Source organism: Erithacus rubecula (assembly GCF_903797595.1).
Source record: "Erithacus rubecula genome assembly, chromosome: 1".
Lineage (NCBI taxonomy): Eukaryota > Metazoa > Chordata > Aves > Passeriformes > Muscicapidae > Erithacus > Erithacus rubecula.
The window spans coordinates 43,610,306-43,754,484 of record NC_136658.1 but is presented as its reverse complement, the minus strand read 5'-3'; the positions used below and the strand labels follow the sequence as shown (position 1 = coordinate 43,754,484).

Below are 144,179 nucleotides of genomic sequence, written 5' to 3'. Positions count from 1 at the left end.
GGTTCCCTGGGGATGTTACTCATGTAGCCCTCGTTGGCCTGGGGCCACCTGGCCCTACAACAACAATCTGTCCCTTTCTACTCCATCTTCCCTAGAAGTCTCATATCATTATCACCAAAGGGTTTCTGGTCAGCATGTATCAACATGTACACTACTCTCAGAAAATATCACGTTAACTTTTCATTCTGTTCCAGGAAAATTAGGCCCCTATGGACTTCAGGCTCTGTATAGCTGAAATTTTGGCAACATTGTACAGATGGGACCTTCTGTCTGCCTCCTGTGCTCTTTGACAGTATTTGAGAATATTATCTGATTATAGTAATTTCTGTAATATTTAAGATAAAGGAAGAATGTAGACAGAGAATTTCTGACACAATTTATGGTATGGGTCTGTATTCAGCTTGCTATCTAAGTTCTATCCCACTTTCCTCATCCCAATAATGCAGTTGTGTGGCAGCAGGTAAGACATTTCCACCACCTACATTTTGTGACAAATTTTGAGTTCAGATGTAGTGTCAGAGGAGACAGGTGGAAAAAGGAAAGTGAGAAAACATTTTTAAAAATATTTGTTGGGGGAGCAATTAATAATCTTTTACAGGTGCTCAAAGAACAGGAGAAGCCTCATAGATCATCATTCTTTATTAAACCTCTGCAGTGAACTTAGCTGCAATCTCTAAGAGGAAAACTAACATTGCGTTTACCTACAGGCAAAGCTGCTGTGAGCCTTCACTCAGGAACCTGAGAGATACATAGAATAGCAGTAGAGAGAGCTGTGTGATGCAAACTCTCATGGCAAAGGGGGTTAGCTTTTCACTGTGCACTTCCAGAGGCTCTGGGTGGGACCACGGGCTGAATTATTCCTTGGATTCTTCCAGCAGGGCAGCTTCTACTTACATCTCCCTGCAAACTGACCAGTCACAGCAAGATCCAAAAATCAGACCTAAGATGAAGTAAGTCACAAGAATAGTGATTCCAATACAGGGAAGGAAAGAGGCTGCATGGACATAAGACAACTGTTTACCAGAAGTACCAGTTATGATTGGATCCTGGAAAAATTACTCTAGTAGGGCATGACAACACTGACCTCAATGATTAAGCCATTTCATATGCTACACTCCAAGTCAATTTTTACTTTGTTGATTGTTTTTTTTATGAAAACCAGCCTTTTCACCTGAGTGAGTGAAATTTGTGTGAGTGCATTTATACTGTATATGTTTGGTCCTCAACACAGTCTAGTACTGGAAGAAAAAATCCAAACACTTTTTAATGAATACATAGAAAGACAAACCTTCCATTTCAACACCATCCTACCAACAAATATGGAGCATCACATTTTGTTACATTAATCCCAGGACCATGAAAACAACACATAAATGTTTTCATATGGTTTCAAAATAAATCCCCCATATCCCACATTCTGTAAATTGCTCCCACAAGAGGTATAAGCTGTGGAAGGTCAGTCATCTATTCCAGCTCTCATGGGAGCACCAGAACTGATTTTCCACAAGCACAGTGCTCAGACAACTCCACTGAAATTACCATATCCCAGAAAACAGCAGTCATGGAGCTGGCATGAGCACAAAGATTCATCCCCAGACTGAAGTTATATCTGGGTTTTTCTCCCCCTGACATGTTAAAATTGCAGGCACCAGATGAGCATCCTCTGGCACTGGCCAACCAGTTTACAGATGTTCACTCATGCACCCCAGCATGAGCTCCCAGGGCTGCAGCTCTGAGAAGATCCCTCTTAACCCATATCTGCACTGGGCTAGTGGCAAACCCCTACTCTGGCTGCAATTTCAGTCTTTCCTTATATATTCTGTGGGACCATTTGTAATGTTTATTTATAAATGATGAATATTTCACCACATTTTGTTAATGCATTAGCACGGAAGTAATGTGTGTGAAAAAGAAATTTTTAACAAGCCTTTGGTTTGTGCATCATAAAACATTGTTTCATACTCAGCCTCCCCACAGACACCAGTTTCTGTTTTAAATAGTCTAACTACAACTCCCTGTGTATAATATATAAAAGGCACAACCATTACAAATGCAGTGAGTACTCAGCCCACAGGATGGCTGGAGTAGCTGAGTAAAGTGGCTGTTCTTTACAGTCACACACTCTGTTATAATTCATTATAGTAATGAATCATTTTAAACACATATTCCTATAACTTAGGAAAAAGTTTTCCAGAAGATCTAAAATTCTCTTTCTGAATCTAATGTATATGAGATAAGATTCAGAAACTTTTTTTGCAATCTCACTATTGTTCTAAAAAAAAAAAGGGCACCTGTATAGGTCTGCATATAGATTAATGTTTTCCTGACTTTCAGCATTTTTTTTTATTATGGAAACGCAAGAAATACTTCAGGAAGGGGAAACTAATTTGGCTTGATTTCAAACTGGAAGGGTTTTTTCCTCCCAGAAGAACAAGTTTTAAAATAAGTGCTGGGGAAATGATTCTGTGCAAACCTGAGCATGAAAACGAACTGTGGCTTTGTATTTCCTGATCAGGATGGAGACAGAAACATGGACCATTCAGACCTATACCCTAAAATTAACTCAGAGAGTACCATTCAAAAACACTTCCTCGAATCAGCAGGGGAGGAGGGCTATGAAAGGCTTGATGAGAGTTTGGTGAATAAAGAGGAAATAAGAGAGGAATGAGGGAAATGACAGTGGACCCTGCACCTCATACAAACTCTTTTAATTCTCCTTTGTATGCACATGTTATGGCTACTAGCACAACCAATTTGCAAGGAAGGATTTAGTCACCCCAAACGTGGACAAGCCTTTTGCACAACATTTTAGCCTCCTAGGCTTATGCAAAGAGTAAGCACCATAACTATGCTCAGGCTTTTAATTGGGATTTATTTGGAAAGGCACCAGTGATAACAATATTACCTTAGTCAGCTCTCTGAAAGACACCTATCTCCACAGAACACTTATTTGTGTTGATTATTACTCTTAACACAGGAGTGTGTCTATAACTGCAAATTATTTATCAATATTTTTGATGCTTAAGATATCTTGGATTAGGCCTGCTGTGAGTAAATTATAAGGTCAAAGGGCAAGTTGTTTATATCAGTGACTAGACCAGATTATTACACTGAGAAATGGTCAGCACATCCTGTTATTGCTACTACCAGAAAAAACATTGCACGAGAAGAACTAGACAGACCAGTTGCTTGAGTTCTCAAAAGGTTTTATTTTTAGCCTAATGACAAAAATGTCTGTGTTTGCACAGGAAACAAGAATGATTGATACAAGGGAGTGGAAATAAAATTTTTCATCTAATTTTCAGTGCTACATTAAAGACTAGACTCCTGTTGTGTCAAAGAAGCACTCAGTGACCCTCAGAATGATGATTTTCCACCAGTCCCCCACTTTTCTGCTCTTGAAAGTTGCAACATACACATCAATTCCTTGTGCATTTTCAGAACTACTCTTATTTGTACCAGTGAATAATGATGCTACAGAGAACAGCTGGCATAGCCAGAATAGCTTGTCCTTCCCCCAAGGCATTTCTAGTTGTCCCTGTGGGAATGGAGGCAGAAAGCAGTTAGATGTCATGCTGTTCCCCAGTGGAGTCTTTTGCTGTTGCTGTAAATTGCTTTAAGCTCTTGTTGTTACAGTTGTGCAAAAGGTACTTATTTGGGGTTAAGGACACGGATCAAAATGTAATCAACTTGGACCAAGTCATCAATACCAGCTTTCCAAGGACCTCAGTAAAGCTTCCACACATATTAGGGTCACCTTCCAGCTACTAATGACTTCTAGATTATTTTTGCCCAAGTTAAACTAGTATTTGAAAACATGCTGTTTTAGAAATATGGGTAAAGTCCTGCCTACATTTACATCAACAGTAGATTTGCTATTAATATTGTACCAGCAAAGTTAGTGTTTCATTGAGTGCAATAAGAATAAAATATCTCATTTCTTTTTATTGAAATTAGTATTATGCATCGGTTCTGAATTTTCAGAATGTTCACTGTTAATTAAGTTACTTATTAGTGTTTCGGAAATGCCCTAAGGTTTCAGTCAGCAGCAGTGCCTAGTTCTGCTGTAAGCAAACTGAAATGAAGTGAAAAGAACTGTTTCAAATGAAATATTAGGATTTGCTCTTACATACTTGTTGTGGTTTATCCCAGGAGGCAGCTAAGCACTGCAGAGCTGGTCACTCACCAGCCCCAGTGGGATGGGGAAAAGAATCAGAAAAAAGGTAAAACCCATAGGCTGAGATAAAGACAACAGGACTGAAGAAGGGAAATAATAATAGTGATTAAAGAAGTAAAACAAGTGATGCTTAATCCAATTGCTCGCCATGCCCTGACAAATGCCCAGCCAGTATCCAAGCACTGGGCCCCCACATCTCAGCCAGTCCCACCTAGTTTTGTTGTTCCCCATGATTCCATAAGGTATGGGATATTCCTCTGATCTGTTGGGGTCAGCTGTCCCTGTTGTGTCTCTTTTCAGCTCCTTGTGCACCTCTAGCCTATATAATGGTGATGGAGTGAGAGGCAGAAAAGGCCTCGACTATGCAAGCACTGCTCAGCAGCAGCTAAAACATCCCAGTTTTATCAATGTTATATCCATCCTATATCCAAAACACAGGGCTGTACCAGCTATTAAGAGGAAAATCATTATTTTCCCATCCAAAACCAGGACATGTCAATCTCCATAAAGTTATAAAACAGAGAGCCGGGAGCTAATAATTTTGGGTGTATTTCCAGTGAAGGAACTGGAACATCAAGGTTTGTATAACCAGAACTAGTGGCTGGGGATTTCTGAACTCCTTAAAGTGATGGTTGCTTGATCTAAAGCTGACATGAAGATTTCAATTAAGCTAGTATATTATAGGAATTGTTGTTTATATCTTGACCATTTAAAAAAAAAAAAAAAAAAAAAAAAAAAAAAAAAAAAAAAGAGTACAACTTCCTAATTCATTACAGCTATAATTCTATTTCTTGTGTAATTTCATTCTCTTTAGAAGCAGAATGCAATTCACTCTCATCCAAAAACCTCCATTTGCTTTACAAGCACAACTTTATTGTGGCAGTGTTGATGCTGAGGGAGGAAATATTTCTCTCGACTTGAAATATTGGAATTTTGGGTGTGCAAAAGAGCCAGACAGATCTGTGCTGTAGCTGGCAGAAGCACAGACAAGATATGAAAAGGGTGGATACTGGGGAAAGACATCTTAGAATCTTTCTCCTTAGCTGATAAAAGAGTTTTACAGTGACAACACACAGCCTTCTCCATTCAATAGATTAAATAGCTTACACAGAAATTTCCATAAACATTTACAGAAAAGAGGGGAACAGTCTTAGCATGGCAAACCCTTCCTGCTTTTTCACCGGCAGTACTGGGGCTTCACAGAAGGCAGGTATAAATGACATGGAGAAATGTCTTCCAATACGCTGGGACAGACTTTCAAAAGAAGATATGCTAACTTTTCCAAAACTTCCAGAAGGAGACAGAAGTATAAACAATTTGTTCTTAAACTCAATGTTTGGGTTCAAAGTCCTCAAGCAACCTCATTCTAATGAATGGTGAGGAGAGATTTTAAGCCTTCCTTCAGAGTTCAGGAAGGACCCCTTTAAAGGGCTGGAGAGAAGCTGGCCAACACTCCATCTTGATCCCACTTCAACTCAGAAGGATGGGATCATCCAATAACAGGAAACTTTTGCTGCTTTTGAGAAAGCAAATTGAACAAATGAAGCTAGAAGAGCACAGGAGCTCTGCACACTATTTTCTTTAACAACTGAATGACTGTGGTTATTTTATAATCTTAAACCCCTCACTTCATTTAAAAAGATTGAAAAATAAGGGAACACTATGAACACTAGATATCTAAGTACATCACACACTACATTATTTATCATTAAAGTCTATTAACTAAAGCCATTTGAAAGGTATTTTGTAGAGCTAAAGACAATACTGACCTGATAATTATGCAGGTATGTTATTTCAACAGAGAACCTGAAACTAGGTAAACAAAGAAGGAATTCTGGAATACATGCAAACAGTGTAAGTAATTTAAAACCAGTATCTTGTGCTTATAAGTTCTGTCTATAAATTTTAAAAAAGAAAAAAGGCAGAAGATAAGCGAACACTCAAGGAAGGGGAAATAAGATCCAATTATTTGCTTCCTAATAGCAATACTTCTCAGGACAACTGAGTCATCATTTCATGAGCTGGGGAAAAAAGCAAGAGAGAATGGCCTTTAGGGGACAATATCACAGATCCCAGCAACAAAACATCCTGAAAAGAGTGTTTTTCTGGTGTTTTTCTCCTCTGCTAAACAACTTCAGAGGTACATTTTGTTTTTCTTTGAGCTATGTGGTGTCTGACTTACAGCTAGTCATCTGAAGATTTTGGTAGGTAGCTCCTAAAGTCAGGAAAATTTTCTTGCACAGTCATTCAAATTTTCACTGTGTTAAGATATTACATTTTGTCATTAAAGTAAGATATACATCAAGTATCTGATTTAAACCCGGAACAAATATGAGTCAAAGATAGAAGTCAATGTCAAAAAATCAAAAGTTCAAATTTCAGAGACAGAGTATAATCCTATCTTGAATAATACCTATGTGCTGTATTTCTACAGCTAACATGGAGGTCCTGTTTTACCAGTGCTTTAATACAATGCCTATATACATTCTCATGCCAAAATCATCTCCTGGAATGCAACTGGTTTATATTTGCTTTTCTTCTAGGCCCAGGGAACAGTGTGGAAATGTCATAATTTCAGCTGCAGCAACAATGTATGAAGAGGAAACACTATAAAGAGGAACAAAGGGCTGGGTGATGAAAGATGAGGTGTTCGGGCAGAGCTGCAAAGAGCCCTGAAAATACATCTGCAGAGTAGATGTAAGAAGCCACATGATAAGATAAAGTGAACAGTGTGGGGTAAAGAAGTTAACAGTTATTAAAGAAGCAGAGATAAAAAAGAGGATAATTTAGGAAATTAATTAAATATCCTAGGGGTTAGACTGGAGGAGGAGAAAATAAAGAAACCCTTAGAGTGAAGAAAAAAAAAAAGAAAAAAAAAAAAAAAGAAAAAAAAAAGAAAAAGAAGAAAAAAAAAAAAAAAAAAAGAAAGAAAGAGGAGGTGGAGGTAAATAGCAGCTGTGGAAAGGGTTGGGAGTACTGATGATTATTAAGTAGGCTTTTTTAATTTTGTGCCAGGATCTGTAAATCTTCCCTTTCACCCTGAACCCAGAGGTGTGGAACCTTGAGCATAAATTCAGAAGTTTGGATACTTTTCCAGACCTTACCTAAATCATATAAACCTCCTTGTACGTAGTATAACTTAGCCAAGAAATAACTTAAGAACTCATTTTTTTCTGGTGTTATTTAGCACAACTTGATGGATTATTCATCCCCAGTAATACTGATGGCAAATACTTTTTATGTTTGAGAATCATTTGTGAATAGGCTTTAAGTCTGATCTCCCAAATGTGAAATGCCTCTTGATCCCGTTGATTCCTCTGAGCCATGTTTTTTAATGCACCTCCTGTCTGAAATTAGCATTTTCAGGAGTTAGTTGAGTAGACTCTAACCTTTGTCAGCATCGTTAAAGGTGGTCTACATTTGTCTACAATCAGAACATGAGGAAATTTGTAGGTGAACAGTCTCAGTCCTTCACATTTTCTTTCACAGGCTGTGCTGTAAATGTTACTTGGGGTAACTGATATCTGCCTGAGTCTGCAGAAAGCCCGGGGCTGTAGAGGTGTGATGGTGCTCTGCTTCAAGAGGAGTTAACTTATTTGGTTTGAAGCATCAAGGGTCTTTCTACAGTATTCAAAGCATGTTTTGGAAGGAGGGGAAGAATCTGAACGCACAGATCCATACAGATTTCTCTGAGCCTCGGTATGCTTTTAATAACACCATGGGAGGGGTGAAGAGTGCAATTGTCCCTATTTTCCTAAAGAGAGGGTTCAACTTTCAAAGGTTTGGGAAATGCCAACATGGGGGTTCAGATACTGCACAGTTTAGGTATTCACTGCCTCCTAGCTGGAGCATGGTATTGGTTAGCTAAGTCACGGGATGCTCTCCCGGCTCACTAATTGGGTTAGTGTATCCTTTTAAACAGAGGAATAATGAACGCTCTTGTTTGCAAAGGAGTAGCCTCGTTCGCATGCAAATACGGGTATTCACACAAATCAGCCATTCCTCAAACCTCCTCAGGAACAAAAAACTTTCTGTCTGAGACCGCAGGAGCAGCAGATAGCAAGCAGCCTTGATATGGAGAGATCAAACAGCCATTTCAAATTCCTGTGAACGTTCATGAATACTGTTGTTCAATATTCATCCAGTTCTGGCTTTTTCTGCATTATGGAAAAAAACCCAAAAAGCTAAAATAGGGTGTAAAGGAATGAAGAATATGAAATGGTAGTGCTTTCAGAACCAATTCACATATTTCAATGTAGCTGCATTCAGGTCGTTGCCTTATTTTTGAAAGACAAATTATTATTTAAAAAATAACGCAAAAACAGTTTTTGAGAATTATTGTTTGTTCAAAATGGACATAGCTCAAGCGCAAAGAACAGATCCAATAAACATGAGGTAATCCATATTTTCAGATGCCTGAAATATCAAGATATACAGTATCTAAGCAGATGAGAAATAAAACTTGCCATCTGAAGTTTTACCAGAAATTCTTTGCCAGTTCTCCAAGACTCCTCAAAGGATGAGTTATGTCCTCATCTGGCTATAAAAATAGCTGTTTAGCCATAAAGCATTATACAAAAGTAAGTGAAAAGAAAAGAGCCTTGCAAAGAGTGACAGCTCCAAGGGTAACTTGGCACCCTTTCCTCACTCTGTTTTTATAGCTGTAGGAATTCCTTATTACTTTTTCTCAAGCTGTCATCAGAGCAACAGAACCCGCTGTTATTTGGGTTTCTCTTCTCTTCAGATGGAAAGAAAGGGATGTAATAAAGGCCAGTCACAAGCAATAGGTTGTAATCTATCCACAAAATGGCCCCACCTTGCTGTTTGTTCCCTTGTATTGTGTTTGAACAGACTCCCAGTAAATATGTCTGCTTCACATTGATCATCACTGATAGTAGCATCCCTAATGGTGACTCCATCTTGACAGAAAAATAGTAAGTGCCATTGTACTCCAATGTTTTTGTCTCTTTCTCTAGCCACTGCAAAACAAAGCTGTTAATTTATCTGATGAAAGATGTGATGGTGAATGTTATGTAAAACCCAGATGTTTCCCCACTGATTTCTTAAATAGGAGCACATAATTGTGATGATTGGAAGGTCATTAATCCAAACTACTTGGAAGCAAAAAGAGAAAGACCTCAGCTTAAACTTTCACTGTGACAAGCTTCTATGCCTAAGATGCCTGTCGTACTGCTCACTGTTTTACAAACCTAACCAGTCAAATAATTCTTCTAGTTCTTCTCCATCTGTTTTCTCACAACAGTGTTAACGTTCACCTAAATAAGCATAGCAGCATTAACCTTTTGAACTCTTTGTCTCTCAACTCTGCTCAGATCAGATTTGTGGTCTAGAAAGTTGACTCTTCCCTCAAGTTTGACAGATTTTCTTATTATCCCCTGCTGACCTGTAGAGAATTGCACTGGCTCAATTCCTGAGGCACCTACAAGTTTCAGATGGACTCAGCCTCTCTGTCTGATTGCCTGTCATGAGAAGCGTCAGTGGTTGGCTTCTTATTTCAGTTTATTCCTTTCCTTTCAACAAATATAATGAATTCTTTTGCACCCTTGTACTCTTCTTTTTAGAAGGCCTTGCATATCACATTTTCATCCTCAATGCACAAAGGACTACTTCAGAAAATCTGTCTTCAAGAAAAACTTTTGACAATACGCATAACAGCAAGTGCAATAATATGTGCTTTATACAGATCTGATTTTAATTATTCTGCCTACAGTAAATTGTATATAAATCACATAAGCCATTACCTCTTTGATTCAATTTTCCTATTTGCATAAGTACTGCTAGTACTGATAACTAAGGCTGATAGGTTAGGCTTAGATAGAGCAATGTGTTGATGAAGATGTCTTCTCTTCATGCATGAAAACTGTGAAAGGAATTATGACCCTTATCTAGAGTATAGCTGAAGATTTGGATAGTGCCATTCAACACAGAGGCTGGTAAGTAGCTAAAAGCATAAGAACATTAAAAACTAGTTTGGATTTTAAAAAACTACATGCATTGGTGAATCTCCAGCAACAGTGTAGGTATGTATTTTTAACCCCTAATGCAAATATTACTTAGGTCTGTCACTTTTCACTGCCATGGGTTGATTTCTCCTTTCACTGGCAGTTGTGCTAATATGAATTACATCACACTAGCCAGTGAGTTACCACAAATCAGCTGGCCTCTAGTAAATTGGGGTGAACTTTAGACTGAGAAAGGGTTTTTTAGATAGGATTGGTGGTGCTGTTTGAGTTATGCTCAAACAGAGCCAGAAGTACAAGCACTCAGAAAGCTATAGGCAAACAGAGGTATGACCTTGGGAGAGAGTTTGAGGGAGGAATAAGATTAGTAAGAAGGCTTAGAATATGGAGCAAGGAAGCTGCTGTCTGCTCATTTCAAGCATTTGTAAAACACACATTTGGTATAATTTTATGAATTAACAGAAACAAGAATTTGTCTTTGTCATCTGAGGACAACCATCAAAACAAGGGCTAACATCAAAATGATAGATCCAAATAATGCAATACAATGCATAGACATTGCAGAAGGGAAAAAAATATTAGAAATGTCAATTTTTTAATGTGAATATTTGATTATAACAATCTATAGTTTCTCTGCTGTAGTGTTTATGCTGTCCCACAGCAAGCCTCCCCTTACTCCCTGGTTTGTTCTGCTGAGAAAAAGCTACGAGAATGACTGTAAGAGATAAGAAAGGCCAAAATTACAGACAAGGCTGAGCTTGATTAGGTGGTATCATCTATAGCTCAAGGATTTAGGAGGGAAAACACAAATATAGACAGGAATGGGATTAGTGTGGCATGGTACCAGACAGGAGTCCCAGACTGAGCATATAATGAGTGTTCTGTCTGGAGACAGTGACACCTCTCTGGTGCTTTGGGGAATGGCAAACACTGGTCCAGACAGTAGCAACTCTTTAGCTGACACATTTATCAGGGTGATGAGCACGTAAGTGCTTAGCCTAACACTTAGTGATTCCTAGCTATCTTTTTTGTGTGTTTTCCTGTGAGCAACTGCTTTAACTGCAATGAACAGCTTTGTTCGTGGCATAAGTTACCCTTGCAGAAAATCTTTGAATTTCCCTAAGACACCTGAACAAGCCAACAAGAGGAGAACTGTAAGAATGATAAAAAGCAGAGAAAGAGCAGTGTAATGACTTCAGTGTTAGCCCAGTGTCCACAGCATTTCATGTAATAGGGCTGTCACACTTCAGGAGCACCTGCTCCAGCTTCAGTGCTTCCCAACGCTGGTATCTCATAGGGTCCAAGAGGACCTGCTGCAGACCACATTGATTCAATACCACTGCACAGACGAGCAGCACAAATGCCACAATTTAGCCCCTCCACTGCAGACTGCAATCCTCCCCTATTATGCAGAGCTGCTCTGATGTGAGTCAGAAAGTGATTCCTCAAGAACAGCAAGACAACTTGCAGGCTGCCATACGACTCTGTTGGAGCAAGTGACAGGGAAAGCAGACACCGGTTAACTGAGGCACTGATCCAAAGCCCCTTTAAACACCTCGGTGACTCTCCTGGAAATGAGATGTAGAAGCTTTTCAAAAGATTACCCCTAATCTGTCACAGCATGCAAAACAACTTAATACATTTATCATTTTTTTCAGCTAGCAAATTCAAATCCCTCTGCAACAATTTTACTAGCAAGTCAAACTTCTCCCACATAGCAAATGTCTGTCCTAATTATGCAAAAGGTGGGTTCTTTTGTTACTGACTTGTCCTGCAAATGCCAATCCTTCTTTCAGTGGAAATTTTGCCACTGAATCCTACAGCAGTAGCTCCACTGGTCTTTGTGTCTCTTTGAAATCTTGGTTTATACTACCATGTTTGATCAAGTCACCTCTCAAGCACTGTCTGAGTCACCCTCAAGCACCAGTTCAGGTCAACAGACACAAGCTTGCTTCTTAACCTGCTCCCAATGCACCATGGATTTGTTTAAACCATTTAACATAATTTCTTCCCATGTTATGTTGAATGCTGGTATTTTCAGCAAAGTAAATGAACTGTCTTTTGTGCTTTTAGTGATGATTTTCTATTTTTGCTTTTAATCGTAAATCAGCCCTGTCAGGCCTGTAAAAATCCTTGAGACACGGTGCAATGGAAATCTATTTTGTCTTTCATTTTGCATCCTGTTTCCCAGAAAGTATCAATATTTGCTTTTCAGCCATACTGTTTGGGTATTAAGGTATTTCCTTCACCATCCTCAAAAGCTGATTATTCTAATACAGCTCAGGAAAAGTAGTATTTGACTTCTTTCAAGTCAGAAATACAGTTTTATTTTAAAAAATTCTGCTAGATCATTTGGCATTAGATATATTCAAACCAAAGTCACCTTAATACTAAAAATCATATTGTCAGATATTAAGTGCTCTAGCTAGTAACTATTAAAGACCAGTAGTTGATCTGGAGTAAATGCACATTTCTCAGTGGCCAGACATAATTTTGAAGTGCTTATTATCCATCTAAGCATGGAATTTTTAAATACCTTGTTCTATTATATCCATTCTGTTACATCCATTCTTTCAGCAATTTTCTTTTAAAATTAGATTTGTGCTAGGTTTCTCTCCCTTAAAGCAGTGAACCAGAGAACTGCAGTATCCTCTATTGCCTCTCACACCATATTTAACTTTATACATGTATTAGATATAGATTAACATCTTGGTGTGGAGAAGCTTATGTTTTGTAGAATTTGGAATTTCATTTTAGAAAAACTACATCAATATACCCTTCATTCTTTAGGAAAAAATGGAGGATGCTTTCAGTCTTCTCCCTCACAGGCATTATTTTCAAGCTTTTCCACTGTGACTGGGCTAGTGGCACCATTGTGATCACTGTTTTTAAAGCATAATGAAATCTTAGTGAATATATATATATATATATATATATATATATATATATATATATATATTTAGTTGCATTATTTGCAGTATGCTAAAATGAGATGGTATGAAACCATAAAACCTTTTCTGGTCTGACAGACTTCTGTAGATTTAAAAATTTAATTTTGAGTTTGAGAACACAATCTCCAGGAGAGAGGGTGCTCTATTGTGTAAAATTTGTATAAGCCAGGAGGCACACCATTAGTCCCCTGCCAAAAAGAGAAAGTGAGGAGGACACACAGGTTGATGTGATTTCTCCAGGCACTTTTCCAGGTGTTGCTGGCTAACCTGGGCAGATGTGCTGTGCTCCAGCCCAGGAGGGCACAGCATCCTGCCTTTGAGTACTGTCATTAAACCAAGCCTCATTCTCAGGCCACCTCTAGGTGCAGTGAGAGCGTTCAGTGAGCTCTGACAATGCCAGTGAGGATTTACTGCCACAGTTAGAGAAGGAATTGCTTGGTGGGGCAGCTGAGACAAGGCAAAGCAGGGGCTGAGTGGCACAGGAGGAGGGGACAGCACCCTCTCCCAGGGACTGGGGCCAGGAGTGCACACTGCTCCTCTGGCTGCAGCCCTCTCCTCTGCTTGGCTCTGCTCCTCGTTCCCTGGCAGTCCCTGCTGCCCCATATGCAAGTTTTCTGTGCTACAGTGCAAGCAGGAGAGGAGGAGGGCACTGGGGAGAGAGGAGTGTCGTGGCAGGACCACCCAGGTACTTTTCCAGGTGAGGAATGAGGGGGAGAAGAATCTCTTTGCCCCAGGACCCAAAACAGCTCTTGGTGTGGGTTCTAATAACACTGCTGGAACAACTAAACCTGCAAAACATTCGTAAACACAAAGAGGTTTTTATTTTGGAGTTTGTTTCTTTTACTTACATTCTCTTTCTTTCCTTCATTTTTTCCTTCTTCCTTTCTTTCCTTCCTTCCTTTTTTTCTTTCTTCATCTTCATCACTTTATTTTTTCCTTCTATCTTTCTCTTTGTTTTTGTTTTGGTTTTTTTTTTTATTCCATTACTTTACCTTCTCTCTGTCTTTGTCCTTCTTGCTTTTCCTCTGTTTTTTTTTGGGTTTTTTTTTTTTTTTAATATTTCTCTTTCTCTTACACACACACAAAGATACACAAGCACAGGCCACTTCTTCAGAAAACACTACTTTATAATTTGATGGCAAAAAGCACCAAGGACCTTCAATAGCATCAAAAACAATGCTATTGCTCCACCAGTTTAATTCAGAGATGTTCTCTATAGATAAATTGCTATTTTTAAAGCTTGGTTACATAAAGAGTCCATTGCAAAGCAGTCCAGAGTGGGCATGTACAATATCAGTTTTGGGGCAACAATAGTTTTAAAGCAGTCCCTCTAAACATAGGCCATGATAAATGAAAGTTGCTGATAATGATTACAGTAAAACAACTTTGCTTTTGCTTAGGGGAAGCATGCATGAAAAGGCAGTTTCTTTAGAGTAACTTGATGTAAATTCAAATCCTTTATTATCTCACAGAAAGCCTCATAAAGTAAAATGCATAGTACTCAACTACTAGCACATCCTTTAGGCATTCTTTTGCCTTCATACCTTTCTTTTCTGATAGGTTTAAAAGATATTATTTTCATGATTGTCAGTCATTATAGTGGTACAGTGTAGTCATTAACTTTGGACATCATTACCAAATATTTACAACAACATAAATTACCAGAAACAGGTAAAAAAGAGAAGTAGAACAAAGAACATAATTTTAATTAAAAACGTCTGAGATTCTGCTGTTTATTTAGTATAAATTCCTTATTTAAATTTTTTCTACTAGTAGAATATTTGACAAAAATATTTCATATATTTTAAAAAAATTAAATAACAGGTCTTTTATTTGGAGGAGTTATTAAAAAAACACATCAAAATTCCATACTTTGATATATTTTTAATGAAACTATGAAAAAATCAGAAGTGCAGGCCCAAGGCTAATATTTGCTATAGTAATGTCCCTTCCCCAGAGGTGTAACTTGCTCCCAAACTTCAATAAAGGGGTTTTTGTCTGAAGAAAAAACACCAGATAAAGGAATTTATAATAATGTTCAAATTCAACATTAAGAATGAATCAGTCTAGAACTGCAAATAACACACTGCTCTGCATCACTTCTGAAGTAGCTGAAGTATTTGAATCTTCTCCTGTTTAAAGGGCTGGAGCAAATGATACTTTGAGGTCCTTTCCATCACTGCTTTTCCATAATGCCATGATCAGAAACATCCATAAAACCACTGCTCCATGTGACAGCATATTGTCTTCTTTCTTGGAAGACAAATAATGCAATCCTGGTGCCAAGTAATACAATATCTTGGTATTGTCTCATGCTGTCTCTTTTTTCATTTATTGAGCTGGAAGACACTTTGTTAGTACATCCTACAGTAGCAGGGCAAGACCTACACAATGGGTGTATGTTGTCCTAAACCCTATATACTAGAGTCCACAGCCTGTCTAGGAAACCTATTCCAGCCTCTTTTGGTTCTTTTAGCCATTATTTTTCCTCAGAAATTGTGAAGGAATATGTTTCACATCTTTCCAGCTATGGGTGATTTTAAACAATTAATCACCACCATTTTGTAGCATCCTTTACACATTAGAAGGTAGTGTAATTATCTCCTTCTTTAGTCTTTCCTGTTTAAGGCTAAGGAAACTCCATTCCCAACATCACATGACAGGTATCTAACCTCTTTTTTCTTCTTCATCCTGTTTTATGAATTCTTGACAGTTTTTCTTGAAGTGTGACAGCTGCATGGGAAGATGAAACTTGGGCTGATGAAACTTCAATACTAATGGGAAGTAAATAATTACCTGCCCTTTCATGGGCACAATACTCCAATCAGTATATTCCTGAACAGGATTCCTTTTTTTTCTTTTGCTGTAGTTGCACAATGATGCTGGAAGATTTTGTATTTGATGAGTGCCTGCTGTAGGATGTTGCAGCATCCCACCATCATCATTGTTCAAAAAGCAGTGTGGCACAGACACAGTGTCTATTTATAGAGCCAGGAGTCCTGCTAGGTCCAAGCTTGTGTGCATGTGGGTCCCATCCTAATGTAGATTTGCCAGTGTCAGGTGTTTATACCAGAATCCATAGAATTTCTCCTGACTGCATAATATGGGCATAAATGTTATCCAAGGTAGCCTTCTGCCTTTTTTTTTTTTTTTTTTTTTTTTTGTATATTGATCACCAGCTATTTAATCCCTTTTTCATATTTTTATTTCATTTTTTCCTTTTCCTAGGGATAGCAATTTATGTTTATTTATAATGGCTTTAGTTTACAAATTGCTTTTCACAGTTTATCATTACCATCTTGAAAGCTACTACTGTCCTCTAAAGAGTTTGCACATTTTTCAGTTTATGATACTACTAAATTTCCTCTTGAATCCAAGTTCTTAATTAAACCATGAAGCTGAGCCAAGTCCAGGGTAGACAAGTCACTACTGTTTACTTTGATAAGAAGTATTTCTTGCAGATAACAAAGCAGACAAAACTGTTTGGTATGCCAGTTTGGGGCACCAAAGAAAAGGTAATGTTCACTGACCACAGATGTTTGGAAGAACTGTGTTTATGCCAATTAAAGAGTCAACAGCCACCAAGCAAAGAAAAGCATGAGGAAAGATGAAAGAGAACTTCAAACCTTGGTAAGAAACTAGAAGACCTGAACAGGAGGAAAATCTAGTGAAATAAAATAATATCAAGAAAGCACCAAAGGGAATTAGAGAAAGACATCCTTAACTACTGTGCCTCACATGTTTCAAGTTGTTTCTATGGTCACAGAATAATAAGGTCAAATCAGATCAAATAGAGCAGGGCAGAACTGAACAGCACAATTAGGCCATAGTCAAAGAGTAATTATTTTTCCATCCAGTAAAGATTGTGTGTTATTTCTTGGAACTTTATGTTATTATCTAAATAATAGACACTAGCCAGAGAATCAGTTGGGAATGAATTGGGGAAAATCAGCTAAAAAGCTACTTGGCTAAATAGTATAACATTATAATTTTTATTAAAGCTTAGATGAACTTGAAAGTCAGACATTGGTGAGTCTCACCATATTTATGTTAACTGACCAAGAAACTGGAAAAATGAAGAATGCAACACAGCACTAAAATAGAGCTGCACTGGAAAAAAAAAAAAAAAAGAAAGCCACCAAGACAGGTAAAATACATTTCCTTTGCTTTATAATCTTAGCATTCTAATCTTCCTAATAGTAATAATTATGATTATGGTATACATCCTATACTATTGATGGTGTTGCTACAACTCTTTATGAAGTCCTATTTTAACTTCATGACCCTTCTTCCCAGTCATAAGTTTTTCTCCAGTTTCTTCATGGAACATGATATGTAATTCACAATTATGCAAAGTGTGTGATCTTCACATAGATTTGTCAGTCTTGTATCTGTCTAGAGAGGTTCTCAAAATAAGCCAACCATTTCACAGTGCTGAAACAAATCCTTGGTAAACTAAATGACACAGCACTCTGGAAGTTTGTGGAGCTTCTTAAGCTATCCTGCGTGAAGATATAACTCAGTGTTTAAAAAGGTATGCTGGTTTTGGCTGAGGTAGAATTAATTTTATTCAGAGTAACTGGTATGGGGCTGTGTTTTAGAGTTGTACTAAAGCCAGTGTTGATTACATGTAGATGCCTTTTGCTATTGCTGAGCAGCACTTGCACAGTGTCAAAGCCTTTCCTGTCTTTCCCCACCCTTGAGCAGGCTGAGAATGCACAAGGAGCTGAAAGGGGCAGGGCCAGGACAGCTGACCCCAAGTGAGCAGAGAGATATTTCATACCCTTTCATGCTCAGCAGGTAAAGCTGGGGGATGAAGTAAGAAGGAAGAAGTGAGGGACATTAACAGGGTTTGTCATATCACTGCTACATGTGCAGAACCCAACCTTCCTGGAGATGGCTGAACACCTGCTTGCACATGGGAAGCAGTGAATTAATTCCTTGCTTTGCTTTGTGCGCATGTACAACTTTCCCTATTAAACTGTATTTCTCTCAATCCCTGAATCTTTTCTCTTTTACTCTCTCAATTCTGTCCCCTATCCTACTAGGGGCAGTGAGTGAGCAGCTGAGTGGGGCTGCCAGCTGGAGTTATACCGTGATAAAAGGTTCACCTGTCAATATGGATTCTTTTGGATATGTTATCCTTAGTATCATATGTTCATTCATCATGGCAAGAATCAGTATACAGCACCTGAAATCAGCAGCACCACTCCACTGCTGATGGAAGTAAAACCCAAAGTGGTGTGAGTCAGCCTCCCCAGTGAACAATGAACTTCTTTCTTTAAAAGCCCTAATTGCTTTGTGTTATTTACAGCACAATAGTGGCTACCAAATTCAAAGAAAGTCTAGCAAATCATTCCCACATCAGAGAGAAACCATGTGGTTATACTACATGAGTTAATGTCACCCCAAACTAGCCTTGTATCTGCACTGCACTATCACTCAAAAAAATCACTTCTAAAATGAAAGCAATTTCTTCAGCTCCCTGCCAACCCTGGAATCAAGAGGGTTAAAGAAGCTATAATCTATTTCTACCAAGTGAATAGAAAATTAGGATCTTTCACTTTCTTTCTCCCTCATGCATCCCTAAGAAAAAAATTATTTCACTGGAAATTATGATTTCATCAGCTGAACTGAAAATCAAGAAACAGACCACTTTAAATATTCACACCACCTTGATTAAAGCAGGTCTCTCCAAGCCTTATTATTGCAAAGTGATTGTCAGAATTTCCATTGTAAATCTCTTCTCTCCTTTTCACTGGTTTTATACTTATGCCTTGGCTACAAAAGCACATTCCAAGCTGGAATTTAGGCTGGCTGATTATTGAAAAGAAGAGAATTTTCCCTTACAAATTATATTAAAAGAATTATATGATTAATAAAATGTTGACTTTTCAGTATGGGGCAAAGGCAGGGTTTGTTTTTTTTGTATTACACATATTGGTCCAAAACAGTAACCACAATCTGGTAGAGAAAGCAGACCTGAAAAATTGACACATTTCCCCAAATGGCAAAGGAATTCTCTGAACTGGCAACTCGTTATCCTACTTTAATCTGCTTCATTCCTTTCAGCTTCTGGAATGGAACAAACAGCATGGGACAGGAAGGGATGTAGTTATTCTGATTACAGAAATCAGAGGCCTCACTATCATATCATTCCTAGTCTTTTACTATGTTTATTCTCCTGGTAGCCTGTGAAGTACAGAAATGCTTTTGTTCATTTCATAGATAAGAAACAAACATGAGAGATTTTCACCTAATAAACTCAAGGTTAAGCATCAAGACAGCACCCTGTTCTTGTGTTCAGTGTTTAGGTTATGTTCCAGTTAATAAAATCAATTGTCCCAAGAGACTTACACAGAGACATAGCTAGGCACTGAAAATGAACTATAAATGCTGTTAAGTGAGCACCAGCATCACAGCACCCAGTGACACGTTTTTGGCCTGTGCCTGGGCATGGCTCAGGAGTTAGTGTTGGCCAGAGACAATTCCTAGTGTGAGAGAAAGAAGAGTTTAATAGCACTCACATTAGCTGTTCCCTGTCAGCTGGCCAGAGAACAGTCCTAGACATGTTTAATTTACTACTGTAGAAGAAGCCAAAAATGGTCAGCCCCAGTTAGTACAGTGCATGGGAGCCATGGCTTTGTGCTGAATTACATCTGTGTTAGCAGCAGCCTTTCTCAGATTTATATATAAGAATCCCCTCTCAACCCATCATATTCCTCAGCATTTCTCTGTGGCTGAGAGTGTGGTCTTTACTCCTCTTTCCATCTATGTTAAGGCTCTATTGATTCTACTGATTACCAGCGTGGCAGCAATTTTTAGAGCAACTATGATAAGTGGAAATTCATGTGTATTGATACATGGGAGGAGGAATGTAACTGCTCAAAGGAATTGGCAAATAAGACCCAGACTTCTTTTTCTGTGCACTCTCTGTAACAACCTTTCATAAGTATTTTATTCTCTTTTCGTAAAGATTCAGTGTTACAGGTCCATAAAATGAAAACATGTGTTCTCTTTAATATGCATTCAGAGTGAAAATCGCTTCACTCACATAAAATCTGATAATTGGACGTTATATAGGGAAAGTCTGAAAAAAGAAATGAAGTATCCTGTGAAGTGGCACTAAAGATGTTTCACAATCCTGACACCAGCCACAAAAATGTCTAAGCCATCATCCCCCACTGGGTTGAGTAAGCACTACATTTTCCTTACATCTGCATGCAAAAACTTTTAGGATACAAACCTACATCTGACTGAAATAAGAAAGGAAAAAAAAAAAAAGTAGTGTAAGAGCCTATTATTAATAAAATCCACTGCTCATTTTTTAGATTGAAAATTATTTTTAAATGCTGCTTTTAATTATTAAGTCTGCATGTGATTAAATGGCATTGGTGACATTGATTAAAATGCAGTTTGCTGTTATACCCTTTTAAAAAATATGCTTTCACAGAGGAAGGAGATGAACTTCTGCTTCCTAAAATACTAGATGCACAGAGAATACTCCCCTTCCTCCCACAAATCTCCACAAGGGCTGGATTATTTAACACTGGCCACAACTTCATGCATCAGAAAGGGACTTTTTTGTTTTATTCTGAATTCTGTGTACACTTAGTTATATACATTTCATTTAAGCTTTAGCATCCCAACCTACAGACCAGTCAATACTGATGAGAGGCTTTTATCATTCTAAAGAGGTTGAGCCTAACACGGGCTCAAAGACAGCTTTCAAAAGGAACAGAATGAAAGTGATGTCAAATTCAAGCTCACAATTGGCTCCAGAAGACTGCTGGTTTGTTTTTTTCTTCTGTTATTTAAGGTATATAACAAGTAGTATTAAAGTGCCTTAATGTTTAAAACACGAATTTTTTCAAGCTACAACTTTGAAAATAGGGGGCTGAAGTTTCTATAGTGTCATTGAATTTTTTTATTACACCTCTGTGGAGATATTGATGCAGCAATAACTCTCAGGAGGATTACATTCTGGCAAGAAGCAAAGCAAAATGCCTGAAGTGATCCCACTGTGTGTTAATCACATGGTTAATTTGTCAAATTTGCATTTCATTTGTTTCTGTAGCTTGGCAGAAATTTTATTGATAAGGAATTTTCTTACTGTTTTGTTTTGAGTTTACGTGTTGGTTTTTTTCTCCTTTGTCTTCCAAGAGATTCTGCAGTGATCAATCTATTTTCTGTTCATGACTGTCATAATTACTGACTGAGAACGTAGCTGAGTAAGAGAAGTTAATGATAGGGCATAGTCTTTTGTGTAGTCTCTTGTGTAATTGTTGCTTTTCTGGGTTCATAGGTTGCATGCAATTTAATTTGGTTTTGATCTTCTTTTCTTGTGAAATTGCTTTAAGATAAGCATTTCAATGGTTTTTGGGGGGTTAAGTATTTCTTCTTTGTTTGGTTAATTTCCATCCTCTTGATTTCCTTATTTTCTTTTATAACAAATTGTTGGGGTGAGAATTCTAACATGGGGCCAGGTAGAGAATCTGGCTCTGCTGCTCCCCCCAGCTGTTGAAGAAAAATTGCAGTAGTAATTGAACAACATCAATTCTGAAATGCACCTAGCACTTCTCTGGCCATAGACCTCACTGAATTAAAACCCACCTCTTTTGAAAGACTAAAATATTTGCACCAGGGCACACAGGAATGACAGCTTCAACCCCAGAATAACACATCACTCCGTAGGTGAATCTAAAGTTAAACTAAACATTTCTTACACAGCTTGCAACTCACTGGAGCTGCACATGAGCATATCCTTGGCTAGGTCACAGTCCATCTAAAATGCAGGGTGCTGCAAATCCCTTGGAGTAACAGAAGAGAAAAACTGATGTGTGAAATAGCACTAACTGATTCGAGTTCATGGAAAGTATCATTAAATGTCCCACCAAACATACAGTCCTTGCTTACACATATGGAATTCCTATGGAAGTATGTATTCCTTATTACCCTTCACCTGACCTAAAGGACTCATACTGCATTTTGCTTTCTGGCAAAACTGCAACTGGTTTCAGAGACAGCTCCAAAAGACGGCACTATATAATTAATCATTCCCAGTATGCAGTTTTGATTGGAGTAAGGTTTTGGATCAAGCATTTATCAGAGCAGGAAAGGAAAATAAGTTGCAACAACAGGCACAGTGTGTCTAGGTCTCATAGACACTTCTGATTCTCTTTTCTCTTTTTTTTTTTTTTTTTCTTTTTTTTTTTTTCTCTGCAGGAGCAGTAACATACCCATGAATCTTTTTCCAGACAAACTAGGAGATGACAGTTGCCTCTGTTTCGTGTTGACTAAAGGAATCTTCTTTGGATAAATACAGGGTTTCATCTTTCACTTCTTCCAGACTTCTCTTGCAATTACTTTAACTACTTTAGTCACTGATATTCTTTCTGACACTGACTAATGGATCAACAAGCTAAGTTTCCATAAGCATAACTCTATTCCCAAACAAAATTTTTTTTTGCACTAAGGAAACCTGAAGATAATCTCACCACTCACTACTGTGTCTGGAAGGGTGGAAACTGTCAAACTCAAGTCAATACTTGATGCTGTGGTATCTCTTCTGCTAGGGTATTGAAATAAGGAATACTATTTCCTATAGAGGAAAGAAGAGGAAAAGAGGTCCATCTAAGTGTCTATGACATTCCCTTATCCACAGATATGACACATGCCTGCAGGAGATACTAGATGATAAGAGAAATCCTTTAAGACCTTTCTGCAACTGGAAAGGAGATTTAGGTGCATAGCAAAGGTCTGCCAGAGGCTCCTGGTAGGGGATAGTGGAATAAAAAAGCTGTCTTCTGGGTTCAGCACTAACTGGGGTTCAGTCTAGCTTTCAGCATCAATGCTGATCAGCATCCACAAAACTTTCAAAATCTGATGCCACATCGACTGCAATACAAACATAGTGATTGTAGTGATCCTGGTGTGTAATCCCTTTTGTCCACATTCAGGTTCAAACCAGGAATAAAGTTCTCTCTAACCTGGGTTGTGACACAGGTCCCTGTCCAAAGTCACAGAAATAAATTCTGAAGCTGAGATGCCAAATTTAAGACTGCAGTCTGTCTAGAACTCGAGCTGATGGAATAATTCAGATAGAACTCATCTAATCAGTTAAATGATTAGAGAAATCCAAACTTTGATAAAAAACACTACCTATCAGTCCAGTCCCAGAGAATTGTATAAAAGGGTCCAAAACTGCTCAGTATTCTTGATTTTTAAACACAAAATATTTAAAAAAAAATAAATAAATTAAAATCTACTTTTAGTTGTATTGTCTCCAAAGCAACAAAGCCTGATTAATTTAATCTCTTGGTATTATCAGAACTGCCCAAAAGAATAAAAACAAGAGAAGAAACTCTTTGTCCATGTTCACAAAAAATACTATTAAGGAAGGATTTTTTAAAATAAAATATTAGAAGGATGTCACATTTTAGTCTACGCTGGAAAATATCCTACAATATCAATAGTAATTCCATTATTATGATCACACTGTAATGAAGGATGTGCTAAATCAGTATATTGGGAGAAAAAGTGTCCACTGCTTGTGAACTCATAGCAGTTGCACATAGGAGAAAATGCCCTAAAGAAAACTCCTAAAACATAGTTAATTAACATATAAACCACAAATGTCAGAGTATCATAAATATTCAAGTAGTGATGGATAGTGGGATAAACCCTGAGTGCATGCCGTAAGTTTTTTATCTCCATAGCTATCTTGAGTTGGATATTTACAGTAAATTACAGCTGCACATGCTTTACTCCAGAGCCATATGTTTTATTATTCAACCAGATGTAAGCCATAAAACTGTTGTATCTATTTTGCGGTTCAGCGTAGTACTAATAAAATAAACTACAAATACCTGACTTATAGCTTTGCTGGCATTTTTGCACTCCAGTGAAGTGCAGTGCCAATGCCTCATGCAGTGAAAGTGATCTAAGAAAATCATATGTTCTTCCCATTTCTTATACTTTCATAAGGACCTTAAATATTTGAATGAACAGTGTTGAGCTATAACTTGTTCTTTTATTGTTTTTCATCACATGGACTATCATCATCACTGATAATTTGCTTTTGTTTCCTGCGGATTGGAAAGAACCTTCTAAGGATCCTGTACTCTGTCTTGGCATCTACATCATTGATTTTCTTTGAGCATTACAAGGTAGCATCAAATTACTGAAATAATAATATGTCTTAGGAAGGATATACTTAGTTATATATATATATATATATATATATATACATATATATATATATATATATATATATATAAAATAATGTTGCAATTAACAAAACATTCCTCTCTCTTTCATTTTTTTTTTCCATCTATCATATTAAAGCTTGGAAACTTGGACACAAGAATCAGAAAATATGAGTTTATCTTGCCACTATTTGGGATTAAGATTCCTTTAAGCACCTGTGAAAGCTGTCCTAAGTGCAAAGAAAAATGTTCTCCATTTATGTCAAGCGTGTTGGAAGACAAATTCAGCTTTCATATAACCATTTTTGCCAAAAAGATGTGGTCTCAATTTTTAGAATCCTATTTTTGATGTGGAATGTGACCATAAGCAACACAGTATAAAGTGGGGTTAGAAAATACTTGAAGAATATTGTGAAAAGATTGCAAAATGCAGCCAATTTTCTGAAAGTTTTTAGATACACTGATAGTCTTGGACTAATATGCTGTCTCGAGGTTGTCATGGACGTCTGTTAATAAGTCTCTCTAGCCCAACAACATTCATTTGACTCCCAAAATGCATAACCTTAGCAGACTAATGAGGGACTGAATGCTGAATGTTTATCAAAGGGGACTCTCTTCCATTCCATCCACCTCTTGCATACTTTCAAAGAATTAATCTGTTTTAACAAGGGACCCTCTCCCTATTCTATAGCCCCAATTCAATCTCTAAAACAGGGGATTAAATCCAACATTCTGCAAGTTGGAATTAAAGTGGTCTTGGTTGCTGTTTTTCAAGCTATTCTGAGTGTTAATTGGGGCAAAATCTGCAGTTTCTGGATTACTATTCACATTTCGATTAACAGAGGAGAAAACTTTGCCAGAAGTACCACAAGGACTAAGGAGAATTAAGTCTTTTAACTTTTTTTCAGCACAGTGAGCAGGTATCACTTAGAGGAAGACAGACAATTTAAAATGCTTTGATTTCTTTGTACAGAATAATAAAGCTGAAGAAAAAACAAAGAACTGTGCCATAACTACTCTTCAAAATCCTCCCAATTTCACTATGATTGATTAAAAATAATTGAGCAGACATTACAGGCAGTAGTGCTTTTAAACCCCTTGTGCCTAGATTTAAATCTGATATAATGCAGATAAAAAAAGTGCAAAAAATTTTGTATCATGGCCCTACAAGTATGTATAAAATGTATGAGCTGTTTAGATACTTTCTTATGTCCAATGCTTTATCATTTTTATGTTGCTGCTGAAAGGATAAAGTCTCAAGTGTGAGTTCCTATGATAAACACATTTTCTTTTGGCTCATGAGTCATAGACAATGTAAAAAGACATTTTCCTCTTAAAAAGCCAATATTGTGAACATCTGGTTCATACCCTTCTTAACAAAATTTGTTCCACTGCTCTATTACATATAAACATCTGTCATTTATATCAAGCAGTTGACAAATGCTCTATCTTGAATTCTAAGAACTGCAGCGCTATATCGTTAAGTATCTTTCTTATACAAAATGAAAACTGTTTGTTTGTGTTGAAGACTGAATTCTACTCACCAAAGATAACTTTTTTATCAAATGAGAAAATGGGTTAAATTCATATCAACAGCCTTAAATTTTCTTTCTCCTGACAACTGTATGCAATTACTGTAAATCACTCTTCACATAAAAGACAATGACATGCTACTGGCTGACACCATGTGGATAGTGTTTAGGGAATGGTTTTATCTACCTAAAAGGCTGAGCATTTTTAGAAGACCAGACCCTCAGAGTTTTCCAGATATTCATTGTTTGTGAATTAATTTATTTTTGAAAGACAGTTTACTGCTGTTTTTCAGCACTCTGAGGTTGCTTTGTTCCTTTTGTTTGAAAGGGATGACCACAGCCCTGAGCATGCCACACATTCTAGGAAACATTCTTCTTTCAGAGGTGTGGAATAATTTCTGCCTCTCCTTTTTGGAATTTAGAGGCCCACAAAATCAAAACCTGAGGCAGCTATCTCTCATTTTTGAAGTGTCCCAGCAGAGCATTACAAGCACAATGAGATCACTTGATTTTTATTGAGGCCAGACAGCTGTTGTGTGGTCCCCTCTGCACTGTTGGAAAAAGCAACCTCTACACAAGGGTAGGAAAAACTCCCAGGAGGCTTCAGCCAGGATCACTATAAGATCCTGTCTTCTGTGTATTTAAAGTTAGAACTGGGACTGAAATAGGAAGGGCTTTCTGTAATATTGTGATTCATGACTTCAGGAAAAGAATCCAAAATCTAAGTATGGCCTCCAAAACCAGCTGGTTTGAGTAGAGTCCACTGTTAAGAGCAAGTCAAGATGTGTAAATGAGGTGTCTCCTTCTCTCCATTGACTGTACAGACTAAACAGAGAGTCACCTGGCAACAATTAATAGAAAAATGGATTGCATTTCCTAAATGAGGTGCATAAAGTGGGCAGTCTGCACCTGGCTGTATGAGCTTTAAATTTGCCATCTTTATTCACGATGTATGAAGTATTTTTCATAGCTTTGCAGGACAGGCATTGCACAAGACATTTGTAACTAGCTGAAAACAAAGAAACCCTGTGATTCACTGAGAAAAAGGATATTTAGTTAGATGCATGACAGACCCAGAGGCAACTTCAGAGCTGCAAATGCAATTACTGTTGGCCAGAGGCATTTACTTTTTACCTAAAAAAAAAAAAAAAAAAAAGAAAAAAAAAAAGAAAAAAAAAGAAAAGAAAAAAGAAATGAAAAAGGTCTGTTCTGATTTGCCTGATTTCTGTCCAGAGGAGAACAATGTAAAACATGTTCAGTCTTAAGAGATCTGTAAGATCCTCCCTAAAAAGAGAACAGATTTGGAAAGGATCCTTTTACTTACTTGAAAAGATAATTTAGTCCTCCTCCTGCCCTTATAATAGAATGAATATTGCTTTTTCATTGCAAGATTGGCAAAAAATATGTAACAATTTGATAAGCAACCTGTGCCAACACTGGAAAAGACAAATCTAGTGTCCTAATGAAATCTATTGCAGTATAAAAATGGTGTGTTTATTAATAAGGCAGAACATTATTAGATTTTCTTATTGAGCTGGAGCATTTCAAGGCCATTTGGGGCAGGGAGAGAGAGCAATGCCTTTACAGTACATTCTTTGTTTCCTTAACACTGATCACCTGTCATACTTGATTCCCACAGTGGACCTTTTATAGCAATTTGCTATTCTGACCTTTGCATACATTTTTTGCAGTCTTTACTCTGGGACCGTTTAAGCTGGGATGGGTGGGCATATGCTGAGTAGGGCAGCAGTGAGTAAGGAAGGATTAAGTTTCAGTTGTGAACTGGCTGCATCTCTTGTACCATTCATTACCAGACTCCTTAACATTTGGGTTTTCAAAAGGTGATGATTTTTTTTTGTGGAAAAGGGTATTTTTTTGGCTGGTCTCCACTGAAGCATACTTTCAACGTTAACTCCCTATTGGCAGCAGTTTCTGCTTATGATTTGTTTTAATGAACACCAGTTTAAACTGGGCTAATCATAAAGTCTGCTGGAGAAAGGTTAAACCCCAGCATACTTTAAACAAGCCTGATCCAACCAAAGATCATGTATTGAGGATGGTAACCATGCAAAAGGACCTTTCTGAGTGGGGGAGTTAAGCCTTTACATTATATGGTAAGAATATGTGAGAGGAAATTAACATTTTTTCATTTCTTTTTTTCTTCCTCTTACCTCAGTTTTCCATCTCCCTAATCACTGCATGCACTCACACCTCTGTCTCTCTGACCCTGTGGATGTCTCCCACTTGCTGTGACCTCTTCTACTCCTGCATCCTCCACTGATCTCAGTTCACTCATGCTCCATTTACAGTCTCTCAATATCCTGATCACAATGCTCTTCACTGTCCACCAGATATGTCTTTTCATCTTCCTCACATATTTCTGTGGTTTCCAAATCCTCCCTCTCACATCTTACGCCAAACAGCTGGAACACACATACACATTAAAAAAAAAAAAAAAAAAAAAATAAAGGAACAGCTTCTAATTGAAAGCCTCCAATTGTAAATATCATCTATTTAAAAACAACTTGTTGAATGTTCCTAATTAAATCTCCTCATAATACTAAAAGGTCATCCTTACCAAAATCTACAGAAAAAAGCCAAAGCTAAATTTTTAAGTTTATTACTGATGTCAATAAATGAAAATACATTTTTCATTAAAACTAAACCACATCCACTTATTATAGGAACAATAGTTTTAATCTGAGTTTTACCTAGCTATGAAAAACTAAATTTAGAATAAAGAAATTTTTATAGTCTGGGAAAAAATGAGTAGCTCTGATAAAGTTTGTGAACGAGCAGGCAATCAGCTTTACAACAGGACATCAGCTAAACCCCTATTGATAGAGTGCCCATATCATTCTGCATCTGGTTTGTATCAGTGTTGCATTTCTAATTAGACCTTGCCAATCCATTTGTCAGTACTGCTCTATGAGTGACAGGGTTGAATTTTTTTTTTTTTCCTATATAGATATCTGCCAGGATTTCACGCATTTTGATTTAAAATAGTTAAAGCAATAATGGATTGTGAAATTCTCTTTGGGAATAGCAACCATTAAAAATTGAGGACAAAATTGAGTAGGTTAAACATTAAATATGAAGGACAGATCTTCAGATAACAGAAATTGTTATTGTTATTCTGCTGATACCATTAAGGTTGTATTGATCCAATTCTGCTGAGAATTTGCTGAAAAGTGGTACCACATCCTGCAGCCAGAAGGAACACTGAAAAACACAGATCTGTCCCTTATCTCAATCCACTTTGCTTACAAAAGGAAGTTATTTCTTTGTAGCTTTGTATTAAATTTTGTTCTTGTGAATATTTCTTTCTCAGTTACCTTCAACTCCCTTGGAGCCTTTTCCCTTTGAAATGCAAGGATCCCAGTGTTTCATTATTTCAAGGAACAATCCTTTATGCAATTTAAATGTATAACTGAGTACTTGGATCTCAAACCTTGAGAATACAATATTGAAACAGTGAAAGTTCTTTCTTGAATACATAACCCATTTCAATTATACATATAGTGACTCCATTTAGTTAAGAAAATAAAGCAACACTTATTTTATTTGCTAGCGTGCTATTTATTCTTTTTCTTCCTTCTTTCTAATTCAAATATCTCTGTATGTACTGCTCTGTTTAGTAACATTAACAGATAAGCCTGTGGAGTCTGGAAATCCTGCCTCCACAAAAGGGGGAGAAAAAGGCTACAAAGTGCTCCAAAGGAGCTGCAAATATGGAGACCAGAGGTGATATTTCTAATGCATCAGGCATGTAATTGCATTAATTCAATACAATGATTAAAGAGCTTTAGAGCAACATTACTGCCTCATCCAGACAGATTCTGATTAAGCCACACAGGTGTGAGAAATTGTTTATGGATCAAAGATTGATAATATATAGGTCAAGTAAGAAAACAGGTTTGAAAGATTTGGAAAACATATTTAGATGCTCAGAAGAAAAAAAATATGTTAGATATAGAATAGATTTTTATGTGGTATTACAAATCTGTCATTAAATTCATCCTTTAAGGGGCACTGTGATAATGGATAATTTAAAGATTTTATTTTAAATTATTTTACGGAAGACAAAATAATTCAGTTGGAATTCAAACATCAGCATCTTACACAAACAACTATTTAAAATTAAACAGTGGTTGGAAAGGTCCAAAATCATAGGTGGATTTAAGGAGGCACCACTGGGTGTGTAGCACATTCCCCTATTAACACCAAAACACCAATGTTAACTCTGGCAGGCAAATCACCCCAACTTGATTTTTCAGGGCTGCACAACATTAATGATAACTATATTTCTTCCTGGCTACAAACATCTTGCTCAAAATCATAAAAATCAAGGCAGCACATTAAGCTCAAAAACTTAGTAGAATCACAAGTCCTGGAAATAACCGACAAGCCCAGGAAGATTATTTCTTAGTAGCTTTATTTGCTGCCTGAGTTCAGATTAATGTCTTCTTTTGAAAAGCAGTAGTCCAGAAATAGAGTGAAGAAAGGTGGGCACCTTGAAGAGCCAAGATATGGCTGATGATTTTAGTTTATGCATGAAATGGCCATGAAATGAGATGGGTCTTTGGAGAAGCCAACATGTAACTGGCATGCTGTCAAATGAACTTTTTATTTCCTATTTTTTTTGTGGATAGAAGTTCTCTGGACTATATATTAATATGGAGAGTTCCTAATACTTCCCAGAAAATTGCTTATCTTGGTATTTTTAAAAAGGATTCAGTGAGAAAGGGCTGCTACATAAAGGAGAGAGTAGACTAAATCATGATGAGGGTTTATGAGCAGTCACTGACACAGCAAAATTTATGTACTAGCAGCTGCTATAGGTGAGAATTTATATTCCAGAAACAGTAGTTTTACATCATAAGCTTGCTCAAGAGTTTTCCAATGGTAGCTTCTTGGTTATAGAATTTTTCTTGTGATATATAACTGCAAAAAATTACCCGGAATCCTCATTCTTCTATTATTTTCTTCATGAATTTGCAGTTTCTTCAGATCTTTTCAGGATACTCCTCTAATAAATGAAGTTATCTTAAGAATAGGGTTTTTTTGGGGAGTTACCCATCAGTTGCTACTGTTTCATTCTCAGATCATGCTAAATTGTGCACCTTCCCTACAGGAAGGTAAAGAAAGTAAAAAACACCATGATGTAATATTAGAATAATAGTACACAGAAGGTCCAAAACCAAGCCATGTTTGAAACTGTTCAGGGAAGCCATTTCTATGCCCATTTTAAAACCCAGTGTTAAGCCAAGTACAGCAGTCTTTCTCTGCATACTTGAGCAATCTGAATTACATATTCTAATTACGACCAAGCTACACCCCAGAGAAACCTGGGGTCGAGCCAGTGAGGAAACGTGGTGTGAGTGAGGGAGTTGAGGTGTGCAGCTGGGAAGGGGCTTGGTCCCAGCTCAGGACTCAGGCTGAGTGTGACTGCCAGAGGGGCTCCTGCAGGGGGAAGTTTCCCTAACACGGGCTATGGGTCACTGAACTTACACTGGTGCTTCCTGCCCTATAAGTGTTTTCTGGCCTATTTCAAGATCTCTTCCAAGTAGCAGTCATGCTCCTTTAGATGTAGGACCCAAACCATGTTTTTTGTCTGACAGCTGAAGGGGTATAGTTCAATACAGTGTGGCTGCAGAGCCTTAGTCACTGTATAGGTGGGGTTTGGAATTCTTAACATTAGGTTTATCCCCTGAAATTGCTTCTATTTGGAGCTTTCTTGTGCTTAGAAGAGCTAATCCCACTGCTTCAAAGGCTGTAGAGAGGAATACATGCTTTGTATATAATTATCCTCTTCAGCAAGTTGCCTGGTGAAAGTCATCATGTTGAGTCCTCAAGGCACTGCATAGCAGTTTTATTAATATCTGGGTGAGTACCTCCAAAAGCAGAATAAAATGTCTCTTCCTAGTGTTCTGTTGCAAGTCCCTCTGGTGAGTGAAGAGCTAATTTCAATCACCTGTAATTTTTCATTTTCCCACTGCATGTCAAATATATCTCTTATTAATGTTTTTGGCTTTTCTTTTTTTTTTTTTTTTTTTTTTTTTTTGTCTTGGCCTGGGCAGAGATGTTAGTATTGAGTAGATCAGCAGCACGTGACACAATCCCTGTTGCAAGGAGGAAGAAAAAGTGAATTATGTAGTTAGCTGTACTGGTCTGTAGGTTTCCATTAAACAGATGTCTCTGGCTTGCTATCATTCACTATAATTGCAGTGTCTGGAAAGTTGCCTTTCCCTTGAGACTAATCTATTTTAAGTTCAATGGATCAGGAGAAGCTTTTGAAAGATTTGTAAAATTCTTTACACTTGACTTCTTAAGTCCCAGGAAAGACAATACCATGTACCGTGAATACTTCTTAGTGAAGAATTTATTAGAATATTAGTTTGAGTTAAATTCTTGTGTGAATTTCCACAGGCAATGGATCACCACATACACACACACACACACACACACACACACACACACACACACACACAAAATTATATAGGTAGTAATTGTTTTCAGAGGTAGCATTAAGAAAAAAAAATAGTCAATTTTAGTTACAATTATAATTATAATCTTTCTATTTTTCTGTATTTCCCATGTTTTCCCACCAGCTACAACAGAACTATCAGGGCAGACAAAGATTGCTGCATAGTTTTGGACATGCTCTGAAGGAAGAAATGCTATACTTTAGGGAATTTTCAGTATTTTGTCCAAGTCCATATGGCATAAATAGGCTAAAGGACTATTCCTTTAGCTCTTCTTTAGGCTCATTTCTTCACAGAAATAACTTTGAAACTATAAGAAGCCCTAAACTAATTTTAAAAGTAAGAGAAAAAAAACTGTCAAAAGAAGATACCCATTGTGCCCTGAAATCGTGAGAAGGCAAAAATCTTTCTTGCCTAGAAATTCAAACTATGGCAACCCCATTAAACATGCTAACTAAACAACAGCTGGAAAGGTAATTTTCTAAAATATCATTTCTGTGGCTGCTGTAATGTCTGTGACAACTGTTATCTCTCTTCAGTTCTCAAAATCAACACAAGATTCTTACAGTACATCAGTGGCATAATTACACCTTACTCCTCTTAATACTATATAGCTTAAAACAAGAGCCCTACATTTTCTTCATGGTCAATATCAGTAGAAGGAAAGCAGTGGTAAAAAATTCAGTGGTTTAAATTTTTTTAATCAGAAGTTAAGAGTGACCAACATTGCAGTTTTTACTGTAGAGAAAAAAAATTACAAATAATAGGTACGATTTTTGGCCCATAGCATTGACTACATTAATTCCTGAGAGAAAGAAAATTAATAACAATTATTATACATGTTGCTTAATCATGGCTGGAAGGTGCATATTTTCCCTATAAAAAGAATTCTGAAAAAAAAAAAAAAAGAAGCTTAATTGCTTTCAGTTTTTATAATGGAGACTTTTCAGACTCCATCTCACTTTTTTTTGGGGGGGTTGCCTAGGAAGACAATATAATAAGAAGCATAAGGGCTATTAAGAAAGCCTGGTGTTTAACAGGTGGCTAAATAGGCAGTGAAGTACATCACCTGCAATCCCAGGTGATAAGCCTTGAAATGCACCCAGTCTTCTTCTAAAAAGCTGTTTTCAGAAATCAGGAGCACTGGGAGATATTCCATATCTGGGGTCCTTTCTCTAGTACCTTAGGTTAAGCACTGCACTTATACCTCTTTTTGAAAGGAGAAAAATATTACACTGGAAGACTGATATTAAATCTGAACCTCTGAACCCTAATTTAACAAAAAACTATGCTTTACCTTCTCTTAGAAAGCACCACTGTACATCTCATTTTGAAAAAGCACTGAGAGTTTCCCCCTGAGGGGATGCAAAGGCAAACTACAACCTACCACCAGTGATCTCACAAAAAAAATCTATATTCAACTGCTTTGCACTGAGGCTGGAAAAGGCTTTGTGTGCATGCCCAGCCATGCCTGAGCATGCTGGTTCCAGACTGCTCTGTGGTGCCTTAGGCTGCTCCAGGGGCTGGACTTGCAAAAGGTGTGGTATCCCAGTCAAGTGCTGAGATCACTCACAGGCGTTTTCTGTGGTCAGTGTCCTTGTTCTGTGCAGACTCTCCCAGCTTTTCACATTGTGACAGACTGTGGTAGGACTGAGAAGGGCGCCCACCACACCAGCTCTGGGCAGTGGTAGCAGTCACAGCCCATCATCACACCCATCACATGATACATTGTCAGGGATTGCCACCACAAAACCATAGCAAGACTGTAGCTGATTTTTTGGGTTTTCACAGGAGAACATTCCCCTTTTGGGTAGATGCACATGGAACACATTTGCTCCATCTGTCCTGCAGTCCCACCAGCAGTGCCTCACACAGTGCTTGTGCTGATAATGCTTTTAGAAGCATTTTTCAGTTCTGTTTCCATTAAACTTCTTTGGAGATCATTCTTTCCTCCTTTTCTCTTAGGAGTGGATCCTCTGTTAACAGGTTTCTCCATATCTGGCTGTGTGAACGAGAGACTTTGAGGACTTTGCAGTTTCAAGAGACCAGAATGATTGACTGCAACAGCAGTACAGTAATAGAGGGACTCACTAGGGGGATGTTGGAGCAGACAGCTGTTATATTATTTTGAACAGGCAGTTTTCCTTATAAATATTTACTGTATTGAAAAACAGACAGCTATTGTAGCAGTGATCTGGAAAAAATTTTGAAAAATGGCTGGGATTTTCCCTGCGATACCAACATCAAAAGCTGTAACTAAATATACTTATGGTCCAATATTGCATAAAATTTGGGCTCAACCTGTATTTAAGAAAAAACTTCAGTGAAGCACTGTATTTTTTATGTGGGGAGATCAATGCAACTTTTGTTTGAACAAATGTTGCAGTACTCCTACCTATTGTTCACTAATTTTCTCAACCTGAGAAACATGCCTGACAAAATTGTCCAAATGCCACTTTGAAATAAAGGTGACTTCACAGCCCTCATGCAAGCTGGCTTGGTTTACATCATTGGAAGATTTGATCCAGAAGCAGAGATCAGTAAACAAATTAAGGAATAATTTAATTTTTTTTCTGGAAAGTTGCGGCTGCTACTTCTATCATCAACTCCTGAACATCTTAAATAGAGCAAACCATTTCTAATGCCCACATCAAAGATTATTTGAAAGAAAAATCACACTATTCAATTTCAAGAACTAAATACTTGAGAGAGCCATAACTGAGGTGCTGTTGTTGATGTTTTAAAATTGGCTCCTTCTTTATGTAAAATGCTGTACCTATGAGATAATTGACTTTTCCTGTAATTAAACCAACAATTAAAAAAATGTTATCACCACTTAAATAACTGCTAGGAAAATAATTGGATGAAAAGAGGAGCTGAAAGCCAACGAATGGTCTTTTCTCAGAGTGTGAATAACAACAAGGTTTCATAGTCTGTCAGTCTCAGTACCAGCAAGCTTGTCTTTGAAAACGCTTCCATTTTTCAAGCTGTTAGAAGGATTGCTATAGATCCTGGGGGCATATGCCTGAAAGAAAGATCATAATTCAGCAATAGGAGGTCTGCTTATCTCACCCAACAGCGAGCTGGCAGAGGACGAGCCCCACGCTTTGTTGACAGGGGGAATAAGCAGCATACCTTCCTGGTGCCTGCGTGGGCTGCCAGCCCCTCGGCACAGAGGGATGGGAGGATGGAGAGCAAGGCACGGACAGCCAGGGAAAAACTGCCTGAGTGTGTAGGTGTGCAATTAGAGGGACTCTTCACATCTTCAAGGAAGAAAAAGTATCTGCCTCATCCATACAGTATCCCTTGATCGCTTTGTCAAACTGTATTTGTAAGTTTCTATTGAAATGTCATTCAGGAAACACCATTCAGCTTCCCTTGAAACACAAAAAAAGGAGGGCAATATTAAATGACCTGTGTGGTGAAAGGGAAGCTGTGACTCAATTTAATATTATTTCTAATTAAATTCAGATAATTACAAAAGAGATGGGAAAATGGGAAGAGGAGGGGAAAGAGGGAGAGAGACAGAGAGGAGAAATTAGATCTTATTTATAACATACTTTTCATAGAGCTAAATTCTGCCATGCTTACTTATTTTTAAGTGAATTGGTCTACTTGTAAAATATTCTTCTACATAAACCACAAAGGTGCAGGAGAGGTTAAACTGATTATAACAGCAGTATGATGATTTAGCTAGTAAGAACTGGTCATTTCACCCTTTTAGCAGAAATGTATTTAAAATCTAATTACAATGGTGTATTTTAATTTGGAGTTGCAGGTGACATTCACCAGATAGAAAGATCAGTAATTACTGTAGCTGGCTGCTACAAAATCAAGACAACCAAACCAAAGAAAAAGAAGTGTTCATTGAAAAAGAAATAGATAATTTAGACATGATAACATTAGTGTATCATATAGTGACACGCTTTGCCTTTGGCTTCTGATTTTCTCTATACATTTCTAAATCATTTATTGTTTGGATATTATGAAAAATTTGGTTGAAATAAAAAGTATTATATTTAGGTGCATCACCTTCTACAAACTGAAGATAGAAACTATTTTTTATATTTTGCTACCCATGGTCAAAATATAATCTGAATTGAACATGAATGTAAAGGTCTTTAAGAATTTGACAAAGTAAATATTTCTATTTTCCTTCATATTTTTTTAGCCCATCAAAGCTAAATGAATGTAAAGCAGTTTTAACTGTTTTAAATAATCAGCTTGCCTGTCTCGATTCTTCATGAAAGATAATGAGGTGTATTTGATCAGAAGGTTCATTAAAAATGATTGCATAAAAAAAAGAAAGTCATTCCAAACAGTGTAGCTAATTGGAAAAGATGAGTTGACGTATGACTGAAGTTTGGATCCAAGTTCAGAGCCAAAGAAAATGTGTAACAATTTGTTTTCCCATGTGCAATAGTTTGTGTGATGTTATGACATTAACAAGTCCCTCAGATATAACAACTTTCATTTTACGGTGTGATGCTGGAATAATTTACATTTTTGAAAATTGCATTTGAGTTTCTGAGTATGAATTACCCAAGAAAGTAATTGACTGTTTAGAAGTCGATGTTTCTAATAACCAAACAAATATTCAATCAGTTCATTTTTCAACATCAGTCATATTCTTCATATGATTTCTGAATTGAGCATATCACATCACTGATACCCCTTTTGAATTGAATTAGAGGGAAAATGGTAGCTGGAGAAAGTAATTATTTTTCATGTTTCATCTGCATAACTAATGTCAACAGAGTGCTATGCCTTCTTTATCTCGTGGTAGGCAAATATTGTTTGAACAGCCCTCCAGACCTAAGAAGCCACGCCTCTCATTAAGATTCACAGAATTTACTATCAAATACAATCCTTACCTTTTCAGAGGAAAGCAAACCTTGTCTTTTCAGCCATAGTAAGAAGGTCTTGCTGTAATAGGAACACTCACAGGGTGACATATAAGATACTCAAAATAATCAGGTAAGGTAAATGAGAGGAAAAAAAGGAGAACACAGAGTCAAAAGGAGATGTCCTCTGAAATCTGCACCTGAATTTCAGCCTATGGAGACTGGATTACAGAAGGAACATATGCTGAATAAAATTTACTCCCTCAGCAAGTTACACATCACTTTCAAGTACAGGTGAGCAATAGGGCTGTGAAATCCCCTCCAAAATCTATCCATCCTAAACACTTTGCTGGAACAGAATGAATATCTCACTCCACTACTCTACAGAAATTTTAGGTAACAAACTTAAGTCAGACTCCTCATTTCTGCACAGCTGATGGGTGAGATGAACCCTGAGTGCTCTGAGCTCTTTTGGAGGAGTTTTGCAGCAAGTCACCATCATTCACTTAGTTGCTCAGGGTCGATGGAGAATAAGAGAAGGGGTTGATTTTCCACAACTTAAGTGGGGTTTGGAAAAAAATAGGCAAAGCTTCAGCTTAATCAAACAAATGTGTGAAAGTATTGCTTCTCTCATGAAGATAATGCACTTGACTACTGGAAAAGTAAATTATGCTTTTTTAAAAAATTGCATCTGTGGTAGCATCAGCTGCTTTCTCTGCTAAATGTGTGTACCTTGAGGTTCTGCTGGGATATTCAAGAAGTTTGTGAGGTAATTAACTACTTTGGAAATAAATGTTATTAACTGCTGCGTGTTTAAGACATGGGAGTGTATTCTTTATCAAAGAGTCTTATCAGGAAACAACAAAGAAAAATACTGTGAAGACAAAGTTTGTTCTGCCTTTTGCAAGAAGCTGTATCTTATGTAGTTACAACTGATACTGTGAAGAAAGTAAGAAATTAGGTCACATGCTGTTTTTCAAAGTTAAATTCCACAGGAAATAAAGTCAATTCTAATGGGTTTTAGCACCTGGAACTTGACTGTTCATTGCCTTGCCCTTGAGTGATGGTACTATTTTGCATGCAGTTTGTACAAGGTAATGACAATACAAGACACAAGAATGTCAAGTTCAGTTATTGCATCCTAAAGCTTTGAATTTGAAGAAGTCCCTCTATGTGCAATTCTTTCTCCCAGAATATTCAGAGAGGGCATAAATATTATTAAATAGGCATTAGACAGAATAATTTACAGATAAAAATAGTACTGCTGATTCTTCTTTGATGAAATAAAAAATATTGATGGAATGTATCAGTTGGTGTCAGTTGCACCACCAAATTGCAAAGGATACCTTTCCAACAGAAATTGCTAAGAACTTTGTTGGGATCCAGGGAATCATTAAATATCCCAGGACTCCATTTTGTAAAGAACTGCTTCATATTATGCTTGTCCCAAAATAGTTTCTGCAGAGAAACATCTAGACAGTGCGCCATTGTAGGCTACAGATCCTCTGAAGAGGCATGGTGCACTGAATATTAACACCATTTCACACATTCCCAAGATGTATGCAATTACCTCAGGGAGAGGAGCTGGGAATGTGAGGTCTCAAGGGCTTAGATAATGACATGAAATAAATTGCAACGATTACCCATGTATTTTTCCAAGAGACATATTATTTAAAACCTGTCTCAGCTTTCGAGAATAAAAGACAGAGGAATGTCCACTTTATGAAATTGCTATTAATGTGTGACCTAGAGTTGAAGACAAGGTTAATTATGGGTTTTTAACAGAAGTATCATTCTGGTTTAATATCACTACCCAGGCCTTAAATATTGAAGTAAGTCACATTTTTCAGGGACAATTGCCTTTGAATGAAGAATGGCGGGGCTCTGATCTTTGCTGACCCTACTGACTCCCATTGTGTAATCCATAGCAACAGCGTTGCTACAGCAACCCAGGAACATGACATAAAATAGGATAAGACCGTGAAATCCAATGTCATACTTCTGTGAGATGCAAAATTGCAAATAACTTCCTAAATCAGATTTATTAAGGGATTGATATATTGCATAGGAATCATATTGGGTCAGTCCTAAATGAGCAGAGTACAATGGAATGAATGGAAAGAACAATAGAAGGCAAGCCAGTCTTTAGGACGCTTTAGTGCTCTGGTGAAATGTTTGGTGCTTAAGACAATTATCCACAATTATGTGCATCTTTACTAATGTTTTTGTTCTCTCTTTCTTCTCATCTGTATCTAGTAAGCAATCAGGTACACTCGATCTAATCCCATACAGTTATTTCTCAGTGAAATGAAGAAGATAAAACTGTAACCAGTGCTGCATGAATGAGATGGAATTATTCAGGATACTGTATACAGAGTTTCATTTTCCCTTGTCTACAAGCTGATTTGTCCTTGGCATAGTGTACACCCATCCAGCCAGCATGTAATTTATATGAGTGTTCACATATACAACAGAGAAGCTGGAAACACTAAATTATACTTTCTGACAAAGAAGAAGTATTTTTGACCACAGTGTTTCAGAACAAAGGCATAATAGCATATTATAACTTTTAACCAGAGATATCTTTTTAAAAACTGTAAAATATAACACCACTGAATCTGAATTATCAGCAGTTTTAAAAAGACTTTTATCAGGAGCACAACAAAACAACAAATCTGGGAACAAAAGTCCTATTCACTAGGAAAAAAGTTCTTGCTTCTCAACCCTCACAGCATTTGTTAATTAATATAACTTTGCAGTAAGCTTAAATACATCTCACTGAATGGATGGATTGTGCTATACATATTATAATAGGCTCAGTAGCTACACAGCACAACACAGGAATTTTTTTGAAGCCTCAGAAGTTCTTACTCTAATCAATTTCAAACAGTTTTTCCTGTGTTTTACAATAGTCAAAGCTGGATATTTCAGAAGAAGCTATAAACTCCTTACACTGCATACAGCCTAGATTTCTGTATGATGAAGCTAAATGTCTGCCAAAGTACAGATGGTGATCTACCTATTTCCCCAAGTAGGGGGTTTGATGGCTCCTGTAATTTGATTCTCTTTTGTTAGTACAGCTAGTCAATGAGGAGTGCCTTTCTCTGAAAGTTCTGCCTGTATATTAATTGCCTGCGATGCTCTACTGCACATAATATGCTGCAGACATTCTGCCTCTATAGGAGATTGTAAAAGTATGTTGGTCAAATATATTAACCTTGCTAACAACTGCATCTTTAAAGATGACTTATTGATACAGAAAGTTCAAAGAGACGATCGTACAAATCACAAATTCAAACAATGGTGGTCCTGTTATCACATAAAATGGTATGAGTTGAGAGATGCTCTTTAAATATTCATATAGAAGAACACTGAAACAAAAAAGTTATTTTTCAATTTCTTTTGGCGCTGTTTTCTTCTTTTCTTAAGGCTGTTAAGTTACCCACAAGAAAAAAAATTTAAAATTGCTCACTTTTTCACTAAACACATGAAAATTGATCATGCACTTATAGAAGCCGTTTTGCTTTTTATAGACTAACATTCATATTTATGACTTCTGAAAACAAAGCAATATATTACTTTGGGTTTCAACTAAAAGCTAAAAAACACAGTACTTTGTTTAAAAAGAAATCCATACTTTTCAACCAGCTCTATCTTTCCTATAGTTATCTGCCATGGAAGCTTTATTCTAAACACAGATTATTTTTGTAAACTAATTGAAACAGGTCAGCAAAATAATTTGATGTTATGGCTGAAATTCTAATGCTGACATAAGATTTAAAGTGCTTGTGAAATCTGGCTGCAGACTCCAAGGCATACAATTGAATATATTTATGTACGTGTACATATAATATTGTAATATATATGTATTTATGTCTCTTTTTTTCAAACAAAGATAAGATATTCATAGCTTTGGTTTCTCTTGTGAATTATACAATTATGTCCACTAGTTGATAATGTAGGAAAATCTTCTGGGAGATCTGTTAATATAAAACAAAAAAAAAAACCCACCAAAAATAAAAACAAATAAACCCCCACAAAAACTAGCAAGCAAAAGCCACCAAAGAAACACACAAACCCTCTCCCCCCAAAAAAAAAACCAAACAAAAAAACAAAAAAAACAACAACGACAAACAAACAAACAAAAAAAAAAAAAAAAAAAACCCAAAAAAACCCCTCAAAACAAAAAAATATTCCATGTCCATTAGCTGTAATTACAGCAGGACTTTTTTCAGTGAGGTCAGTTCTAGAGTTAAAATAAAAACTCCCTTAGCAACCTCTTTCTTTCACTTTGATGCTACATTTCTAAAGGGTCTGGACCCATTTCAGTCAGGTAAAAAAGTGTATTAAACTGAAACTACATTGGAAAATCAGGGTTTCTAGATAGAGGAAGGAGTGTTTAACAGTAATTTTTGAGCATCCTCTTCTGCTGCATTAAGGATAGTGAGTGAGTCCTGCATCCCATTTGCAAAGGACTCCACTGAAGAAAGTGTTGATGTTCCCAGCAGCTGATAAAGGCTGTTCTGGCCTGTGGGGCAGGTGTGACTGGAAGTGTTATCTCTAATTTCAGGTGGCTACCAACCCCTGACCATAAGATGGTCACTATCCCTGGCATATCCCCTAAAGAGTAGCTCCTGAGCACCCAAACTGGAGGGACCTATTGGCATGTGTGTTAGTAGCTTCCCTGCTCATGGTTTTGTTCAAAGAGAAGAAAACCTCTAACTAAAATATAGATACAAAAACTTGCCTAGATCTTTTTTAGTATGGATTTCCAGTTAGTAAAAAAACCTAACATTTAGCTTTCTTGTTTCCTAAACTGAAATTATCTGAGACAGTCATAAACAATCTTAATTTCCCTACATAGCATGCAAGATTGGGATTTCCGTCTTACAGTCTCAAGCCATCTGCCATTTATTTCAATTATTTGCCCATACTTCAGATTTTCCTTCCAGTCAGATGGGAATTACTCATCCATTTTGCTTCTTCATATCCCTGGATGCACGCACACATAGGGGCACACGTGCACTCGTGCAGGAGGTCACCCAGACTCTCATGCTGGAGATTCAGAGGCAACAGCAACACCTAAATTACATAGTGCAACCCACCTCTGCTCCTTCCCAATGCAGGTCAGGCTGATCTATTGCTTCTTGCTACTGATTTGTATAGTCTGCAATCAGCAATTCATAAGCTTTATTTTCTTTACATTAAATAAAATTAATCGCACAATGTCCCATGAGGGTTTAAATATTTTCAGGGGCTGTAGTTTACATTACAGATGATTTTTTTTTGTCTATACAAGTTTCTCTATTTTCACAGAGGTCCCTTTCCCTGTTATGAGTCCTATGCTGTGTGAAGAGCAAGCAAAACTAGTTATTATGTCTATTCCCCTTGTGTTTCCTGCTCCACTGGCATCAGGAGGAACTTGGCCATTAAGCTCAGAGGATGCTGGATCCAGACCTAAACGGGTTCATGTAAGGCAGTAACATCGTTTCCTCTTGTTTTGAATGGCACTTCTTCTTTCTATTAATGTCCATCCAACACATCAAAGACTGGTTGAGTCAAGGCAGGTTATAGCTTTAAAGAACATAATCCCCACCCTCAAAGTTTAAGGTTGAAGCCATGACCTATTTTAGCTAAAATACAAAATGGTGCACAGGTGTCAGAATTCCACTGCAATCAAGCACTAATCTTTGTTTTGTAAGACTGAAATAACAACAAAAGCAATTTATGTGTAAAATGACAAGTTGACTCTTGCCAGCTTTGTTAAAATGAGACTTCTGTAGGTATTTATAATGTTTTTTTAATCATGGACATTTAATGCTTCTCATATGTGAGGGAGAGGGAGAATATTTATATTATTTGATTGTTTTATCCACTTTCCAGGTTCAATTATTTTATCAGCTGAAAAGCTGGAAAATATTCTTATGGCTAAATAACTTCATGTTTATCATTAATTTTATTCTTTTTAGCCAGTCTCCATGATACTGTTCTAATTGTGGTAATGTTGATTGGAGGAGGAAACATTTACACTGAGTTATTTAAAATGCTATTCATTCAAAGACATTGTGGAATGTATAAAGCACTTGTCAATAAAGTGGCATAACAAAAATGCTTCATATTGCATACTTCTCTGGCACAGAGAGATGCTAGTCTTGTTTTACATCCTCTATATTTTCATAGATTTATATATAGCTTAGTTTTTTATGTAAGCATTAGTTCTGGGAAGAACAAATCATAAATAAATCAGATTTCTATTAAATTGTAAAATATTTAGAGTTTACATTCTTGCATTAATTTTTGAGGGAGGATTTATAAGAATGCTGGTGTACCAATAATAAGCAATTATCACCTCCAGTTTCCTTGGATTTTCTCTATTTTGTGACCTGCTTTTATCAAAAAGGGTTGCAGAATCAGAGTAAGTCTTTATCTTGCAGACTACTTAGGTAACTTTGATTTTTTAAAAGCAATTTTTTTGGCAATTAAATTTTGATGGTCTGTCAGACATGTGCAGCCAGTAACATAATTGGCTCTAATTTAAAAAATAATAATTTTTGCTATACAAGTAGCCAAAGAAAACAACGAAAGGGGACAAAGGGTCAAAATCTGAGCCAACTGCCTTTCCTCAGGAAAAGCCTGTAGTTGAAACAAGGGAAAATCATATATGAGAATCATTTTCTCACTCTATATATAAATAAAGAGAATTTTTACTGTGAAAATATTAGCCATGAGGTTGTTTCTGACAGATGTCCTTACATCTTGGTTTAATCATAGTCCAGTGTAATGTTTTTGAACTCTACCTCATTTCAATATATATTTACTCAGATAGAGGAGAGAATGACAGCCAAATGCAATATTCAGAGTTTTTATTATAATTTTGGAGTATAGAATATGCAGATAGCCATCATTCAAATCATTACTCAATAGTGCTGGGCAAGTAGCAATCACAAGATTTAATATGTGCACAAATGTTTCACATTAAAATCTGATGGACTGTATAGTACCTCCCCTTGAAAGGAAAAGGAGATGAAAATAATAATAAAAACTATGTGGAGGAAGAGGCAAATTGCTATGCTTTTCTTTGCTCTTGCTTGCTCCTTTATATTCATAAGGACTCTGTCCCTTTTCAAGAGGTTTTCAGGACTGTGCATGGAGAAGAGGACAGTCACTGCTCCCACTCGAAATAACTGGATTTTTGTTCTTCCAGGCTCCTTTGTTCTGCATTTATATGGTCTCACTTTAGGTATAGCACCTGAAACAGGAATAGGGAAGCACTTCTCTTCACAGTGTATGCACACACACAGTGTACTCTTTGCTCAAATCTATGCTGGTTTCAGGTGGAAAAAACACAGTATATTTTATTTATTCTCTGCTGTTTGTTTAATGGCAGAATGCACATGAAAAACCTCAAATATCTGAGGGATGCAGATGAAAACCTCTCAAAACAGTCTGAGTAGATTTTTCCCATACCTTTTTAAAATTACTTTTGTTTATTTTAAATTACGACTAAAATACAACCATAAATTTAAGGAGAAAAATACTGCTGTGAGGGGGAAAAAACAAAGGAAAAAAATTAATTAAAGTACCTTATTGTTTGTTCCAGAAAGATCTCATGGAGATGACCGACTTTGCCTAATATTGGCAGAGTCAGCTTGATTTTTTTACAAGAAAAGTAAGAAGCAAATCTGGTTTACAGTGAGCTCCATATGCTGTTTATGAAAATCCTGTTTCACTAACCAGAAATGCATTGTTTAATTGCCCTGGACCAGCATTTAAAGAAACATCATTGATTAATATGGTCGACACTGATACACCAATAATTTACTTTAAGCATTCACTGATCATTGTTTCAGATATTCAATAGGGGTCTGGAAGAGATAAAATGAAGAGGTCCTGAAGGTCTAGATTTATTTCCCCAGGGATTTCTTGGACACACCATTAGGCTTTCTGAGATGAAAGGAAATAAAAAATAAAAGCTTCCCACCCTCTGAAACACTACACAAAAAATCTCACAACCAAAAGTTAAAAATGGAGGTACTATTAAAGTTTGGCCACCCTAGGGATTTTTGCACACATCCAAGACAGAAATGTTTTGGTCATCCTCACAACAAAGTCAGAAAACCACTGTTAATCAGGAGATAATGTAATTCCAAACATGTCCTTTAAAACATTCAGAGTACCACTCTGTTTAGTGTTGTATGACTTTGATCGCCCTGACTTCATGTAACCATCCTGGCTTTAAAGGGCTTGATTTTTAGAGGATGGAGTTGAGGCATGTGAAACCACTAATTCAGAAATCTCATTTTTCTAGCATATATAGAAATACCTTTAAAAAGTGAAGCTCTGCCACCAGTTATCTGAAACTGCTTCCTAATTATCTCACTATTCCTAGATAGGGCTGCTCAGAAGTGAGTTCCCTGAAGCACAGAGCTATCTCCACTATCTTAACATAGTTAGCTCAGACATCATTACCACTGCAGTGGAAGTAGTCCGAGTTAATTTCTTTTCCTCAACAGAGCAAATTGCTCTAACTTTGGAGGAGATAGTCACAGAATAAGAAATTGCCAGTTCCCATAGATGTGGTGTACAACCTCTTCTTGAAGTCAGCTTTTAATGTGGACACAGTAAATCATCATGAACATTTGTGTAATCTACTGGGGATTTTTCATGTGGTGTCAGTTTTTCAGGTATGCAATAAAACTTTTTTTTTCCCCTGTGAAGGAAGGAATGGTGAACCAAAAGTGACCATTTAAAAATGTTATCATTCGTGATACTGAAATATCAAGTAGTCGAACTAAAGAGACAACCAGATGCACTTAGGGAAAAATCAATGCATTTGAAATATTTCTTTGATGACACACGCCTAGTTATAGACTCCAAAGAGGTGACAGGAGAGGGAGACCAGCTGCAGGGATGGAAAAGATGAGTGAAACAGAGATAAGGCACAAGAGAAACAGGATAGTAACAGAGATAATGATTGAGTAATTGTGAAGACAGATATTAAGAGAGGAAGGAAACATGGCAAGAACAGTGAATGCAGTAACAGGGTCTGATATATCAACTATTGGATATCATAGATGGTGAATCAGAAGTTTTAATGCAACATGTGAACATAAATAAGAAAAGAACAGACAAAATAATGTAATGCAGGCTAAAATATTTTTCACTAGAGGAAAACTGAAATTATAGAAAGGAACATTGAGAAAGAGAGTGACCTTTCAAAGAAGAAACAATATTGAAGCAAAAACATGATTTTTTCCTTTTAATTAAAGTTCATCTCTACTCTTTTGTCTCAGTCAGCACTAGTTGCTGCTCATTTCTGAATTTTATTTCTATTGTATTGGGCGGTATTATTATTATTACAAAGTTGTGTTTGGTTAATAGCTACCTTTGTTTCATAGGCACATTGCTGCTGGGAGGATTTTTATGAGGAACTGTCTCTGTTAGCATTGCCAAATTTACCCCTCATGTATTATTCTCCTGTTAGTGGGTAGAACTGCACAACCTCAGCTAAGGACAAGTCCAGGTGAACCAGAGAGACACTCCACAAAAATGCCAATTGACATACCAGGACATACCAGGACAACTTGGTGGCAGATTTTTAACACAAGTGAAAGGAAAGGTACTCGAGAGGAGTAAGTAAAAGATGCATCATGGCAGAGGGTCTGCTCCACAAAGCCACAGCCAGGTAGTGACAGCTCTAGGGGAAGCTCCTTTCACATGAAGCCTGATGAGAAGATGCACTTCATTTATATTTACAAAATACAGATTTGCTCAAAATATGAAAAATATGAAAGCTGCACCAAGGGTTTTCTCTTTTTTTTTTTTTTTTTTATAGACCATCTTAGTGAACTTCCAAAAATAAAACACAGTATGATATTTTAAATGTGCTAGGCTTTGCATAGCATGTCCACAAGAAAACTCTATCCAGCTAAAGGTCTCCAGCACAGATCCTAGCTTTATATTATGCAGAGGGCTAATTAAATGTATCAGAAACCATGGCCTTGCATATAGAATTCCATCAATTTTATCATATTTTAATTAATCTTCTCAAATTTTTAACTGAGATATATAACAGAGAATGTGCTATGAGAGTGCTTAGTTTTCCAATAGAAAAATATTTGCTGGTTGAGAGTAGCAAAAAATCCTGCTAGGCTTATGTAAGTTTGTCCTTTTTTCTTTTCTCTCTAGAGTAAAAAAAAAAAAAAAATTCTTGATCTTCCTTAAACCAAATCTAGTATCAGTTATTAATCTACAGAAATGAGTCAAGCACTGAAATTGGTTCATTCTTTTCCTTATCATTATTATAATCACTTTCTTTGTAGCTGCTTCTCCCAGTTAATTCAGCTGTAGATAATACCAAGCACCCAGGTGTCAGTTCATTTTTCTGAAATTTTAAAATATTTTCATTTAATTTCTCATACTGACTCTACCAGATAATTTGGTCCCCCCACACCATTCTGAAACTCTGTCACAGCCATTGTTTGCCTTCCATACAAATGAGGCTTAAGCATCACATTACCACGGGCTTCACTCACTGCAAACTGCATTTATAGTCAAGGAGACTGAAAGCTTAAATGGTTTGAAAGTACCAGAAAAGCTGCAAGTTTTCCAGCTGAAAATAATTCTATGTTAATAGTTAAAACTCACACCTGTTCAGAGGACCATACTAGGTCCCTAAAAAATAATTTATGCCCTCATAATATTGCTATAAATTCAAGCAATAACTTATCATGTGATCCTTGAATTGGCTGCAGACCCAGGAATGAATTTCACCTGTGGTGAGTGTTGTGTGAAGGGAAAAAAATGTATGAGAAAGATTCCACAAAACTAACAAGCTGATAAGTTAAACAAGAGGATTGGAAGACAGCCTGCTATGATTGGTCATATTGGATAAATAATGTGAGAAAAGTAATCTGAGATATTTTAAAAGCCATTCTAAATCCTTACCTAGAAACAAAGGAGTGATGTACTACACTTTCTTTGTGTTAGCCAAGAAGGAGGAGTGAGGATATCGAGCTTCCATTCATGCCTTTGTTGGGGCTCTGATTTTTCAAACATACTGAACTAAAGCCAGAAGAAAATGTGAGCTTTAGAGATATGAAACAAACCAGTGATAAAGGAAAAGACTGTATAATAGGATAACTATTAAATACTATTTTCCAGCAATTAATATCATAACAGATTCAGGTCTAATAGGATTAGAAAACTATAGTTTGACATGGAATCTGTGTGATATAGAGCACAAAACACTCCAGGTCTACAGATGAAGAAAACTGAAAATATTGAGTTGCATGAGCTAAACATTAATAACTATCAAAACAACAAATACTTAATGCAAACAGCAAAAATCTAGTAGCAGATACCTTAAACTGGCTTCAAAATGTTTCATTCACCTGCTATTTGACCTGCAAAGCTGCTGTTTCACACCTTGTCTGTGCTGCCAATTTCTGCTTGCACTACATCTATGCTTCAGGTCTTTATGCTCCTGACCACACAAACTACACATCCAAGTGTGCCTTGCACATTCATCTTCAAGCTCTTAGATGTGATTGCTGCCTGTAACAAATAAGTGGATTTGAAATAAAGGTTAAATGAATTATTGTACTTAATCTGGGCCTATGAGTTGTTATCAAGCCTTCCACAGGCTGGCACTGCACTTAGAAATGAGTATTTCAAAGTAAAAGGTTAAGGGTTTTATATAGAGAGAAAAATAATCAAGTAATTGACCAATTCTTTTGCGAAGTCAGGTGATAAAGACAATTTACCCTTAAGTGTCAGGACGATGTAACATCTCTTGCAAAATCCTCAGAAACATTGAGCATTTTCTTTAAAACTTCATCTTTCAGTGGGAAATGCAATTCAACAAGGTAATATATATGCTTGCAAATTACCTTCCTTTTGTTTTACAGTGACATCAAATATTCTGACATAAGACTAGAATGAAGTACAATAGAAAGCAGACAAGGATTCTTGGTAGAAAATCAGCAAATTTTGGAACTTACTTTCACATTTGCAAGTACTCAAGCGTGGATTTCACTTCAGGAAAGGCAGCATACAATTACAATATAACTGTCCAAACACTACTCCTGTATTGCAACCCTATTTCATTCCCCCATTATGCATGATTTCTGAAAAAAAACTTTGAAAGCTGTATTCTAGAAATTGCTTCATTCCAAGTCATTCTGTAATGGATATTAGTGAATATAATACAGCCCAGCCTGGTTACTGCTGAAAATGAAATGGCTATTATTAGTAAATTTGCTGTGCTAGTGACAAGCTTACCCTAAATTTGTGGTTAGAGAAAGCAAAACTTGGTGTGTGATGCAAAAAAAAATCTGAGATAATTAGTTATCTAAAGCTTATATGCTACCAGTTGTGATAATAAAATGCCTTTATTCACACTTATAGAGGCTCTATCTTACTGGTTAAATTTAAAGCAATATTTTGAGGGCATAATTGTAGCAGTGCTCATTAGATAGAAGCAGAATCATCCTTCGTCCTGTTCTACCTGAGCAAAGCTTGTAAAAATGAACTGTAACTAGAGAAAAAAAAAAATGTTGCAACCTGTCAAAGTCTAGGTATACACACCTTCCTGTAAAGTGTGAATGCATAATATGAAGAATATATAATAGGCTACTTGGGTTTACTAGTTTTAAATATTCTGCATGCTTTTTATAAATGGCCATTGTTCTGAAAAAGAGCAGCTCTTACATATTAACCACTTCCCCCCCACCTCCAAGTATTAATTCAATAAGTATTAATTAAATACAAGCATCTGAAGATTACAGGAGTGTGGGCATGAAAGCACATCCTGTGGCACATACATGTGTGCACATTACTTTTAGGAGAGGCTCAGTACACCTGCAAGTGGAAGATAAGGTCTAATTTGAGGGTTCTAATTTCCATCTAATTTGAGGCTAAACCAACAGATAAATGAAACATAAGTTAGGGTAAAATTAAGTACACATTTTCTGGACCAAACTGTTTTTCTCTCCAGCAATCCACAATGTTTCACAGGGACAACAGGAGTTAACAATGTCAACCGTGTGTAATGGGAGAAAATGCCTGAATCAGTATTTCTCAAGGTTGCTGATTATCTTTATTTCACCATGCACTATGGGAGCTTATTTGAGTTAATTATGATTTTGCATCAAAAAAAAAAAAAAAAAACCAACAAAAAAAACAACAACAACAAAAAAAAAAGCAGCAATTTTAAGTCTTCCAAGTAAAACTTTCCAGAGTTCTTCTACAGGAATCCCATTATCATTATTATTGGGGTTTTTGACAGGTCCATTGTGTGAAACAGACTTATCGTTTCATTACTCCAGGACATTAAACTGCTCAGTGGAGTGAGCACATTGCCTTCTTGGTGTGTTGAATCATGCAGTGTCTATGCAGGGTTTGCAAAATTCCTTTATCTCCAGTAACCTTTGTGACCCACCCCAATGACTGACTGGCACCCTCACTGTGTGGGGTTAGGATACCTCCAGGCTTTCACTCGGAGGAGCTTTTGTAAACTGCTCTTTTAAAAGCTGACCAAGGCCTTCACAGTTATGAAGGACTCCAGGAACCTCTTCTGCCTAAATTCCTGCACAAGAGCCTAGTGTCAGCCTAAATGAGTGCCTAAATGAGCTCTACTACAAAAGAGGTACAAACATTGAAATTGTGGTGTTTAAACTGACCTGTGATTACCTGAATTGAATCTGACACAGATACGCTCTGTGCTCCAACTTCCAGTGTCCACTAGCAGATTACTTAAACCATGGCAATGCAACAAACACTTTAATTGTATCAAAATGATGACCCAGTTCAAATCTTCCCATTTTCATCATCTGGGTTGGAAACATTGGCTGATGATGCTGTCAGTAAAATCAGCTGTCCTAGCCAGAAGGCAGATAGCCCTGAGCAGTGGTGCCCTCTCTCAATTAGCACTTTGCAAGCAAAGTTGGACCATGAGTAAATTGGCATGAAAGCTCATTGAGCTAAATCAGATGAGACTGAGCAGTCAAACACGTGAGAAGAGATGGTATTTATCCTGACCAATCTGCAAAAAATAAACTGAAAAACAGTTGCATTTTCTTTTTTTTTGGCACCTTTTTTATTTTTTCCCCACAAATCAATAGTACAACAATCTGTCTAATAATTCTGCCTCAGGGAAAAGGTATCTGCACAAAGGTGCAGACTTGATTAATTTGAATTTGATTTTTTGACACAAATGTTCAAATACAAATCTAAGAGTAAAAAAATATATTCCACTATATAATTTTGGCTGTGCATTAAGTTTAAAACGAGGCACAGATGAAGTTACTTTTCTTTCAATTAGTTCTTTCATTTATATCCTTCTGAAATTGCGTAGTATTCTATATTGTGAGCACACCTAAAAAATGAAGAGACTAAAGGAAGATAGTGGTTCCATGCCTATCCACAGCAGTTTTCTTTTGCCTTAAAAAAATTGAGAAAAGTTGCAAAAAAAACCCCCAGCAGTCACAATCTCCTGCAAGATGCAATGTAAGCCTAGACCCACAAAGAACTGAAGGGATTTTGAATCACATGGTTATTCTTGGGACAAGGAAAATACATTAAACATTTTTGATAGAATAACAGCAAAATAGTTAATCTGTCCTATACTAGGTGTATATACTACTACAAAACGAGTAAGAACCCAAATATAGCCAATAGAACAGAACTTCTTTCCACTTTCCCAGGACCCTGGATCTTAGTGGTTAAAATCTTCAGGATATTTCTGATTAGCTGAGACTAGTTTTTAATATCTTTGTACCACACTCTGTGAATAGCCATGCTGACTTCAAGCTGCCTGTACAGGGAATAGGAGACTAAGAGCACACAGTGTGGATTTCTGCAGAGCACTGCTCCCTGCCTACCAGCATTCCCTTCTGCATTTTTCTTGCTGGATCTGTACATTATTGCCCTCACTTACTAAATCCACCCCAATCTTGCGTCCTGTCCTTCTTGAGGAATAAATACCTGCCCTCTGCACTAGCAGCTCTTCAAACTCCTGATCTGATTAAACTGTTTCTTGCCACCATACTGCACTGTGAAAATTGATGATGAGATAGGTGTCAGGCAGGACTGGCTTTTGGATTCTGTTTCCTTTCCTGAGGCCGGAATGGGTGGAAAAATCAAACTGGTTGTCGTGGCCTTTCTAATTCCCTGTAAATACAAATGTCAGGTCAAAGATTAACAGAAAGTTATAGTTTAAATTTGACAAAAAAAGGATTTTTAGGTTTGGTGATTGTGTTGTTTATTTGTTCCAATGGCCAGCAAAAGACACCTTGCATAGACTTAGCTACTCAGTAGCATTTTGGGGTGGTATTTCCAAGAATACATCTACACTTAAAATGGCACTTTTTTTCTTTCTTTTGTTAGTCATTATACTCCTCTCATTTACCTTCTGAACATTTTTTTCTAGAAGCGTCCTCAAAGGCAGCCAAGTATGCAAGCTGCCTTTTATTTCTTAATTCCAAAAGGGAATATGGCAAATGCCTGCTCTGCTCTTTATTAATGCATAGTTTACAGTGGAGATAATCCACATGATCCAAGGAGCAAAATCACCCACTTCATGCAGGTGTGTGGGCATGGCTGAGTTTCACTGTGCTGTCATAAATTTAACACAGGCCTTGAGATTTATTCACACTGGATAAATATGCAACCCTTCAAATGATTTTGCATCCAATATATCACTAATTTATAAACGTAAATAAATAAACAAAAAGCTGGCACTTGCCTCTTGGAAGAATCTTTGAAAAGCCTTGGTAGTTTCATTATTTATTTTGCTTAATGAGAGGAAAGTAATGCCTAGTATGCAGTTGTTAACACTTCCTATAAACCTCTAAAACATTTTTTTTTTGTTCAGTGACAAGAGATCTTCACAGGTTTTTATACAAAATCTGTAAGCAGCTATCCAAGAACTGCAGGTTTTTTTCCTCCAGCATTCTTCCTCCTTCTGTTTGCTATTCTATTTGGCTCTGCTCTTATGTGTTAGTAAGAGGTGCCATTCTAAACCAAAAAAGTTTAATCAAAAGCATATAAATTTGCTGATCTGATGGTATATCAAATATACGACAGCAGCTAGAGTTGTATTTAAAGAAAACCCACAACACTCTGTAACACATTGCACTGGGCAACGTGCATGCTTTGTTATGGCATCTCAAGAAACAAATCCTCCATAACTTGACATAATGAGAAATTTAAAAATGGAGAAATAATAAACAAAACAAGCAGGAGTAATAAAGGCTTGTTTCCTGATTTGACCTTCATGGTATTGTCCCTGCACCTACTCCTGGTTACCTGCTGCTCTGGTTGTTTGCTCAGGTGGAGCAGAGTGTGGGCACAGAGTGACTACTTGGGCCACTGGGTACTTGTGGCTTTTTTCCACCTGTATCTGTGCCTTTCCTAGAGAGCCCTCTCATAGCCAGAGTATGAATCTTGGTTAAAGGCTGTTCAAATGTGACTTTATGGTTTCTGGACAATTACTCCAAGTATTTGTGCCACACCATCCCTATCTATTAAGTATGGCTAGAGATATGTTTCTTTTGTGGAGTCATACCTGGCTTTACATCATGTAAAGCTGTAATCATGCTTGACTGTACTTACTAAGATGCCAAAACCAGGATTTCTCTTACTTCATTAGACCTGACCATGTGTGTACACAGCACATGGGAAGAAGGAGAGACTGGTGATTGCCAGAAGCCAGTATTCCTTATCTCCTGATCCACTAAGCTGCACAATATTCTTTGACATTACTCTTTCTCACCTTCAAATGAAAGTGTTGAAAAGACAGCTTCTACCCTTTCATTTTAATATCTTTTAATTTTGTACTTTACTCTGTCACACTTACTTAGCAGGCTTACTCCACAAGTCCTCCCATTGATGTTATTAAAATATCAGCAGTGATCAGGCTACTTTGAAGATCCTCCTGGTAAAAAAAAATAGCAATTTCATCTCCATACATTTTATCATCTCGCGCAGATAAAAAAAAAACCCTCTTAAATAAATGGCCAATAGAACAAATATTGTAAGAATTTTTGTGGGCAGATAATTATGTTAATTTGTTGTCATTTTTATTATTGCCTTCTATTATTACTAAACTGTTGCCTATTGAAATAGATAATTTCCCGTTCACAAAAATGAAATTATCTTCATGTCAATGCATTTCTAAAATAAAAGTACTCACAATACAAGAAACGCTGCAAGCAATGCATGATTGTGTTCTGGCTCACAACAGAAATGAGTATCTGGGGGTCACAAGGAATGCCTGCAAAAGAGCAGGCCTTTGTAAGGTGCAGAACAGTGTGGGGGAGCATTGGACAACTGGGAAAGGTTGATTTGCATAAGATATGTGTCTAGAGGTGTACAGGTTCACAATGGTTTTTTGTAACACTCCTCTATCTTCTATTGTTTACAATTCTCCATTGCCATATCACATTTCTCATGAGAGTGTTCTACTTTTGAGTCTGGGCTTGTGTCTAGCTGATACGTCTCTAAGGCATCTATGATACTACAGGGGTGTCATAAGTACACATTTTTAATCCTTTATTTTTTGCAGTCGTACTCTCATTTCTGTTTAACTGTCACTCTTCAGAAAGAAATCCTGGTCTTGAAGATCTGCCACCTCCCTTTTTCTTTCTGTTGTTGTACGCTGCCTTCAATTTAAGCAACTAAATTAAGTCAGTGGCACCCAGCTTCTCTCTCAGGGTTTTCACCTGCTGCTTCTAGGCAGAAAAAAGAGCTGTTCTCCCAGTCTGCAGCTGTAGGCTAATTATCTCTGGTCTGTCAGCAGAAAATTTAAAGAAATACACACTTTCACTCGTTTCGGTTCTGGTTTATTTTTGTTTTTTTTTTTCTTTCAAGTAAACCACAGGCCAAGTGTTTTCCATGTAATTTTTAATTTAACACTGCTGGCCTCAGAGCCTGTACATAATAGATAAATTTAGCTGGGTAGGTTATGATTCACCTAACTCTTCTCCCCAGGCATCCAATGGAGAATTCATGCACCATTTGGGTCTTGGATTCCACAACAGAAGCCAGACATCTAAAATTTAGGTTTGAGCATTGCAATGGCCACAAGTCTTTCTGCATCTGGGGCCCAGAGATGTTATTTAGGTCTGCCTAAGGCTGCTTGCCCTTCCCCTACCCCTTCAGACCCCACCTTACCCAATAAATGAATGAAGGGCATTAAAGACATAAAGTGTCTCTTTCCCTCATTCAGATTATAGATTTAAGATTGTGTCTCTGATTTTAGGGGAAATTCAGCCTAATTTTTGAGGATATGGAGTTTTTCCAAAAGTCTGGTAAGAACTCTAGATGCTCGAGATAGGAAGCATATTATTTCTCTTCCCAGTAGAAGGACGGAATTTAAAAAAAGCAATTAGTTTAATATGTGACAGTTTCCTTTAATGACCCACTTAAACAAGAAATAAATAAGGTCACCCAAAGTTTACACCTGTGCTATTTGAACACCACTAAAAGAAGCATATGGAGCAATGCTGAATTCTCTGTTGACCTAACAGTAATTTTGTTCATCTTGCCAGCAGGAATACACTGCTTATTAATTAGTTTACTCATCCTTAATAATTTTTTTTGCATTAGTTTATAAATAGATATTTCTAGATTAAATCAATCATTTGTCAAATATCTGACGGGTCAGCCATGTCCTTGTCAGAGAAACTGGTTAACGCTGCATTTAGCAGATAAACATTGTCTCTGCTAATGGAAGAGAAATCTGTCCAAATCTCACGGAACTAATTCTAAAATAACAAGATAACCAGGGAGGCTTTCTTCTCCACCTTATAGTGGAGAACTGAAAGCAGTTATAGACACCTAAGAATCTGAAGCCCACAGAAAAGACATATGGCATAGGATCCATCATGTGACTGCCTGGATGCAAAAAAACCAAAGACATCTGAAAATGTCATCTGTGAATCTTGACTGTTGGTGGGAACATCCCTCACCCAGAGTTAAGCTTTTTGAAGTGCAAGGCCTCAGCTGTTTCCTTGGCACTTCCTGCTGACATCCTTGCCTTTGATGCCAGCACCAGCTCTGCCTCTTTTAGCATAAAGTACTTGTCTTTAACATAAGGACAGATTTTTACCTAAATCTTAAATGATTTTTAACTCTTACTCTGTTTACCCCACAGTTTATAATGTAATTTGGCTTAATAAATTTGGAGCTGAGACTGTTATAAAGTGCCCCAAATGCTCCAGTGGGATGGTATTTTCTGCCCTTTGCAAAAATTGTGCTTGCTGCCTGACCATTTGGTATAAGCCAGCTTGTTCTGGCTGTTAGTGACAGAAAATGCACAAATGAGTTGATTTCATAGATATGTTTACAACACTGTTCCTTTCTGCCTTTACTCTTTCTGGGAAAAAATAAAAAAAAAAGGCCATTGGTTTCCCATTTATTTTCCACTGTTCAGATTTTAAGCCCTTTGTAGTTATATGAACATCAGGGGGATCCAAAAACACAGTGCTGAAATAGTTAAGCAGCTTTTAAGCAAAGAAAATATGTGTCCAGACTTGTTGAGGCTTTTAAAATGCCATCTAAAAATCAGCATAGAGGAGTTAGCAGCAGCTCTGCCAGTGAACATAGAAAACAGCACTTTGCAAAGAGCACTTTCTTGTTCAAGTACTCTAAAAGTGTATTTTAAACATCTGGAGCTGTGAAAGCTGCTCGGCTGAGACTGTTTGTTACAGGAGGAGGCAGGGGATGGCAAGCAGCCATGGGATCAACAACATAACACCTGGTTTCTGACCTAAAGTGGCTAAGAACCTGAACATCTCATCATTGGCAGCCACAGCTTCCCTGCAACATGATCTCTCCTCTGATGTATTTGTGTAGTGCTCTTTTTAGGCCTCCTGTAAGCTTTCTCTCCAGAAAAAAACTCCAAAAAAACAAAAAAACCCCCGAGCCCTCTGAATTCTTTCTTTCCTTGTAGAAACTGGCAGAGAGACAAAAAGTAGAGTATGAAAGACAGTAAATGGATCTCAGCAGGAGGAGCCCTGTTCCCCTTATAATGACCAGCCAGCACGTCTGTTGCTCCGGTGCAGAAATTCAAGTTTTGTCTTTAAAATCACCAGGCGTCTTCTAGACCTCATGGATTCCCTAATTTTTCCTCCAGTTCCATATTATAGCATTCAGGCTTCCTGCTACAGGGGTCTAACCGTATCAAATGTGGCTGAGGCTGCCAGAAGGGGTCTGTACAAGCCCTGTGTGTTTGTTTCGCTCCTACGCATTTCCATACATTTTTTGGTATAGACGTGTACAAAGTCAGTGGGAATTAAGCCTGCGTAGGGCAGAGCTGAATGCAGCCCCAGATTTACTGTGTCATCCAGTATTTGTAACACAATAGCATTTGTCAAAGTGCCAGTGTGAAGTGCGTGTGGATTTCAAACAGCTGTAGTGCTGCCATATGCTGCCCTTTGGTTAAGCCATGACTTAAAGTTCAGCTTCCCATTTAGAGCAAAAATTGACAGATTCATCTTTTTTGGATCTTCAGAAGCAGTCAGGCTCTTTGTTGTGCATCTTCTCATCTAAATCTGTCTGATTGGTGCTGCTGACACCTCTCCCTGACATTGGCCCCAGAAGGTGTCTTGATTTCTTAAATAACAAACCTCCTGAAGGAGTCCACTGGCCACTTTTGAGGAGGTGTTTGGATCTCAGCCCAATACAAATGCTCAGAGGAGAGTGCATTGCCAGTAAGACCCAATCTCCCACTTTAGGATGTGGCAAATAGGGACAATGTGAGGGTCAGAGACCTCAAACAAGATTTAAGCTGTGCAAATGGTCTTGCAGTCTCTTCTGAGACATGAACCATGCCCTCCATATTAAAGGGGAACTCCCTAAATGTCAGGTTTGGGGATAACCTTGATCCACCTCTCTCAGTGAACAACAACAGGATAATGTCTCTGCAAGTGACTGGTGAGCAGTGTTGCAGCCTGACTCCCCAGACTGCTGGTTCCCAAATTTTAGAGGCTTTTCTGAGCAATAGCCGTTTCATCTACCAAAAGAGGTAAAACTCCAACAGAAAATATCTGACAGGGCACTAACCTGAAATCATATAACCATACCTCTGTTCTGAGTCATGCCAGCAGTGTATTTCAGCCTAGGACTCCTACATCCCTGGTGAATGAGATAAACTGCGTTTTTTCAGAGGTCATGGAAATGGTGACGGTCTGGTTGCTAGCAGGGACTTTTAGTATGTGGGAAAGGACCCAGACTTAGCTCAGGGTGTGGTCTGTCTAAAAAAAATGGATTGAGAAACAAGGCAAATTGTTAGTATATGGGTGGTGACTCATGTGGCTTGTGAGGAAAAAAAGTGGATTTAGAGGTCTATTTGAGAAAGGAGCTTTATGCATCTGGTTGGAAGATAAAACAACAGAGTATTCAGAGAAATGTTTCCTGTTAATGTATTATAAAGGAAATATTCTGATTTTGCTATAGAGAAACATAGGTAGAAACCTCTTAAGCTCTGCAACTGCAGCCAGAAATAAAATCCTCTCTTTCTGGATAGGATAGCTAAGAGGTGCTGAGCAGTTTCAAATTCTACTACTATTAACCCAGGCTTAAAGTGCTTTATCACTATCCAGGATGTTTTACAGCAACAGTTTCCTAAAATGCTGTGGACACAATAACTATTTCTCATGCAGTTCCTCCTCAGCTTTTCTAAGGTTATAAAATAGGAAAGAGCTACGCAATTTTGACTAGCAAACTAGATATTCCCTGTCTCTTTCTTTTAAAGGGACAAAAGGAAGAGTTCAAAGTACAGAAAAAAAAAGGTGTTTGGAGCATGGAAAATTCACTAAATGGAAACAGCCAGGGAAGCATAGGTACCACAAGAAAGAGAATGAGATTAATGAATTTTAACTTTTCTTTAAGGTAAAAATATGCTAAGAAGTGATAGAATTTAGGAGTTGATTTTCCTGTCTCAGAAGAAAGGAATAGAGAGATTCAAAAGTGGAAAGCTAAAAATTGATCAAAGAAAACACTCTTTCATATGATGTGTGACCAAACTGTAAAACTCACTTCCACAGAAAGCCACACAGGTCTGAAATTCAGGGAGATTTTAAAAAATCAGAATTTCAATACCCATTAAGTGTGCTCAGAGTTCTGACTTTTCACTGCCCCTAAAGAAAAAGAACTTAATACGCTAAACAATTATTTTAATCTTAGAACAGCTGGCAATGGATAGGATATTTCCAAGAGCCAGTATTTCTAAGGGACTCTGAAATGTTGCTGAATGGGTCTTATATTTTATAGGGACTTAATTTCTACCTGATTCACTGAGCTTCATCACTCTCAGCTTCCTCACTGCTGCATCTCGGTGCCATAGTGAGAGCTATGAAGCTCTTGTGCAGCATGGAGCAGCTTTTCCCTCTGGGAATGAGTTATCAAAGTTCTGGGGAGTGAGACCTCACCACCTCCTCTCCTCCTCCCTGCCAAAGCCTGAGCAGCCCACAGCAATCCCTCCCTGATGGTGACTGAAAGAGAAAACAAAACCAGTCTGTCTAACTATCCTCAGCAGTGCCGTCACTTTGCCTTTCTGAAGCAAACCTTTCTGGCTTCTCAACCCACCAGTAGTGTGGCAGAGTGAAAATGCAGTGGTAAGCTATCTCTCAAAGAACTGGTGCAAAAATGAGTCTCCCAAGTCTCATCTGGATGCTTGTGGGCACCAATCTATTAATGGTGTCTTGTGTAAAGAGGATGCTGTGGAAACATTGCAAGCAGCCAGTTACACAGGGAGGCAAAAGTGTTGTATAACTTGATAAATTTAGTTCTGATGCTATCTTTGAAATATTTAGGCTGAGTAAAAATCCAAAGCACAAACGTCTGCTGTTTCAAAATGCAGCACTAGAATGGAGTGGAGGGGAGCTGGCAAAAGGGATTTATGTCTCTTCTGCAGGAACAATGTCTTAGTGTAAATCCCTTGTATTGTGTGTAATCACATAGGTTACACCTTTCGGTGGCCAAAGCATCCAGAATTCAGTTTTATCACTGCCTGTCATAAGATACTGAAAGGACAAAGCTACATAAAGAAGCTGGCTGCCACCAGACTGGTGCACTGACAGTAAAATCAACAGCACTTTCTCCTCTTAGTTTTGAGCTGGCTTAAGGAAGCAAACCAAAACCAAATACTTCTTTTTGCCAAAAGTCATTCTGTCTTTTGCAAGTATGCTCACTCAGTCTTGTGCTGAACATCAACAACTGCTCCTTAATTCTGCTCAAATGTTGCTTTCCAAAGTGAACTGCTTACACTTTTCTGAGAAGAAATTATAACACATTCAATAATTTTTCTTAAATTACAAGAAGCAAGACAAAGCAATCTGAGATATTTTTAGCTTAATGTATTGATGAATGGAAATGTAAAACCAAGTGGATTGAAATGAGCTATATTTAAATTGCGTTTTGAAATTTTACTGCCTGCTATTTTCCTTCAGATGCAACTGAATAAATACAAAAGGAAGAGATAAAACCATATAAAAATTCAAACTAAAGCTGTTTGAAAAATAAAGGGCTTATAAGGAAACACACTCTTGGTACAGGGACAATTCCTGTGTTCCATCAGAACCTTATTTTTTTCAGGAAATGGCATCACCAGCTGAAATCCAGAGACAGGCACAGAAAGGCAGGAAAGCCTAGGGTGACATTTGGAAAGAAACTTCCAGGGTGACTAACAAAAGCTTTGTCCAGAAATTAAACATTATTTGGGAATACATGAAGCCCCAGAGAGGGCTGGTGTGATGAGCAGGTGATCAGGGCAGTGTACAGGTGTGCAGTGAACAGGCTGAAGGACAGCAGCCAGCATTTACTCAACAGTGGCTATTTGAGAAAAACCCTACAGACCCAGCCATATGAATATCTGCAGCTTGGACACTGTTTGGAGGCCTGGAAAATTCAGATATGCTTTGTTGGTTATGTATGAAAAGAAAACATAACACATAATGAAGGGAAAGTGTGAAGCAAAGGCAGCACATGCATTATTTTTAACTCTTTCATCATCATTTGAATTTCCCCAAATCTCGAGACCTTTTAGCTCGACAAACAAAGGGCTCTCCTGGCCTCACATCCTCCCATATTTCTCATGGCAATGAAAGCTGAAGTGCCATTGATTCTGAATAATTACTGAATTATTCATGTGGTCATAGGCTTCCAACAGCTGAGTTTAAAGACAGTCAAAATTAGGTATGTTGAACAAATTAAGAGATTTGGAAAGACTAGAAACATAGCATATGGGCATGAACAGATAACATAATAACATTGCACAGCCGACCTGCCTGCTATGCATAAGGAATAGAACTGAATGCAGGAGTAGGAAGGAATGAGCTTAAATATTAAAGAGAGGACAAAAAGACTCATTAAAACGTGAATAATTTTTATTATACATTTGCTAGTAATCCAACCTACTTTTAATGCACAGATACAGCAAATTGCTGACAATATTCAGTAAAATACAAAATACAATTTTTATGGCATTGATAGCAGTCTTTTATAAAAGCAAGTCACTGTTGGTATGTTTTTGAGTACAATCTTCATAATATTCAGAACAACACTCTTATAAAGCATTTTCTCATAGCTGAGGGCTATAATAAAATCTGTATGAGTATTGCTTATGCGTGTGCCATTCTGAACTGTGATAAGTAGGATCAGATATCAAACTGAACTATGCTAATTTATATCCACTGAAGGTCTGATCTAGAAGCAACTACCCTCCCACCCTCAACGAATCCCTCATATTATTAATTTAATAATTGCACTTCTTCAGCAGTCTAAGCACATGAGGGTGTTTCAAAGCACTTATAAAAACATAATTCCTATTCCAGGGGCTATGACAGCTGTGCACAAGTTCTCTGCTTTTTGGAGTTTGTATAGTCCTACAGTTATTCAATTCTTGCAGATCCTTGATATCTTTTCACAGGATCCAGGTTACAGAAAGCATAGAGCTCTGGTCTGAGTTCCATTCCATTTAGGCTCAGTTTCCTTTCAGTGTCTAGCAGAACAACCTGGCTTGATCTCCTCACCTACCTGAAACAACCACCAATGCTTATCAAACACTACACTTGCCTTTCATCTGTCAACACTTTTCTTCTGCTTGCTGTTACGTGTTTCTCACCAAAGCCTTTCCCAGAGCTGTGAAGATTCTGTTTCTCTACCTCCACAGCTGTCACCATGCTCTGATTTCTCCCTGTATTTTGTCATTGCAGATCTCCCTGAGCCTCCTCCTCAGAAGGTCACTGCCCTCTCACACACTTTCCCTCTCTTGCCCCCTCCCTCTGTTCTGCAGGCATTCCTCCAGAATAAGCCACCAGCAGCTCCACCTCCTCATCCTCACTGTGTATGGGCAGGCTCTTGCCCCTCCTACTCAAGAGGGTTTCCTATGGATTGCATTATGCCCTAATTACACATCCAAGTATTTGCATGAATCATGTGAAAGACGGGTATTATTTTGTTTCATAGACGATAGCTCAGTCGGCTGAATCCAGCACCATTTGGATTATGAATAGCACAATCATTAATTCACTGTGGTAAACGCTCCAACATTCATCTTTTTCCAAAACAAATATTACTTGATTTCTGGTCTGATGCTTCATGTAATGACATACCAATTGTATAAGGAGCTTGTTTGGTGTTTTTAAACCCTGGGCATTTTCCCCACCAAAATTTGTATTGTGGCTGTGAAGATGGAGTGTGGCAGTTAGAAAGACTGAATTTTCATTGTCCTTTATTTTGCTAACCACTACAAAAAATTTAAGCTTTTCTGCAAAAAGAAAATTTATGGTGCCCATAGAATCAAAATGAGTGTGCTGCTGACTGAGTGAGCATTTGATCAATGGATCACAGCAAAGATAAAGAGACAGGCTGAACAAGAGGTACAACGTTTTAAACCAAGGCAGTAACATTGCTATGCTTACTTTGTGAGGCACTATTTTATATACCAGATCCTAATTCCATTCTAGATAGATAACTACTGTGAATTATAATTTTATTTTCCACTTAGTGGAGCCTTTTGACTTGGACTAGCTCCTGCCAGAGAATCAGTTTTGTAATAAAGGCAGTAAATTCTGATTTTGTGCTTGTTTGGTAATTGTGAGGTGTCAGCAGCAGGAAAAAAGAAAGAATTTTTTTTCCTCTGCAAGTTACAAAAGATGGGTTGTGAGACAATGACTTTATGCTGAGTATATAAGGCATCTTCTACTAAAATGAGTTCAGGAATTCAGTGGAGGTTCTGCTGTTTGGGAAGGTATGCGTGCAAGGCACTCCTGTTAACCAAGCATCCTTGGCCCCAGGCATAAATATACAGATAGTTATTACACTGGCAGTGATTTTTTCCTCCCAGTGAAGACACAGTATTTTAGCAACACAAATTTTCCCTTACTGCTAAGACAGTGGCAAAAATAGGTGTCCATGGGTGTCAGCATACATGCAAGTTATAAATATATATAACAATAAATGTTAATTGTACTTGGAAGAAAGAGGCACAGTAATGAAAATGCCATGTAAACTTGACACTATTGAAGCATTTGTTTATCAACATCTTCCAGTATTTAACAAGGATTAAAATAAAGACAATAGCCTTGGCCTTAGCTAAGCTAGAGGCACAGCTCTAGCAGATGGCTGTGCCAGACAGGCTTTCAGCAGAGACCAGACCTGAGCACCTCACAGCAGAGGAGGGTGTGGGAGCCCTCAAGACAACCCACTGAGATCAGCAAGAATTGCCTGTGTGCAACCATGAAGCAGGGAGTGAGAACACAATCCAGCCACAGAGTATCTGTGTGCTCAGAGAACACAAGTGACTTACAGACATAGAGAATTAGCCCCAAGATGTACTGAGATGCCAGAGGATGCTCGCATATTCTGGACTGGACCAAATCTCCCAAAGTCATCTGTACCAGAGCCAGGAGGTGAACCTAAGTGCCACGGTGTGACTTTCCCTTTAAGGTCAACTTGCAGCACAGATCTGCAAACTGGATCTCTAAAATAAGCTCCAACTGTAATAAGTCCTACTAGTTCAACCATCTCCCAGTCCAGGGGTTTCTGCATGTCCCATTTCAGAGTACTTGTGCCATTGTGACATGCTAAGTGTCTTTGCCATAGTTCTCTGATTATTCAGAAAATAATAAATAATTTGACAAATGGGAATTGCATGACCCATACTACACACAGCTAACTGCCTTTCTTCAGTGAAATTTCTGTGGCTAATTGGCATCTGTTGTTGAAGTGACAAACACGTATTTGCCCTCTGTAGACCTTCTCACCTGTTACTCCAAGGATCATCATACCATTCACATGCTGCTAACAAACAGAAAGGTGCTTCACTTTCAGGGTGCTTGGTGATTTCTCAGAAAAATGAAGGTATTGTTTATTAAATGAATTTGTTACCCTAGAGAAAATTAGGGCAGCAGAACCACAGATCTTGTATTAAGGCTTGTGCTACCTGCACATTGGGGCCCCCATCTCCCCCAGGCTGCAGTAAAAGAACAATGAAGGAATGTCTTGACTTTGCAGCACTTCCAATCCTTCATCTTCCTCCCAGTATCTCCCATCTCCTGTCCCTTCTTGCTCAGCCCTGTCACCTCAGGCTCACCACTTCCCTTCCTGTGCCCAGAAGGCTTCAGGTACTTTTTTTTCCCTCTGATTCTCCCCGAAGAGTACATCCACCACATAATGTCTTGGAATTACTTATGTGGTTATACTCTCTACTCCAAGATCATCCAAGAAACCTGGCTGCTGCATCTGAGTGCAGCTCACTGACTTCCAAGGGCGTAAGATGTCCAGGTGTTTTCTGAAATCTGCTGATTTATGGAAGAGAGAATTTGAAAGAAGTAGGTTAACAGAAGTCAGTGTACCCTAAGGAGATTTCCCATAAACCACTAGCAATCAGTTTGGAGAGAGGGAGGAGGAAGGGAGAGACAGGAGGGAGACAGGCAAGCTTGGTGACTTCCTTATTTATTTTCATCTTTAAAAAAAAAAAAAATCGAAAACTAAAGAAGAAAATACTTAGAAGGCAAGGTTTCCATAGGAAAAAAATATTTTATTTTTTTAAGAACAAATTCAGTTTGAAACAGACGTGGAATGTGATTTTCATAATTTTCATTTTCTGGGAACTAATTGCAATGTGGAACTAAAGCAGATTTCAAACTTATGACCGGCTAGTTTTAATACAGAATGAAACAAACAAACAAACAAAACAAAAAAATAAAATTATTAAAAAAAAAAAATAAAAAGAAAGAAGAAATTATTTATAACTCAAGCATAATACTGTGTTACTTACAAACTGGACAAAGAAATTCTTAAATAAATATTCATGGTACACAATTTCAGCACAAATATGCGGCAATTTGGCAACCTTTTATATAATTTTTTCCTCAATACAGTGCAAAGGGGAATGACACTGCCTTTAAACAAGCTGTAGCTAAATACATTGCAAAATTCAAATTTTATACAAAACATCTTGCTCAGACTTTATAAAAAACCAACATTGCTCTATATACACAATCTGGTTAAGAAAAGCCTTTTTTATCTTGTTTTCATGTGGGTTTTTTAATTATTTAAAAATGTGAATAAGGCTACTGTAACACCCCAAATCCATATACAGTAAATCTGAACCTATTTACAGCATCTTCACTTAGACATGATGGTGCAAATTCCAATTTGGGTGACTAGGGATGATCATACAAGCAAGGCATTTACAGTAACTTTTCAAAGCTGGACCAACGTCAAAGAAAGGAACAGTTGGTAGATTGTCATAATTCTGCACCAGACACAAAACAGACGCACAGTACATTTTTTTTTTTTCAATTGGTTGCAGGTTGCTCTTGAGCAATTCGTCTGATTTTTTTTTCACAGTTTAGTATGTAACTAGAATGTAGCCAACTGATGAAGCATAGATATGATTTAATAAAAATAAGGATCAGTAAACCCATCTTCTCCCTTCCTCCCCCTCCCCCAAAATAAAATCTTAATGACTTACAAGAGAACCTTGTATGGATGGATTCATAGAAAAGAAGGGTTGTTGAAAAGAATTACATATGTACTGTAGTTAGTCACCATGGTAACCTTCCACAGAACCATGGGTTGAAAATTTTTTTGTTTTTTGTTTCTCTCTTTTGGACCAACATCCCAACATTATCTTCAGGTTCAGAAAACAAAGAGAGTGATAATTTCTATGACAGATATTTTTCTTCTCTTTATTTTTTTTTCATTTTTTTTCCTTTTTCTCTTTTTTTTTTCTTGCAGGTGCTCACCGGAGGTCTGAGAACCCTAAAATGCTGTTGCTACATTTTCTTTCCAAATCAGAAAGCAAAGTGTTACCATAGTAACATGACTATGTTAGAAATGTCTATTTGCATAGCACATATAAAAGTAGAAGTTTTTTTTTTTTTTTTTTATTTCCTCCCTAGGGTGGGAGCATTAGGGGAATAGCCATGCTAAAGAGAAAACTTTAACCTGAAACCCCTCTCTACGAACCTCAACAAAATCTACAGAACACATCAGCCTGTAAGGCAAGGGAAAACACAACACAGAAAATAAATGCCGGCACATCTTGTTGCTGCTAAATATGTGATGCAGTAACACTGAATTCCTGATATTTTGGACCTTGTATTTTCTACTCTTCTCTTACAAGATGCTTTGGAATTTTTTTTTTTTTTTTAGCTATGCTCCCACTGGTGGTTTTGGATAGCTGATTTTCGTTTTCTAGCTGTATTTTATTTAAAAAAAAAATATGTGCGCATATGCATACATATATATACATACGTATGCATATATTGACTTATATGTGTGTGTATATACATAGACATACACACACACGTGTGGAAAATGATGACAAGTTAAGACTATGCAATTGCCGCAAATGAATTTCACATCTTCTGGTGTAGATTCTGTGCAATCTCAAAATATATATTAGTAAAAAAAATCCAAACCAAAAGTAAGAAAGAATGAACAAAAGAAAAACTCTCACTTTATATCCCTTGTGTTCTATACACCTATTATAAATAAGACATATTTTCCTTCTCCATCTCAGTGTCATAATTTATTTTACTCTTATGGACTGCCAGAGGTTTGCCATATGTGCTTTAACTTTGCAACAGAGCACCAATGAACTGCTGTGTCAGTCAGTACCTACACTCACTGTGCAGGGACAGCACTACAATAAGCCAAAGTGCCAAAAGGGTCAGTCACAAAGAAATTATGCCTTACTTTTAGAAATGAGCAAGGTTCTGTGGTTTGTTGTTTTGGTTTTTTTTCCCCACAACTTTATCAGTGATAGAATTATAGCTCACTTGACCCACTGGCTTATAATAATCATCTTGGTCACTTGGCTCTCAGTTGTTTTCTTAAATGCTCTCCCTGTATTTAGTATAATGTGATAGTATAGCAGCTGAGTCTGCTTAAAAGTCATCCAAAGCAGACTACGTTTTTGCTACAGCTTCAAAGCTGTGTATTTTATTGCCAGTACCACAACAGCCCTGCCCTAATATATCCTCAGCGGCCTGCTATTGTCTTGTCTTCTCCAGGCTTGTTCACTTACTAACAATACCCCTTTGTTCTACTGTATTGAAGGTACTTTTTTTATTCTGCACACTGGTATTTGATAACCATGAATTCCTTCAAATGCAGCCTTAATCCACTGCGCATGTTATTGTGTTTCCTACTTGCCTCTTAAAACTTAGCATACCAAAGTGCTGTGCTACCTAAATGCATTTTATTTTCTTTCTTCCCAGCTTCTATTTTTGAGGCAGCAATATTCAACTGCAACTTCAATCAGCCCTTCCCTCTACCACCCAGTCCTGCTCTTGACTTTGTTGACAACCTAACTTTTTGGCTGGAAGGCTCCTTACTATCAAACACAATTTTTATAAATGCATTACCCATTCGAGTGAGGCTGCTGTAGCAGATGGATGGAGTGTGGATCTCCAAACATTAATGTTCCATTAGTGATTCAGGAGGTGGAGTGAAAGGAAATCTTATGTGAAGGATGGCAGAGCCCTGGATAACAGAAACAAATGGAACAGTGACGGACTAAAAGCAAGAGAACTTTAACAAGTCTTACTTAGACACCAAGGTCTGTGTGACAAATCCAGTACGCACTGAGAGAGACACACAAAAGTCAGAAGATTGCATTTCAAGCTTGATATATCCTAGAACACCTTCCCAGGATGCCTAGAGCTATTAACATCCACGGATTGCTCCATCTTCCCTTGGCTTTTGTACATGCCTGAATGCCCACGGCACATGGCTTTGAGGATGATGAATGTAACAAGAGTACAGCAATCAGAATGGGCATCTTCTACATAAAAGTCTTCCAGCTTTTAGTGAATACTTATTCACCGAGATAGGAATTCTACAGACTAGGTAAGCTGTCCAGCTCGCGTCGGTTCCTGGAGAAAGAGCTGTTGCCTTCTCCCCCCTGTGCTTAAGTCAATGCTAGTGCACAAGGCGTCATCACAAACCCCAACAGAAAGCATTTGACCAGTGAGTTTCCTCTACGACTCAACTGTACCACAGAGCTGGTTGTGTGTTTCTCAGACCTTGTAATAAATGTTTGCTGGACTCTGAGGAGGCATCTCTTGAACTATGTACACCGGATGTCCATAGTCGCCGCTGACCTTTTCATAGTGGGGGCAAAAGACACTGTCTGCAGTCCTTAGAGGAATGATAATGTCACTGGGCTCAGAACCATTGTTGTTGCCACTGCGTTTTGGGGTGGCTAATGTACTAAGTGATAGAGTTGTCGTGTGTTGCGGGGAATGCTTCCTGTGTCTTCTCCGGTACTTCAACAAAAGAACCACCAAAGTGATGATGATGACGATGAAAATGATGCACCCTGATGCAATCCCTGCAAATAAGGCCACCTCTGAACCCAGTATACTGGAATGCCCAGCTTTACTGCCATCTGTGCTAGATCCTGGAAAGAACGGAAATACAATAGACAAAAGTTATTGCCATCCTGTGACCCATTTACGTTGCTTAAAAATGTGTAGAGTAAGCAAGACTAGAAGAATTAACTGACAGCTAAACTTTGACAAACCAATTACCCTGTTAGATAGCTAAATGCAAACAGCCGAAGTCAGCAATCAATATAAAGCAAGACTTTGTGCCTGTTGGTCTCACTTTTGTGTTGCTCCCAAACCACCCTGTTTCATACATCATCATCCATCAGCGGTGAGAACTGTCACTGACAAGGCAGCCTTTGATGCACACAGCATCTTTTAACAGATGCAGGCCAGCCCCAGGCACAAGGGAGGGTGGGATGGGACTAGAAGGGAAAATAACACAGGGAAATGACAATTCTCAGAACAACTGGTACTGTTCAGTGCCACACTGTTCCCTCTGCTATTTTATCTTTCGCATATTAATTTAAAGAAAACCATCCTTAGTGCCTCTTTACATGGACTCCTCTTGCTTGGAAATGAAACTAAGGACCTTGAGGCAGTATGGGAGACAGGCAGAATGGCTATGGCATGTCTGTTAGTATTAACTTACATTTACTTAAAAGAAAACAATACCACGCATTTGGTAGTCAGGAAAAGCTCATGTGGTGAAGAGCCTGTTGAATATTTGCTGCTCATCAAATCACCATATTATTTGTCACAAAAATTACATGAATGTTCATTGACACTTTTTCATTTCTAAGTTTAAACCTATTTCCCTCTCTTGATGCTCACTCACAATGGAAAAATGATACAGCTGCTACATGCACATAAGTGTTAACTCTTCCTACCAAAGCCTCTGCAGGGATCAGCTCAAGTCACTTACTATATCAAAGATACATTAGCCCAGTAAGTCAAGACAGAGCTAGCAAGAAAAACTTGTGGCCTTTTTTGGGAAACCCAGAATCACCTGTCAGCAAAGTTTTTGCTTTGCAGCATTACTAATTACTGAATTTTCTTCTGGACAGCTTGAGTCTTAAGAGTTAGATTTTTCTCCTGTTCACCCTGTGAGTGAAATGCACCCTGAAGATATTTGTTTCAAATCACCTACGTATTTTGTTTAGATAATTATTTTATTAAAAAAAACAAAAACAAAACCCCAAAACTTTACACTTAGTAGAAGACCAAGCACACATATCTACACTTTATATGGTCAGCTAAAAGAGCAGAACATTAATTATAGATGCCTTGAAATAAACTTTATAAATGGCTGTCGAGAACCACTTGATAATGTATTATGCGGGAAAAGAAAGAGAATTGTTCATCTGCCAGAGTACTAAATGTAAGGCAGCACTGGACCAATGTAAAGCTGCTTAGCAAATGTCCTATCCAAAAATTTTCCTGTAAATGAGAGACACTGTCACAAGACGTAATTAACCTTTACAGCAGTGTGGAAGAGGGGAAAGAGCAGCTGTTGCCAAAACTTGCAGCTCCCACACACCATCCACCGGAGCAATCAGAACTGGCTTTTGCTTCATCTCACGATGAAAACATTTGCTTTTCTGGCACGTTAATGGTAAAATAAAACACATTTGGGGACAAAGGAGGAGAAGACATTCCAGGGCACAGTCCCAGCACACCTACCTGAGTGGTCCTTCACAAAGGGGCTGGTGGTGGAGCTCTTGCCGTTGGTGCCAGCCTCCTGCTCGGGGCGCCTGGTGGGATCCGTGTGCCGGGGCTGCCCTGCCGAGTTGGGATCTGGGGGAGAGAAACACGACTCATGCAGCTTTGGCACTTGACGGTATGGAGCCTTACAAGCTGGCTCTAGGTACCTCGTGAGACACAAATGGTTTAACAGAAGAACCTTTATGCAAAGGACTGGGAGATATAAGAAAGTAATTTTCCTTTTAAAGCAAAATGGTTATATTAGTTATTTCAGGTTTAAATTGTGAGGCCATCTGCAGAAACTATAGGGTCTCCTGTAATTGGCAAGAAAAGCTTTGCAGATGACATTTCAGTTTAACTGAGGAAGTTGATTGACTACTAAACCAACTGCTACTTAGAAGAATAATTCTTTCTTCCTGCACAATAGGTTATCTATATGTGAAAAGAGACAATGAACAAAAACCTCTCTGTAATCAGAATTCATAACAAGCAAACTATAGAAATATTAGCTCCTCTCTTTTCATGTATTTTAAATAATTCTGAGCAGCAGAGTTGTGGCTTTTGTTTTTAAAATAAAAATAAAAATGACTGAAACACACTACTCCCAGGTGACCTCTCCTTCTAGGGACCTCTCCAATGAAGAGATCTTATTACACTAACCCTCCTTCTGTAGAAATCTGTCAGTAGCTGAGGAAGAGAAAATAGGCTTTGCTTTCAGACTGTAAGGGAGAAATGACCACACTAGACTCGACTGGCTCTCTGTTCTACACTGCTAAAAGAAGTCTGAAAACTAAAAAGGACATTGAGACCGATCAAAGTGATTTCATGAAACAGCAGATGGTCTTTACCTTGTCCAACTTTCATGAGGATCTTCATGGTTTTTGTCTGGCACACCCCTCCCTCCTGGTTATCCAGGCCCTCCAAAGACCCATTTGATGTTGCTGATTAAAAATAAAAGAAAAATAAATAAAAATAAAAATAAATAAAAATCAGGAAATCAACAGGCAAAGTGATGTGAACATGAGTGTCTGAAAGCAGTGATCTTTCAATCTACCAGGACCTGTTCTTGTTGCTCAGGCTGACCTATGGAAAGTTGTGAAATGTTGAAAGCCAAAGGAATGAATACACTGGTAAGCTGTACAATATACACAAATGGAGGAATGTGTTATCAAGGCTTCAAATTTACCCAGCAGCCTTTTATTTTCCTATGCACAATTGACTGACTGACTGACTTGGACAAAAACACACCACCTTGCTAAAAAGGTGATGGAGTCAGCTGAAAAGGAAGCTCTGGCAGGCTCAGAGGAGAAAAGCACTGAAAAATCACCCTTTTTTTTTCCCCCCTCCCAACAATATCTTTATAATCACCACGTTACACCTGCTTCCTCTATTACAAATCTCCTGCTGGAAGAAGTGAACGCATACAAAAGACTCAGGTGAAAGCTAAGATTCCGAACTGATTGGAAAACCATTTAATATTTTAAAGTACAATCTCACTTTTCTCAGCATTGAGCCTCTGCGGGGGTGGGTGGCAAAGGGGAACACGCTCTATTCTCAGGGAAACCTCTCAGCTCACACAAACAACAGGGTGCTTTCCCCTGTGCTGCTATTGTTCCTGCTTATCTAGGTGCCAGCTGGAGCCGCGCGATGCGGGCGCAGGCTGACGCTGCCGTGCCATGTGCAAGCCAGGCGCCACTCCCTGGGAGAATCCACAACACTGAATCACGGCACATGGGTGACGCCCCAGCCTGCTGCTGGTTGTGAAACAGCTGCTGGAAAATGATTTGGGAGCTCCTCAGCAGCAGGTACTGCAGCCACTGCACTGGCCACTGGCCCCCCTGAGCAGGGCACAGCTGCTCACACAATGGTGGGCTCTGCACTCACTATGCAGGGGATGCACCGGGGGCTTTCCTACCCTGATTGTCCTGAGGATGGAAATTTCACTGTCTTTCCTTGGAGCTGTTTATCTGAGGCCCAAAATGAACTTATGAGAGGGTGCTCAGGCACAAGCACTGGGCCACCGACTGGAGAAAGCACATGGAGAACGGGATGTCAGGGAGCTCACGGCTTGCTGTGTCAGTGCTGAACTGCTTAGGCAGCACATGCCTCCCTCTGCCCCTCTCCTTTCAGCTTGTGGGCTTTACACTCTTCAGGTCTTTGTTTTTAATTCTCGCTCCTTCTCTTTCACCTTCCTTGGGGATTTTCTTTCAAATGCAGTCTATGTGTATTTCCTTTTCCCTTCACAATGTCCTCCTACCCCCATGGAAGTATTTTTCTTGCTCTAATCTTCTCTCTAGCCGTAAAGATATAAACCCCATACTGCTGAACCCTGCTTCCTAGCCTTTGATCTGCGTCTTGTTTTTGTTCCACTTCTGACTCTTTTGTGACCAACTCGAATTACAGCTACCATACAAACTTCCCAAACTGTGCTTTCTTTTCCTAAAATTCCCTTCTCCTCATAAGTGGTCCCTCCCAGTTCCTCCTCTTGTTCCCTCCCCCCTGTAAAAACATGACAATAGCTGTATAGCAAAAAGACTTTTCAAAATACAAAAGAGCACGTTGAGTAATTTAAGATAAAAGCTGATCTGAAATGTGTCACTGCATTGCCAGGCTTGGAAAATAATGGAGACATATAGTTTTGTTTTCTTTTGTTTTTTTTTCCAAAGGGGGGAAAAAAAAAATCAATACCAAGAACCCATCCTGGACATAAATCAAATGTGTCTTTGCTGAAAGTGTTTTTTATGATCTATTTGCCAATGTACCAGCACAAGGACACAGAGAAAAAATGCAGTAAATAGAAATACCAAAGCTGAGCACCAATTGAACGTAGAAATAATAAACGCTGACTTTGTCTTGTGGTTTTGTTATTTGATTCTTTTTTTAATCGAGTCAAAAGGAATCACATCTCCTTAAACACCTTCTACTTGATTTTAATTGAACTGAATGCTGCTTCTTCTGAACATCAATGCCTTTTTATTCTTTAAAGGCCTATCCACTTAACCCACAGAGCAGGAGACCTCAACAGGATGCAGACGACGCAGTCTGACCTCAGTACAGAATAAGAAAGTAAGATGGCAAAAAGAATGCAAAATTACTTCAAATACAGTCTCCAAACGGGAAGACCCAGATGTACAATGAGTGTGGTTGTGTGCCTACGCCAGCGCAATCTGCCTCGCTTGCTTCTAAAAGAATGCTTTCATAGCTTTGATGTCAGATGAATGAATTTGCAGAAGCATTCACTTTTTCCACAGTTCTTCAAGGGATTTTCGGAAAGCCTACGCTGTAGCTCAGAGTACAGACTGCTACGTCCTGAGGAATAGGGAATTTTCAAAGAGAAGCATTTCAGTGACAAAGCAAAGTTTCCTTCTCAGCTTTTCCTGTAATTAAACTGACAATTACCCAAGGCCACTGGAGGAAATTATTTTTTGAATTTCATTAAGACTATCGAAATACAACCTTGCGTATCCCTAGTGTACCAGGAAGAAAGTGGGTAGCTTTAAACACATCTTTTTAAGCTTTGAAAAGCTGCACTGAGGAAAAGAAGCAATCTAGGACAGCAGAGAAAACAGTTTCATACTGCTAATGCTCCTTGACAGTGCAGTGTGCAGAAGTCAAACAAGGCAGCGAGTACAAAATATTCCTCAAACACTTGCTGCAGCCTTTCTATATTGATCTCCAAATGAAAATTACACCCACTGTCATTTTAGCTCCTCCACTGCACTCATACCTCTGTGGGAAAGTGACCCAGCACCTGCAGCTCTACTCACACTGAAAGGATATTTTAAAAAAACAAAGGCATCCTGATAGGAGTTTTGGATTTAAACACAAATGTAACACAAACTTCTGGTATCCAAAATGGAAATGTTATCCTCCAGTGTATTTATATAATCAGATTTTAAACTTTCCATCCAATTTATTCTTATATACATTTACACATAAAAAGAACAGGTTTTTTACATTTAGGTCAAAATATGGATATATTTTAAAGTCAATTACTTAGATGAGCTACCATACAAAGCCCTCTGCCAAGAAGACTAAATACTTAAATATTAACATTAATAAACATAATTAATGATTAATATGAAGTTTCTCATTAGTATTACTATGTTCTCAGGATCCCACACTCCACTTTGTATTAATACAGCAATACACAGGAACCTAGAACTAAGTAAAATGTTGCTAAACAGGTAGAAAAATATTTTAGAATCTTTTGATGCTTAAATACCTCTGATTTTCTGAGACCTGTCCTGCTCTACTGGTGACAGTTGCAAAACTAATAATTACAGTCAAACTACATTAAATTATTCAACAGTTTGTCCACACCTAAAAATAAACACATATAATTGTGCTGAAATATTTTAAGACTTTCTAACAAAATCGTATTAACTTATACGCCATTTTTACAGTAGTTTATCAGACACTGTCTGTCTGCATTCCTTGACTACAACAGCAGCTGCCATTTTATAAGGAATGCAAGTTTAGCCTTTCAGCATTCACAAAACACTTATCTGTTATGAAATTATGGTTAAGAGTCTTGCTGATCCATACTTACTTTAGAGGAACTAGTATACATTTGCAGGTTCATAACACACTGCTTCAACATATCCTCCTCCATACACAAGGGAGAAATTAAATTATTCAGACCAAAGAACTCCATTCTGATCTGCCTCCCCCTCTTTAAAATACATGAATTGTATTAAAAAACCAAAACCCCCAAGAAAACAAACAAACAAAAAAGGCTGGTACTCATGTAAATCAATGTATAATGTTTTACATTTATTTGCTTTTAAAACTCCACAAGTGCTGTTTATTGTACAAAGTGCATTAGTCATAAATGCAGAGGCAGGCAGTCAGTGAGCACAGCAGAGTCAGCTGACAAGAATAGTTCCTGGCTATGATTCTTATACAGTCCCCATGGAGAGGAAGTAATATTACATTTTAATATGTCTTCATTTGATTGTTATTACTCTGCCTCCCAGGAGGCTACGCCACTGCATGGATCATGGCTGTTTTCAACCTACCAGGTTGGTAACACTGCTCTAATCAGACAGAGAATTAAGCTGCTGGATTTGTGCCTGTATATAGCTTTTCATTCACAAAGAGATTAGAAATGAAGGCACAGTCACAAAAATTCAACTTCCTTCACTCCTAAAAACACACGTTACAAAATGAAAAAAATGCCATCACAATTACTTAGAGCACCAGCAGACAAAAATCTCAGCTAATTTAATTCTGCTACACTTATTATCCATAGTTTCATGTTTTAGTATTATGAAAAACATTACCTATTTGCAAATTAAATGACATATGCTTTGAACCAACACAACTTTAAAGCACATCTATTTCTAGAGCTTGAGCATGAAATGGACTACATAGCTGATGAGAGAAATGATGATCATCGTATTTAATTTTCCTGTGAAAACTAAATTGACCTTAAACCACAGACTGTAGGAACGAATAGTGTCAACTGATGGGCAAGGGCAAAATTGATTTTGTCCCTCCTTAATGTGCTGGACAATAAAAATCATTTCACAATATATTAAAAACACATCATTGATGAGGTCATGAAGAATTAATCACTGCTGAAGTGGATCTGTTAATAGCAAATTGAGAATTACACTTTTTTAGGGGCAGATCAGTACTACCCAACAGTAGGGATTTTCACATCTTTTGTTCACTAAATACTGCTTGAATACTGCATAAGAAAATAAATTTCTCAAAATCAGAATAAAATAAAATCAAATAACACTTCCCATTTCCACTTTCCCCCTGCTGTGCTTAGAAAAAAAATGAAAAAACAGCAGCAAAAATCCACACAAGCTTTAGATCCAACAGTAGCAAGAAGTTATTCTTAAAGCAAAGCTGCACTCAATCTCACATGCACTGTCAGGATTACTATGTACATGTAAAGTTTTTGAGAGTTTTTTTATTTTATCAAGTAATAGAACACTATTTTGGCCAGGCATCATTGTTTGTGCTCTGACTGCTTTCATCTGCTTTTAGTGCTTTTAATGGTCCTCTTAGTAAAGCACTGAATAAATAATTCTTCTTTTCCATGAACTTAGGTAATTTATGGGAGAGGTTTAAGAACACCAGAAATCACACACTGAAAAACCACAAATCAGTGATCAGAACAGGGAGGTTGTTTCTAAACTAGCCATGGAAGAAAGAGCAAGATAGCTGAGATAATAGAAAGTGTGTTTTAATTAAATGAAATTAATCTGCCCCCCAATAACAATGCCAGATCTGCACGGAGATCTGAAACAACAACAAAAAAATTGTTCAGGTCTCTCACCAAAGAACAGGTAGTTTGGCACACATTACTCTGGGTGAACTGAGGAATGTTAAGAGATAAGAGAAAAATGCTAATTTCAAATACTAGCCACTCATGTTTTCCCTTTTCTTGCAGTGACAAAAAATAAGATTGATATTGAAATCTTCACTTCTTAAAAAAAAATTAAATTGTCTTCTGAAATGTAACCAGCAGCAGTTCCAAACCCTGACCGTAAGTACCCAAACATAAATGCATTATGTATAGTTGGAGTGTTGGCTCTGTTTTTAATCAACAGGCAATAAAATCAAAACTTTCTACTGATCTTTTAGAGACAAAGAAATGATCCTACCAAAAAAACCAAAACCAACAAAAAAAAAATTCCAAAAACAAAACAAAAAATCCAAAAGCAAACAAAAAACCCAAACAAAACACTGCTGAATTTGTTCAATATAATTTAGGACACCAAGATTATAACAAAAAAAAACGTTAAAAAGCAGCTCATCAATAATTTTGCTTTTTTCTAACATCTGTTGTTTTATTTGCCCTACTTGCAAAATCAAGTTGGCAGCAGAATTTTGAGGAGTTTCTCCGACTAAAAACGATTAACAAAAACTCTCATTCTACCTTATTGGATATATTGTTTCAAATTAAAACAGATTTTTTTCCCTAAACTAAGGCACATGGAGTGTTTATAAATATTCCTAATGCCAGCCTTTTTCCCCTCTATCCACATGTGAGGCAGAACTTCAATAAGAAGGAAAGGATATTTTCTATTCTTTTTCACTTTGCATTCTTGATTAAGTCCTATACTTCATGCCTCAGGATTTATATATAAACACAAATAATATTCTCTACAGCAAGCAAGCAGCAATGACCTCTACCACTCAAGCTAAAACCAGAACAAAATAAAGTAAAATAAAGAACAGGCCCCTTTTTGCCAGGAAGAAGCAAAGGCTCTGCAGTGAAACTTTCTAATTCACTTTTCTAACCACTGCTCTAAAATGTATCTTGTCCAACAGGGAATAGCGTGACTTGTGGTACTTAGATGGGACTCATGATACAGGAATATTTATATAATTTCCAATAAAAGTCTCCACTTGTATTCATATGTTAAGAGAGGGGCAGATTCTATTACTGTTTAAATGGATTTTTGAGGGTGCAATGTGGAGGATGCAATCAAGACAGAGCCAATCAATTTTGTACTATAATATGCTTTGGTATATACAAGCTGTATGATTCCAGGGACATCTCTGGAAATCCACAGACTCCTTTTCCCACACCTCATGTCATGCAGCAGCACAAAATAGGGAAAGAGTTGTAAAGTTTCCTACATTCAGAATGATTTTATTAATTCCACGGAGGTATGGCACCAAGTAAGAAAAATATACATAGGGAAAAAAAAAAACCCAAAAACATTTATGTCAACATAGTCTTTCCATAAAGGGAAAAAGAGACAGTGAGAGAGCTGGAAAGTATAAAAAAAGCTATGAATATTGACTGGTTATTGCTGTCTATCATTTTAAAAACACCACCACTTTCTCACTAGGTTAAGGAATACCATAGCTGAAGAGCACTGAACAGTAAACTATTTGCTGAATTATTATCCATTACTGAAGGTCACAGGTTCCACCCACCCACAACAAAATCCTACTTGCTTCACTGCTGTCAAGTGCAGTGCCCCAGTACAAAATTCTCTGGGAATGATTTAGGGATTATATAAAAACAAAGCAGAAAAGCTTCTCAATACTGTAACACTATGAACGACGAGTCTTTCGTTACAGTTAAGCATTTCTAGAAGAATTTCAGTTCTATATTTCACATACTCTGAGAAATGTTGTCAGATAATGATCCACTGCACACATGGTTGCTTCTAGTTTACATAAACAAATTATATATTTGTGAGTGCTGAAGTAACTGTGGCAGATGTAAGCCCACTAATTATAATGTATTTAGTATATACCCAAAAGTATGCATCTAAAACAGATTACTAGTTAGTTGACTTCTCCATTCACAAGCAGGTATTTTACACAAATTTATCCTCTCTCCCAGCACGCTGCTGACAAAAGACTCTCATGAATGGGGAGAAGAGTCTCTCTCTACCACAGCAAGCTTTGCTTAACAGTTCAGCTGAACAGAACTAATAGAATTAGTTAGCATCCAAGTTACACTGATTGTTGCTAATGACAAGAGGGCTTGCTGGAAACAAAAGCAGAAGCCTTACCATTAAATGAGGACCCACTTTCTGTATCATACAAATTCAACTTCGGTCTACAAGGATGTTCACCTGCCTTGAAAATATCTGTTTTTTGTCTGCAGCACTTGGATAAGAAAGGGTTATAGTGAAAGTTCATATTAAATAAATAACAAACCTCTTGCTCATTCTACTGTCACTAATTGCATGCAATGATATTAATGACCCAGTAATTGCTATACGAGTAGCACTGAAGTGGAAAACATCATTTTGAGGCAGAGTTCATCTCTAGGTGGTAGGACTTCACCAGTGACTGAGTTAATGCCTAGTGACAGTTTAGAATATAACACTATAGATGAGAAAATGTGCCAGTCTCATGGTTATAACAGCTTAGATGGACATGATGTTATTTGCTTTGACCACACAGAGTCTAGGAGTAACCCCAATAAAGTGCCACAGTCAGACTTTGCCCTGTAGATGAACCTCATTCCTTTCAGGGGAGATGCTCTGTACTATAACAATCTAGAGCAATTTTCCACATGTTTGCTCCAATAAAAGAATACCTTCATCTCCTGCTTTTACATGTAGCACAACAGAAGTGTGCTTTATTGCAAAACACAAAAAGCTATTTACATCATCTAACTATCCTTCAGCAACACAGAGTTTGGCACCTTAGCACTGAGATCAATTATGATACTATTGGATGACTGTACACTTGGCAAAGATGATCAGAAGTTAAGAACTGTTTTGACTGCAGCATGCTTATGTTTGTGTTTAGAGCTGTAAAATACCCACAGAGTAAACCTTAATGAGGGAACATTGCAGAAATAAGCAATCTGAATTTCCACGGTTCTACAGGACCTCCTGTTCAAACACTTGCCATTAAGAAATTAAGAGGTTTAGCTTCTTTAGAAATTATCACGTAGGACCATCATGGTTCATTTTAAGAAACTCCAGAGGGATATGTTAATTTTAATTCCACCAGTGTTTGGAATTTTGAAAAGTCACAACTAGACAGGTGCACTGATACTTTAATACTTATACTCACAGAGTTTCAAAAAATTCACTGGGGTTTTAACAGCATGAAATTATTTAGCTGGGTTTTTTTTTTTTTTTTTTCCCGTTGCAATGAAAATTATTTTGCCAATGTCTTCATTCTGCTACCAAACCTGCTGTGGCAGCCTCTGGATGGCATCAGATCAAAGCTGATGGAAACAACTTTCAGCACAGTCTGGGGCCAAATATGCGGAAAGCAACTCTGCAGAAAAGCCCTGAGGGTCCTGGTGGACACCAAGCTGACCATGGGCAGCTTGGGCTCCATCTGTCAGAGCAGTGGCAGCCGGTTTGGGGAGGTGATCCTTCCACACCACTCTGAACCAGGGCAGCCACACCTGCAGTGCTGGGTGCACTCACAGGCTCATCAACACGTAACAGACATGGATTTACAGGAGCAAGTGCAGTAAATGCTCATGGAGACGATGGGAACTGGAGCACTGCACAGGAGGAGGGGCTGTATCCTTGGGGATACTCTAAACTCAGCTGGACACAGTTCTGGGCAACCAGCTGCAGGTGGGACTGCTTGAGCAAAGGTCTGAGCAGGGGACCAGATGAGCTCCAGAAGTGCCATCCAAACCAATCCATTCTGAGATTCTGCCATCAGCTGGGCTGTTCTGGTCTAACATGTTCATGTCCTAACACGAAATACTTGAAAAGCAAATAATTTTAAGTTTTCCTGGCAGGATTTGGATTTAGAACTCTTGTTTTTCTCTCACAGCAGCCCGTGAGCACATAAGGACTATTCTGCTGCTGCAGTGATTTTTGTTGTCTTCATCTACCAAACAGAAAACAGATAAATCATGCTAACAAAGATCCAAACATGCTTTTAAAAACCAGCTTTATCAGCTTAATATGGACTCTTCTCCAAGAACAGCTAAGACTACCTTAAGCCTAATCCTGCTTTTACTTCCAGAAATATTTGCATGATTTCCTTGGGACTGAAAAAAAGAAACTGGAAGACTGCCATTAGGGCTTAGTTTTATAGTCTGATTTATCAAAAATAAACCCTGAAATATTCTTCATCCAAGGTTTCCAGGATTGACCGAAGTCAGGAAAAAAAATCCAACTGACATTTAACCCTGGTTTTCAACCATTTCAGCCTTTTGTTTTAGTTAATGCAATTCTCAGACAAAAGTATATTTCCCTCCATTCCAGCAATGTAAAGACTTTAATGAGGCAAACAATTTTAAGTCTTTAAAATTAATTTCATTAAAGTCTTTATAAATCTCATTTTTTAAAAATACTGCAGTATGTAACACATATGATACAAGCAACTGTATAAAGACAATTATTCCACCCGATGAGCTAAAGGACCATAACTGAACTTAGGAAAAAAACAGAATTTAAATGTGTTTCAGTGTGATAGTGCACTCTTAGTTTAGACAGATACTTTCTTCATACTTTCCTCATAGCGTGGCATGTCTTTCCAATACACACCCCCTTGATTTAAACAGTTACTCATATCCTGAATATAAAGGATAAAATACACACTCAGCGCATTCTTCTTCTGCATGCAGTCCTGTTAAGGATGTTTATGCAAATCTAAGAACATACACATTTTGGAGAAGATCAGGGTTTAAGCTTTTTTTTTTTTTTTTTTTTTTTTTTTTGCAAAGCGCTATGAATACTAGATAGAAGAAGACTTTTAAGGGAGAATACTGTATCTTTCTTTGTGAATGTATTCTAGTTCCTGTACTCATAAACTGCTTCTGATGAACTATGAAAGCAAGATATGAAAATACTGACTAAAACTATTAAACAGCTTCCTATGAAATTTTAAAATCTGTTCAGTTCATGAGTACTTCCTGAATAATTTTTTCTTCCAGTCTGAACAATTATTCTTCATTTTCATCTGATTCTGTATATATCTGGGATACTTGCGGGGGTGTGGGGGAAGATAACTGTATTTTTTTCACAACATGCCATCAATTAACAAACTGAGCATTCTTATCTTTCATTTCCTTCCCTTAGGAATAGAGACATAATAACAGATTTCCTGCTGAACTATCTCTGTCTACTTTAAAGGAGATAAACGATTGGTATTGCCTAGGTAATGGCACCGAATATGAACAAAGTCCATCAATATAAAATAGCCTCATTCTCTTACAAGACCTGTGTGGTCTGGGACAAAACCCCAAAGGACCATGACTCCATTAATCCTGCAGGTCTTAGACTCTGTTAGAAATCTGAAGCTGCACAGACAGTGATTTTTCTCTCTAATAATATTATTTGTATAAGCTGTATTTATATTTCATTCAACAAGAGCTAAGTGGTACTGCTGATACATCCCTTAAAAGACTCTTCAGCAAAGTCAAAGACTGACCTCTGGATATCATTTTACACTAAGGAGAAATTATTTATCTAATTTTCTGAGGAAGGAGGAGAAGAAAGGGAAGGAAAAAAGCGATCTTTGTACAAATGGAATCAGAGTGACTATTACCGCACTGTCTTTCATTAACACCATCACCACCACCACCACAAAAAAAAAACCCAAACCAGTAGATTTCTGGACCACAGAGTCTTTAACAGAAACCACGAAAAATGTCTCTGTTGCAAAAGTAAAGGAATTGAATTTCTGATACAGTATTTATTTCCATTTTGGCTAGTCTGGCATTGACAAAGGAAAACCTGTTTACTGTTTCCTTTGGGCAGCTTTCACTAGGTGATTCGGAGGTTACAGGGGGCTGCAGGCTGAAATCTGCCTCAGAACATTTTCAGAATGCCCAGCCAGACAGATTAGCCAGTGCTTAAACTGGTCAGAATACTAAAATAACATTTTAATGTAAATCTATTTGGCCATGCAAAGAGATTTATTCTTCCCAGCTGGGCCATATTTCAGGGCACAATCTATATTGTCCTTTAATATGTTCTTCCTCAGACAGTTATTGCCCTTTAATTGTAACAGAATGACAAAGTGAAAACATAAAAAGCCTTGTGATTTTTTTCAAACACAGCTAATGCTAAAGTTTCAGAATGACTGTTTTGATTTTAAAACCCACAGTACTATTAAAGCAGTTATCCAAAATATAGTGCTACTAGCCAGTATAAACCTTTAAATCAGTCAGGGATCAAATATATATAAATATATGTTTTTTAATTTAAGTCAGAAGCCAATTATGCAAGTGGGTCACTTGAAAAAAAAGTTGACAAAAAAACATTTAAGGAAAGCTGCATATTCAATTTTGCCAACGTCAAAGCCAATGAGCATCATTAGCACAGCAAGTTCGGATAATGAGGTCCAGGCAGAGCAAGCCTTATAGAGGAATCTTTCAGAGAACCATTCTGTAGCCCCTTCCCAAGTCCCAAGTCACTCTATTACAAATTTGGAACAGGTGAAGATTTCATTTCAGGTGACTTAATTTTCAATGTTGAGGATGTCAGCTCATAAACTTCACTTATGCAAAGGAAGAGAATATGTGCTTGCTTGGCCAAACTACCTAAGGAGCTTGACAGTGGCTTGGAGGAGGAGGCACTGCTCCCTTCCCTATGGCACTGCTCCCTTCCCTCTGGCACAGCTTCCCACAGGCTTCCCCCAGAGCTCCCTGAGCACTAACCCAGTGTATCACCAGGCTCCCCAGGCCCTCTGACTAAAGGCCAAGTTCCCTGGGAAGGGCTCAGGATGATTCCTCTACACCAGGAGTAAACATCTTTAGCAGATGAAATGCACTTGAACTATGCAAATGCATCTCTCTCACAAACAAGGAGAATCTGCATCCAAGAGAGGTACTGAAGCAGTGACACCATGACCCAAGTACTTGCAGATCAAGTGCTGAGTACTTCCTCAGTATTGAGAATACATTCACTGCTTGCTCTGAGCAACTCTCACAACAGCAGAAAATTACACTTTATTCCCTAACCATGCAAAGACATAAGAAGACTTTTTAATGCAAACATCAGAATTACAAATCTTCACACCCTTCTGCCCAAATCTCCCCTTCACACAGATATTTATGTTGCTGGGCATGATGTATCTTCCTTCATGCATTCGATTAAGGATTTCGTTGGAGACTTATGATATGTTAGCTAAATGGTCACATATTTTAGGATAATCAAACATTAATACTTCTGAATCTCAAGTACATTTGACCTTCTCCAGTTCTGCTGAAAAGAAATCAGGTAACTGTAGGAAAATTAATCTATTCATTTCCCAGGAATGAAAAATTGATGATAGCAAAGAAGAGAAAAGCAAGGACATTCTGTTACATCATTTATTCACTTTCACAATACCATTCAGTATCGTCTTTCCAATTACTGCTGTTCACAGAATTAACTCTTTGGATAATGATAGTCATATTGAGGAATATCTTGCCAAGAAATGGCTTACTTTTTTATTATTTATTTATTAAACTGCCACTAAATGTGAAAACAGATATGAGAAACTTACCCATACTTTTTAAAAAATCAGGAATTGTGAAATGAGAACATTTTATACACTAAGGCTTAGGGAAGCACTGAATAGAAAAGATCTCCTTCTGCTATACCTATCATGAATACATCTGGATGATATAAAAATTATGGCTTGAAGAATTCCTGTGCAATCACATGTCTCTAAAGGGTTCGGGAAGCTGCTTCATCCTGTGTTGCAATTCCTCATCCCAAAATGACTAACCCCCTAATATGAATAGAGATTTCACTGTTTAATACAGCTCCATGAACCACATACTACTACCTTAGAAAAACAAACTCTGTTTTCAAATAACAGCAAGATGATAAAGGTACATGACGATGCACAAAACATTTAAAGGGCTGACAACAGCCTGCCAGCATAAACAGCGTGAGATTAAGGCTGCAGACACAGCCACAGCAAGCACTGCAAAGATGCTGAGCTCAGTGAGCTCCTGTGTTAGGTTTGTTTGATGCCACTCAGTTGAGGGAATGCAAGATCCTAAAATACTTCAAAATCAAAAGCTGGCACATAAATTGCCATCACTGCCTTCATTTCACAGCCTTTCCAATGCTCGAAAGAACCCAACAGAACAAGCAAGGCAAAAGGAAGGGAAGGGAAGGGAAAGGGGAAGGGGAAGGGGAAGGGGAAGGGGAAGGGGAAGGGGAAGGGGAAGGGGAAGGGGAAGGGGAAGGGGAAGGGGAAGGGGAAGGGGAAGGGGAAGGGGAAGGGGAAGGGGAAGGGAAGGGAAGGGAAGAAATTACTGGTCTGTGAATAGGAATGTATGCGAACAATTTAAAGCCTGATTTGCACACATGACTAAGATGCATTTTATAAAAATGAGAGCAAATGTCCCGACTAGCAGAACTTGCACTGACAAGGCTGTGTCATGAGCTTTTGAATACAAACTGGTAAAACCTTATCTAGCTCCAGTACTCTCTAAAATGGTGTCCTAGCTGAGCACTGGCCTAGTTTTCTATGCCTCTTAGTGTTTCTCAGACCAGCATCACTGAGTTTATTGTCTTCTCCTTGAATGACAGGAAAGTGAGTGTTTTAGCTTCAGGATGGCTGGGTTTTCAAGGGTGGGGTGCTTTTTGTCCAGCCTATTAAAATGTATGGGTACTCTTGCTGAAGCTCAGCCAGTATGCCAGCAACAGAGTGATAAGTTAGCCATTTGTTTATGCCACAATGAGTAGGAAAAATAATACCCTGAGGCACTCTAGTATTACTGCTAGGCCAGTGTGATTTTTGAGGCATTAGAATGAAGGCTGACTAAGTTCTTTCAACCAAGTTATGCTGTAATCTTCCAGGAAATGCAATGTCTATTATGTCTTATTGCTATAATGAAATAATTATACAAAACTAATGAAAATGAGACGTACTTAATAATTCTCTGGGTAAATCCATGACATAGATATGACAGAACTGACAGTGTATCAGAAAGCTCCATTTGTGCCCATAATTTTCAGGTAATAATTGTAACACTGCCATTTGTTCCACTACAGTTGGTCCTCTGTGAATGTTTTTAAAAAGAACTACTAAATAATGAGCACATTTTCTCATTTAAGTCGAATATTTGAGCTTGGTCATTTTTATGCTACACATTTTCACTGAATTTACAGATAGTTATCTTTCAACACGTAATTTTCTCGCTTTCACCCTGGTAAATATCTCACTGGATTTCAGTGGGAAGTTTGTCAAAGTTAGTGCTGTTTAAGTGGGATCACATTTTAATATACTCCCCAACTAAACAGAGAAACTGTCTATCTTAAGCAATCTTTAAAACCAAAAAATGTGGTTTGTATCTCCTGTAACTCTTAGCTTAGTAATTTCTAAAATCAGTAATTAATATAAATAATGCAGTGAATTCTTACTTAAGCTTCTGTGACCTACAACCTGTTTCAGACATTACCATGTACCATTATGGATGTAACTGGGAAGTGAGCATTGATTTACATTCAATGAGTTTCCATTTCCATTTTAAAAGTACTTGATCAGAGCACTTTTAAAACTGCCAATATTTTTAAATCAGAAATTAAGAAACAATTATACTGGCAGACATTAAATGAAACAGCTATCAATTCTGAAGTTTTCAAGAATGTGGCAGAAATGTGTTTGGAAATTAATCTTTAAGCATGACCTGTTGTGACAGGACATGGGTTAATGGTCTTAAACTAGCAGAGCGTAGATTTAGACCAAGTATAGTGAATAAATGTTTTACAATGAGGTGTTGTGAAACACTGGGAACACGATGCCTAGAGGGGTGGTAGATGCTCCATATCTGGGAACAGAGCTCTGAGCAACTTGATCTAGTCAAAGACGTCCCAACACACTGAATTTGGCTTGGACTAGATAAAGATTCCTTCCAACCTAAATTATTCTATGATTCTGTGAAATAGGACACACAAGTATCTAACTTCCTTGCAACTGCAGAAAAGACAGGTATTTGCAGAATCTGTTCCATCACCTAATAACTGCGGATACTTGCTCAAGACTTCAAAAGCACCCATGGGGTTAAATGAGATCCACAGGGCATAATATTACAATGACAAAACCTAAACTAATGTAAACTGCTGTTACACTGCTGAGGTCTCAGCTTATGCTAACTCCTGATTCACATCATTAACTTTACACATCATAAGTAATTTGAATCACTGAACACAGTGGCTACCTCCAGACTTGCTTTCAGCCATAAATCCCTGATCAGAACTCACACAAAGTTTGTACTGCTGCACAGAGGCTGTGCTATGCACATTTGTTTTGCAAGCCAGGACCATGAAAAAGGATAAAATCCAAGACCATGCTAGAGTAGGTTTTACCCAAGAACTCTCTCCTAGCTGCTGTATGGACGCAGTAGGTATGTTTTGAGGAAAGGCATGTTCAATTACAGGCCCTTTCAGTAATACTTGTGTGCAACCTACACAGACAAAACTGGCACCAAACTGGCCAGAAGATGCTTCCTGACCCACCAGACCACCTGGAGCAATGGCTAGCCATGCCACACAGGATGCCTCATCTGGGAACAACTGGTCACTGTACTCCTGCTCCTGGCATAAGAGAATCCAAGGACAAGGCCATCAGCATGGCTGTGAGCTGTCACAGTTTAGCTGCACACAACTTCTAATGCAAATACAGGACACAATACTGTGTACAAAAAAAAAAAAAAAATACCCTTTACAGGCATAGAAGTACCATTTAATGTGGTTTACACAGACCAAGGAAAAAAGAGACAGAGGTCCTTTGGAAATCAGGAACAATATTGAAAATATGCCAGCAAGAAATCATTTTCAGGTAAAAATATACAAACCCATTCATAGTCCTCTTAGTTTGCTTATAATGTACAGGACAGCATGCAAAATAATGAACAATAATATTTGAAAGAATGAACAACTGAAAGTTTCAACTTACATATGACGTAATAATCTTTGTTCTTCTGAAATTCCAGGCCCCAGAGATTAGGACTGAACTCTTGAAACTTGATGGTAAACTTAACATCTTGATCTGGCTTGGCACAGTTAAGTAGAGGTGTATTGTCCTTTTTAATAGCACAGCTATCTGCTTGGTCTTTATCAACCATGTAGACTTTATAATATTCATATTGGCCAATAGTTTTAGAGTCCACCTTTGGGCATATAATATCCAGTTTGTCTCCTATCTGTGGATATAGTACCAATCCTTGTCCAGGAAGGAATCTAAAAGGAAGGAAAAAAAAGGAGGGGGAATGGGGGAAGAGAAGAGGTAAAATTTGAGACACTTAATAAAATATCATGCAGAAAAGTAGCAAGTGCAGTGAACAGACAGGAATAAACACAGTTTCCAAAACCAAAATGACAGACTGAGCAAACCAAATCGTAATAGTTTGGGCTTGATTCAATATCAACAAGATGTTTATTTAGATCTTGGAAATTACAGATGGATTGCGTCTTTTAGTCCTTATCCCAGTTTTGGGCACTCCAGCAGATTTTATATCTCTCTTGGCAGGCACTACTGTTTCTTGCACTGCATTTAACCATGCAGAGCAGCTAATACAATACCTGGAGATCTATGATTCAGTTTTTCTGTTTCGCTAATATTTCTACTATTCTTGCACATATTTTGCTAATTTTGGATATGGAAGAATGACAAAAATAATCTTTTAATCCCATTGAACTGCAATGTGGGACAGGAAAAAACTTAAACTTTTAACAATATATTAATATGCTGATTGGTATTACTAGTGTAGCACAAAGGAACATCAATCACTCAACCAGGACCATGCTTACAGATCTGGGATGGACAGAGATCTACCTGATCCATGGACCACACATGCTTCTGGGAAAAACACTTATATCCAATAAAATGTGACCTTTCCACTACAGTGATTTCTCTTCACAAATTCCCCCATTACTGTCATTATTTTAGCTCTTTTTTGTTTGGGTTTTTTTTTTTTTTTTCCTAGTAAAGACAAGTGTGCTTTTTTCTTAGTACAGGAAGACTTTTACACAAATTGGCAGTGAGCTTTAATATTTGCAGTTAGACATAGTATTTTGTCTTTCCTACTCAAATTAATTAACAGGCAAACATGACCACTTCTTCATGGAAGAAAAAAAAATTACTTATAGTACTGATTCATCCACAAAATAAGGAGTCGTGCTCTTACAAGGACAAAAGTCACAGCAGGTTTGTTTGTTTCTCTCTCCATTAAGACATATTTGTTTCAATTAAGGCCAAGAAGTGCATGTTTTAGAACAACAGCTAGAAACACAACCAATGTACTCGAATACACAGACCTAAAAGACTGACTTTCTTTCCTCTTTTTCCTGCCTGCCAGCACTTGCCAAAGATCTTCCTTAATGGAGAATCGGCCTGAAAAACCAAGTGAAACAATTCTTGCCTAATGAACACCCTTCTCCAAGTGCTAATATTTAAACAGCACACGTAGTAAATCTAGCTTATTCACAGGCAGCCTTCCTGGAAACTTTAAATTAGAGTATCAAGGCCCACGCAGAACAAAGCTGTAGGCGTCAGTGACCTCCAACCTCTGGCTTGGTGAAAGGAGCCACCAGCATGAAGTACTGGTGGGGGAGAACCCACTAAATTAAAGGATGATGCAACGCCCCAAATTTCAAATCCATCATTTACAACTGCTTGGTCCACACAATTCGAGTTTATGATCTGTGCTAATTGAGCAGGATTATTTTCACTCACAAAGCCAGTGTAAGAATTATATTTGTTATGAAGCAGCACGTAGCAGGACAAAGACATGTAATTACAGATTTAGGGAACTAGAACAATGAAATGTTATGGCAAGAAAAGCGACTGTTGATATATAAATCACTGTGCTCTTTTGTGCTGTGCAGTGTAATTTCCAGACTGCAGAATCTGGGCTTGGCCACAGCTTTTCAAACTGAGATTGAAGTGGAGACGGGGCAAAGCTGCACCTCCTGCTCCAGTTTTCAGACATGCCAAAGGAATGTGGTGACTACCAGCTCCTGAAAGCTGAAATGTTCTAACAAATGGAAAGGTGGGAATGCATCCTTGGAGTTACCAGCCTGGAGAAGGACAACTACATGGGTGTGCAGACATGGCATGTGGGGATATGGTTTAGTGGTGAACACAGCAGCACTGGGTTAACAGCTGGACTTGATGATCTTACAGGTCTATTCCAACCCACATGATTCTATGATCCTATGACTGAAGGAGAGGCCAGTTATGCAAGGGTACGAAGAAAAGATGGGGAGGAGGATCCCAGCCAGCAAATATTCCCAAGGGAGCAGCATGGATTCTGATTTTGGTTCTCAGGGACCAGCTCTGACCAGGCAAAAGCAAAGAGATGGTTTCCAAGCCAACCTGCGTCACCTGTGACTGACTTTACTACCCTGTCTCACCACAGCCCCATTTTAAATTTGCTCCTGTGCAGCACTGCTGTCTCAGGAAGATGACAATCACTCATACTGCCCCATATGCATGCCAGGAAAAAGGCTGGTCACTGTATGATCCCACTGCTGCAAATACTTCCTTCTTGTCAGCAATTCTTTTTCACATAACAGGACTGTGTAATAGGAAACACTGGAGATTTCAAAGAACTGAAACTTTGCTTGTGTATTAATCAATGTAGATTCCCACACATAACAAATATGAAATTCTTACGGGCAGATAGATGTACCTGTCCATCGTTATCAATAATATAACCTAAAAGCTGCCCTGAGAAACAAAAGACACTGATTCTAATTTTATACTTTGTGTATATAAATTAAACAGCCACAGTATATGTTCTCCATGCAAACTCTGAGCATGAACAGGATGGGCTGAGACATGGTATGCCAGGGAATCCTCAGAAACAGCTGCAGGAGAGAAAGCACACTTGTGAGCCTTAGTTTCAGCCAGGAATTGTCCCATAAAAGGTAGAGGACAGAACTGTCCCCGACAGACAGTTAAAACTACATTTTACAAGAGCTTTAAACCAACGCACTTGTTAGACTTTATGGCAGGGAATATTCTTGCTATGACTCTGAAGTCCGTACAGTTTTAGAACTAAACTCAGTAAATCTCCTTCCACTTGAGTGTCTGAACTTGTAGGATCCAACGCTGATGGGATTAGGGAAGAAAAAAGGCTTGAAATGCAAGGATTAATCTGAGAACTTGATTGTATTGAAATTTTTTCCACACTTTGCAGTTTTGATCATGACCTTTGCTAGGAGAGATATTTTTCCAATTTACTTCCCTTATTTTCTTACAACAACAAAGCCCAAATATGGATGGAGATAATATAAAAGTTTCACCTCACACATTTCAGTTCAACCACAAAACTTACAGTGGCTGATTAGTCGTAGGCATGATTATTATCCCTGCATTTGTGTAATACTTTTGCTACTGTACTTTATATAAAGACTTTAAATAAATCATTTGCTGGGTACTAAGCATTTTCTGAAGCTATTTATGAAATGTCAGGAGGATTAAGACTACTGTTTAATGATCCTATTTTTGAAAACCTTCCATTTGAAAAAAATGAAAGGACAATGTACATTCAGCCTTGGTGGAGGTTAAAAAACCTTCAGGATTAATCCTGAGTCTTCATTTCTGCAAGTGTTGATGTTGCCTTAAGTATTCCAAAGCAGCATCAAGACTGATGAAATATTTGCAGGACAGTGCCTACAAAAATAAAGTGGCTTTAAAAGTCTGATCAAAATGTGCCTTGAATTAATTAGAAAGTGGTTTTTTTCCTCCATACAGAGATGTAATACAGATGAAGCAAGGTGTTCCCAGAATCCTGTGATTGATCCTGTGGAGGCTTTTACTCCTGTGATGGTAGCGACAACACTGGAACCATCACGTTCTATAAAAAGCCTTCTAACTTTCTGCATTTCAGCTCTAAGTATGATTTACTGCTAAACTTAAATACCAACACAGGCCCCTGCACCCTGACAGAAACGTAAGAGAAAAGCTTAGCAAGCTTCCCAACTCATTTCTGTCAGCAGTCAGATACAGAGAGACTCTCAGAGCATTTGAAAAATCCTGCTCACAATAAATAATCCTGGTGCCTGCTGTGAGAAAGCACAGAAAAGTATATTAAGTACCATATAAGCTGTATGATGAAATTCATGCACTTTCTGTCTGGCACTTTTCAATACAGATGGCATTTTTACTGTCAGCCCAAAACTGGTGTATTGTGGGCGACATTTGACATCTGTGCAAAAGCCCATGGATGTGAATCCCTCCCACATGTCCAACTAGTCATGCAGCTCATCAAATAACAACAACTTGCAGAGATCCCAAACCTTTTTTAAAATAATTACTGTACTTGACCAAAAAGTCACATGACAAACAGAAATTAGGAACAGAGTGGTTCACTCCCCACTCACACCAACGCTTCAATGATTTTATCTACCACATGCATTTTAACTTTCAGCAGCAGTTCCTGGCACTAATGCAGCCTTACTTGTCAATGTCCTCAAGAAGTTAAATTTGACTGCTAAATATTTCTTAATAATCTACTTATTGATTAGAAAAACTCAGCACATTCAACCCTATTAAATTCCAAAGGAATTTTGCTTAATGATAACCACTCAAACCTGCCTAACCTCATAATAGTAAATTCTCAAAAAAAAAAAGAAAAAAAATAAAAAAAAAAAAAAATCACCTGCCCACACTCTTACTCACTGAGAATATTTTACCATTTCTTAGTATGCAGAAATTTCTGAAATTGTAAAATTATTAAGAGAAAAAATTCTTAGAGAAATAAATCTTAAGAGATTTTGTTAATCAGTATTGAGTGATGTAACTAAGTGTTTTGTCAAGGTTTTCCCAACCTGCAAAACTATACATATACATATATGCACACATACTATGAATATATATATGCACTGAGCTTTAACTATATTCTAGTAATTATAAAATAAATATGATTTTAGAAAGCATGTTAGTACTTGATGCAAGGCTTGTATATTTAACTGGAGAAGCAGTGCCAAATTTCTGTGCTTTAATAACTTACCCAAACTAATTGGTGTAGGCAGTCAGCTTTAAATTAATGTCACAAAAATAATCCTAAAAATGTGAACGATCAAGACACTTCTTAAAATGCAGCCTGAAACCTACTGCTGGGGAATCCTACCCACTTAACTTTATGAAGTTTTAACTATGAGCCTGACTATAAAGTTATTCATTGAAAAGTTTTATTAAGGAAATATCATGAATACTAATAACACAGTATGTCAGTCCGTTACTTGTAAAACTGCAGACCGAAACAGAATACAGAATTACCTTTCATGTGCAAGTCCTTACTGTCTAGAAAGAATGGTTATTAAATAGTGTATGTGTTAATCATCTGACTTTTGAGAAAATAACAACATTCATATTTCAAATATCTCTTTGTCCAAAGGAGAAATATTTAAGCAAGGCGAGAGTCCTACCAGCTTGAAGCAAAGCAAATAGAAGTTTCAGGAAAAGTCTAGTGATTCAGTGAAGTAGCAGAAAATTAGTTTCCTGATTACCAAAAACTGCAGCACATAAAATCCAAAAACACTGACCATGATGCATATAAGACACCCAGCTGTAAATGATTTTTGTGCAGAAGAGTGATTTTATAATACTCATCTCACTCCAGTTTAAATAGATTAAGTGAACATGAATTCAATAAAAACAGGATCAGTAACTGCTGTGGACAGACAGAAAAACAAGCCTCATTAAAAAAAAAATAATGTGGAGTCTTGCCTCAAAACATAATTTTATAAGGAAAAAAATGCACTATGCTCTAAATAAAACCTCTGCAAGAAAAAAATGCCATAGTGTGACACAGCAAGATGACAGACTGGCTTTATACACAGACTAGCAAATGAAACCTTGAGAGGAAAAAAAAAATTCATATTATTGAAATTCTTTTAAGTGAGTTTTGGAAGCTACTTTTCTTTACCAGTGCAGTCTTATTAAATAATTTTAATACTGCAGGAAAGTTTTACACAACATGCTAAACAGGGATGTTTAAATAAAATTTAAATAAAATTTAAGAAGTTTAATCTGCTAACCTTTATTTATATGTAACATTTTTCCACACAGTTAATGAAAAAATTTATGTACAGAATGGTTACTAGCATTAATAGGACTTGCAGGCTAGAAACTAAATGGAATTCAAACAAATAAATAAACAAATATATTCACGCTCATCCCTTAAGATCTTTAATGGCAAATACCACATTATACAAAGCCAAATTATAAAATATTGTAACACAAGTTGGTAAAGCTGCAAGTCCTGTATTTCTCACTTCTACTGAAAAGGAAAAACCTATGTTCAGGCTCCCCTGAAATAAACCTAAGTTCATTTCAGTAAGCTCCAAAGTGCTTTGAAGCAGTCCTTGAAACCATAGCTGATATCCACCCTAGAATATGGGGTACCTCATTCTCCTCATTCTTCCTCACCTCTAAAGCAGCCTATCTTCTTTTAGATGTAAATGCTTAAAGTGCACTGAAAAAAGGAATGGTAAAGGTTTTATGTTGTTTTAACCACAATGCTGGACACAACACGTCAGTGGTGCCACCATTTGATGTGCAGCAAGCAGCCATGCAAATGGACACTGTTCTTGGTGCCTTCTCCTGGACCTGCTCTTACTGACATTGGTTTCAAGATTTCCATTGACTACAGGAGGGCAAAACAATGGAGCATGTTTGCAAATGAAATCTTAATAACCTACATGAGAATGATTCCGTAGTGTTATTACCTCTTTCCAAAAATTTTAGTGGACAGAGAATTGGGAAAATGTATGAAATTTTAGCCATTTCATCTATCCATTCATTGTGCTACCTTTAGCAAAATACTAGAGGAAAGCATTTAAAATAGGACAAGGGATTTCTAATACATGTAAGGATGGGCTTAGAGTGCAGTGCATATGCTTCTCCCCAAAGGAAATATTCTTTTGCATGGACCTGCTGGATTTGACAGTCAAATTGTACCATCACATCACAGTTCTAAAGGCACAGAGCTTCTACTGTACAGAGACACCATTCATCTCCAAACACATCAGAAAATGCCCTAGCTGGTCTCCAGAAAGATGTCACGAGCTTCCTTCAACAAATAAACTCTATGATTAGTGCTGTTGCAGAAATGCAGACACTTTTTCATTCCACTCAGCTTATAATCCTCACAAGCCTAAAGGTGCCTTCCACTTGAGAGAACACAAACCCCACAGCCAAGACATGATATTTGGCAAAACCATACCCCTTCTGCCCTTCATGTGCATGGAAGGTCACTTGCAACTCAGTACCAAGCACATCTTACTGGAAACAATCAAAGAGAAGATCTGTTTCCTTAAAAGCTGTGATGTCTGAGGTTACAGATGTGAACTTGTTCTTCTCAAAAAGCAAATAAGCCAAAGCAAATGCTGCAGGGGCTTCAAGGCTATCCCAGTCCTGGGGTCCAGCAGAGGTAGGCCACTTTGCAGCCCCTCTCCAGGGAGTCACATCATCTCAGGCTGGGATCATGGCATCTTGGAGTGACCACAAACACAGGGCAGCAAGAGTCCCCTTTCCCAGCCCACCATGTGGAGCCAAGGCAGCATCCTGCCTCCAGCGGCCTGGTGCAGCTGCCAGAAGGGGTTTGCTATTAGGTTGTGTGTCTGTTTCAGTGGGATGCCATCTCTGCCTGTGAGAGGTGGCTCAGTTTTGCTGGAAGGTTGCCCTTCTCCTTGCTGCTTTGGCTCTCACTTGCAGAAAAAGAGCAAAAAAAAAAAAAAAATTATTTTTTTAACCTTCAAACTAACGTGTTTTACCCCTCCACCCCCATTAAATCCAGAGTGCAAAAATGAATGCTTCTTTTTCCCCCACGTAAAAGTCAGTTATGGTTTTCTCTGCCTTAAAAAACTTCTGCAAGCACACAGTGACCCGTCTTTTCCTGTGCAATGGGTTTTTCGCACAAGAATGCAAAATCTGGCTTAGAACATTTACCACAAGGGTAAGACCTGAAGTGTTGAAAAGATACACAATCCAATCTTTTACTAAATCTAAAGATTTAAAAAAGAATAGATATAGGTTTTATATTCCGTTTTCATACATGACCTCCACATAAGGCACTAATAATGGCAATTAACTTTTTGTATTATATGCAGAAAGCCATTATTGCTCTGCTTAAAGTACTTAAAGCACTAGAGAATTCTGATCCATTTACTAAATCAATTCCTGTTACCACAAAAGAACCACTAATGTGCTTCACAACAGTCTTTTAAGTAAGGAGCAAAAGAAAAAAAAGGGATGAGTATGACCAACGTTCTATTTTAAAGTGTATTATATTAACATTTCATCAGCATTTACAGAAATATGAGCCTCACAACAGTGCTGGACTAAGCTTCAGCAAATGGAATCATTGCTCACTTGTTCTCATGCACAAGCACGGAAACACACAGGCACGTTCTCCTTTTTTATTTAATTTCGTTTCAGCAGCAATGTGCTTTCTATGTAGAGTTTAAAAACTGCAAGTGGCTGCAGTGCAAAGTAGCAGCCAGTCTAAATGGCTCACTCTGAGAAATTTCTGAAAGAAAAAACACTCAGTAGGTGCATTGTAATTAGTTGCTCTTTCTAGTTACCTCTTGACAAATGATGCATGCGGGTCTGGATGAGAGCCCAACTCTTGACCCATGCCACCACTACACACTTTAGTACTTCAAGCAGAAACCCCTAGCCTCAGCATTCTTTTCATTTTGCTTTTTCCAGAAACGTGGTGCTAAGTAATGCACAACATGAGAATCAGAGATGATTAGCAAAGTTGGAATTCTTTCAGAAGTGCTTCATATAGCTACATCCTAAATATATCTGAGGAAAGTTTCCTGCCTTTGATTCCTTCCAAATATGTAGCATGTTTCAGGGCTCCATTCAAGGACAAAGTACATGGAAATACATAGGATGAACATTACTTCCACAACACTTAATTATACACTTTGGAAACTTTTGTAAGCCTTTCAAACAGAAGATATTCTTGTGATCATTACTGAAATATGGGTGATTATAAGCCTATTGAGAAATGCAACTTTTGCCACAAAAAGTACCCATAAAAATAAACATTTTTTTTGGATAGCACTTTACTGCCCCCTTTTGCACTTTAACATTAGAACAGGTTTCAGTGTGAGCATACATCTGAGGAACAGTGTGAAGATATGGGGTAAAATGACAGGGCATCCTGTTTAGTCACTAATACACTATCAGGTGCTGCTTTAGGGACATCTTCTGCTTGCCCACACTGCAAACAAATGAAACATCTAGCTTTCATTGTCCTTAATCTTCCATGAAAGAGATCAGTAATGGATGGTTTAAATTGCTGTCTTCCATTGCAATCTGAATGTTTATGAGCAACTGGAAAAGAGGGGGATATTGCTCATTAACACTAGTTGTCTCTAGAATAATTTTCTAAAGCAAAGATCATCTGCAACTTGAATTCGGTTTATTCATCAGGATGACAAAGGACTTTCCAGTCTGAGGCCATGCATATGTTAGCAATGCCCTAACTAAAAGGATGGGCGTATCCTTCAGAACACAACTTCACAAACTGGCAGGCAAGAATATTTTCATGAAAGGTGAAGACAAGAAGCCTAGACATTCAAATACCCTGCAAGCCTACAGGCAATAAACCCGTTCTGCAACTCCCTTTCTGCAACTCTGCACTGCAATTACAGTCAGTACAGAATCGATGTGTGTCTGTGTGTGTCCACATAGATATGCAAAAGGTAATAAATCTATAGTCTAGTGGCCAGTTATTTACAAAATACTAATTCATTATGACAGAGCCAGAGGGGGACCCATCCTGTACCAACCCTCGGCTTCCATTTGACAAAGTCCATGTGCTGCTGTGTACACTTACACTTAAACTTAATCCATTTCCCTCTGTCATCCTGCAATTACAATACAAGTCACAATAATATTAAATTTCAGTGCCTACAGCATTGCACAATTGAACCATTACTGTAATGAAAACTGACTCCCTTTGATATTAACACTGGTGTTTTCTCTCATTTGCTAGCCATGAAATACAGGAAGAGACCAATGTTGTTTTAATTAAAGAATTGTTGTTCAAAATATGCTACTGGGAATATTAAAAGTAGTTCTTTGCTCTCATGGCAAAGATAATCAGGTATTTATATGGTTTGAATTTTGGGAAAAAATAAAAAAAGAAAGTCAAATTAAAAAAATCTGTGTCATGAATTCAGCATAACACAAAACCATTGCGCTCCTTGTGCTCACAGATGCAGGGTGTGCCAAACCCAAGAGATGGCACTTCATTGAAAAGAAGCAGAGCAGTAGTTAGCACGGAACACAAAGTCAAACCAAACCATGTGTGTTTCTTACACAAGTCACTAAAGCCTTTGCTTTTAGAAAGCTAACAGAGAGCAGCTGGCATTTGCCAAAGAACTATTTTTTGAAAAGTGCAAACCAGATTGTTCTATTGCTGTGCTATTCTGTGCTCTTCTCTATCATTCCTGTTAGAAAAACAAACGTCTTATGTCAGCCACAATATAAGGATGCCAACCAAAGTTTGCAGTCTTCCTTCTCTTAACTACAGTTTGCTCACACCTGTACAGTCTTGTTTCAAGACATGCTCCAAGCAAAGTCTATAAAAGAGGGCGGGGACTGTCTTGTTAGTTGATGAGACATTAATAATCGGTGATTGTATCTCCAATTCAAGACAAAATTTCATCTACTTTGCAGTTGTTAGAAAATGTATTATCACATACCATTTGCCGGAATTAGTAAACACTGGAAGTAGAACAAATTGTTAACTCACAATTTTCAGAGAAAGTTATGCCAAATCAGTAACAGAATTGTGTAAGAAACAAACCTATTTTGGCAAATCATTTTTATGTCAAGGAGAAAATGACCTTGAGCAAAAAATCCAAATGGGAGACCTATAATCAGTCTGCACTTTGCTTCTTACATTAAATACCAACTTTTCCAAGGTTCAACTGACGTGCAGAAGCAGAATAAAATCAGGTGGCCACAGCCACCTTCAAGGCAGTAGTAATATCTGACTATGAAGAAACAGATTTTGACCCATTACAAAGTCTGAACCTCTGTAATGAAGCTAAACTGGCACCTGAGTAGTTTAAAAACTTCTGCAAACATCCAAAATATGCATTTGCCACAACTGAAATCCCTGCCCCAGATGGAAGAGCCGCCCCACTGGAGGGGTTCAGCAGAAAGCTGGGGGTAAACAGGAGATCCAGCCACTCAGTTTTAACCCATGAGTGCCCTGCACTCATGAGACACAGACATTTGCTTCAGCCACCACTGCAGGGAGGCTCAGCCAGTGCACCCCTCACAGACCAGACCCCCTCTTGCAGGGGGAAACCTGGAAATCTCGGGTCACTCTCAGCGATCAGCTGTAGCAGAAATGTGCTGCTGGCATTACAGCAAACAGTGAGCTAAAAAAGGCACACAAAATTCACTTGAAGCAGAGCTACCTGTGCAGCCAGACTCCAGAGGCACAGCTGATAGACCTGCTTGAGCTCCCAGCTGGTACAAGGGACACGCGGACTACTGGCAAGCTATGTATCTCTTTCCAAATGCAGACAGGGATGTAGCTTCTGACATCACTTTCTGCTTAACAAAAAATATAAAACAGCGATGCTTTGGAGAGATTTGTATTTGTCCAACCCCGAAAAACCTCTTCACACTGGCCTTGGTTCAAGACAGCTCATGCTTAATTCGTCCTGCTTCAGCAAAAATATTCAGCATTCAGCACATGCTCGACATGAGCTTTTCTGAATAAGGACAGTGTCCCAAGTCAGGCTGTAGGAACACAGTGCAGTCCTGCTAGCTTTGGTGTCAACCACTGATCCACACAACGGAAGCCTAAGAAACGCTATAAATCTCAGATGTGGCTTTTGGTTTTCTTCAAAAAGTGCCCAAGAACTGTCTGATACAAAGAGTGATTACCATTAAAAACCACCTTTTAAATATTTCTTTTTCAGGCAGTGAAGTAATCTGTCCGCCAGTGTGACTTTCCCTGTTCAACTAATCTGTATAGCCCAGAAATACCCTGGAAAAACAAATCCCACAAAAACCTGAAGGTAAAGTGTTGTGCAGTGATTAAGCTAGACTGCTTCTGAACTAAACTGAAATTAATTAAACATGAAGAAAGCAACTGAAGTGTGGACAGAGAATGCTGTGGGACTGCAAATCCTCAAAAGGAGTCAAGATGTTCCCAACTCCAAATTTACACTTTCATCCAGTCAGGTATAGAAACCAACTGCTGCTCAGGCAGTAGGTAAGCAGATGGCAAGCACCAAGCAAAAATGAAACTGTGAAACGATGCACCACTGACGAGGAGTCAGAAGAAGCACAGTTATGTGTGCCTCCACCAGTGCTTGCTGCATAGGTTCCTTAAACAAACTGCTTCAAACTTGAAGAACATCAAAAGCCAGATGGGTCTTCCTGAATGAATCTGCAGGCAAGGAGCCAGGATTCCTGTTCGCTGCAGAAATAGGCCTGGACTTGATTTGAGTCTTCTTAGCTCTGACAGGCTGGAGTCTGGCAAAACTCCCAAGCCAAAATAAAACAGCATTCAAGTGAGACTGGGTTTTAACTAACAATAATAATAATTGATAATAAAATTTCAAATCACTCTTATTAGCTTTAAAAAACATTTCTCTTTACAGTGCAGTGTTCACCTTCTCCACTGCTGTTCTCTGGCTAGGGTATATAAATAAATGCCCTGTACAAACAAAAGCTAAGAAAGTAATGAGAAGCAATTTGCAGCGTCACAAATTTTTCAGCCTAACATAATTTCACCATCTAACCTATCTTGCTGTGGAAAACAAGCCAAATAATTTCTTATTTTCTGTTGATATATGTACAATTTTACTTTCCTTTAAACCGTACAAAGCTCTGATCCTACCGAATAAAGTTCTGAAAATCCTATTTTATGTCTCACCCATGAGACATTTTAAAAGAACACTACAGGTAGGAAACCTGTCTTATAGTTATGTATATGTCATACATCAGGAATGATTCACCTAGCAACACAATCTTCTACCAACCTTTATCTTTTCTGGCTTGGAACTTACATTTAAAACCAGAAGAAAGCATAGATTATTACATCAAAGTTTAAATCAGCTGCATTATAATTATCATGCTGATACCTCAATAAACACTGGGTGTTGGCTGGCCAGGATTGCCAAAAAAGATAGAGGTTCTGCCCTTATTTGCTGTCTTTGACAATGTATATAATCACATCAAAGGAAAGTTCTCTGCATCACAGCTAACAGGAAAAAAAAGCTGTATGGTCTCTTACCTAGAGTAAAATGATAGATTTTTTTTTCTTAACAAGAAAATTTAAATTTTGCCTATAATGAAAAGTAATTACAAATGCAAAGCCCTTTCGGGTTTGGAGGGCTTGCAGTACTCACTGAAATCACTGGAGGTGTTTTCCTGAAGTTGAACAGGAGCTAGACAGGCTAAGATTAAACCTGAATTTGCAAGGACAAAAAAACCCCAACCCAGATAATTCAAAATGACACTGAAGACACTTCACGTTTAGAAAATTTCTGTCCATATTTAATCTTTTTGGGTTTTAAGATCAATCTGGGAGTGGAGGAGCAATGCAAAACTGTTTTTTGTTCTGCCATTTTGTTTTCATACTTGGCTTCAGGAAGTACACTGAGCTCAAGGTATATGTTTTCTCAAAACTTGCCCACTCTTCAGTGCTGGGGGCTTATTCCCCTTGTTTAGGGAATGGGAGTGAAAATAGCAAAATCTCTGCTTTAAATACACCTTCGACTTTCTATCAGCGGAAACTCCTTAAAGTGAGGGTAACCTGGAGGGGAAAGACTCTGGATGCAGGGAGAGCTGGGGACCACTGTCCAGGATGCTCTCTGCAGATGACTCCCCAACCCTCCGTGTCAAACCTGTCCAGCCTTATCTGGGACATTTCTGAAATGTGACACGACAAGGCAGGTTCGAAAGCTAAACGTTGGATAATGGTGGGCAAACAAAGGACATCGGTTTTTGCATTATTTCTTTAATTACTTTAACCCTTGTTCTAACAGAAAGCATAAGGCCAGAGTAATTCAGCCTCCCCCTTTGTCATTTGCCTGCCATAAATATGCACCAGTCTGCATTTGAAAAGCTGAAGGAGGCTGCAAGCTTGCTGGACATTTATCATGCTCTGTTCCCTGTTAACAAGCAAATACTTTAGTTGAATGGCCCATTAGCAATCATTGTCAAATGCAGAATGCAAGGTGCTTGAATGTGACCGGCCTGTAAATTAGATGAGGTTGCCCCTGTGCTTTGGAGAATTTCAGCAAATGAATTGGGTCTTTTGCAATAGATTTGTGAAGGTTAAGTTTCAAGACAGGAAACTCATCTGAGCACTTCAGGCCCTGTATATTCTGCCAATCCATCCGGTTCCCTGTATGCATTTGTTTATTTTGCATTTGTAAAATCACATCAGCATCAGCAGTTTGACAGTTGGGGGTTTGGAGTTCCCTTTTCAGCCAGAACTGTGAATATTTCCAGCATACTAGGGGATAGGATAAGAATGATAAATTCAAGCATGCAATTAATATCTTTACATAAAAACCCCGGAATAATAATTAAATTAAAAAAAAAAAACCCAAACCAAAAACCAAGCCACTTTAAAAGTGCCCGAGCCACTGCCAAACAAACAGCATGAATTCCATTTTGCCGAGCTCATCCCAGGCTCATTCCCAGTAAAGAAAGACACAACTGTTATTGTAGGCTTCGGTGTTTTTTCCTCTTGTGTCTAGACTGTGCTTAACAAATGCAGTGCTTTCTTCTCCTCCCTTAGCAGACAAATGAACAGGCAATAAAGTAGATATTTCTCATTTGAATCGTACTCCTGATTTGCAATGTAATGCTGACTTTAAGCTGTGGGCGTTCAGGGCTGTCAGATGGGTAGAAAAGACAGTATTAACTATTTAAAGGTTCTTTAAGAGAAAAAGCAAGAAAAAACACATCCAAGTAGCTGCACTAGGAGAGTGTTTTACTACCTTTACAGCTTCAAATCACTTAAAATAAATGATGAAACAATAGCTATATTGTCTGCCGGCTAAACCGAAGGGGCTGACAGCAAACTCATCCCAGTGATTGTAAGTTGGCCGGGGAGGAGGGGAATGGGGGGAGGCAGATGCTTATCTCGTTCATTTCTAGATTTCAGCCAGCTTTTCGGAAATAAACACCACCTAGAGACCGAGCCAGAGACATCTGGTTATCTGCAGCTTGACTGGTAAATAGGAATGGATGCTGGTTTGTTTGTGGTTGTTCTGTTTTGGGGGTTTTGTTTTCTTTCTTTTGTGTTTCTGCAGGATGGGAAACACAAGAGATGCTGAAGTATCACCTGGCCTAGGCACAGACAATGCAGCATGTTTATCTTTGCTGCTCCCATGGAGAGTGAGATGGAGACCACAAACTAAAACACAGCTGAAATCAAAAGCTCTCTGTTTTCCTTCCAGATAACCCCAACACTACCTCTCCCCTCTGTTCTCTGTGCCTTGCCAGCATGCTCCTGCCCAAAGCCCAAATAGATTACGGCAACAAATCCCAAGTGCAGCCCATTCTTCAGAAAGGCTGCTGCTAGGGCAGGAGTTAAAAAGGAGAATCTTCCACACCTCACAATTACAGCCATCTCGAGTTTTAATCGGCCTTCATCTCGGCAAAAAGCAGCAAATGAAATCTATCTTTACCATATTATACATCACCAATGAGCAAGAACTGAGCAGCTTTTCTTCACCGCTCCAACCACCCCAAGCCACAAGTAGGCCTTTCATGGTTCCTAATCCCGGCCCCAAGTTTTGTGCGGTTCTCACATAATACCTTACAGCCCGGAGCAAGGCCCTTAGTTTATAACACCCCTTTCAGAGACGTGTCATTTCTAACATCAAGCTAATCTATATGTTGCCATGGCATCACCCTTTATCTGCCTTTACATCTTATGAACTGCATGGATTTACCACATTATTTTTATCTGAAAGACAGAAAATGGTGGTTTTATTGCCATACAATCAGATTACTGCTGCTAGTTTCTCTATGCCTTTTTACCATACTTCAATCAAAAGGGATCAGTTTCTTTATACTCTGCCCTTGATTTACATTACATCTGTAAAGACCTAGTCTGGGTTGTAATCCCCTTATTAACTATGACCAGGGTTGATTTGCCTAAAAATAAAAGCAAATTGTGTCAGACCTTTTCACTTTGTTTTTGATTCGGAACTACAAAATGGATTACTAAAGAAATCTTCAGAGTTCACACGGCTGGTATAGTACTGAATTTAAAATGAGAATTAAACAAGTTAAACATGGGAGCTGTGTCAACGGTTTACATTTTCCATCATGGGAGAAAGGCTGAACTGCATTTGTCTTTGTGTTCTCTGGCTTTAAGGAGACAATGAAGCCACAGGAGTTTTTTCCAAGCTCTTCTAACACTATCCATTTGCCATCCTCCCTTCCTCTGATTTTTCATGCAACTCCCCCACAAACTCTTCTCCCTCACTGCTGCTACATCACCCCCCAAAAAAATCTTCCCCACCCTCAAGACAACAGTGTGTTAGTTAAAAGTCTATATACTGTGGCACTCAGTATTTTAATCAAAATTTTTCAAGCAGTTTAACATTCCTATGTAAGTTTCCACAACGCCTCACAAAGAATGAGCTCATAACAAATCCATGTAGATGTATGATAAATGACCAGAAAAACAGGTTTCTTTATGTCAGCAGCCAAGGCAGACAGACATTAAGCACACATGAATAACATTTTAATCACTATTTTTTTCTCAGAAGAACACTTTCTACTCATTTGCAACAAGCAATTTCAAGTACTGCAGGTTTGCACGATGCATGAAGACCAGACCATAAAGAAAAAAAGGTCCCCAAAGGAGGCCTGGCTTTGCCAGCATGTTGGAGAAGTCACCTCAGCTCTTGATTCCCCATGCCAGGAACCTTGGCCGAATTTGAGGGGATCCAGAGTATCACACCTCAAGCAATGTGATCTCCTTACAATAAAACAGGGAAGAGGGAAAAAAAAAGGGAAGAAAAAAAATGGAGAAGGCATTCTCATGTGTGGGAAGAAGGAGAACTTAAGTGATTTTAGCATGACTTTTAGTCACTGCCTTTCTAAAGGCAATTACTTCATTAAACAAAGTGAAATAACGTAACACAGCTTACAGATAACATGCTTTAAGATAATTACTATAAATAATATAGCAATTATACTCTACATATAAAAGGCTGGGGAAAATAACCAGCTCAAGAAATCGGCCTTCAGTTTATTCTGAATTCATTTTGCTAATTCACTTTGCTTCAGAGATCTGGCTACAAATGTTAGTACTATCAAATGGACTGACTGGAAGCCACCACTTGCTCCATCCATTAACACGCCAAGTGTCAACAGCTATGTTTTGGGTACAATTTAGGAGCATGTGTTTAAACCATTTTAACCTTCCACTCCTGTTTCTTCAGCTTGAAGCTGCAATTGCTTAGGTTAGAAACTGTAGTCCACAGCACAGGACTCCCAAATAAATTCTTGTCTAGCTGAGAGCCTCCCAAACATGTTGTGAGATATCGTTTTAGCAAGCTCTTTGTGCTCTGGCTGGCTTGCCTGTCCTGTGAAACAAGGGCTGTCCATTACCTACAGTTTATCATCCTGACAAAATGTGAGGAATGTGGATGTGAAAGCACTAACAATTCCACCCCTGGTGCTTTCTCCTTTTTTCCCCTCTGTATTAAAACCGACAAGATTAACCCAAATGCAAACTGCAGAGCATAGTTCAAGGGGCTATTCAATCGGTAGTGAATGTGCATTTGTTTACCTACAAAAATAAGAATTTCAGATACAATGAGAAGCAGACCAGTCTATATGCTACTGAATAGAACATTTAACAGGGTCATCAATTGTAGTTTATTTTATCAGTTTCCGACATGTTAGCAATTCATTCAGAGGCAGGCTGTGAAATATCCCATATATAACTGGCTATCAGAGGGAGAGAAAAACAGCTATATAATCTAACTTAATCAGTGTCAAAGGCACCACTTATGAGGATAACCTTCCACATGTCACTGAGGAGCACCACCTTGCTCACTGGCCTATAGCACGCAGGGAAAGAGTGACATAGTGCTTAGACATAAGAGATGCTTTTTTGAATGGTTTTGCTCTACTGCTTCACTAAAAGGCACCCCATAACATTACGTGTGGTCCTGTGTGTCACAGGCAGCGCTGAGCCCTTGTGAGGTGAAACTGAGGTAATCCATGCTATCTGCATATATCGCTTGTCTTGGCAGAAACAGCACAGGCAGAAAGTCTCCCGTTAAAGAGTGTCAACAGCAGTTAAATCTAGAGTAATTTTTTCCTCTGTGTTTTCAAGACCAGGTGATCTAAAGTTCTTCAGATAAGTCTATAAAGTCTGCCAAGACCATCTACAACAACAATGTTTAACCTCCCAAGCAATAAAGTCGCAGAATTAATTATTTTATGGAGGTCACTTCAATCTCATTATTTGGTCAGGGCAATAAAGCAGATCTCAAAAAAGTTAAGGGGGCAACAGGGAGGGGAGCTCTGTGTTCACATAGCTACTGCATGCTCTCCAACCCAGCCACCTGCTAGAAATTATAACCTCTAGACTTCAGTGCAAAACTAATTCAGTTTATACATTCACCTCAACCTAAAATTTATTATTTCATGCTTTATATTAACCTAACAACTTCTCCCATTTTAATTGCCTACCTGGTTCAGCAGATTTATGTCTTGAGACTTTCAATAGAGTTAAATGAACAGCTTCCCTGAATAAATTAACCAGCACCAAAGATAGTTATTATTTCAAACCCAGAAAGGAGCTTTATTATTATACCATGCCAAGATCTATTCAACAGCTTTACTTCCCAAGCTAACAATCAGCTTGAATCCACAGTGAGGACAACCTTATCTAAGGAGAAATTATTCAGGATCCTTCAGGCAAACAAGTGTGAGAAGAATTAGTAAGAAATTCTGCTCGGAGAAGTAGAGCTGCCTCACCAGCAGCAGTATCAGGAATGCATTTGCAAGCCTCCTCAAACTCCGGGCCTCCGAGAGGCCTATAAATCACTAGCCCCAGCAATTGAAAAGACTAATTTTAATAGTGTACTTCTTCACTGTGGTGATTAAGCCCCAATGAATCACTCAAGAAAATTCAATTACATCAGCAACACAACCTATTTTTAAGCGTGCATTTAAGTTGAAAAAGTAATTAGATATTATCATTAGATCTACCATTAACAACGTTCAAACCTTTTTTTAATCAAACAGTTTAGAATTAACTAAATGTAAACACAAATCGTGTTTGACAAAAGAAGCATATCCCCAGGCTCCGTGAGATGGGCTGAATTCAGCTGCTCGGATGCTTTCGTTTCACTGATGGCTAATAAAAGCGACCAAGGTAAGTTAAAAAAAGCCAGAGCAGGTTGGGGCTGGCAGAGGAGAGCCCCGAGCAGCCGGCTCTTCTGCTTTGGAAGAGTGACCTCTGTAGGCATAAACCCAGCGAGGGCTGGGATGCAGAAGCATTTCCCCTCCTCCTAGGCCGAGCCAAGGCTGTTTTCCACCAGCACAGCAGGCCCACTCCTGCAATGCAACCCCGGCTCTCAGCCCTCGCCTTTCGAGAGCCTCGGCAGCCTTATAAAGCCCGCTTTATAACCCGCCAGGCCGCTGCACCCTCTGATGTGACGCCGTGCCTGCCTCCCGCCAAAGAAAGGCTTCAGCTATGCAGCATCATGGAAGCGCCGAGCCAGTGACTGGAGGCAGATCTTAACAGGCTTCCCACCTGGTGCATATACAAAATAAACATTTGTCAATCAATACTACAAATAAAGACTCTGAATCGAGCAGTCCACCGCGCTCTTTCCAGTTTCATCTTTTTTTTAAAGTTATTTTTCTTTAAGAAAGATCATGAAACTTCTCGGTGAAGAGAAACAGCAAATGTTAAAAAATAATACAGGCAAGAAATCTATAGTGATGTTTTCTTTTAGAGAAAGCAACAGTAGATGGTGACTGCAAGGCAAGGTTAATTCGGTAAACTTGAAATGCTACTCCTAATTCAAACTTTGAAATCTTCACCAAACTCCTAGAGATCCTGCCACCTGCGCAGGATTAATCCCTGATCCAGGAAATACACCATTCATACTTGTCTCATCACCACCTAACATTTCCTCTACCAACTCCCCCGGGAAAACAAGACATGTACTTACTAGAATTAATAGGAAACACTAAATTCAATTAACACATTGCATATGATTTAATTTTAAATGTATACAGCTGAATATGGAGCATGCATATTGAAAAATATATTTTAACCCATTTCTGCTTTAAAATTCCCGTAACTCATTAGAGTCTACTTCTTCCTATCGTGATTTTTTTGTTCTCCACACTAGTAATTCTAATCACAAAAGTTCAGAGGCTCTCACAAACGAACAAAGCCAACTTCCATTTTGTATGTCAAAAATCCAAGGAGACAAAAGGGAAGTAATTGTAAGTAGCTTTACATCACTGCCTCAGACTTTTCTTTAGAAGTACAGCCCACTTTTCAAAAAGTTCCTCTTTCTAACAGCAGTGATTTGGTAAGTTTAAGTAAAGAGGTTGCTGTTTTGTTCTTTTTTTTTTTTTTTTTTAAAGATAACACATCTCTTTTAAGAGTGAGCTTTAAAAGTGAGGTCCTGGGAACGCCTGTACATTTTTGATTGTGTTTGTTAATGAAGAATGACACTATATGGTTGTATGATGGGTAATGCTTAGTTCATTACTCACTGACATGTGCCTTGATACCATCAACTCCACAACCAAATTTAGCCCTGTTATAAGCAGATGTAACTTCGCTGGAGTCAATGGGATGAGTTTGCATCTGCAGACGGAGAAGTTGGAGAGTATCACCCTTTCCTGGCAACTCAGCGCAGCACGGCTCCTCCGCTGCTGCAGCCCGGGCGAGCCCGGACCTTGCCCGCAGGTTTTATCCTGCTACCGCCGCACCATTCCCCAGCCCGCTCCCGCTCCGGCCCGGCCTCCCCCCTGCTCCACACCGAGACCCTCCCGCCCGGGGCAAGGGGCGACGGGGCAGCTCGGCCGTCCCACGGAACACCGCCCGGGAAGGGCCGGCTCCCGCTGCCAGCCGCGGCCGGAGCCGCTCACCGCCGGTGCGCTCCGCCCCGCGCCCGTGTCCCCCGGCGGCCGCGGCCCGTCCCTCCCCGCGCACGGAGAGCAGCGCCGGTCCCCGGGGAGACGGCGGCGGGAGCGGGATGGAAACTTACTTGGGGTTGGAGGAATTCCAATATATGGGGTCTAAAACGATGGACCGCGCCAGTGCAGTTCTGCATAAAACCATCACGGCTCCCCAGCAGTACTTCCAGGCGGAGGCATCACGCCTCCGCGCTGCCATGGTCGCAGGCGGCACCGAGTCCCTCCCCGGAGCCTCGCCAACTCCGCCGTGCGCCTTCCCACGCACCTGAGCAGCAACAGCAGGGTGGGTGCCCGGTATCCCAACAGCCGGGATGATCGATAGGGAAAAAAAAATGAGAGCAAAAAAAAAAAGAAAAATTAAAAAAAAAAATCACACAGTAAGAGTCGACGATGCACTTGGCAAGAGCTGCAGGCAGATCTACTGAGTCATGTATGCCACTCGCATGTAGGAATATCTCCTGTGAGGTCAGATCCAAGCTACCTCCGAAGTAACAGCAATAGCAAAAAGAAATGCAAGCGCCTCAGTCCTTCCTCTTAGTGGGGGTCTCCCGGCTGCCTTGGAAGATGCCACTCAAACTGCCAACTCCCATTTGGATCCAAAGCGCCATACGCGTTCACAGTGTCTAAGGCCCGCGTGAAAAGGAGTAAAACAAAAATAAATAAAAAAAAAATAAAATAAAGGGTGGCGGGAGAAATAAAAGGGTCGGGGGGAAAGGACACAGCTTCGGCGGGCGGCTCCTCCTGTCTGTCTCTCACTGCTCCCCGCAGTTTGCAATCCGCACGGGCACCAGCCCGGGCTGTTTCGGGCAGCTCGGAAGCAACCGCGAGTCAATAAATCCACTCCGAGTCAGCTCCCCCAGTCCCGGGGAGGCGCATCCGCAGGGCTCCGGCTTCCCCGAGGGGCACTGCTGTCCTTGTCGCCGGCAAAGACCACGGAGCGGAACAAGGAAAGAAACAGGGGAGGACGATAATGGTAACAAAAATAAAAAATAAAATAAATCAAAACGGGGGGGCGGGAGGTCGCAGCGCCAAATCGTCCCTCTCCCGTTGCGCGATCTGCAGTACGCGCCGCGGCGGCCGACAGAGAAGGAGGAACACCGGGCGCGGAACCTGCGCCGACGCGCAACCCAAGGCGGAGGAGAAGGAATGGAGCGAGGGAAGAGAAGCGGCGCCAGCCGCTGCTGTTCCCACCGCGGCGCTCCCAAGCCCCGATGCCGCCGCTGCGAGTCCCCGGCGCAGGAGCGCGGCCGGCGGCAGCGCGCTGCCGTAGCCATATAAGCGCGGCCCCGCTGCCCCGCCGCCGCCGCTCATAGGGCCGCCGGCGGGCCGCCGCGCTGGTTGGGCGCCGCGCCTGTCACTTACCGCCGAGCGGCGGGCGGGGCCGCGCCGAGCCCGGCCGAGCGGGCCGGCAGGTAACACCCCCGGCCCCGCCGCGCCTCGCCGCGGGCGGCCGCTGCCCGCTGTGCGCCGAGGGTCCGCTCGCTCTGACTGACACCGCGCTGTGCGGGGGGCGCGGTGGGCCCTGATGGAGCGAAATCGGAGGGGGGGGGGGAATGATATAAAATAAGCATTAAAAAACAGCTTGTGCTAAAAGTGTTTCCCGAGTACACTGCCGTTGAAGAGAGCGGGGAGCAGCGGCAGGGCCGGGAGGCACCCCCTCGATAGCAGGGCAGCAGCCTGCCCGCCGCTGCGGGCGCAGCTCCCCGCGGGAGCGCTGCTGCTGGCGCGGAGCGGAACGGCCACCTCCGCGCGGGAAAGGGCCGCGCCGTCCTCCCAGTGCCGCGGAGCTCCGCGCACAACTTTCTGCGCCTTCCCTGCCGGGAAGGAGCCTGGGGGTGCGTCCGCGCTAGGTTCCCACTTGTCCTTCCCACGGGTTCTGTGAGTTTACGAAGTTTTATCTGGTTGTACGACAACTAGCCACGGGCCGTCACTGAATAAAGAAGAGTAGGACGTGCGGAGCCCCTCGGAGGGATGCAGTACAGCGGGCAATGCGGGGCTCCGGGGCTGGCTGTGGATTCCCTCGCCTTTCTCTGGCAATTGCTCAGAAACTCTTTCTTCCCCTCTAGATTTTCATGGAAAGGGGGGGCTCGGACACAGTTTGTTTTCAGACGCCGCGTATCCCAACGGCACGGCACCTGGCACTTTTACTTCGTTCTATCATTAATTTCTGGTTAGAGGGAGCTACCTGCGGGCAGCCCTGGAGATGCTTTCCCCGCGGTTCCGCAGATCCCCCGGAGGCGCGGAGGGCGCCGGGGGGTCGCGGCGCTCCCGGCGCTGCCGCGCTCGGAGCCCGCCCGGCGCGGCTCCCGCGGCACTTGCACGGGGCCACAGCTCCCACTAGCGGCCAGCGGCTGCCCTCCGCACGGGCAGCGCTCCCCCTCGGCCGCCCCTCCGCCGCTCCCTCGCCCTGCACGCTCCGCCGCAAAAATCGCCCGCAAAAGCCAAACGGGGCGGCGGTACCGCTGCCCCTGGAGCTGGTACCGGGCTGGGGAGGCGGCACACGCGAGGGGTCCGCGACAAGAGCTGGACCGAGGTGTGGTGTAAATGGCATAGTCGCTCCTGTGAAATTAAGGGGCTTACCGAATTTCTTCCAGTAGGGATTTCTTGCCAAACTAGTATCTGCAGAAAGGATTAAAAGTTAAATCCCAGGAAATTATCTTGCTCTTTTCTGCCATTTCCCTACCTTTTAGTCGAGGCATGCAAAGAACATCCTACCAAAAACCCTAATAAAGAGCCAATTTCGCATAATTTTATTTCTGAATAAATATGCGTATTCGCTTAAAAATCGGCTTCGTGGTGGTACTCATCCGGCTTTAAGACGGACGCCAAGAAGCTCTTATAGGGAAAACAACTGGCACTGTAATTTATTTCCCGGATCAATTTTGGAAGGCGGTGTTCTCTTTCGACCCCTTTTTAGCTAAACGGGTGTTTGAGCCTGGCAGAGCCTGCTCCTCCCGCTCGCAACAGAAAGAAATTGGAAGCGCGCTCGAAGCCCCATAGATTTTGAGTTAATTGTGTTCGGTAGTTCTCTAATGAAATCTACCACTCAAGAAAACAAGGAAATCAGTTTGCTTTTCACACAAAACATCGAATACGTTTTAAGTAAACTGCTTAATTAAATTTAATTTGCAGTGAGGAAGGAATTGCAGATCCGGCGACGCAATTTGGTGGAAAAGGATCTGATTCCCAGGACGGAAACTTAGCACTCAAGTGGGAGCTTAGGTATCTATGCACACCGAGGGGCATCAAAGGAGAACTTCACCGGTGAAGGGAGGAAAGTACTTAATTATTAAACTTTTAAACAAATGTTGGTGTGTAGCCGGTCGTGAGGCAATGTAAACACGGAGCCTGATAAATGCTTCCAGCAACAGAGACGTGTAAAATAGGTCTACCTCAATTTTGTGATGCTGCTGCTTCTGTTTGTTTAGAAGCAAAAGGTTACGAGCGGTGTTTTGCAAAAGCGGTGAGTAAACTGTGACCTCTAACTCTTCGTATCCTTGCTTTAAGTAAACCAGAGGAAATGAAGAGCCCTGGTATTGTCTGAAAATATCCTCCTGTAGCTAAATATATCACACGGCTCCTATTGTCCAGTGCCTAATCATTTTTACGCAAATACAGCTGTTTTACCGTCCAGCATCCTTCTGATGCACTCTGCATGTGTATAAAAATCCACGTTAATAAAACCATTTTCAGTAAAAACCAAGACAAAACTGAGCGCTTGTTTCCGAGATAACCTAATCAACAATGATTAAGATATCCAAAGAAACGCGGGCTCGGTGGCTACTCCGCTCGGGTCAGCCTTTTCGGCCGAGGAGCCGGTGGCTGCGGTTGGGTCGGGCCGCAGGGCCCTTGCAGAGCCGGAGCTCCTTGCGGTTCCGAGCAGGGCCGGGCCGGGCCGGGAGGCGGGGGCCGGGGCCGGGCGGGGCCGGCGGCGCTCGGAGGGGCTGCGGCGGCGCGGAGCCCCCGGGCGGCCGCGCTGCCACCGCGATCCTGCCCGACCCCTGCGCTTCTGCATCGCCTCCAACCTTTCCGCCTCGCCTCCGAGGAGCGCCTCGGACACGGGAGAAACGTGAGACTAAAGGCTGGGGACTGGGGTTTCAAAGCAAAAAAGCCGACGAATGTTCGGAAGTTAGAAATCGGCTTCGGCCTCCGCTTCTCAGGGGGCTATTTCAGGAGGAGGTCCCGGCAGACATTTCGAGTTTCGCAAGGAACGCGGTTTCCTGACAGAGGAGCGCACAGGGAACAGGCTGCTGGGGGAAATCCTGCGCGGCCTTGGGAGCGGCGCCGCGGTTCCCCAGCGCCCGGGCGGCGCGGCCCGGCGGACGGGGAGAGACGCGCACACGGACGGATGGGCGCTGCCAGCCAGCAGGTGAGACCTGCCTATCCCTCGCCTTCACTGAAAAACTGGGACTTTGCAGTTCGTAGCGATTAAATCTTTATTTCCTGTACCTCACGCTGGCTTAAAAAAAAAAAAAAAAAAAAATCATGTTTATCGCTGAAAAACCTCTTTCACCTTCTTTCCTACAGTGATGTCGGCAATAATTGTATAGATACAATTATTATACTTCGTATATAACGTTTTGTATACGAAGATACAAGTATTGTACTTACGGCTCTGGTACTACAAAAACTGTAATGAACGGCAACTAGCTAATCTGATTGGGCCCACAATCCATGATTCTCTTTTAAATATTAGCTTAAACATGAAATTTTTTACTGGAAAAGCTCACCGTCCTTCATCGATAGATGCAAATGTACCAGTTTTGAAAGTCGAAAAGATGTAACTCAATGGGTACAATTACTGATAAATTCAATAAAGAGAAATTATCTCGATTGATGCTCAGTGACATAAATAGATTGTTTATCATTTGTACAAAAAGGCGAAGTGTGCCAGATATCTGAAACAGGTGTTAATACATCATTGACACTGCAGCAGTGCATTTTCAGCACTTGTGGTAGAGTAAGTACATATCTAGATGTTAACTTGCCTTTTCCAAGTCTGTTTTGTAACTGCAGCCTTGGTCAACCACAACTTCTTAGAAAATGAGCTTGGCTTCTCCCAGGTACAGCTATAGAATTCAAGCCGCCTTGTAATAAAAATCAGAGTAGACATTCATACATCCAAAGCACGCATTTTAACTCTGTTTGACTTGACCTATGCTGATTCTCTGTAACACTCTGAAAACAAACATATTTACATTATTCTATGGTCTGTGATAGGAGGACGTAGGAAAAATGACCTGAGATCAAGCTTCTGCTACACAACTGGCCTTTTATTGTCAAACGGGATCTATGTCCTTTCGAGCAGAGCTGATGCTGAGCTAGCAAACCCGATTCTATGTGTCAGTCCATGGAAGATGATTGTAAGCAAGAGGTTGTTTAGTACAGAAATGTCAACAGAAACTCAGCACTCTTCAGTGGGCTAACAAAAGGGTGGGATGGAAAGAGGGGGGTAACCCTGAAATGCACACGTGGCAGTACCAGCATGAGAATGAACAGAGCTGCATGAAAGTCATGGTTCAGCTCCTGCTAGACCAGCCTGTCAGTCTGAAACCATACCAACCTGGGCACTTCAACCATATCCTCCTGCCTTGGAACAAGCCTTAGGCACACAGGCAGCTCCACAGTTCTCATCTGAAATAAATCCTCTCTGTAATGCAACCTGGAAGATGTTTATTGACTTGAATTTTGCCTGCACTTGCACCAAGTTGAGGCCTTGCAATGACAGAGCCAAGACCCAAAATGCTCTGAAAATGTTTAATGGAACAGTGCATGCAGTTAAAAGTGAATACCCAATATCTCCATATTTGGTATACATGCAAAAAATGGCAGAAACTCAATCCTGAGAGCATGTTAATAGCATTGCAAAGAGGGGGATATCAGCTTGAGGTCAGGAAGGACAATAGATAGGGCAAGCTGTACAAGGTAGCACGCAGCTTAAGAGAAAAGGAGATATCAAAGGTAAATCCTTTTTCAAGACAAGACAGGAATGGATGAACTATTGATACTTTAGTGAGATTATACATACACATGCAGTTGCTTGGCAGTTTAGACATCTCACTAACATAACTGTCTCTGCTTTGCTAAGCTGCAAGGATGCCATCCCTCCAATACATTTCTTAGGAGTCAGCTTTCCACTTGGGCTTGGAAAAACAATGATAAATGAACATGTGAAGTTCAAAGGGCAGTTTAGCAAATCACCAAAGTAAGAGCACATGTTTAGCATGCTGTTCTAAGGCCTTCCACACTCCTACCTTTGCCAGACAGATGCACTATTTCATATGAAAATAATCATCCAGGACATTTATGAACAAGTTTGGGAAAACTAAGACTTCTTCTGTTACTATACAAGGGAAATGAATACTGTTCAAGTTAGGTGGCAACAAAAATGCCTACCTGCCTCCCTGGGGTGGTCAACGACACACAAAACCCCAGAACAACCCAAAACTAGTCGAACCAAAATTTGAAGTTCAAGCTTCTAACTGTAATGAAATAAAAATTAAACACTGAACACAATCACCAAGAGTATTTTCTCTATGCAGACATGCAGGGAGCTGATGGTTTAAGCACTACACATCAGTCTATGTTCCTGCATACTTTGTGTTAAATGGGTATGAAATCCTATGAGAATACAAGAACATCCAAAGTTCTTGCCATCAAATGTCAACTTGTCCCCTTTTCAAACTATATGGATCTTTATTTTTCTAGAAATCAACAGTGTCTGAAGTTCTACAGTAATTTTAAAAAGAAAACCCTACAGCAATGCAACCGTTGCATTCACCCACACCAGGTCTACAAAGATCTAAGACATAGAGAAGAATGCCTTAGGACAGCAGAGACAGCAGATTCCACCAACTGAACTCCTACCCCAACAGAGGAAATCAAAGCAAAGCAAAGACCTAGCTGCTTTTCCTTTGTTTTTTTTTTTTTTTTTTTTTTTGAGGGCAGGGGAAAGAGACAGGTAATGTGTAATGGCAGAAGGGGCAATCTCATTTGGAATGGCAATTTGTCCACAAGATAGTCCTAGAGGTAGGACTGAAAATAACCTGCTAACATCTAAGTGTTAAATGCAGAGAACAAATGTTGCTATATAGCAGCAAATTACAGAACAAAATGCTTGATACCACAGCTGCATGTATGATTACTTAGCTTCTTGCTTTTAGAAGAGGAAACAAAACTGCATAGGTCTGTTTTGAGTATTGACTTTTAATAGCTTGTTTCTCATAAGGGAACAGGGCATGTTTTTCGTTTTAGAAATACAGGTATCAGTTGATCTTTAAATACAGCCTGCTCCTGCCAACAGGTCATGTACATGATTTATTTGGCTTCAGCTTTTGTTTTTATGCATTAAGCAACGTTCAACCTTCTTTTGTCATACAATATATAAACAAATTTAAGTACAGTAATAGTGTAGGTATTTTACCATCTTCACATTTTCTTGACATACTGGACAAAGTGATACACATCAGTCTGCCCCCATTTCATACAAAGCTTGTTGAATACTGCTTTCAGTGGCACATTCAACTTGCTCCCACATTTTGTTTGCTAAATCTACAAAAACAGACCCTTTGGGACTATCAAGAATTATTTCCAACTTTGCCCAGTGACATTCAAATGTTCAGGCAACAACTGGTAACTTTAATTTTATGGTTACTACAGATGTTGCACGCTGACAGGAAAAATAAAGTTTAGAACTGGACAAGCGATAGTAATGTAGGTTTTGGTAATTACATACAAAAAGGGGGACTTAATAGATATAGTTTTCAATCTGTAGTTTCATTTTTCAAAATAAAACCTGTATATATAAATGGATAATATTCAAGATCTGTATAACAGTTTCTTTCTGGCTAAAATAATATATTTAGACAGAAACTCACTTTCTGTTTTTCAATTCAAATATACTAGCCAGTCCAGTCCTTTGGGAGAAAAAACTTCCATTTTTAAATCCATTAGGATCCATCAGATTAATTATATGGTAATGACCTTAACTTATACAATATATTATATTATGAGGTGAACTGAAGGGATTTAGCTATCGGAAGTATTGGTCTGGGTGCAGTAAGCCAAACAGCCATTTAAACATGATACTATAGCTGAAATAAGTCTCTGTCAGAATAAAAACCAACATTCATAAAAACAGCAGCAGCCATCAATAACATTCACAACTGCAGGGATTTTTTACTGTGTGTGATTTTGTATTATAAGTAGAAGCCACAATAGTTTAAAGCAAAATTTAAAAAAATATCACTATAGTCTTGAATTTAATAATGTGAATTGTCACTCTTATAGCTGTTTATAGAAGTGTACTAAAAAAATTTACTTAAACATATGAATTTAAGACTTTCACTTTATTCAGCAAATTGGTTTATTTACACAACGGGGAACGCTGGTTGAATGCTGTCAATGTAATAAAAACAAATCTAACAGAGACAATACTGAATTCTCTCTATGTATTCATAGCAGAAATGACAAACTATTTCCTTACCTGTATCAGGAACATCAAGCGCAACAACGGGACAGTATCATAGGACACTGATTTAACAATAAACCACAGAGGTCCAGTAATACTATGGCAATTTACTCATGTATTTACTGACTTTAAAATAAAAATATTAAAAGTCAGTAATACCCAGTAAAAAGTTCTGTCAATTATCAGAGTCAAACTCTGATGAGTAGGTCAGTAAAACCTTATCAGATCATCCACAGTTCATAAAGTGACATGAGTTGCTTCCAACCACCAATACAGAAACAAAATTGATGAAAACAGATTACCCTCTAAAAGGCAATGATGATCTGATAAGGGTTTAACTTAATGGAAGTTTAAAAAAAAAAAAGAATTGCAGAGCACAGCCCCTCTTAGAACAAGCTAACTTTCCAACTTTCAAAAAGGACAAAAAAAATCTGAGAGAAAGAAAAAAAAAAAACCAAAAAACACTTCAACATGAAGCTACCATACAAAGTTTTTGTTTGTTTGTTTTCTTTTTTTTTTGTTGTTGTTTTTTGTTTGTTTCTTTTTTTCTTTTAGGAGTTCAGAGTTGAAATTTAATCCTGGCTTTTTAGGGAGAAGGACAGTTTTGGCCTAGACTTTCCTTTGCCCAGGATAATTTTTTGCTCTTCCTTTTGCTGACGTTGTCTCTCTTGTTCTAGTTTCATCCTCTCCTCATGAATCTTTCTTTGTTCTTCAACAATTTTCAATTGTTCTTCAGCCTATATAGGAAAATGGTAAAATTTAGGCCAGCATATTTTGTAGTCACAAAAGCAATTTACAAGTCCATATTAACTTCCAAACAGGTTGAATCCTGCATAAGTATGTAAGCAGTTCCGCCTCAGCTAGGTGCCATAGCTGGTTTCAGTGAAACCGTTTATAAAATGGTCATTTGAATTGAGTTTAGAAGAAACACTGAGAACTGTCTACAGCTAATGTATCAAAATCTGGAGTGCTTACCTGCAATATTTTTCAGCATTGCTTTGCAAGCAGCACATTACATTTTGGTTACATTAAAACACAGATATTAGATACATAAGAAATTGTCCCAACACTTGTCACGTCTAAGCTGAAGTAACATACACACATAAAGAAGTCACATACCTTTAGGCTGTGGTCTTCCTGCTCCAAACCCCATCTAAAAATCCCTCCTAATCCAAAACCTTCTTCACTTGATTTGCAACTAGTCAATCCTTACATTGACCTATGGTTCTTACAGCTCTCCCAGTGGTCTTTTTAAGGTGCTTATTTATTTAGTTCATTGCATCAGTCAATACTTTAAATTTTCCATTTGTCTTGTTTCCACCATAAGATGTAGAGAAAACGGTAAAACAAAGACACCTACAGCATAGTTCAAGCAAAAAGATTTAAGGAGCCTCATTTTTATATGAAAGAGGTGCAATTACTTTGGCAATTGAAACTGACTGAGATCAATCAGGATTTTAGAAGCAACTTAGTTTGTCTTATCATCAATTGATTAGAATCAGCTAAATCATATTGAATGTTTTCATGTGGCAAGCACCTGATTTAAAAAGGCTTGGAGACCCATGTAAGTTAGACTTTCCTAGCTTACACATCTTAAGCTTATGCTGAAAGTCCCTTTCAGCACTTCTACATCAACATTATACTAGAATCAAATCTAGTTTCTACTTGTCTTGCTCAACAAAACAGAATTAGTCACACAAAGCTGAACATGTTTGCCAACTTACTTCAACCCTCTCAATGAGATATAGTTAAAATGCACTTTTTAATTCTGAAGGCAGCCATCTCCCCTCTAAATTAACTCCATCCAAACTATTTTATCAGCCTAGTGTTACTGCTAAGGATTTGGTCTTCTATGCTCAGGTAAAGGAGAGCAATGTTACCCATAGAACCAGCAATATGCAAGTTAAACTCTAGAAAAGGTCAATTCGTTTATTTCAATTGTGTTGCAAATCTGGCAGAGACACCTGCATTTCCCTACAGAACAGTTAGCTACACCTTCACATACCAGTTTAGCTTGTGCTTCTGCAATTTTTCGATTATTCTCTTCTAGTATTCGCTCTAGTTCCTCACGCTTTGCACGCTCTTCTTCCTAAATGGGAGGACAGGGCAACATGTTAGTAAAGTAAAATATTCATTTATGCATGTTCACTAATCTTTCTCAGAATTCTTTTGTGAACTGACTTAAAGTGGCAGCTTTACAGCCACCTATTTCACCTCACAACGGTAAACTGTGCAGCCACTAAAACTGGTTTCTAGCACTCAATTTAAATCATCCCGCCCAGTCCAAACAGCAACCAACTAAACCCTCCCTAATCATAGAGTCCTGACAATTTATTACTACAATTTTAATATCACACAAATCAACAAGGACAACTACAAAAACTGGATAGTATTTACCAAATTAAAAAGTAATATAGAAAATATAAATAAAGTGAATAGTTTGTCTCACCAATTAAGTATACCTACGTATTCTTTACCTATACTCCTTTAATCAGCATTAAAAGTTGAATATTTACTGTCTTGTCCAGTGTCCTGCAGAGTGTGCTCCTCGGCTGCCATACGCGCCAGCTTCCTCTTTAAAATGATTTGTACTGTTAGCTTGGCAATACCTGCATCAGCAGCTCAACCATTTATAAAGAAACAACATACAAGGAAGGCTGAGCTGAGGAATGCAGATGTTTATGGTAAGAAGGAACAAAAATATGTAAATCATTCCTAAGGCAAACAATTAATAAGAAAAATACATTTACTGTTAGTGAAAAATACAAATGGTAATCCATACTTCATGGAGCTATGGGCTTCTTTCATGGGGAGAATGGACTTAACATTCAGTATTTTGACAATTTTAAGACAGCTGAAACTGTCTGCAGTATGAACTTGGAATTCAGGAGTCCAGAGAAGGCAGATCAGGAAATAAAGCCTTGTAATTGTTGTTTTCTTGGTGAATTTTATGGAACTCTGTTATGCAACTCAAATATGAAGACTGCGTGAAAAATTTTGAATTGTTTCAGTTCACATGATATATATCCAAATTATTTTTATATTTGGAGGATTTAAAGTTAGCCAGAGGTTTGTGTCTGTGTAAGAAAAAAAAGTTAATATGAACAAAGCAAGCATATGAAAACTTCTTACTATGACTAGTAACCAGCTACTAGCTAGCACACTTCACTCCAGGCATGGAGGTTCATTCTGCATTACAAAGAACTGGTGGGACTTCTCCACATGGCGACAATACCAAAAATACTTTTTTTTTAAAAAAAACAAGTCATCCATCTGATCAAATGAAAACCTCTAAATATGAAGAATTTGCTGACTATGAGCATGTACATTCAACTTAAACTGTTTGATATTAAAGTCTGAATTTGCAAAAAACGTATAATTTATTTATTCTTTTTGATATTTATCGTAACTCAGCATTCCATTTGTTTCCATGTAATTTGATACTATGTGACTGACAAGTCACATCTAGTATGAAGGGGAAAGCTCCATTACTACTGTCTCTCCTTTCATAAGCCAATCAAAATACTAATTTAAAATAAACTGTGTAGGACGTAGAGAGTGAAAGAAGCATTTGACACTTAGGACTATTTAGCACAAATTTCCTCTACAGCTTGAAGTTTGTCTTGAAATTTCTGGATCCTGGAATGATTGGTGCAGGCAGGCATCAAAGCCTTTAGTAGCAAATTACTGTCTCACAGAAAGACATTTTCAGCTTCTGCTCCAGCTGCTGATTAAAAAACAACAAAACAACAAAAAAAGGCCCCAAAAACCCAAGTCACACGTTCAGCTTGACTTCAGACAAGGGCAACCTGCTCTTTTATAACTTCTAGGGAGAAAAAAAGGAGTTGTTAGTAGTTATTAAAAATGGATATAATGATTTGGACAGAGATCCTTCGTGAAGACGTGGATGGGCTTATGCTCGAAGTCCCACAATTAGTCCAATGTATGCTCAAGGAAAATGTTCATTTTAAATGAAGAATAAGAAACCTATTTGTTAAAGACAGGTACTGCAGCGCACTGCTGGACCCTGCTTTTTGCCTGGCTGAAGGCAAAAGCCTCTTACAGTCTAGGTAAACAAAATGAAACAAATGAAGGATACATAATTACGTATTTTTTAATACCCCAAAATGAAAGGACTGCTGTTAAATCCTGCAGCCATGGCAAAAGTTTCAAACAATTCTGAAATATGTAGGTCAGTTCCATTAAGAATCAAGTATCCTTGTTCAGGTTTTAGGAGAGTAACTGTTTAAATATCAGTGAGCTCCTCTGAATAGGCTAGAAATTAAGTTTCGCAGCAATGCAAGTTTACATGAGAAGGGAATTAGATTTGCTGTATTCCATCTCTTTCTGAACCCAACAGGAGGCACAAACCGACACTGAAAGTTTTGCCATGGACTGTCTCTACTTTCCAAACGACCGAGCGTTACCTCTCTGGCTTTTTGTGCTGCAAGTTCAGCTTGTCGCTGTCGCTCGAGTTCTTCGAGCAACTGTTTTTCCATGATGCGCTTAGCCTCCTCCACCCTGCGGAGAACCTCTCGCTCAATCTCATCCTTTCTTTTCTCCAGCTCTTCTTCTACACGTTTAGCTACAAGTTCTTCCACCCTTCGAGCAGTTTCTTCCTCTATGAGTTTCTCTTCAATTTCTTGTTGACGACTGCAAAATACAAACATGAGAATCACATCTTTAATCAATACTGTTGGCACTGAAACAAACTCCTTCAACGTGAAACATCAGTTATGCTACTGAAGAACTCTTACACATAGATTATATATTTAAAGAATATATTTTGCCCTACATTCAAAGAAAATCAGTATTCAGGCAATCGGTGCTCCTATCACAGGGAATCCATTCAGACCACTCCATATTTAGCATCTTTCTATATACCAACAGATTAAATTGAAGACAACTTATCATACTACTTCTTGATCACAACTGGGGGGGAAAAAAAGAAAACAACCCAAACCAAACAACTACAAAACCATGCCCCCCTACTCCAAAAAATCTAAAGCCCACCCAACTTTGAGCATCATTCACCCTTCAGGAGTTTACACAGTGTCAATTTTAAGCCATATACAGCTACAATATCCTGTAAAATCTTGCCTTAAAGCCAACACCTTAGAAGCATCAAACTATCTCCAGTACCTTACAAGAGAAAACAGAAGCAATAAAATTTGTGATTTCAATCACAGGTATTATACCAATTTCAGGTATTATACCAATTATTATATACAATAATTTATCTGAACAAATTTCAGTAACTTCAGCTTTGAATTTTTTTACTGCAGGACTACCATAATATTCCAAAATAAATTATATCGATACCAAGTACTGAATAAATCTTTGCGAACTGCAGCTTTTTCTTTTCTGAATTTTGGAAATATTTTCAAATATATTGTCTTTATTTTTGCTTGGCAGCAGTATTATCACTTAGCCTGAGCACTGCATTAACTTTTCATTAAAAAGGATACAAAAATACTAGGTAAATTTGCCAGTTCATTATGAAAAAAAATCCAGATAGTAATCACAACATGGCAAATAGATATCCAAGGATGAACAACAGTGATTACTCTATATTTCATACTCATATTTCATATATTATTTATCTGGAATTACTATGGAATTTGGGGATAAGACCCTTGGCTTTAAACTTGATATTGAATTTTTGTTTTAAATTTTCCATGAAGTACAGAACAATCTTACAAAACTTTTCATCTGGCCTGTTAGCAACACAAATCCAGGATTTAGAAGAACAACTACTTTTCTAATATCTTAATATTCTGTCATTTCCAGAATGTTTGCATTTTCTTATCTCATTTGGAAAATATTTCCTAATCTGATTTGAAAAACAACTAATAAAAGAAAAAGAAAAGTTACATAATTTACCAGCTTTTAGATGACCAATGCTAATAGGAGATGTGAAGTACGTATTACTTATCTAGATAACCATGGGAAATAGAAAGGTGAAAGGCTCCCAGTTTGCCCTGGTCATGTGACTTTTCCAAAGTGTACTGACCTAAGTGGATCTCCTTCACTAGAAAATTTTGGAATCCTCATCTCAATCACTCAGCCAGAGAAGACCAGTTTTAGTCTTACAATCCTCAAGAGACAGAAAATTTAGCTTGCGGGCACATTAGACCAGAATTTATTTTTACAAAATGGACACAAAATATCTTGAGGTGATTTTTTTTTTTTTAGAGAAACAAGTGCAAAGCAACATAAGCCAAAAAAAAACTTATACCAGTCCCAGAAAAATGTATCAACCCCACTCTCAGTATATCTCTGCCAAGCTACAACCCTTTGTGGACTAATGTTTAAGCATCCTTTACATATTAAATATTATTTTATTTTAAAAGGTTTCCCTTCTCTCTTATTCAGCAGCAAGTATTCTCACCATCCTGAACAAATACTGTTTAAGAGGCTAGAGTTCTAGAGAATTAAGTTCATATTCTCATGCTTTATTAAACTATCATAGTTTTATGTTTAGCATCAGGAAATCTAGGGAAAAAATTAGCCAATTGAATAAAGACAGTGCATAGTTACAAAAATACCATGACCCATGTGTCTGAAACAGATTTTCAAATATCCTCAGCAACTGAAGATGAACTCAAATCAAGCACTGTGCCTGCACACCTTTCATTCCTTTCACTCCAACAAACTCCGCTAAAATTTAATTAAACCAATCAAATGTATTTTTAGACTTATAGGCAATATTACAATGACTTAGACCTTATTAAGAAAATAAAATTATAAACACAGATATAAATCTCAGTGACTCATTCTGCAGTATACCAACTGGGGGTTTTTTTTGGTTTTTTTTTTTTTAACACCTGAATGAACATACAGTATTTTACCATTTTATTTTCCTGGTCTACTGAGTTATGATTCCAGAGCAACAGATAAGTCACTAATGTAAAAAACCATTTTTCATATGATCCATTTGCTCCTTAAAGACTCATGGTATGATGTCTGCAGAAAAGAAACCATTTACATTTTACCACATTTCTGAGGGGAAAGAAGTCATACGTGCAAGGCAAGGAAAGAAGCACTATAGGAAAGGGCTGAAGTTAGGCTGTGTGTTGAGATTTCAACAAGACATGAGAAGAAAAAAGTCAGTTCCAATCTATGGACTGCCCACTAATTTATTCAGTCAGAAAGGAAATACTTCTTACCTTATCTAATATGAATCTATACTAACATATGTAATACAATTTACAGATGACTTACTATACTTTTCTACTCTGTTTTATCGCTTTGTCTTTTTAAAGTGTATTTTAGAAATATCAAAATTCCATACCCAATCTCTTCCAACATTGATTCTCCCTCACATGTCTACTATTCTGTAGCAAGTATTGTTGAAATATCATATTCCTTCTATACAGACTTCATAAGCTTCTTAAAATTTCAAAGCTAACTTAAACAGAAAATTTACTTACACTTGAACTAAACCAGCTCCTAAGTACTAGAATAAACTATTAATTCTATTCTGAAATTTTAAAGCACATTCCAGTTCTTCATTGTAGATATGAACAGAATATTTTTCTTAATTTAGGTACTGAATAAAATTCTAAACCACAACATTAGGATCAGTCTGTCAAAATATGTCAATTTTCACGTTTGTTTTACTGTGGAGGTTTTTTTTTTTTTGGTCCAAACTCTGAATTTAGCAAAGGTGATTATCTTCAAATGGAAATGAAAGTGACAGCTTGGGCTCACCAAGCCTGATAATGACAACTAGTATTTCCTGAGAATGATATGGCTTAAGTAAAGCCCCATCTGAGAATTAACAGCACCCCTTAGTTTCATATGTGCAAACGAGCTTTTTCTGGGTTAGGTGGTCCAATGAGCAAGGGCAGTATTAAAAGAATCACCTGATTACAAACCCTACTTCTCTCTGCTGCATAAAGGTCTGTTTTATAACTTTAGACGCTGCTAAACATATTAATGCACCCCATCGTTTATTAAAATTGCATTTATATCTGCAGACTTAAGAAATAACCATAATTCTCATAACATAAACTGAAAAAAGGGCAAGGTTTCAAATGAAACAAGTCACCGGATCTCACCGTCCCATCTGGCAAGAAAGTAATCCCCCTGTGTTAATATCGCATAGTGTTTCCTGAAACCTTCACTCGAGCAACTCCAGATGCCCCAGCTCGAAGCGTAACAACCTCCACGCCACGGAGGGGAGGGGCGGGCGTGTGGCAGCGCAGCACAAAGCCTCAGGGGCGCCGAGGCCTCCGCAGCACAGGGAAGTTTAGGAGCAGCGCCGGCGGATGGGAAGCGGGCAGAGCCGGTCCAGAGGGAGGAGGCGTGCGGGGGGCTCGCACTCGAGTGGGCGGCTCCCACCGCACCTGAGGGAGCCGGGCTTTGAGAACGGGGCGGATGGCGGGAAAACAGGCACTGGCCAGGCCTCAGCCAGGGCCCAAACGCCTGCACCCGGCCGCGGGCGGCCCCAGCCCACAGGAAGAAGGCGCGGAGAGAGAGGCACCGAGCGCTTCCCTTCCTCCCCCACCCCTCACCGCCCGCCTCGTCCCCAGCGCAGGCCCGGGGCTCACATTTTCCGCTGGCGCTCGAACTCTGCTTTTTTCTCCTCCTCCTCCCGCTTCTGTTTCTCGTCCAGGCTGCTGCGCTTGCTCACCGTGCGGCCGAAGATGTCGATGCGGTCGGGGGGGGAGGAGGCGCGGTCGCGGTCCCGGTCCCGGTCGCGCCGGGAGGAGGGGGCCGTGTTAGAGCGCGAGCGGGAGCGCGACTCCCGGCGCCGGTTCCGCTTGCTCTCTCGGGACTTGGAGCGCTTTCTTGCCCGCTCCTTTTCTCGGGAGCGGGACCGCGATCGGCTCCGGTTCTTCTTGTTGTGCTTGGAGCTCTTGGTGTGCTTGGAGCGGGACGAGCTCCGGCTGCGGGACCGACCCATCCCGGCAGAGGAGAGGAGAGGCCGCGCCGGCGACTGCTCGACCACCCCCGCCCCCTTTACTAGCGGCGCCCCGGAGAGGTGCGAGGAGGCTCTGCGCGCATCAGCACCGCCCGGGCGGGCCCTCCGTCTTCTCCCTTTCCACCGCTTTGCGCTGCGAGGAGAAGAAACAGGCCCAGGGAGCGGGAGCGAGTCCGGACGCAGCCAAGATGGCGGCCCTGGCTGAGCAGTGACTCTCCTCTCCCGCCCCACAATGCACCGCGCTGCGCTCGAACCGTTCGCTCCCCTCCCCGCCGCCTCCGGCGCCGCGCCGGAGGAGCACGAGAGCACTCGGCAATGTTCGGCAGCCAATGGCGAGCGCCGCTCGGAGCGGGCCCCTCGCAGCCGTGGCGGGCAGCGCGCCGGCCGAGGGGTCGCCTCAGAGAGAATCTCGGTGTTTAATTGAAAGTGCTCTCAGACATTGATTATTTTATTTTTATTTTGTTTTAATATGGGGAACAGAGGGAATTATCACTGCAAATTACGGAAGTTGCGAAAAACACTCAAGAGTCCCCACTAAATTGTGAAAATGAGTTTTTGAATCCTCTGTTGCACCACTATGAAGACCCACCCTTAAAGGGAAACAATCACCTGAGAGTCGTAAATGCTCATTGATGGGAAGGAGCGACAAAAATCAGAGGGGTCGCAAACAACCAGAAAGTTTTACCAGTGAATTACACATTTGGCAAAGAAATTAGTGTGTTAGCCCTGACTACTGTATAGGCACATGGCAGTAGGTTTTGGTTACGGGCAGAGTGAAAGAAAAGAGTGGAATTAAAGAAAGAAAGATGAAAAAGAGGTGATGAGTGCTGTTTCCAGCGTGGGCCCAGCTGAGGGGATGTCAGTCCAGCTGTGTGGGTCTGGCCGAGGGGTCTGTTTTGTTATAATGTGTCTCCAGTGTGGCACAGGGAAGGGTGTCTTCGTCATATTTAAATGTATTTACCTGAAGACGTTTTTGTTCTTTGTTAGCTACAGGTGTGTAGGCATAGGAGAGTACTATGAATTCAGTATCCAGGTCAGGCAGACAGTATGAACTCAGAGGTTCTGTGGGCATCTGTGTAGGATGTTTTTATCCCAGTTCTGCCATGTAATTTTTAGCCGTTTTTGCTATGACAAAATTTGAAACTGGTGTTATTCTTTATTTTGGTAACTGGCGCAATCTATAGATAGTTAACCTCATTCTTTACTTTGAGCTGCAATTTTAGCTCCTTGATATCTTTCACAGCTTGTGTGCTTTTAATTTTTTTGTCTTTTTTTTTTTTTTTTTTTAATAGGTTTGCACTTTTTCTAAGTACTTTTAACTGAGCTAGCAAGACATTCCTTTAGCCACTGAACAAAATCCAATCTCACTAAAAGGTCTCTTCCTTGAATTCATTTGATGACTTGCCTTTTCTCAGAGGAAGATTTTCAGTCTGTGTAGTACCAAAAATAAATAAAATTCTGAGGTCGCTGTGCAAGTAACAGCAGAGTAATGGACACAGTGCAACCTGCACGGCAGGAATTCCAGTGTCACAGGCCCTGGGCGCTATTGTTTGTCCCTAGCCCAGGGGAAGCTCATGCAACAGGTAACTAAGGAAGTTGATAATCAGACCTTTAACTCCTGACGAGGTAGGTGACTTTCTAGCTGGCACTTTTCCTGCAGAAACTTGTCTACAAGTGTGTACTGGAGCTTTGAAATTCACACAGTGCATCAGATTCCGGATAAAAAACAGATCATATATTTTTTAAAATACTACATATCATAATGGGTGTAACAAACTTGACCTGAAATGCAGCAGCGAGGAAGGAGTAGACTGGATTATTTTACAGTCACTTGTAACTACACATGAGTTTTTAAAATATTTATCATAAGCTGATAAATTACTCCTTGGTAAATCACTATAACCTGGACCTGTATTTATTATTGTTTTATTCTTATTTAGTAATATTGACTCATCAGAGCTATAAAATCTAATATGCAATATTTTGTGAGAACAATTAATTATTATATACTCTGTAGAATTAAGGAATTATATAAATTAATGCAATAATTTTCCCCAATCCATTATTGTATTGTTTAATCTCAATTTTTAAATGTTTCCAAATTATTAAGAACATAAGATTTTTAATACCTATAACAGTTTAAGGTCATTAGTCTATTTACTTTGTTATTTATGAGGACTACATTCTAGTACTTCTGGCAAAAGCTCCTTGTCCTCTTAAAAATGCATTCCTAATATTCCTAGGAGATGAAAAATTAATAGAAGAACATTTCTATCTATGATTTCTTTTTACTTTAAAATTTTGTAGTTGTTTGGTTGTTAGTTTGTTTTTGTGTTTGTTTTTAATTCTATCACCTTATACATTTCCTAGCTTAATAGTAGTAAAATGTTAATATTTAGGGTTTTGGGGTTTTTTTTTCCATTTGGATATAATTAAAACTGATATGGAATTAACAGTACCAAAAAGAACTTTTTAGAAAATACTTAATTTTAAAACTTTGTTCAATTACATAATTTAATTTCTTGCTTTCAGTTAATGAAAACAGAAGATGGTAATTTACCTTGTCAGTTTCCACTCAAAATTTTCAACATTTGATTAAAGTAATGCAAATTTTTTATTAAATAATATTAAAATTTTTGAGTTTTTAATGCCATGTAAGTACGTGTTTTATTCCCAGTTTGCAAGACAAACTTTATTTCCATGCACTCTTGTGTTTTTGCATTTTTTTCCATTTTAATGTATTTCAGTATATTAAAATGCATAATTTGCTTCTTAAGATGGTTGCCTTGGAGTTGGAAAATACCTTATTTGACAGGCAAATGGTGGCATAATTAAAGCACCTCACCCTTCTTTACCCTGGCTACTGTCATCACATGAAATCTTTCAACCCTAGGCATTTGAGGGTAGCTCCATGGAGATACTGTGTTCTTATAATCCCCAGATTGTACCTGCTCTCACTTGTACCACCACTTCTGTCAGTAGCTGGGTCAAGAGGGATCTTGGGAGATTAAAAGTGGATTATTTTGGGCTGTGCTAGTGGGGCACAGCTGGATGTGAGATCTTGGCAATAGGTCTAAAATAGAGGAACTCTGGAGGGCAAGCAGGGGAAGAAAGCAAGAGCATAATAGGATAAGGTGTTTGGTATCTAATTTGCTGTCATCTGGTATAGTTGCCTCACAATAGTAAGAGGGCAGAAGTAGCACAGAAGAGCTAAGGGGAAAAAAAGGTGGTTTAAACGTGTATTGGTTCTTTAAAAGTAGCTGTTTCAGCCAGTTTATTGCAAGGTCAGAAACTATGAATACAGGTAGGAGAGTTTCATTTTTATTTTTTATTCTGAGTCAGCACTGGGATTCATGTCAGGTAGATCACAGAAGATGTACAGGAGTAGAAGTTGTATCACTTAGTCACTTTTTAATGATTTTTTTATACCTGATGCTGGAGTTGCATGTTGTGCTTATGCATTTTCTGTCAAGTGCTTTGTTTCTCTTTGAGCAGCTCTGTGGAGTGCTGAGCTGCAGAGGCACGGAGATGAAGCACCTGGGAGACTGGCAGAACAGCTGTGAGGAAAGCATGGCAGGGGCATGCAGAAAGAGAAATACTCCTTTCTAAAACTTGAGACAATAAGTCACTAAAGCTCTGCTTCAAAGGACTGCTAAATAGGGGAAAGCATTTAGTTAAAAGAATGTAGAGGAAGTGCTGTAAAGTGAGAAATTAAATAAATAGAAGGAGTTTTCACATTGTACCTATAAAAGAAAGTTGAGAAGATTGTATACATAAGTATAGTTATTAGGTAAAATAACTATTTTCCTGTTTTCCATATGTTCAGATGATAATCATGTCCATGGAAATGAGCAATACTGTACAGAATGCTGTTGAAAGTGTTTTGTAATTTGAATATGCAAAAAGGCACAGCTTGAGTAATCCGGACTAGTGTATGTATTTACGAGATTCAAATTAATTTAAAACAATATCTAGTTTCTTTCCCATGTGGATTTAGTTTTAGAAAATAAATAAAATTACCAAATTATGATCAATGTGGGAATTTAAAAATTACATTAATTATCAGAGGACATTTTATTATTTTTGTTTTGTGTAAGCATGCTAACCACTTTTTGTAACATTTGGACTACTTTTTTTCTGTCTACATGGAAGAAGGGACAGCAATGTTCATTTATATGCTTTGTTTGCAGTGCCTAGTCTATTTAGGTCGTTTACAAAAGCTCTTGAATTCTATTAGAAGTAGTAAATATAAGTTCTGATCACACCTTGAGACACTGATCTGCAGCCATAGCAATTAATAGTAATGCTCCTTTCTCTTGCTATTTTTTTCAATGTCATTGATACCATGTGGTGTATGCACATTTACGATCACATATAATTTTTTATATTTTTTTATATTTATATATATTATTTATATATGGACCTTGACTTGATCCATCAAAGTTTGGCAATAAAAAAAGTTCAACCAACTTTCCTGAGCAGCTGCATAATCAAGAGCTACTTTAACTCAGTAGGCATGCTCATTTATGGGAAGGATTTCATAGCAATTATAGTGATGGCATGTGAGACTAGGGATTTAAACCAATCAGCGATGAGTTGAGGTGTCATCTAAGCCTCATGAGGGACTGATCCAATGTGAATACTGAGACAATGCCTTTAAAAAAACCCCAAAAACCACGAGCAAAACAAACCAGAGTGGCAACGAACACTGTTATTCAAAACCAGGTTGCTGATGATTCAATGGTTAACATAGTGGTTAGACTAGTTGGACAAGCAGGAAAATGGGATTCAGGTGTGTCCTCATTCATATCAATGCCTCTTCCTTCCCATGACCATATGTTAATCACTAGGCCAATGTCTAGGCTGGAGGAAGGTGAGAAGGGAGCTAGGGGCAAAGTTCCCCTCTGTGTCCTCACAGATTTCACAAAATAGAAAATGAATGTTCAGGGGCAGGAGGCAACATGTTGTAACCTAATGTCAGTGGTACTCTGGAAGTGGGGGAGCAAGTTGCTCTGGATTTAAGTCTATTCAACAGACTAGTTTTGAATTTTGTTACATAATCATGAGAAAAGAGACAGGGCTAACCCTGAGAGCTGGATCACAAAACTTGGCAGGTGCTGTAACTGCTTGGGTGTTGTATAACATTTCCCCTCCCACAGCAGCTGCGTTTCAAAAGGACTGAGTCGTATTCTGTTCTTCAAAGGCGACTGTAGGCACTGCCCTCGGGAGAGGACTCCCGGTTTTTGGCTCCTGAATAGATGAAGATGCCACCTTTGTGGTGCTGACTCAGACACCCTGGCTTTACAGGGTGACGGCCACGCCTCCTTGTACAACACTTCCTCTTGGCTTGGTGACTCCTAGTTAGCATGTGTGTTTGATGAGTTCCTAAATTATGTTTAATTCTGAAAAAAAAATATTTAGATTAAATACTGGCTGTGGAAATTTTATATCCAGAATGTTTTGCATATTTTATCTCTAATCATGATTTTTCCTGGGTTTTTTTCCTGTTTATTTATTTAAACACACTAATATCTCTAGTACTACTACTTTTTTTTTTTTTTTTTTTTTTTTTTTTTTTTTTTTTTTTTTTGGTATGAAAATGACTGGGAGTGATTACTTTTTTTTTTTAAGTAGTCAAGAAGCAACTTGTCTATGATAAAAATAGGGTTGCAGGTATGGGAAAAGCAGCCTACCTACACTTCAAAATTAAATCAATGCTGCCACAATTAATGGGAATTGACCCTGAAGCATTATTTAATGTTTATAACTATTCTGTTAAAATGCTATCAAAAAAAGGTCAGATGAAGCCTTGTTTTTTTTGGTTTTTGTTTTTTTTTTTCCTTCTAATCACCATGCAAATTGACAAACTTTAAAACTTGTACATATTAGAGTGGGCAGAAAATAGAAGTTATGTTTAGTTAAAAAATATAAGACATAAGTGAGCCAGTTTAACAGGAAGTCTTCTGAATGCCAGTTTCTGCCTCCTGTATTTACAAAAGTAGTGGTTTGTTTTGCAAGTTGATTTGTTAATTAATTTTCCTGACTTGTTAGGTTAAAGGTTGAAGGAATAAAGTTTTGGGGCATGATGCAATTTTATTGTACAATTTAGTTTTAACAGAAATTGTATTTATGAAATGGTTTGAGAAAAATCTCACTACAATGACAAAAGCTGACAGCCTGTACTTGTCAATGTTTTTCTTAATGACCTGAAGAGTAATAAAATACTAAGGAGGAAATATGCATTTTGAAGTCTGTTCTTCTGGGAGCTTTCATTTGAGTGTCTCCACTCTTTTTGGAAGACTTACTGTGGCATGTGTTATTTTTCTCTAGTATTGGTCTTTATGTTCTATTTCTAAATTATATTAGTAGTAGTTGTCTGCAGATTATTTGATGATTTTTAATTGCAGTTATAGCAATTCTGCAGGTCAAACTGAATACTATTTTCATGAAGGATCTAACTTGTCCCTGTTGATGATCTGCCACACAGCTGTAACTAAATGTGACCTCAGCAGTACTGGAGCAGCTGGGCACTGTTTTCACAATGGATTTGGTTCATTTGGGTCTACGATGGCACTGTGTTAAACCAAAACCTGCTTCTAAATGCATGGAGTATCCACTGCCTAGATGTACTATTCCAGAGATATATCTGGCATAAATGTCTGTGTGGTTTCTGGTCACTGAAAGTGTTTTGTGTTGACGTGCAAGTTTGGTAAAGTTGTTTTCAGGTTTCTATCTCAGATGCTAATTGTGGCTTTAAGAAGTCTTGGGATATAATCTCAGTCATGTGGGAAACAAAGTAAATGTGGAATGGAAAGCACATTTCTTCTTTATATCTTACCTGCATTATTGCCAACTTTTTTGAATGGATGAAACATATGCCTGTATTGTTTAAATCATGCAGTGTGTAATGTGGTGGTATATTTGCATTTGGGCAGTTCTCTGTATTTTGCTTTGTGTCTAGTTTTTGGAGATGGGGAAGCAGCTAAGGGAAGAAGAAAAAGTTGTCCATACAACATTAAAACATTTGAATACCACTTTTTAAAGGCAGGTACTGCTGATTGTGAATACAAGTGGCAGAACAGGGTTGTATAAATGATGCAGTGACCAAATCTGCAATAACATTTTAACTAGAATAAAATCTTGATTTTGCTGTTGAAGCAAATCTCTCAAGTGTCAATTTGATTTTATTTAGAGTGGTCTCAAACTGGGTGAACTAGGTTATTTTTGGATAAGACTTAAGTCTGAAACAAAAACTGAAATACAATATGTTCTGTTTGAGCATACTTTTTTTTTACTGTGAGGATGACCCAGCACAGGTTGTTCTGGAAGGTTTTAGAGTATTCATGCCAGGAGATATTCTGGGCATAGTCCTGGGCAACATGCTCTGAGTGGCCCTGCTTGAACAGGGCAGATTGGACAAGCTGACCTCCAAATGTCCCTTTCAGCCTGATCTGTTCTGTGTTGCTCTGATATCTGATGATGTGTTCTAGAGCTCTCTCTGCTATTGAGGCTGCAGTCTGCAGGACTAGTCTAGAGCTTCTGGAAAGTAAAGCTCTTGCCAAAAGCAGGTCACATGGGCATCCAGTTCTCAGCAGCCACTGTCTTAGTTCACAGACTTTTTATTGGGAAGTGCTACTCGCCAATGCAGTAGCATCACGTAGAGCTGAGTTAGCAAGCTGTTTGGTGTTGGTTTCTTTGCTCCAGAGCACATAGGGAAAAAAGGCCAAAAGTTGATGCAGCTCTTTCTATATTAGACCTGTACAGATGTAGCCCCTTAAGACATTTTCTTGCAGTCTACGAGACTGTGGAGTTTGGCTGCCAGCACCTGATAGATAGGCACCAGGCCAATCTAAATGTGTATAAGAACAGAATATCCAGTTAATCTGAATATATAGACTTTCCTGCTAGTTGCTTGATGACTTAGCACATCCTAGACTCTCTTAATTATCTTCATGTTGGACAATTAGGTATTCTTTATGACTTGCCAAAGGTAAGTAGGAGAAATTAGAAGAGGAAGATAATACTGAGGTTGAATGGCACAGGAGTCATGGGAAGAGATGAAAGTGTTGCACTAGATGGTGGGAGAGGATGTATGCAGCCTGGGGTTGGTATGTTGAAGGTTCATCTGCACACTCAATTCTGGAGCTCCTGCTGTGTGTATTAGGCAATGAAATAATGCACCGACATGCTCTGACTGCTCAAAACAGGACTTCCAGGGCAAAATGCCATCCGTGCTTACTCACCCTGCTGGACAGCATTGTCTGCAATTTTTCTCAGACTGTTTCTACAGGTATTTAGTTTTGGTGGTGCAGAGAGACCTGGAATTCTCTAAGAAGCTGTACTTCAGGAAAAGGTGACTTTGCTGCATCTGTACAAAAGTGCTGCTGCAAAGAGAAAATGTGAGCAAAAGTCTGGAGCTTCCCTCAGGCTTGGAGCCAAGAGCAGGCTTGCAGCTGATTGTGAGACATCTGTCATCAGCAGGAGCTGCCAGTAGTGGAGCTAGGGGCTACAAATGAGAATGACAGAAGTACATGATGACCTAGTGAAAGAAAAGGATTTTCTAGGACAAAAGGTAGTAGTTCATGATAAGAAGGCAAAATCAACCACACAGAGGATGATCAGGTGTGTAGTGGGGGGTGGCGAGGTAACTAAAGCAGAAAAAACCACACCAAGATATGGGTGTGAACAATTTGAGTGAGCAATATTAAGGACAGATAGTAAAATGCATGCATTGGTGAGAAAGGAAAGAGAGTGGTGGGAGAACAAGTAGAAAATTAAGAGCAGAAGAGCCGAGAAATGAGGGATGCAAAGTCCCTGAAAACACTTACTGCATTACCGGAAGAATAAAACCCCACAAAAATATATATATATATGCTATATACATATATATGCAGTACTTTTCCTTATGGTCTATTGCTAATGTTGTCAGAATGAATGTTAAACAGTTCAAATGGAATGGTGTCTGAGATGAATTCTCTTCAGCTGCACGTCTCCTAGGCAAATGTGTGAGAACTGCTGATTTGTTCATCTTGCTCAGATCACATGAATGTGAACACAGCAGAGATTTGATTTGGTGTTCCTCTCTACAAATATAGAGAGGGGAAAAAAAAAAAGAAAGAGCCTTGCCTGGGAAGAAAGGGAGGCATCCCATTATAAATGAGAGTCATACGACGTTCCTTCTGGAGATGTGTTGAAATTTCCCATGGGAGGAAGAAGAATAAACAAAGGTCGGTATTACTAATAAAAGAAAAATAGTTGGCAACCAAGGAAACAATAATTATTTGATCATAGTGTTCTACAAAACTAGCAACAGAAACAATACCAATTAAAAGCAACAGGCCAAATACATCTTGCTTGCAACCAACCCTACCTGTTGTTATTCAAGGGTCGTTTGCCTGTTTGCCTTACTGTTCTGAGAGCTCTGAGGGCTCTGCCAGGAAAATAAATATGTCCTGACTTTTCACCTTTGCTGCTTTACTCTTCTTATGACCACAGTGTTCCTGAGGGTTTATTGTGTTTGACTTCTCATAGCTATTGTGCAGAAAGCAAGGAGTAGCTATTGTCTCTGCTTCACAAATGAGGGACAGAGCCTGCAGGAGAGCAGTGCTTATGGCTGCACAGTTTATGGCAGGCAAGGGACTTGGCAATTCACAGGCCAGTAGCTTTCTTTGCTCACTTTCTGAGGTGACAGAATCAGCAGTAGAATATTAGTACTGGGAAGGCAAGCAAAATGATTTTTCTTGAGCAGTCAAGTTTACCTACCAGGAACTAAATGAACAAAGCTTGCTGTTGAAAAAGAAAATTAAAAAAATTCCTCACATCATAACTTCAGCAATTTCAATAGAACATCCATATAGCTTTGAAAAATAAATTAATAATGAAATATCTCTTGGTGTTGCAGCAAGATCCTATTGAAAATAAGTGCAATTTCACTTTAAGTTAAAACTGGCAAAGCCTGTTAAGGCCAAGTTGTAACAGCCATTATTATTTATTAACAGATAGGTGTATGATGAGCTTGGCAAAAGGAGGCAGTGCAGTGCTCTGGTTATGTTTCCAGCCCACCTGGCAGTGTGGCCACAGCCCTTACTCTGCCCTTCCTCAGAGGTAACCTCACTGAATGGCACCATCTAGTTTAGCTCTGTCAGGCTGCCAGCAGTTGTTCTGCATTCTCAGTAATCTTATCTCTAGTAGCAGCATGTAGTGATTTGTGGGAAGGTTTGTTCCTCGATCACCGGGGCTTGCATACAGACAGCGTGCTGTGGCAAGCATCACTTTCTCAAACCTGAGTGCAATGCTGAAAGTGACTGAGAGGCAGTGCTCCAGAAAGAGTCTGGGCTAGTGCTGCTGGGAAGGGTTAGATTGTGTAACATAAACTCAATCCTCTGGGCTGTAGAATGGAGGGGTTGGATGTTCCCAATACACCAATTACTGCGCTTCTATAGGGACTGTAGCACACTGCTTCTCATCTGCAGGAAAACAAAGCCCTCTGGCTAGATCTTCTTTCCTGATTGTTTTTTTCTTGCTTTGTTTCAGTGATGTCCATTTTTGTATTACTACATTAGGGTATCTACAAGAGCTTCAGGGTGATCTTTGCTTTTTTTAAACTGAATCTTACTGTTTTTATTCTATTTTCTTTGTATCTGTGTTTGGCATCTCTGTTCCCCAAAAGAGTTCAGTCTCTTAGACTGCTGTTTCCTGTTAGTTACTTCAGAGAACAGAAGAGAAAGAAAAAAACATTACTTTGAATTGTCAAGCTTTTTTATTACAAGAAACATTATAAATTGTATAGTGATTTTAAGCATAGTGATCTTCTAGAACTTGCTGCATAGGAGTGCAACATACCATACAAATTACTGTTTCTAATAATACTTTTTTTCTTTATTTTTCATTTTTTTCTTTTTTTTTTTTTTTTTTTGTTGTTGTTGTTAAGTAGGCTTGAAGTTTTATGTTAATTATATTTTTGTTATTGAAAGAAAGCCGAAAGTGAAACTATGCTGATAGCTGAAGACTGATAGTTGTTGAATGGTCTTTGTGCTGGGACCTTTGTGTATGTTTGTGTATGAAACTGACTGTGCTTCATTCTGTAGTGCTCATTTATGACAGGAATTTATGCTATAAGTGAAGATAACTTCTTACTTCTGATATAACTCTGCAAAGTTAGATATTTTTTCATAAAAGTAATGCATTAATCTTTCATTAGACATTTGTGTGCAGCTATTTAAGAATGTCAAACTCCTGAATTGATATGAAAGCAATCAGTTAAAATATTATATTCTTAAGAGTGATATGAAAAACAGCATGTAGAAATGAGAATTCCTGAAATATTTTATTTAACTTTTCAGTAAGAACATTGCTTGTAAAAAATAAAACAGCTGCATTTTAGCTTCCTCATTTATTTTATTTTCATTATGTGACAAACACTGATGACAAACGATGATGAAAATACTTCTCAGTATCTTTGCAATTCTTTGAGATATTTGAAAGGAAAATTCAAGCAAATAATTCAGATATTATAATAGTGCTTTATGTAGTTTATTTTTCTTTGTCTGAAGAGTGCTTGCAAATCTATTTTCTTCTTGCCTGTTTCAAAATTGGATAAAGAGTTTTTCTGTATAGCTATAGGTACTTTGGTTAACACTCTTGAACTGGAAAAAAGCCCCAAACATTTTAAGAGCTCCGGATAAGTCAGGGAGGTTGGCAGAAGGCTTTGCAGCGGTGCTGTGGATCCTGGGCGGGGGCGAGGTGCGCGCCTTGGGATTGAATGGGTGGTGCGCGCTCCGGGCGCCGGTAGAGGGAGCCCGAGGGCACAGCCCCGCTGCCGCGGGTGCGGATGGAGCGGCTCAACTCTTGTTTTGCTTGGGTATTTGTTTCTTTCTTCTTTATTTTATTTTTTTTTTCAAAGCATAGACTATATTAAATGACTGCATCCAGTAGAATACTGCAATGAGAAGAATTGGAATGATACAATCAGAGGAACACGGCTTCCCATTTTGAACAAAAGCAGTGTTAACAAAAATCTACAGGAGCAGGTCAACCTTTGTTGAACAATATTCCATTTCCCATTTTATAGGCACTACAGGGGAGTCCCTTGCCTTTGATGGAAATAAACACACTGTTTGTCAGTCCCGATGGAAGCAGAATTCTTGAATGAGCCTAGAGCTCCCTTTTATAAGAAGGCAAGTAAGAACAATCCTTGGTGACTAGTCTGACGCCTATTATTACAGGTTTATCAAAACCTCCACCCATTCCATGTGGATAATGGACTCACTTAATTCTTAACATAATTATTAGTCTAGACTGGGAGAACATGTCAGGTTAATAGTTCCACAGAGAAGGGTTTTCCCCTTTAAAAGCAGGTGGGAGCTTGAATCACGGGGCTAAATCTGGAACATGCTCCTGAAGACTGTGATTTGGTCCCGTTGGCAAAGATTATTATGCTGGGAACTGCTCCCAGAAAAGGCAAAAACATGAATCACAAATAAGCTATTTGATTCCCTGTTGAAAGGATGTAGTGAAAAAGGCTCAAGAGTATCATAGGCTGAAGGATTTTACATTAATGATGAGTTTCATTTAATGTTTGGCCTTGGCCTACTGAAATTGCTGTACCCAGATATCGGATTCATTTCTGGAAGTGTCAGATACAGTGTCTTTTGCTAAAACACGTTTGATTTGATTAGACTGCTATTTTTCCAGTTTGTGTCGGATAGATAACCTGAAATAAATTCCTTCAATTTGCCCTGAAAAGAGAATGTTAACTTTCCAATTATATTTTGGCTTTGATGACCTCTTCATAGGATGGTCTTTTAAGAAAAAAAAAAAAAAATGTAAAGAATATAATTCATACTTTCATAGCACTTCTTATAATAATTCTTCACTGATGTCTTAATTCCCAATTCTAGACAATTTTGGGAAGTCAGGAAATTTGCAAGATAGGAATTTCTGTACTGATCTGAAAAGCTGGGTAAGGTGGTTTTTCATTTTTTTGTTATGGAAGCAGAGCTTATCAAAGAAAGCTGCAGATTTTTACGGTGTGTCTGAAAGCATTTATAGGTCTAGCTGGTATAGGTGAAGTAAATAGTTGGTCAGCATTTCCATTATGAACCTTCATTTTCAATATTTTGTAGTAGTAGGAGTTACTATTTATTTTTTCCAAGTGGAAACCTGGCATGTAACTTCTCAGTCTTTTTTTTTTTTTTATTATTTTGAGACACATCAATTTGTCCATTATTAAATTCTGTGGGAGATCATAAGTGTTTTTATGGCTTCAGGTGCCTTACTATATTCGTGTAACAGTGCAGGAATTAGTTAAAAGGGAATTTTGCAGTAAAAGCAAAGTTTTCAATATATATTATATATTTTAGTACATATTCTTTGTACCATAAGCTACCTTGTAAGCAGTACCTTCAGAGCATTAATGTTAGAGCAGAACCACCAGCAAATTAACAATTCACAGAAATAAGTACTTTTCCTTTCATTGTCCACACATTACAGTCCACAGTTCTCTGAAAAGCTTAACTTCCTTGATGAATAAATAACTTCATCACTGGTTTAAAGTGGTTTTCAATTTATAGAAAGAAAGTGCATTTGTAATGTCAAATAAGTTTGTAGATGCAACAGCATATTTAAAATTGGCACTTTTTCCCTGATCAGAGTGTTTTCTTTGCCCATACAATTTCTGTGCTTAATTTTACTAATGAATGATAATAGTAAGAGCAATGGTATTGAAAATAATAATGAATCTTAATAAAAATACAATGTTTCACTTCACAAATACTTTGAAAAGCAAGTGTATTCAGTGAACAAATGTTTTATATCACATGTTTTTAATACACCCAAATCCTTGTGAAATTTGGGAACTTCAAGAAAGGGTCTATCTGAAGAAGGCAGGAAAAATGATTTGCTGTGTGCCTGTCTTTGTAGCTGATGTTAATAGGCTCTACAGGTACAAATACCTATGGGAGCAGCATTTTGAATGCCCCTACTGAGCAGATTCACATGGAAACCAAAGTGTACCCGCAATCCACGATAATCCTGCTGTGGTCTAATGTCAGGAACACATGGTAAGTTTAATGATGACTCCAGCATTACTGCTTAAGATGCATTGACCTCTTTCAAACATATTATTACTATTAGGATAATCATTACAAAGAGTTCAAAATCAGGCCTCAGACTGAATAATCCTGTACAGTTCCAGGGAAGATGTTGCAGATAAATGTCTGTCTTATTCCATGGCTGAAGGCGTCAATGTGTCCTCTTATGCTCCTCCAACCACTCTTTTTGTTCTTGTATATGTAATTAGTTTAAGCTACCATAGTAGAAAATGATGCCAATTATCTTGGGTTTAGGAGAGGCAGAGGCTGTTTTCACTAATTCAGACCCAAAGAATATATATTGTGTAGCAGCAGAAGGGGAATCTACTTATCCTAGTACCCTAGAACTTGATCTTTTATAAAGCTTAGTAAAATTTTCCTTAGAGTGAAATGTTTGGGTTTGTAATGCATTGTCTCAGTAGCATCGTTCTAATAGCGTTTAAGCCCTAAATGAGCACGCTTGAGCAGGACCTATTGTGACTCAGTGCTAACTGCATTCCTGAACCCTCTCCTGGCTGTCACAGCCTTTCTGCAAGTGAAAGAGGGAGAGAATCTTCACCGTGATTGACATCAAGAAGGGATCATCTCCCTGGGGCAGTGACTGAGGCTGACTCACTGTCATCCTTCCCTGCTGGACTACAAGTATGTATAATAATAGAGCTCTGTGAGGGGTGAGACTTTCTGGCGGTGTGTCACTTGTGTCAAGCCACAGGGATTTAAGATCTTGGGTAACCTAACAGTAGTTATCTCTGGCAACATATCTAGGGCAAACCCTACTGCAGAAGAATTATTCCAGTGAAATGTCTCCTTCGTTTGTAAAAACAAAAGTTAGAATAATACAATGTGACTGGAGATATTAAATATTTTATGTACTGATTTCCTTTAATAATAATCATAACATAAAGCATGTGACTTTAAAAAAAGCCTATATTAAGGTCATGCTGACTTCTTGTGATATCATGTAAAAGCAGGAACATATGAAATATCAGAGAGTGGGCAAGTTCATTACATAGAACATGGTTCTTGGCAGTCGTCTCAGTTTAGGGAATTTGTTGTTTCTGAGGCTGCCATTCCAGGGATGTTTATTGCCATACAATATTCTGCACAAGAAATTAAACCTTTTTGTGGTTTGGCTGTTGTAGCTACCCTTGGACCACTGGTGGTGAAAAGATGATGTAGCATTTTTCTTTAGGTAATTTTGGTTTTATAGTAATAGAAAATCATATTGATTTCATAGCCCTGATTTAGTATAAAAGATTAATTAATTGGTTTTGTTTTATTGGGATATATTGTAATGTTTGTATCCTACATGAATAATACATTATAATAGAACTAAAAATGTCCCTTAGAATTCAAATATTCCTGAACATTTATATCTTTTTTTTTTTCTTTTAATATTAGTTAATAGATGCGTAGTTTAGGAGATTTAATTGTTACTTTATTCTCAGTTCAGAACTTGGAGTGAAAGAATTCTTACCTAACTTTAGGGGTCAATCAAGTCCCCTAAATAGCTGACAGGAAGAGAAGGAGACCTGTTTAATTCCTGTTTTAGCAAATGTGTGGCAGTGTAAGTGTGGACCCTCACCTCTGGCAGCTGCCTTTCGTTTGCCTGCAAGGGATATTGTGGGGAACTGGTGTCTACACAACTGCCTCGAGCAGGATCTTAAACTGGGGTTTGAATCCCTTTCCAAATGTACAGAATATGGGGAAAAGTTTAAAAAGTGAAGATTTTTAAAAAATAAGAAATATTGGCTCTGGGATTTGGTTGGGGTTTTTTAAATTGTTTTGGGTGTTTGGTTATTTTTGTTGGTTTTTTGGGTGGTTTTGTTTGTTTGTGTTCCTCTGAATGCATGGAGTTTAATTTTTAAATGTTTCCTAGAAGTTTAATGGGATAGAAACTTATAAAAATTAAACTTGAGGGAAGCAGTATCATCACAAACCTTGAGACTACACTTTCAAGAAAAAGATATTAAATGAACATGATGAAATTGTGAAGACTGGTTCATACTGGTAGTCAGAGAGAGCTTTTTGCTTGACCATATAACTTTGATCTGTTATTTTTTTTTCCTCATTGCTGTCATTCTTACTGGTACTGGTGGTGCTCTTATTGCAGATAGTCATTGCAGTAGTCATCATTGCAGACCTTATTAAGTTCAGAGACAGATTGACTTTTTTCCCCCTTTTGTTTTTGTTTTTTGTTGATTTTTTTTTTTTTTTTTTTTTTTTTTTTTTGTGGCTGACTATGCAAGAAAAAAATCTCTTGTGAAAACAGAAATTACCTTTATATGATAAGATTTTTATTTTTTTCCAGGTTGAATTGGGGTTTGTAATTTTTGGGGGGTTTTTGTTTGTTTTTTTTTTTTTTTGTTTGGTTGGTTTTTTTGTTGTTGGTTTTGGGTAATTTTTTCTTGATTAAGCCTTGTGTTAAGCCTGGAAACTATTTGTTTTGCAACCTTGAAAAGCTTAGTAGAGCTGTAATATTACAAATCAAGTTTATTTAAAGATTTTATCAGAATTGCTGTATAAAAATGTTGTCCATACATAACAGAATCTAAGGAAAATTAGGCAGTAATTCCGAGGGCAAAAAAGCATTTGCAAATTAGAATTCAAAACTGTTAAACCAACTGATATGCAGCCTGAAGGCCTGGATGAAAATAATTACTGAGAGTGTTTTTGGGCTTTGAAAGTATTGCGAGGATATATTCAGTAATACTGCTGAGAACTTATATCACTCTTGCTGAACTGCATTTTACAGAATTAATTCGTAATTTATGACATTATATTAAGTGTATATCTTAGAAAAATGAATTATTTGATAACAAAATAAAAAAAAAAAAAAAAGGAAAAGCAGTAAAAGTCTCATTCAGTATTGTCACTGGAGCTGTAGGTCTAGTTTAGGTTAACTCCTACTTGTAGGAAACAACCTGCAGGGCATAGAGCTTTATCTCAACCTCCTTACCTTAATGCCTTTTCTCCATTTCCTCTGTTCTTGTGAAAAGCTGTGACACAAGCAACCTGGCTGTGTCAGTTTTGACTCTCAGTTATGATGGGAGTTGGTAGAGGAAATGTTTAGTGTTCCTCTTCCAGATCGATGCAGTTTCAGGCAACATTGAATTTGTCATTGATTTCTCTGGTGGATGGTGTGTGTTGGAGTAACAGCCCTCCAGGGTAGGAATGCATGCTGCATGACTTCACTGGAAGAAGCCACCAAAGTTCAAGTAGGTATGGGACTGCTCTGAGGAATGTTCCTCAAAATTATATATCTCCAGAGGCAAATCTTGGTAAGAAAATTTTCATGCAGGGCCTAATAAATTTTGTCCTGTAGAAATTACAAAGGGAAAGGGCAATCTGAGTCCAAATGTTGTATATCTCTGCCATTTTTTCTTTATTTTTTTTT

At 38.7% G+C, this 144,179-nt stretch overlaps 2 protein-coding genes across 3 annotated transcripts; both read right to left on the bottom strand.

The window, feature by feature from the left end:
- Positions 1 to 66,378: 66,378 nt before the first annotated feature.
- EFNB2 (ephrin B2) lies at positions 66,379 to 110,581 on the bottom strand. The gene is made up of 5 exons (XM_079314433.1): positions 109,365 to 110,581; positions 88,042 to 88,325; positions 71,577 to 71,669; positions 70,708 to 70,821; positions 66,379 to 69,098 (listed from the first exon to the last, which is right to left on the bottom strand). The coding sequence occupies exons 1-5, from the start codon at positions 109,490 to 109,492 to the stop codon at positions 68,716 to 68,718; spliced, it is 1,002 nt and encodes a 333-aa protein (XP_079170559.1). The 5' UTR covers positions 109,493 to 110,581; the 3' UTR covers positions 66,379 to 68,715.
- Positions 110,582 to 117,622: 7,041 nt separating this feature from the next.
- Positions 117,623 to 126,910, bottom strand: ARGLU1 (arginine and glutamate rich 1). 2 transcript variants are annotated; one of them, XM_079323324.1, is made up of 4 exons: positions 126,319 to 126,910; positions 122,191 to 122,416; positions 119,769 to 119,852; positions 117,623 to 118,500 (listed from the first exon to the last, which is right to left on the bottom strand). In XM_079323324.1, the coding sequence occupies exons 1-4, from the start codon at positions 126,672 to 126,674 to the stop codon at positions 118,336 to 118,338; spliced, it is 831 nt and encodes a 276-aa protein (XP_079179450.1). In that variant the 5' UTR covers positions 126,675 to 126,910; the 3' UTR covers positions 117,623 to 118,335. The 2 variants fall into 2 exon arrangements, with proteins under 2 accessions (XP_079179450.1, XP_079179451.1); XM_079323325.1 differs by lacking the exons at positions 117,623 to 118,500; positions 119,769 to 119,852 and adding an exon at positions 120,070 to 120,337 and having other exon boundaries at positions 126,319 to 126,806.
- Positions 126,911 to 144,179: the final 17,269 nt, after the last annotated feature.

Coding starts and splice junctions, on each gene's coding strand:
- ARGLU1 (XM_079323324.1), bottom strand. CDS start 126,674: ATGGGTCGGTCCCGCAGCCGGAGCTCGTCCCGCTCCAAGCACACCAAG. Junction 122,417..126,318: donor TTCGAGCGCCAGCGGAAAAT/GTGAGCCCCGGG, acceptor TGTATTTTGCAG/TCGTCAACAAGAAATTGAAG. Junction 118,501..119,768: donor CAGAAGCACAAGCTAAACTG/GTATGTGAAGGT, acceptor TTTCCTATATAG/GCTGAAGAACAATTGAAAAT.
- EFNB2 (XM_079314433.1), bottom strand. CDS start 109,492: ATGGCAGCGCGGAGGCGTGATGCCTCCGCCTGGAAGTACTGCTGGGGA. Junction 88,326..109,364: donor TGGAATTCCTCCAACCCCAA/GTAAGTTTCCAT, acceptor CCTTCCTTTTAG/ATTCCTTCCTGGACAAGGAT. Junction 69,099..70,707: donor CTTTGTGAAGGACCACTCAG/GTAGGTGTGCTG, acceptor CGTTCTTTCCAG/GATCTAGCACAGATGGCAGT.